The 144179-nt window shown below is 38.5% G+C and overlaps 1 protein-coding gene and 1 pseudogene across 1 annotated transcript; both read left to right on the top strand.

The window, feature by feature from the left end:
* Positions 1–70321: 70321 nt before the first annotated feature.
* Positions 70322–133554, top strand: LOC138930708 (endogenous retrovirus group PABLB member 1 Env polyprotein-like; annotated as a pseudogene).
* On the top strand, positions 133535–134772 carry LOC138930217 (eukaryotic translation initiation factor 2 subunit 2). The gene has a single exon (XM_070289947.1). The coding sequence runs from the start codon at positions 133657–133659 to the stop codon at positions 134656–134658; it is 1002 nt and encodes a 333-aa protein (XP_070146048.1). The 5' UTR covers positions 133535–133656; the 3' UTR covers positions 134659–134772.
* Positions 134773–144179: the final 9407 nt, after the last annotated feature.

The following is a 144179-nucleotide window of genomic DNA, read 5'->3' as shown; positions in this document are numbered from 1 at the left end:
ATGGTTGTGCTCCACACAGACAAAGGCTTCAGCATAGTCAATGAAGCAAAAGTAGATGCTTTTCTGCAATCTCCTTGCTTTTTCTATGATCCAACAGGTGTTGGCAATTTGATCTCTGGTTCCTCAGCCTTTTCTAAATCTAGCTTGTACATCTGGAATTTCTTGGTTCACATACTATTGAAGCCTAGCTTGAAGGATTAAGAGAATTAACATGCTAGCATATGAAATTAGTGCAATTGTGTGGTAGTTTTAATGTTCTGTTGCGTTGCCCTTCTTTGGGATTGGAATGCAAGCTCATCTTTTCCAGTCCTGCGGCCACTGCTGAGCTTTCCAAGTTTACTGGCATACTAAGTGCAGCACTTTAGCAGCATTATCTTTTAGGATTTGAAATAGTTCAGCTGGTATTTCATCACCTTCGGTAGCTTTGTTCATAGTGATGCTTCCTAAGGCCCACTTGACTTGACACTCCATGAATTCTGGCTCTAGGTGTGTGACCACAACATCATGGTTATTTGGGTCATAAAGACCTTTACCCAAGAGGACTCTACTCTGTCCATGCTGGGTTTAAAAGGGACTGTTCACTTTTAGCTCGCTGCTGCCATTGTGAAATAATTATTTACACTAACCTTTCTCTTCCTCCTTTGGTTATCGGCATTAAGGGAATGTAATGTAATACAATAGTATATGTCTTCAGAATTATTCATGGTTTAACTCTTTGGATCTCACATTTAGGAAAGATATGCTTACTCTGACAATATCCAAAGCTTCAAAGGCAGGCCTGTCTCTCTCTCTCTGACAGTATCCAAAGCTTCAAAGGCAGGCCTCTCTCTCTCTCTCTGGAATACTATTCCATTAATGGCTTTAAATATAGAATTTTAATTTAAAATCTTAGGTTTCCAAGCTACATGGCAATACTGCTATGAAAGATTCTTAGATGCACAAGAAAGGGAAATACATCTGAGCAACAAAGGCAATCTCATTCAGTTCAGTTCAGGCACTTAGTCGTGTCTGACTCTTCACAACCCCATGGGCTGCAGCACACCAGGAGTCCCTGTCCATCACCAACTCCCAGAGTTTACTCAAACTCAAGTCCATTGAGTCAGTGATGCCATCCAACCATCTCATCCTCTGTCGTCCTCTTCTCCTGTCTTCAATCTTTCCCAGCATCAGGGTCTTTTCAAATGAGTAAGTTCTTCACATCAGGTGGCCAAAGTATTAGATTTTCAACTTCAGCATCATATCTTCCAGTGAGTATTCAGTACTGATTTCCTTTAGGATGGACTTGTTGGATCTCCTTGCAGTCCAAGGGATTCTCAAGTGTCTTCTCCAACACCACAGTTCAAAAGCATCAATTCTTTGGCACTCAGCTTTCTTTATAGTCTGACTCTCACATCCATACATGATTACTGGAAAAACCATAGCCTTGATAAGATGGACCTCTGTTGGCAAAGTAATGTCTCTGCTTTTTAATATGCTATCTAAGTTGGTCATAACTTTTCTTCCAAGGAGCATGCATCTTTTAATTTCATGGCTGCAGTCACCATTTGCAGTGATTTTGGAACCAAAATAGTCTGTCACTCTTTCCACTGTTTACCCATCTATTTGTCATGAAGTGATGGGACCAGATGCTATGATCTTAGTTTTCTGAATGTTGAGTTTTAAGACAATTTTTCACTCTTCTCTTTCACTTTCATTAAGAGGCTCTTTAGTTCTTCTTTGCTTTCTGCTATAAGGGTGGTGTCATCTGCATATCTGATGCAGTTTCCCAGTTTCCCCATCAATCAGTCCCTCCCATCAGGAAGCTTCCATAAGCCTCTTATCCTTCTCCATCAGAGGGCAGACAGATTGAAAACTACAATCACAGAAAACTAACCAATTTGATCACATGTACTACTAGCCTTGTCTAACTCAATGAAACTATGAACCATGCCGTGTAGGGCCAACCAAGATGGACAGGTCATGGTGGAGAGTTCTAACAAAACGTGGTCCACTGGAGAAGGGAATGGCAAAACACTTCAGTATTCTTACCTTGAGAACCCCACGAACAGTATGAAAAGGCAAGCTCATATGCTACATCAAAAAGATAAATAGAAAAAGAAAAGGGCATTCCCCCACCTGGCAAACAGTGATGAATGGGCAGGGTTTAGGACCCTTTCTCCTTGGAAAAGTCCAAAGTCTAAGAAGGTCACTGGCGTAGGGATGCCTCCAAAGCCTTGGAATTTGGTAAGTGGTAGTTTGCTCTTACCAAAACTGAGAGCAAAAATCACAGGTCACCCTGATTTCTGTGCTGTTTTATTTTCTGTTCACTTTAGGTATAAACACCATAGAAGGTGTCCCTTTAGTATCTGAACAGTATCCTTTAGGATGCACCCTGAAAAATCGAAAAGTGTTCAACTTGATAAGCTAAAATGTAGGAATCTCATCTCTCTCTGAAATATGGTTTGGGTTCAATACAAATTGGGTGACATGACCACTTTGTCCCAAAATGGCTTTCTAAATCATAATACTATTTTATTACTGCATTTATTTTGCAAGAAACTAGGAAAAATGGACCGAGGTTCCTTGTGTGCAGGCTTTTATTATGCTATACCAAAACCCTTCATTGAAGGTACTCTTCATATATTTTTTTTTAATAAAGAAAAGAGACCAAAACCATAGATACTTTAGATGACAATCCCAACTCCTCCTTCCATTCCCTAGGATTAACTGTGTCCTTTCCTTTTATATATAATGCCCTGTTTGTGGAACAATACATGCTAGGTCAACTAGTGGGATGGACCAAGCTATAATATCTAAAATATCACCCACTCCCGAGATAAGAGGCAGTTCGCCTCATCCTGGCAAGAACGTGAGCTGCTAATGGTTTGGCAGTCCAATGTAGGGGGTGGTTCGCATACTCTGAGGCAATACGTTGTAACCTGTCAGATACTCTATTTACCCTAGCCAAGATCACAGCAGATGCACTTTTCAGACTTAACATCCCTTAATTCCATAGCTAATGCATTGATGGATAATTGACTGGCCCAGACTATCTCTCAGCTGAGCATGGAGGGATATGTGCAATCATCAGTAAAATATATTGCAACTACATCAATACCCCTGGCCACATGCAAGATGACATCCAAAAGACATATGAACAGGCCCAACGGTTACACGCTTTTGAAAAGAGTAACCCCAGAGTCAACTCCATATATACTGTAATCAAAGGGGTATTATGAAGCATAACCTGGGCCCTAACCCCTTGTTGGACCTCTGGTTACAATAATACTTTTGCTGATTTTTGCCCCTATGTTAAAAAAAAAATTATTTATTTCTTTTAATTGGAGGCTAAATACTTTATAATATTGTAGTGGTTTTTGCCATGTATTCACATGAATCAGCCATGGGTGTACATGCATCCCACATCCTGAACCCCCGTTCCACTTCCCTCTCCATCTCATCCCTCAGATTCATCCCAGTGCACCGGCCTGAGCGCCCTGTCTCATGCATCGAACCAGGACTGGTGATCTATTTCACATACGGTAACATACATATTTCAATTATATTCTCTCAAATCATCCCACCCTCGCCTTCTCCCATACCGTTCAAAAGTCTGTTCTTTACGTCTGTGTTTCTTTTGCTGTCTTGCATGTAGGGTCATCATTATCATCTTTCTAAATTCCATATATATGTATTAATATACTGTACTGGTGTTTGACTTTCTGACTTATTTCACCCTGTATAATAGGCTCCAATTTAATCCACCTAATTAGAACGGATTCAAATGCATTCTTTTTAATAGCTGAGTCATATTCCATTATGTACATGTACTAAAACTTTCCTATCCATTCATCTGCTGATGGACATCTAGGTTGCTTCCATGTCCTAGCTATTGTAAACAGTGCTGTGATGAATATTGGGGTACACATGTCTCTCAATTCTGGTTTCCTCTGTGTGTCTGCCCAGTAGTGGGATTGCTGGGTCATATGGAAGTTCTATTTCCAGTTTTTTAAGGAATCTCCACACTGTTCTCCACAGTGGCTGTACTAATTTGCATTCCTATCAATAGTGTAAGGGGGTTCCCTCTTTTCCACACCCTCTCCTGCATTTATTGCCTGTAGACTTTTGGATAGCAGCCATTCTGACTGGTGTGAGATGGTATCTCATTGTGGATTTGATTTACATTTCTCTGATAATGAGTGATGTTGAGCATCTTTTCATGTGTTTGTTAGCCATCTGTATGTCTTCTTTGGAGAAATGTCTGTTTAGTTCTTTGGCCCATTTTTTGATGGGGTCATTTATTTTTCTGAAATTGAGCTGCATTAGCTGCTTGTATATTTTTGAGATTAATTTTTTTTGTCAGTTGCTTCATTTGCTATTATTTTCTCCCACTCTGAAGACTGCCTTTTCAACTTGCTTATAGTTTCCTTCGTTGTGCAAAAGCTTTTAAGTTTAATTAGGTCCCATTTGTTTATTTTTGCTTTTATTTCCATTATTCTGGGAGGTGTGTCATAAAGGATACTGCTGTTGCTTGTTAATCTTATTTCCTCCAGATTTCAACAATTCCACATAAACATGATGATCAGGCAGAACTCTAGCAACTGCGTACTACTAAGGTTTATACTGATATCTCCAGAGGACCCTTTGATCAGATAGGGAGAGAGCTTCATTCTAGGATCAGGTAGGGATGACTGCCCCTGGCCAACTTGAGAAAGTTACAGAAGAATGATACCTTTAGCCCTCAAAGTCCCAGATGATTTTTGGAATAAACTTTTTTCAGGGGGGAATAGAAGCAGAAAAGACAGGGCTGGACTTAAGAACAGCCTCTTCATATATACATGAAAGGCAAAAGGCAAAGCTAACCCCTTGTTTTGCACTTAATGAGATCATAAAGCATGGAGAAATGGTGTCAGCAACAATAACATAAATGAGACTTCAATTAAACTTCGTGACACCTAAATACGGAAGTTCAGTTCACTTCAGTCACTCAGTCGTGTCTGACTCTCTGCGACCACATGAATTGCAGCATGCAAGGCCTCCCTGTTCATCACCAACTCCCGGAGTTCACACAAACTCAAGTCCATTAAGTCGGTGATGCCATTTAGCTATCTCATCCTCTGTCGTCTCCTTCTCCTCCTGCCCCCAATCCCTCCCAGCATCAGAGTCTTTTCCAATGAGTCAACTCTTCGCATGAGGTGGCCAAAATACTGGAGTTTCAGCTTTAGCATCAGTCCTTCCAAAGAACACCCAGGACTGATATGCTTTAGGATGGACCGGTTGGATCTCCTTGCAGTCCAAGGGACTCTCAAGATTCTTCTCCAACACCACAGTTCAAAAATATCAATTCTTTGGCACTCAGCTTTCTTCACAGTCCAAATCTCACATCCATACATGACCACAGGAAAAACCATAGCCTTGACTAGACGGACCTTTGTTGGCAAAATAATGTCTGTGCTTTTGAATATGCTATCTAGGTTGGTCATAACTTTCCTTCCAAGGAGTAAGCGTCTTTAATTTCATGGCTGCAATCACCAACTGCAGTGATTTTGGAGCCCCCCAAAATTAAGTCTGACACTGTTTCCATCGTTTCCCCTTCTATTTTCCATGAAGTGATTGGACCAGATGCCAGGATTTTAGTTTTCTGAATGTTGAGCTTTAAGCCAACGTTTTCACTCTCCTCTTTCACTTTCATCAAGAGGCTCTTTAGTTCCTCTTCACTTTCTGCCATAAGGGTGGTGTCATCTGCATATCTGAAGTTATTGATATTTCTCTTGGCAAACTTGATTCCAGCTTGTGCTTCATCCAGCCCAGCGTTTCTCATGATGTACTCTGCATATAAGTTGAATAAGCAGGGTCACAATATACAGCCTTGACATACCCTTTTTCCTATTTGGAACCAGTCTGTTGTTCCATGTCCAGTTCTAATTGATGCTTCCTGACCTGCATATAGGTTTCTCAAGAGGCAGGTCAGGTGGTCTGGTATTCCCATCTCTTTCAGAATTTTCCACAGTTTATTGTGATCCACACAGTCAAAGGCTTTGGCATAGTCAACAAAGCAGTAATAGAGGTTTTTCTGGAACTCTCTTGCTTTTTCCATGATCCAGTGGATGTTGTCAATTCGATCTTTGGTTTCTCTGCCTTTTCTAAAATCAGCTTGAACATTTGGAAGTTCACAGTTCACATATTGCTAAAGCCTGGCTTGGAGAATTTGAGCATTACTTTACTAGCATGTGAGATGAATGCAATTGTGTTTTAGTTCGAGCATTCTTTGGCATTGCCTTTCTTTGGGATTGGAATGCAAACTGGCCTTTTCCAGTCCTGTGGCCACTGCTGAGTTTTCTAAATTTGCTGGCATATTGAGTGCAGCACTTTCACAACATCATCTTCCAGGATTTGAAATAGCTCAATTGGAATTCCATCACCTCCATTAGCTTTGTTCGTAGTGATGTTTTCTAGGGCCCACTTGATTTCACATTCCAGGATGTCTAACTCTAGGTGAGTGATCATGCCATCATGATTATCTTGGTCATGAGGATCATTTTGTAAAGTACTTCTGTATATTTCTGCCACTTCTTAATATCTTCAGCTTCTGTTAGGTCCAGACCATTTCTGTCCTTTATCGAGCCCATCTTTGCATGAAATGTTCCCTTGGTATCTTTAATTTTCTTGAAGAGATCTCTAGTCTTTCCTATTCTGTTGTTTTACTCTATTTCTTTGCATTGATTGCTGAGGAAGGCTTTCGTATCTCTCCTTGCTGTTCTTTGGAACTCTGCATTCAGATGCTTATATCTTTCCTTTTCTCCTTTGCTTTTTGCTTCTCTTCTTTTCACAGCTATTTGTAAGGCCTCCCCAGACAGCCATTTTGCTTTTTTGCTTTTCTTTTCCTTAGAGATGGTCTTGATCCCTGTCTCCTGTACAATGCCATGAACCTCTGTCCATAGTTCGTCAGGCTCTCTATCTATCAGATCTAGTCCCTTAAATCTACTTCTCACTTCCACTGTATAATCATAAGGGATTTGATTTAGGTCATACATGAATGGTTTAGTGGCTTTCCCTACTTTCTTCAATTTAAGTCTGAATTTGGCAATAAGGAGTTCATGATCTGAGCCATAGGCAGCTCTCAGTCTTGTTTTTGTTGACTATAGCTTTTCCATCTTTGACTGCAGAGAATATAATCAATCTGATTTCGGTGTTGACCATTTGGTGATGTTGATGTGTTGAGTTTTCTTTTGTGTTGTTGGAAGAGGGTGTTTGCTATGACCAGTGCGTTTTCTTGGCAAAACTCTATTAGTCTTTGCCCTGCTTCATTCCCCATGCCAAGGCCCAATTTGCCTCTTACCCCAGGTGTTTCTTGACTTCCTACTTTTGCATTCCAGTCCCCTATAATGAAAAGGAAATCTTTTTTGGATGTTAGTTCTACAAGGTCTTATAGGTCTTCACAGAACTGTTCAACTTCAGCTTCTTCAGCATTTCTGGTTGGGGCATAGACTTGGATTACTGTGATATTGAATGGTTTGCCTTGGAAACGAACAGAGATCATTCTGTCGTTTTTGAGATTGCATTTCAGACTGTTTTGTTGACCATGATGGCTACTCCATTTCTTCTAAGGGACTCCTGCTCAAAGTAGTAGATATAATGGTCATCTGAGTTAAATTCACCCATTCCAGTCCATTTTAGTTCACTTATTCCTAGAATGTCGATGTCCCTTCTTACCGTCCCCTGTTTAACCATTTCCAATTTGCCTTGATTCATGGACCTGACATTCCAGGTTCCTATGCAATATTGCTCCTTACAGTATCGGACCTTGCTTCTATCACCAGTCACATCCACAGTTGGGTATTGTTTTTGCTGTGGTTCCATCCCTTCATTCTTTCTGGAGTTATTTCTCCACTGATCTCCAGTAGCATATTGGGCACCTACTGACCCGGGGAATTCCTCTTTCAGTATCCTATCATTTTTCCTTTTTATACTGTTCATGGGGTTCTTGAGGCAAGAATACTGAAGTGGATTCTGTTTTAGATGGTAAAGCATCTGTCTACAATGCGGAAGACCCGGGTTCAGTCCCTGGGTTGGGAAGATCCCCTGGAGAAGGAATTGGCAACCCACTCCAGTATTCATGCCTGGAAAGTCTCATGGACCGAGGAGCCTGGTGGGCTACAGTCCATGGCATTGCAAAGAGTCAGACAACTTTTTCTTCCAACAAAGAATACTGAATATGGAACCCAGACCATAAAACCTATAGAGCATGGCCAAGCATGTGCAATAAAAATTCACAGGATGTGAATGACCACTATATGACCTTCTATATGTGGCATTTGACTAATAAGAGAAAATTTAAGTGAAAATGGCTCTCAGAGCACATACGTAGTAGTTTCAGAATCCAGATGTGCAAGAGTGGAAGCTAATGTAACCAGGTGCAATTGAGATCCCTCCCTGATTCTCTCAACAATGAATATTCTGCCCCGATCAAAGAAATTTCTGTCTATTCAAGGAAATGAAATTAAAAGAGGGGTCAGAAAGTCCCTTGGTGGGCTTCTGATTCACAAGAACATCCACATTCTTCTCCAAGTGTGTACTTTCATGCCTCAATAAACTCTTTCTTTGTTTCCCTCTACACCTCAACTTTTTTTTTTTCCCCTTTGTATTTCTTGGGCAAATTCTTTCAGATAAGTAGAACAAGAACCAGGACTTTTAATTTAGTTTGTCTGACGTCAATGCCATCTGGTTGTGGGCTTTTATTTGTTGGGGAGATTTTTGACTACTATCAGTAGTAGTAATCTCCTTCTTGTTATTGGCTTGTTCAGATTTTCCATTGTTCATGATTCAATCTTGGTTTATTTTTATGTTTCTAGAAATTTTTAAATTTCTTCTAAATTTTTTAATTTGTTGGTATATAATTATCCACACTTGTCTCTTATGATCCTTTGTATTTCTCTGATACCAGTTGTAATTTTTCTTTGTTGTTATAACCTTACTAATTTGACTCTTTTTTCTTGGTCTAGTTAAATGTACATTTATTTTATCTTTTAAAAAGACCAACTTTTAGTCTTTCTGATTTTTTCTATTGTCTTCCTAGTCTCTATTTATATCTGTCCTAGCATTTATTATTTATTTATGCTAACTTTTGAATTTGTCTGTTCTTCCATTTCTAGTAACTTGATGCACAAAGTTATGTCATTTATTTGAGTTACTTTTTTCCTTAATGTACATATTTATTACTATAAATATAGCACTGCTCACTTAGCACCTCTTAGCACTGCTTTTGTTGCATATATTTTAATTTTTGTTTACCTTAAGATATTTTTTATTTCCCTTTTGATTTTTTCTTTGATTCATTGGTTGGTCAGAAATGTTAATTGCGAAATACTTGTGAATTTTCTAAGTTTTCCTCTGTTACTGATTATTGTTTTATACTATTGTAGTTGGAAAAGATACTTGATATAATCTGTTTTCTTACATCAGGTAAGAGTTCTTTTGTGAACTAATAATATATGATTTATGCTGGAGAATGTTCTATTTGCACTTGAGAATAAAATGTATTCTATTGCTATTGAATAAATCATTCTCTATATGTACATTAGGTTTATTTGGTATAAAATGTCATTCAAATTCATTATTTCCTTATTGACTTTCTATGTGATGATCAATTCATTGTTCAAAGTGGGGTATGAAGTTCCCTACTATTATTGCTTTGATGTATATTTTTTCCTTTAGAACTGCTAGTAGTTGCTTCATGTATTTAAGTGATCCAATATTGCAGAGAAGGCAATGGCACCCCACTCCAGTACTCTTGACTGGAAACTCCCATGGACAGAGGAGCCTGGTAGGCTGCAGTCCACGGAGTCGCTGAGAGTTGGACACGACTCAGTGACTTCACTTTCACTTTTCACTTTCATGCATTGGAGAAGGAAACGGCAACCCACTCCAGTGTTCTTGCCTGGAGAACCCCAGGGACAGCAGAGCCTGGTGGGCTGCCGTCTATGGGGTCGCACAGAGTCGGACACGACTGAAGCGACTTAGCAGCAGCAGCAGCAGCTCCAATATTGGGTATATATAATTTTATATCATATTGATGAATCAATCCCTTTATCATACATAATGACATTCTTTGTCTCTTGTTAAAGGTTTTGACCTAAAGTCTTTTTTGTCTGATAAAAATATAGCTACCCTTGCCTTTTTTCACTTTCAACCTGAGTGTCTTTAAATGTCAAGTAAGTCTCTTGTAGATGGCATTCAGTTAGGTCTTATATTTTTTTACCTATTTAAATACTCTTTTATTTTTAATTGGAGAATTTAAACCGTTTACAATTAAAGTAACTATTGATAGGTTAAGGGCATACTATTACCATTTTGTTAGTGTTTTCTTATCGTTTTGCAGCTTTTTTGCTCTTTTTAAAAATCTAGTCCCATCTTTCTTTTTGAGTTGATGGCTTTTGATTACCAAGAGGTTTTCACAAACTATCTTACAGTTATAGTAGCCTACTTTAAGCTTATAACAACTTAACTTGAATTGCATATAAAAGTTCTACATATTTACTTGACCCTTCCATTTAACTTTTTAATATTCCAATTTACATTCTTTTATATTTTGTATACATTAAAATATTATAGCCAGTTATTTTATTAACAGTTATCTATTAACATATATGTTAGAGTTCAAAGTAATTTACATAGCATTTCTGTATTAGAAATATTTTGCCTTTGACTATATATTTACCTTTACCAGTAAATTATACACTTTTTTTACGTTTTTTTTTTTTGTTTGTTTGTTTGTTTTCTTTTTTTTTTTATTTTTTATTTTTTTTTTTATTTTTTTTTTAATTTTTAGTTTTTTATTTTTTAAATTTTAAAATCTTTAATTCTTACATGCATTCCCAAACATGAACCCCCCTCCCACCTCCCTCCCCAGAACATCTTTCTGGGTCATCCCCATGCACCAGCCCCAAGCATGCTGCATCCTGCGTCAGACATCGACTGGCGATTCAATTCATTCAGCTTGAAGAACTCCTTTTAGGAATTCTTGTAAGGTAGGTCTAGTAGTGATTAATTAGCTCAAATCTTGTTTGTTTAGGAAAAAAATTCTAAAAGATATCTTTTCTAGTTAAAATATTCTTGGTTGGAAGATTTTTTTTTTCTTTGAGCACCTTGTGCATATCATCCCAATTTCTCCTAACCTGTCAGGTTTCTCCTGAGAAATATGCTGAAAACTTTATCAGTGTTCACTTTTATATGATGAGTTTTTTCTCTCGCTATTGTAAAATTTTGTTTTTGTATTTAATATCTGAGAGCTTGATTATAACATATCTATTTCAAGACTTCATTAGTTTGAATTTGTTTTGGAATCTATGATCCTCATGTACCTATATAGCCATATCATTCCACACTTTGGGGATATTTTAAACTAGTAATTCTTCAAATAAATTTTCTTTCTCACTCTGTTCTCCTGATAGGACTCTCATAAAATGAATATTGTTTATTTTATGAGGTCTAATAATTCAAGTAAGCTTTTTAAAATTCTTTGTCATTCTTTTAAAAATTATTTATTTAATTTTTGGCCACACTGGGTCTTCATTGCTGCATTCAGACTTTCTCTAGTTGTGGCAAGTGGGGGCTACTCTTCATTTCAATATGAGAGATTCTCATGGGTGTTTTTTCTTGTCACAGGGCATGGGCTCTAGGTGCCTGGGCTTTGGTAGTTGTGGCTTGTGGGCTCTAGAACACAGGCTCAGTAATTTTGGTGCACTAAGTTCAATTGCCCCATGCATGCAGAATCTTCTCAGACCAGGAATCAAAATCATGTCCTATGCATTCACACATGGAACATCTGGGAACCATCAGACAGAACCACCAGGAAAGTCCCTACACTTTGCCATTCGCATTCCTTTTTTCTTCTTTGATGGTGAAATATCAAGATATCTGCCTTGAAGCTTGCAATTTTTTTAAATTCTGATTGATCATGCCAACTATGAAACACACGCTTGCATATTTAATTTTATTCCTAAAGTTTTTGTGGCCCAAAATTCCTTTGCTATGACTTATATCTGTCTGTTTAAATTCCTGTTCTCTCCATATGTTGCTTTCTTCACTTCACTGAGGTGTTTGTTTGCGTTCTGTTGAATCTAACTGAGCTACCTTGAAATAATTATTTTTTTAATAAAAACATAATTGAATCACTATGTTTCAAGTGTACCAAAAAGTAACTCATTTATATGTACATAAAATTTAACAAACTAATACTTGTGCTTTGTGAGTAGCAAAGTCTAAATGCCCTTTCCAAACAATGGCATGGTATCTTAAAGTTTTTAATCTCATATGGAAAAATTGTGATAGAATTCCCACAAAATTCAGACTTAAATTGAAGAAAGTAGGGGAAACCACTAGACTATTCATGTATGACCTGGTTCAAATCACTTATGATTATACAGTGAGAGTGAGAAATAGATTTAAGGGACTAGATCTGATAGAGTGCCTGATGAACTATGAACAGAGGTTTGTGACATTGTACAGGAGACAGGGATCAAGACCATCCCCAATAAAAAGAAATGCAAAAAAGCAAAATGGCTGTCTGAGGAGGCTTTACAAATAACTGTCAAAAGAAAGGAAGCAAAAAGCAAAAGAGAAAATGAAAGATATACTTATTTGAATGCAGAGTTCCAAAGAATAGGAGAAATAAGAAAGCTTTCCTCAGTGATCAGTGCAAAGAAATAGTGGAAAACAATAGAATGAGAAAGCCTAGAGATCTCTTCAAGAAAATTAGAGATACCAAGGGAACATTTCATGCAAAGACAGGCTCAGTAAAGGACAGAAATGGTATGGACCTAACAGAAGTAGAAGGTATTAAGAAGAGGTGGAAAGAATACACAGAAAAACTATGAAAAACAATCTTCACTACCCAGATAATCACAGTCGTATGATCACTCACCTAGAGCCAGACATCCTGGAATGTGAAGTCAAGTGGGCCTTAGGAAACATCACTACGAACAAAGCTAGTGGAAGTGATGGAATTCCCGTTGAGCTATTTCAAATATTAAAAAATGATGCTGTGAAAGTGCTCACTCAATATGCCAGCAAACTTGGAAAACTCAGCAGTGGCCACAGGTCAATTTTCATTCCAATCCCAAAGAAAGGCAAGGTCAAAAAATGCTCAAACTACCGCACAATTGCACTCATCTCACACTCTAGTAAAGAGATACTCAAAATTCTCCAAGCCAAGCTTCAACATTACAGCATCATCTTTCAGGATTTGAAATAGCTCAACTGGAATTCCAACACCTCCACTAGCTTTGTTTATAGTGATGCTTTCCAAGGCCCACTTGACTTCACATTCCAGGATATCTGGCTCTAGATTAGTGATCACATCATCATGATTATCTAGGTTGTGAAGATCATTTTTGTACAGTTATTCTGTATATTCTTGCCACCACTCCTTAATATCTTCTGCCTCTGTTAGGTCCAGACCATTTCTGTCCTTTACCGAGCCCATCTTTGCATGAAATGTTCCCTTGGTGTCTCTCATTTTCTTGAAGAGATCTCTAGTCTTTCCCATTCAGTTATTTTCCTCTAGTTCTTTGCATTGATTGCTGAAGAAGGCTTTCTTATCTCTTCTTGCTATTGTTTGGAACTCTGCATTCAGATGCTTATATCTTTCCTTTTCTTCTTTGCTTTTTGCCTCTCTTCTTTTCACAGCTATTTGTAAGGCCTCCCCAGACAGCCATTTTGCTTTTTGCATTTCTTTTCCATGGGGATGGTCTTGATCCCTGTCTCCTGTACAATGTCACAAACCTCTGTCCATAGTTCATCAGGCACTCTATCTATCAGATCTAGGCCCTTAAGTCTATTTCTCACTTCCACTGTATAATCATAAGGGATTTGATTTAGGTCATACATGAATGGTCTAGCGGTTTTCCCTACTTTCTTTAATTTGAGCCTGAATTTGGTAATAAGGAGTTCATGATCTGAGCCACAGTCAGCTCCTGGTCTTGTGTTTGCTGACTGTATGGAGCTTCTCCATCTTTGGTTGCAAAGAATAAAATCAGTCTGATTTCAGTGTTGCCCATCTGGTGATTTCCATGTGTAGAGTCTTCTCTCTTGTTGTTGGAAGAGGGTGTTTGCTATGACCAGTGCATTTTCTTGGCAAAACTCTAGTAGTCTTTGTCCTGCCTCATTCTGCATTCCAAGGCCAAATCTGCCTGTTACTCCAGGTGTTTCTTGACTTCCTACTTTTGCATTTAAGTCCCCTATAATGAAAAGGACATCTCTTTTGGATATTAGTTCTAAGAGGTCTTGTAGGTCTTCATAGAACTGTTCCACTTCAACTTCTTCAGTGTTACTGGTTGGGGCATAGACTTGGATAACTGTGATATTGAATGGTTTGCCTTGGAGATAAACAGAGATCATTCTGTCATTTTTGAGATTGCATCCAAGTACTGCATTTCAGACTCTTTTGTTGACCATGATGGTTACTCCATTTCTTCTGAGGGATTCCTGCCCGCAGTAGTAGATATAATGGTCATCTGAGTTAAATTCACCCATTCCAGTCCATTTTAGTTCGCTGATTCCTAGAATGTCGACGTTCACTCTTGCCATCTGTTGTTTGACCACTTCCAATTTGCCTTGATTCATGGACCTGATATTCCAGGTTCATATGCAATATTCCTCTTTACAGCATTGGACCTTGCTTCTTTCACCAGTCACATCCACAGTTGGGTATTGTTTTTGCTTTGGCTTCATCCCTTCATTCTTTCTGGAGTTATTTCTCCACTGATCTCCAGTACTAATGCATATATATGGAATTTAGAAAGATGGTAATGATAACCCTGTATGCAAGACAACAAAAGAAATACAGATGTATAGAACAGTCTTTTGGACTCTGTGGGAGAGGGAAAGGGTGGAATGATTTGAGAGAATGGCATTGAAACATGTATAATATCATATACGAAACGAATCGCCATTCCAGGTTCGATACAGGATACAGGATGCTTGGGGCTTGTGCACTGAGATGAACCAGAGGGATGGCATGGAGAAGGAGGTGGGAGTGGGGTTCAGGATGGGGAACACATGTACACCCATGGCAGATTCATGTTGATGTATGGCAAAACCAATACAATATTGTAAATTAATTAGTCTCCAATTAAAATAAATAAATTTATTTAAAAATAAATTAATTTTAAAAATAAATAAATAAAAGAAAAAAATGGAGGCATGTATAAGTAAACTTGAAGCATAGATCAAGAAGATGCAAGAAATGTTTAACAAGGACCTAGAAGAATTAAAGAATAAACAATCAATAATGAACAATGTAATAGTTGAAATTAAAAATATACCAGAGGGAACCAACAGTAGAGTAACTGAGGCAGAAGAACAGATAACTGAGCAGGAAGATGGAATGGTGGAAATAACTGAAGTAGAGTAGAATGAAGAAAAAGAATAAAGAGAGATGAGGACAGCATAAGAGACTTCTAGGAGAACAAAAAGCACTGCAATATATAAATCATAGGTGTCCCATGAGAAGACAAAATGAAAGGACATGAGAAAATATTTAAGGAGTTAAAATTGAAAATTTCCCTAAAATGGGGAAAGAAATAGCCAAGTCCAGGAATCCCAGAGAGTCTCATACAGGCTAAACTCAAAAAGAAACATGCCAAGGCACATATTAATCAAAGTAACAAAAATTAAACATAAAGAACAAATATTAAAAGCAGCAACGGAAAAAGAACAAACATCATACAAGAGGATCCCCATAAGGCTAACAGCTGATCATTCAACAGAAACTCTGCAGGCCACAAGTGGATGGCAGAATATACTTAAAGTGAGGAAAAGGAAAAACCTACAACCAAGGTTACTCTATCCAGAAAGGATCTCATTCAGTCTCATTCATAGTCAAAGGAAAAATCAAAAGCTTTATAAACAAACAGAAGCTAAGATAATTCAGCACCACCAAACCAGTTCTTCAACAAATGCTAAAGGAACTTCTCTAGACAGATACCACAGAAAGGCCTATAAAAACAAACCCAAAACAGTAAAGTAAATGGTAAAAAGATCATGCTTATCAATAACTACCTCAAATGTAAATGGGCTAAATGTTCCAACCAAAAGGTACAGATTGGCTGAATGGATACAAAAGCAAGGCCCCAACATATGCTGTCTACAAGAGACCCACCTCAAACCTAGGAACACATACAGCCTGAAAGTGAAGGTCTGGAAAAAGATACTCCATGCAAGTAGAAATCAAAAGAAAGCAGGAGCAGCAATGCTCATATCAGATAAAATGACTTTAAAATAAAGATCATTACAAGAGACAAAGAATACTACATAATGATCAAAGGATTAATCCAAGAGGAAGACACAACAGTTATAAATATATATGCACCCAACATAGAAGAACCTCAATATGTAAGGCAAATGCTAACAATGATTAAATGGGAAATCTATAATAGCAAAATTATAGTGGGAGATTTTAATACCCCAACTCACACCAATGGACAGATCATCCAGACAGGAAATTAATAAAGAAATACAAGTTTTATATAATAAAATGGACAATTGGACCTAAGATCCACATGGCATATCACCCAAAAACAATAGACTTTATGTTTTTGTCAACTGCACATGGAACATTCTCCAGGATAGATTATATTCTCAGCCACAAATCAAGCCTTGGTGACTTTTTAAAATACAATCATTTCAATCATCTTTTCTAATCACATCACTGTAAGATTAGATATCAACTACAGACCAAAAAAAAAAAAACTATAAAGAACAAACACATGAAGGCTAAACAATATGATTCTAAAAAACCAACAGGTCACTGAAGAAAAGAAAAAGGAAATCAAAATATGCTTAGAAACAATGACAATGAAAACACAACTTAAAATCTATGGTATTCAGTAAAAGCAGTGCTAAGAAGGAAGTTATAGCAATACAAGCCTATCTCAAGAAGCAAGAGAGACATCAAATAAACAACCTATTCTTTAACCTAAAGCAACAAAAGAACAAAAGAATCTGAGGCTAGTAGAGGAAAGAAATCCTAAAGGTCAGAGCAGAAATAATTGAAAAAGAAATGGAGAATATATAAAAATCAGTAAAACTAAAGCCAGTTATTTAAGAAGATGATAACATTAACAAACCATCAATTAGGCTTATCAACAATAGAAGGGAGAAGACTGAAATAAATAAAATTAAAATCGAAAAAAAAGAGAAGGTACAATAGACAATACAGAAATACAAAGGATCATAAGAGACCATTATCAGCAACTAATGCCAATAAAATGGGCAACATGGAAGAGATGGAAACATTTTTAGAAAAGTATAACTGTTCACAATGGAATCAGGAAGAAATAGAAAATATGAGCAGACCAATCACAAACACAAAAATCGAAATTGTAGTAAAAAATCTTCTGGGGGGTGGTGGAAGAAGATGGCGGAGGAATAGATGGGAAGATTGCCAGTATCCCCACAAATACATAAAAAGCTCATCAAGATAAAGAACATTTCCTACAAAGCAACCTCCAGACGACAGCAGAAGATGCCAGGTCTCCATGGGGGCAGGCTAAGCTCGCTGCAATGAGGTAGGAGAGAGGATGGAGACACAAAAAGGGAAAAGATGGAGAACCTCTGGAGAGGAGCTTGTGCCCTAAGGGAGGGAGTCGAGAAGTAGGAAGAGCTCCTGTACACTGGGAAGCTCCCTCACAGGGGGCCCTAGGGGGAGCTGTGGAATCTCAGAAAGCTGGGCAAAGCAGGGGCTTAGAGGACAGAAAACAGAGAAAGGTGCACTTTTCAGCCCATAAACAACTCGTGTATGGTGGCCCCGACCAGATGGCATACTCAGGGAAACAAGAGAAGCCCACTGAAATCCTGCGGCTCAGATGGCAGGCCTGGGTTGCCAAGAGAGGCATGGCATACAAACCTCTGCAGTGCACATAACCGTCCTGGTGCAGAGGGTGGGCCTGGGGAGCCACAAGAAGAACACACTAGCCCCGAGACATAGAGGGTGGGCCTGGAGAGCTGAGACAAGTCCACACAAGTGATGCAATATAGAGGGGAGGCCTGGTGAACCAAAACAATTGCACACAAACCTCGTGACATAGAGGGCTAGCTCAGGGGGCTGAGGGAAGCCCACACAAGTCTCCACAACACAGAGGGCATGATTGGGGAGCCAGAAAAAAAGACCCACACAAGCCCCTACCTAGCAAGCTTCAGCCAGTAATGCAGGACTGAACAGGAGAACAGAAGCTCTGGCAATGATCCCAGGAACAAGTACGGGGTTAGAGGCAGTGAAGATATACTGAGAGAGCTACTTTGAAGTGGCTGCAGAAATTGACATGTCTAACACCACCCAAGCCAGAAAGACTGCCCAAAGACGAAATGAATGCATAGACACTCCAAAAGCTACTCCGGTACACTGCACTGCCCTTCAAAGAGATGAAATCCAGCTCCATCAACCAGAACACAGACAACATCATAGAACACTGATCTAACCCCATCCACAGGGGCAGACTCCACAGCCAAGGAGAAATATGACTTTGAGAACTTATTTTTTCTCTTATAAATCACACTTTTTATTCCCCCTACAAATTTCTACCTGCATATTAGCTTTCTGTGGTTCTATGGAGTTTTCCTCTTTGTTTTTCTAGTTAAAAAATTATTTTAAAGATTTTTTCACCTTTTTTTGGTGATTTTAATGATTTTTGTTATTTATATATTTGACTGCTTTTCTTATAGTTATTTACCAGCTGCAGCCATTCCTGAAAATATATAAATCTTTTTGACATACATCTATTTATCTTTTTTTTTCCTTTTCTCTCTTTTTGAGTGCTCTTTCAACCCTTCTTTTTCTCTTTTCTCTCCCTTCTTCTCTTTTCCCCCCTCTTTTCCTTATTCCACTTTTCCTTCCCTCTTTCTTCTTTCACCATATAAGTTAAACTGATGTACACCCTTTGCTATATTCCCCAGTTGGTACTCTCCAGACTGAGCATTAGCTCGCTCTGCTTTTAATTGGTCAATATCGCTTTTGGGTTCCCTCATTCACCAAGTCAATCTCCTCTACTCTTTTCTTTAGAATACTTTGGTTATAACTGTGTGTGTGGAACTTGTGCATATGACCTTTTATTTCTATAATTACCTGTTTGATCTCTTCCCACAAGAACACAGGCACAAGTCACCCCTAAAAAGCTGTCAACACAAACCACTCAACCGACCTTTCCTTCCAAGGGCAAAAAGCAAAAGTAAGAAGGAATACAACACTGAAGCCTGAGTAAAGGAGACCTCAAGTGGAGTGAGTAAGGAAAACAATGACGAAAAGACGGAGAATTACAGCACAAACGAAAGAACAAGGTATAAACTCACAAGATCAAATAAGTGAACAAGAAATAAGTAACATATCTGTAAGAGAATTCAGAATGATGATAGGAAAGATGTTCCAAATATTTGAAAATAGGATGCAGAAAATGCAAGAAAAATTAACAGTTAATACAATCACCAAGGACATAGAAGCAATAAAGAATAAGCAAACAGATGAATAACACAATTGGGGAAATTAAAAACACCCTAGAAGGAATTGATAGCAGAATAACTGAGGCAGAATAATGGTTAAGTGAGCTAGAGACAGAATGGTGGAAATAACTGCTGAAGAGCAGAATACAAGAAATAGAATGAAAAGAATAGAGGATAGCCTTAGAGACCTTTGGGAGAATATTAAAATCAGCAATATTCGAGATAAAGGCAAAGGGGAAAGGAAAGATATACCCATCTGAATGCAGAGTTCCAAAGAATAGCAAGGAGATATAAGAAAGCCTTCCTCAGTGATCCAAGCAAAGAAATAGAGGAAAACAATAGAATGGGAAAGACTAGAGATATCTTCAAGAAAATTAGAGACCCAAAGTAATGTTTTATGCAAAGATGGGCACAATAAAGCACAGAAGCACTATGGACCTAACAGAAGCTGAAGACATTAAGAAGAGGTGGCAAGAATACACAGAAGAGCCATACAAAAAAAGGCCTACATGACCCAGAAAAGAACAATGGTGTGATCACTCACCTAGAGTCATACATCCTGGAGTGCAAAGTCAAGTGGGCCTTAGGAAGCAACACTATAAACAAAGCTAGTGGAGGTGATGGAATTCCAGTTGAGCTGTTTCAAATCTTAAGAGATGATGCTGTGAAAGTGCTGCACTCAATATGCCAGCAAATTTGGAAAACTCAGCAGTGGCCACAGGACTAGAAATGGTCAGTCGTCATTCCAATCCCAAAGAAAGGCAATGCCAAAGAGTGTTCAAACTGCTGCACAATTGCACTCATCTCACACTGTGTGGATCACAACAAACTGTGGAAAATTCTTCAAGGGATGGGAATATCAGACCACTTTACCTGCCTCCTGAAAAATCTGTATTTAGGTCAAGAAGCAACAGTTAGAGCCAGACTTGGAACAAAGACTGGTTGCAATCTGGGAAAGGAGTATGTCAAGGCTGTGTATTGTCACCCTGCTTATTTAACTTATATGCAGAGTACATGATATGAAACTCTGGCTGGATGACAAACAAACTGGAATCAAGATTGCCGAGAGAAATAAGAATAACCTCAGATACGCAGATTACACCACCCTTCCAGGAGAAAGCAAAGAGGAACTAAAGAGCGTCTTGATGAAGATGAAAGAGGAGAGTATAAAAGCTGGCTTAAAACTCAGCATTCAAAAAACTAAGATAATGACATCCATTACCATGACTTCATGGCGAATAGATGGAGACACATTTGAAACAGTGACAGACTTTATTTTCTTGGGCTCCAAAATCACTGCAGATGGTGACTGCAGTCACTAAATTAAAAGATGCTCACTCCTTGGAAGAAAAGCCGTGACCAACCTATGTCGACATAGTAAAGGCCATATATGATAAACCCACAGCAAACATTATTCTCAGTGGTGAAAACCTGAAAACATTCCCTCTATGATCAAGAACAAGAAAAAAGTGTCCACGATTATTAAACATAGTTTTGGAAGTCCTAGCTATGGCAATTAGAGAAGAAAAATAAATAAAAGGAATCCAGATAGGAAAAGAAGTAAAATTCTCACTGTTTGCAGACAACATAATGGTATACATAGAAAACCCAAAAGAATCTCTCAGAAAATTACTAGAGCTAATCAATGAATTTAACAAAGCCATGGGATATAAGGTCAATGCACAGAAATCACTTGTATTCCTATATACTAACAATGAAAAATCAGAAAGAGTAATTAATGACAACCCCATTCACCATTGCAATAAAACAAATAAAATATCTAGGAATAAACACAGCTAAGGAAACAAAAGAACTGTACACAGAAAATTATGACACTGATAAAAGAAATCAAATCAAAGATGACATAAACAGAGAGATATTCCATTTCTTGGGTAGGAAGAATCACCATTGTGAAAATGACTATACTACCAAATGCAATCTACAGTTTCAATTCAATCCCTATCAGATTAAAAATGTCATTTTTCACAAAACTAGAACAAAAAAATCCACAATTCATATAGAAACACGAAAGAACCCAAAAAGCCAAAGCAGTGTTAAGAAAGAAGAATGGAGCTGGAGGAATCAACCTTCCTGACTTCAGACTATACTACAAAGTTACAGTTGTCAAGACAGTATGGTATTAACACAAAAACAGAAATATAGACCAATGGAACATGATAGAGAGCCCAGAGAAAAACCCACACACCTATGGGTACCTTATTTTTGACAAAAGAGGCAAGAATATACAATGGGGCAAAGATAGCCTCTTCAATTAGTGGTGCTTGGAAAACTGGACAGCTACATGTAAGAGAATGAAATTAAAACACTTCCTAATGCTACACACAAAGATAAACTCAAAATGGATTAAAGACCTAAATGTAGGATCAGAAACTATAGAACTCTTAGAGGCAAACAGGGAGAACTCTTGATGACATGACATACATCAAAGCAAGATCCTGTATGAACCATCTTCTAGAGTAATGGAAATAAAAATAAAAATAAACAAGTGGGACCCAATTAAACTTAAAAGCTTTTGCACAGCAAAGGAAGCTACAAACAAGGTGAAAAGACAACACTTGGAAGGGGATAAAATAATAACAAATGAAGTAACTGACAAATAATTACTTTCCAAAATACACAAGCTCATACAACTCAATACCAGAAAAAACAAATAACAATCAAAAAATGAGAAAAAGACCTAAACAGACATTTCTCCAAAGAAGACATACTAACACATGAAAAGATGTTCAACATCACTCCTTATTAAAGAAATGCAAATCAAAATTACAATGAGAAGATACCACTTCACACCAGTCAGAATGGCCATCATCAAAGTCTATAAACAATAAATGCTGGAGAGCATGTAGAGAAAGAGGAACCCTCTTGCATTGCTGGTGGGAATGTAAATTGATACACCCACTATGGAAGACAGTATAGAGATTGCTTTAAAAACTAGGAATAAAACCGTCATATGATGCAGCAATCCCAGCACTAGGCATATACCCTGAGGAAACCAAAATTGAAAAAGACACATGTACCCCAATAGTCATTGCAGCTCTATTTACAATAGTTAACATGGAAGCAAACTAGATGTCCACCAACACATGAATGGATAAAGACACTGTGGTACATATATACAATGCAATATTACTCAGCCATAAAAAGGAACACATTTGAGTCAATTCTGAGGTGAACAAACCTAGAGCCTAGTATACAGAGTGAAGTAAGTCAGAAAGAAAAATATAAATATCATATACTAATACATTCATATGAAATCTAGAAAGATGGTACTGATGAATTTATTTTCAGAGCCACAATGGAGAAACAGACAAAGAAAACAGACATATTGACCTGGGGAGAGGGGAGGAGAGAGAGGGTGAGCTGAATGGAAAGAGTAACATGGAAACTTAAAATATCATATATAAAATAGATAGCCAATGGGGCTTTGTTATATGACTCAGGGAACTCAAACAGGGTCTCTATAACACTCTAGAAGGGTGGGATGGGAAGGGAGATGAGAGGGAGGGAGGAAGGAAGGGAGGGGACATGCATGTACCTATTGGCTGATTCTTGTTGATGTTTGACAGAAAGCAACAAAATTCTCTAAAGCAATTATCCTTCAATAAATAAATAAAAATCTTCCAACAAATAAAAGCCCAGGGCCATACGGCTTCACGGGTGAATTCTACCAAAAGTTTAGAGAAGAGCTAAAACCTATCCTGCTCAAACTTTTCTAGAGAATTTTACAGAAAGGAAAACTTCCAAGCTTATTCTACTAGGCCACTATCACCCTGATATCAAAACCAGACAAAGATGCAGCAAAAAAAAAATGCAATTACAGGCCGACAACTCTGATGAAAATAGATGCAAAAATCCTTAACAAAATTCTAGCAAACAGAATCAAACAATGCTTCAAAAAGATCATACAACATGATCAAGTGCGCTTCATCCAAGGTATACAAGGATTCTTCAATAAATGCAAAAAAAAATCAACATGATTCTCCATATTAACGAACTGAAAGTTAAACACCAAATAATTGTTTCAGTAGATGCAGAGAAAGTCTTTGACAAACTTCAACATCTATTTATGATAAAAACTCTGCAGAAAGTAGGCATAGAAGTAACATACCTCAAACATAATAAAGGCCATATAAGATAAATCCATGGGAGAAGGCAATGGCACCACACTCCAGTACTCTTGCCTGGAATATCCCATGGATGGAGGAGCCTGGTAGGCTGTGGTCTATGGGGTAGCGAAGAGTCGGACAAGACTGAGCAACTTCACTTTCACTTTTCACTTTCATGCACTGGGGAAGGAAATGGCAACCCACTCCAGTGTTCTTGCCTGGAGAATCCCAGGGATGGGGGAGCCTGGTGGGCTGCCATCTATGGGGTCGTACAGAGTCAGACATGACTGAAGTGACTTAGCAGCAGCAGCAGCAAGACAAATCCACAGAAAACATTATCCTCAATGGTGTAAAACTGAAAGAATTTCCTTTAAATCTAGAAACAAGACAAGGGTGAGCATGCTCACCACTATTATTCAACATAGTTTTGGAAGTCTTAGCCGCAACCATCAGAGAAGAAAAAGAAAGAAAAGGAATCCAGATTGGAAAAAAAAAAAAAAGAACTTAAACTCTCACTGGTTGAAGATGACACTATACTGTACTTAGAAAAGCCTAAAGACACCACCAGAAAATTACTAGAGCTAATCAGTGAATATAATAAACTTGTAGAATATAAAATAAGTACACAGAAGTCTCTAGCATTCCTATATACTAACAATGAAAAATCAGAAAGAGAAATTAAGGAAACATTAACTAAATCAATAACATTAAATTAAGTCACCCTTGCAACAAAAAGAATAAAATACTTAGCAATAAATTTACCTAAAGAGACAAAAGACCTGTATGCAGAAAACAATAAGACACTGATGAAAGAAATCAAAGATGACACAAACAGATGTAGAGATATACCATGTTCTTGGATTGAAAGAATCAATATAATCAAAATGACTATGCTACTGAAAGCAATCTATAGATTCAATGTAATCTGTATCGAACTACCAATGGTATTTTTCACAGAACTAGAACAAATAATTTCACAATTTGTATGGAAACACAAAACACTCTGAGTAGCCAAAGCAATCTTGAGAAAGAATAATGGAACTGGAGATATCAACCTTCCTCACTTCAGAATATACTACACAGCTACAGTCATAAAGATAGTATAGTACTCCTACAAAAACATAAATATAGATCAATGGGACAAGGTAGAAAGCAGAGAGATAAATCCATGCACCTATGGGCACTTAATTTTTGACAAAGGAGGTAAAAATATGCAATGGTTAGCAGATAGTCTGTTCAACAAGTGGTGCTGGTAAAATTGGTCAACTATGTGTAAAAGAACAGAATTAAAACACTTCCTAACACCAAACACAAAAATAAACTCAAAATGGATTAAAGACCTAAGTGTAAGACCAGAAACTATAAAGCTTGGAGGAAAACATAGGCAGTACACACTCTTTGACATAAACCACAGCAATATCTTCTTGGACCCACCTCCTAGAATAATGGAAATAAAAGCAAAAATAAACAAATGGGACTTAATCAGGCTTAAAAGCTATTGCACAATACAGGAAACTATAAGCAAAGTGAAAAGATAACCTTCAGAATGAGAGAAATTAATAACAAATGAATCATCTGAGAGAGAATTAAATCCAAAATATGTAAGCAGTACATGCAATTCAAATCAGAAAAACAACCCAATCAAACAGTGCGCAGAAGACTTAAACAGATATTTTTCCAAACCACCTACAAATGGCTAATCAACACGTGAAAAGATGTTCAGCATTGCTCATTATTAGAGAAATGCAAATCTAACTACAATCAGGTATCATCTCACACCAGTCAGAATGCCCATCATCAAAATTTCTACAAACAATACATGCCGGAGAGAGTGTGGAGAAAAGGAAACCCTCTTACACTGTGGGTGGGAATCCAAATTGATACAACCACTTTGGAGAACAATATGGAGATTCCTTTAAAAACTAGGAATAAAGCTAAAATATGATCCAGCAATCCCACTACTGGGCATCTACCCTGAGGAAAGCAGAATTGAAAAAGCCGCATGTACCCTACCCCTAGTGTTCATTACAGAACTATTTACAATAGCTAAAACATGGAAGCAATCTAGACGTCCATCGACATCGAAGTTATGCTACATATACACAATGAAATATTACTTGCCTATAAAGAGCAACACATCTGAGTCAGTTATAATGAGGTGGACGAACCTAGAGCCTATTATACAGATTGATGTAAGTCAGAAAAAGACAAATATTGTATATTAATGCATGTGTATGGAATCTAGAATGACAGTAATGACAATCCTACTTGCAGGGCAGGAAAAGAGGCACAGATATTTTGGACACAGTAGGGAAAGGAGAGGGTGGGATGATATGAGAGAATACCATTGAAACATATACATTACCATATGTAAAACAAATAGCCAGTGGCAGTTTGTTGTATGATGCAGGCAACCTAAAGCCAGTACTCTATGACGACTAACATGAGTAGGATGGGGAGAGAGTCAGAATAGGGATTCAAGGGAAGGGGGTACATATGTACACCTAATGCTGATTTATACTGATGTATGGCAAAACACACACAACATTGTAATTACCTTTTAATTAAAAAAATAAAGTATAAAAATTGAAAAACAAAAAGTAGAGGTAAAAGAATGTTGCTTAGAATTATCTTGGCAAAAGCTGGAAAATTAATGTTAAATGTATGTTGAATAAATGAGAATTTTGAGCATTACTTTACTAACATGTGAGATGAGTACATTTGTGCGGTAGTCTGAGCATTCTTTGGCATTGCCTTTCTTTGAGATTGGAATGAAAACTGATCTTTTCCAGTCCTGTGGCCACTGCTGAGTTTTCCAAATTTGCTGGCATATTGAATTGCAGCACTTTCACAGCATCATCTTCCAGGATTTGAGATAATTCAATTGGAATTCCATCACCTCCACTAGCTTAGTTCGTAGTAATACTTTTTAAGGCCCACTTGACTTCACATTCCAGGATGTCTGACTCTAGGTGAGTGATCACACCATCATGATTATCTGGGTCGTGAAGATCTTTTTTGTACAGTTCTTCTGTGTATTCCTGCCACCTCTTCTTAACATCTGCTTCTGTTAGGTCTATACGATTTCTGTCCTTTATTGAGCCTATCTTTGCGTGAAATGTTCCCTTGGTATCTCTAATTTTCTTGAAGAGATCTCTAGTCTTTCCCATTCTGTCCTTTCCCTCTATTTCTTTGAACTGATTGCTAAGGAAGGCTTTCTTCTCTCTCCTTGCTATTCTTTAGAACTCTGAATTCACATGCTTATATCTTTCCTTTTCTTCTTTGCTTTGGGTTTCTCTTCTTTTCCCAGCTATTTTTAAGGCCTCCTCAGACAGCCATTTTGCTTTTTTGCATTTCTTTTCCATGGGGATGGTCTTGAATCCTGTCTCCTGTACAGAGTCATGAACCTCCACCCATAGTTCATCAGGCACTCTATCTATCAGATCTAGTCCCTTAAATCAATTTCTCACTTCCGCTGTATAATCATAAGGGATTTGATTTAGGTCATACCTGAATGGTCTAGTGGTTTTCCCCACTTTTTTCAATTTGAGTCTGAATTTGGCAATAAGGAGTTCATGATCTGAGCCACAGGCAGCTCCCAGTTTTGTTTTTCGCTGACTGTATAGAGCTTCTCCATCTTTGGCTGCAAAGAATATAATCAATCTGATTTTGATGTTGACCATCTAGTGATGTCCATGTATACAGTCGTCTCTTGTGTTGTTGGAAGAGTGTGTTTGCTATGACCAGTGTGTTCTTTTGGCAAAACTCTATTAGCCTTTGTCCTGCTTTTCATTCCATACTCCAAGGCCAAACTTGCCTCTTACCCCAGGTGTTTCTTGACTTCCTACTTTTGCATTCCAGTCCCCCATAATATAAAGGAATCTTTTTTGGGTGTTAGTTCTAAAAGGTCTTGTAGGTCTTCATAGAACCATTCAACTTCTGCTTCTTCAGTATTACTGGTTGGGGCATAGGCTTGGATTACTGTGATGTTGAATGGTTTGCCTTGGAAACGAACAGAGATCATTCTGTCGTTTTTGAGACTGCATCCAAGTACTGCATTTTGGACTATTTTGTTGACCATGATGGCTACTCTGTTTCTTCTAAGGGAGATATACAGATGGCTAATAAAGATATGAAAATAGCTTCCCTGCTGGCTTAGATAGTAAAAAGTCTGCCTGCAATGGAGAAGACTTGGGTTCAACCCCTAGATTGGGAAGATATCTTGGAGAAAGAAATGGCAACTCCCTCCAGTATTCTTGCCTAGAGGACTCTATGGACAGGAGTCTGGTGAGCTATAGTCCATGTGGTCGCAAAGAGTCTGACACGACTGAGTGACTAACACTTTGCCAACAAAGGTCTGTATAGTCAAACCAATGTTTTTTTCCAGTAGTCATACAGATGTGGGAGCAGGATAACAAAAAAGGCTGAGCTCCAAAGAATTGATGTCTTTGAACTGTGGTGCTGGAGAACACTCTAGAGAGCCTTAGACAGCAAGGACATAAAACCAGTCAAACTTAAAGGAAATCTGTCCTGAATATTCATTGGAAGGACTGATGTTGAAGCTGAAACTCCAGCATTTTCACCACCTGATGTGGAGAGCCAACTCATTGGAAAAGACCCCGATGCTGGGAAAGATGGAAGGCAGGAGGAGAAGGGTACAACAAAAGATGAGATGGTTGGATAGCATGACTAACTCAATGGACAGGAGTTTGAGCAAACTCTGGGAGATGGTAAAGGACAGGGAAGCCTGGCATGGTGCAGTCCATGGAGTCCCAAAGAGTCGGACACAACTGAGCTACTGAACAAAAATTTTTAAACTGTTAATTTTTCCTAACATGGATATACCATAGTTAAGTTCACCATTTCCCATTGTGGACATTTAGTTTGCAATCTTTCCCAATTTCAAATAATTCTATAGGCAGTGTCCTTGTACAGGATTGCTTTTGCATATATTTAAGTGTTTCCCCAAAGTAGATATCATAAAGTTAAATTATTGGGTCATAGGCATTCACGTTAACTTTCCCTAAACTTCACAAAGTTAATCAGTATTCACATTCACTCCTTTTTGTGTTTTTGGACTACAACCTCTTTTTCCCTTTTATATCTCAAATGAGAACAGTACAACTGACTTGATTAAGCATTTTTGTAGATTCAAACATTGTTTATATCCTTTTTATTCTTTACTTCCAGTCCTATTCTCCATTTTCATCTCCCTTTGAACACACACACACATAAAGGAGATTCTATGTATAATCTTCTTTATATATTTACTTACAAATTACAAATATAAATATATGTATAATTTTATTTTGCTATTTAAAATTATATTAATAACATTTGCTGTACTTTTTTGCATTCAAAAGCTTTGTTTTATTGAAGCATAATTTATATAAAGTGAAATCTGTTCTTTTTGGTATGTAATTCTATGAATTATGAAAATTCATGCAACTGTGCAATGACCATCATAATCAAGATGCAAATGTGTTATGTCATACCCAAAGTTACCTCATGGAAACTTCTATTCATCTCACCCTTTCACCTCCATCCCCTAGCAACTACTGATCTGTTCTCCAATACTGCAGTTTTGCCTTTTCCAGAATGCCATATAAATAGAAGCATATAGAGGTAGACTTCTGGGTCTGGCTCTTCTTTTCTTAACTGATGAAGTATTTATTGAGCTTTACTATATATCATTTAGAGAAAGATATAAAAATGAATAAGGTGGAGAAGGCACTGGCAACCCACTCCAGTACTCTTGCCTGGGAAATCCCATGGATGGAGGAGCCTGGTAGGCTGCAGTCCATGGGGTCACTAGAAAAAAAAAATGAATAAGGTTCATACCACATTTCCAAGAGAGTGAATGGGAGTGAAGCAAGGAGAATAAACCCTTAAATGTAGGTTAAAAAGCTTCAATTTTGCTGTTTTTGTTTTTATTTATTGAGCTATAGCTGCTTTACAATATTATATTAGTTTTATATGTACAACATAGTGATTTAATATTTTTAAAGATTATATTCCATTTAAATTTTAAAATGATGGCTATATTTCTGTGCTATATACTATGATATACTTGCAGCTTATTTATTTTATACATAATAGCTTTTTAATCTTAAACTCCTGCCCCTGTCTTGTCCCATCTGCTTTCCTCTCCCCATGGGTAACAATTAGTTTGATCTCTGTGAGTCTGTTTATTTTTTGTTATGTTGATTTTTTTTTCAATTTTACACATAAGTGATAACACACAGTATTTGTCTTTCTCTGACATTTCAATAAGCATAACAACTTCCAAATTCACCCTTGTTACAAATGGCAAAATTTAATTATTTTTATGGCAGAGTAATATTCCATTGTAAATAAGTATTGTTATCGTTCTTCAGTCACTCAGTCGTGTCTGACTTTTTGCAACTCCATGGACTGCAGCATGCCACGCTTCCCTGTACTTCACCATCTCCCAGAGCTTGCTCAAGTTCACATCCATTGAGTCAGTAATGCCATCTAATAGGCGTGTGTGTGTGTGTGTGTGTGTATATATATATATATATAATGCACATATTATATATATATATAATACACGTCTTCGGAGAAGGCGATGGCACCCCACTCCAATACTCATGCCTGGAAAATCCCATGGACGGAGGAGCCTGGTAGGTTGCAGTCCATGGGGTAGCGAAGAGTCAGACATGACTGAGAGACTTCACTTTCACTTTTCACTTTCATGCATTGGAGAAGGAAATGGCAACCCACTCCAGTATTCTTGCCTGGAGAATCCCAGGGACAGAGGAGCCTAGTGGGTTGCCGTCTATGGGGTCGCACAGAGTCGGACACGACTGAAGTGACTTAGCAGCAGCAGCAGCAATGCACATTTTTATCCATTCACCTGTTGATGGAAAATTAGTTTGCTACCAAATCTTGGCTATTATAAATAATCTTGCTATGACATTGAGGTGCATGTATCTTTTTTCTATCTTTTTGAATTAGTGTTTTTGTTTTCTTTGGATATAAACCCAAGAGTATGGTACCACTATTTTTAATTTTTTAATGAACCTTTATATATTTTTACAGTGGCTGTACCAATTAACATTTCCATCAGCAGTGTACTAGGGCTCCTTTTTCTCCATATCCTTGACAACTTTTGTTAATTGTAGACTTTTTGATGATAAGCTTCTTCAATTCACTTTGGATCATACTTTTGAGATTCACTTATATTATTGCATGCATTAGTTTATTCCTTATTTTATTTGAGTAGTAGTTTCCAATCTGTTTCCTATTTACCAACTGAGGGACATTTGAACTATTTATAGATTTTGGTAATTATGGATAAAGCTGCTGTAAACATCCACTTGCAGGTTTTTTAAAGGAGCTGAGGTCTTCATTACTCGTAGGTAAATATCTAGGAACAGGATTTCTGGTTGTATGGTAAACTTAAGTTCAACATAATAAAAAAATATATACCTACTATTTACCAAAGTGGCTGAAATTTAATATGCTTATTTGCCAAATGTGAATCTGCTGGGTGAGGTGTCTGCTCAGCTTTTTGACCATTTCATATTTCCAGCAGCAATATATGACAGTTATAGAGGGTCTTTGCCAAAATCTGATTATGTCAGTGCTTTTTGTGTTAGCCATTCAGGTAGGGTTGTAGCACGATCTTATCACGTGTTTAATTTGCATTTCCTTAAGGCTACGATTTTTCCCATAGTCATGTAAGGATGTGAGAGACCACAAAGAAGGCTGAGTGTAAAGGAATTGTTGCTTTCAAATTGTAAGGCTCTTGAGAGTGTCTTAGACAGCACGATCAAACCAGTTAAGCCTAAAGGAAATCGACCCTGAATATTCATTGGAAACACTCATGGTGAAGCTAAGCTCCAATATTTATGCCACCTGATGTGAAGAACTGACTCAATGGAAAAGACACTGGTGCTGGAAAAGATTGAGGGCAGGAGGAGAAGGGGGCGACAGAGGATGAGATGGTTGTATGGCATCCCTGACATGATTCTGACGAACTGGGAGATAAAGGACAGGGAAGCCTGGCGTACCACAGTCCATGTGGTCAGAGTCAAACATGACTTAGCGACTGAACAACAGCAATAAAATACCACTGATGTTGAATATCTTTTGTGTGCTTAATTTCCATTTGCATATCTTTAGTAAATTGTTCAACCATTCTGATCATTTTTCAGTGCTATTCTGCATTTTTGCTATTGCATTTTGAGGGTAATTTGGGCTTTCCTGGTGACTCAGATGGTAAAGAATCCACTTGCAATGCAGGAGACCTGAGTTCGATCCCTGGGTTGGGAAGATCCCAAAGAAGGGAATGGGCTACTCACTCTAGTAGTTTTGCCTGGAGAATCCCATGGACAGACAAGCCTGGTAGGCTACAGTCCATGGGGTTGCAAAGAGTCGGACACAGCTGAGTGATTTTCACTTTCATTTTTATATATCTTAGCTACAAGTCATTTGTGAGATATTGTTCTGAAAACATTTTCCCCTAATTTGTGGATTGTTACTTAATTTACATAGCAATGTACTGCAAAAAAAAAAAAAAAAGAGAGGTCATTTTTATCAGACATTTTTAAAGAGCGGCTTTTGGATTTTGGAAAACATGTACAAAAAAGTATAGAGTTCTCATATGCCCCTTCTCCCTGCCCCTGCAGAGAATTATTCTTATTTTAACATCTTGTATTATGTGGTATATTAATATAACACGTAACAGATACTAATACATAATTACCAACTCTAAAGTTTCTATTTGACACGGGGATCTTCTCTTTGTACTATGCAATTACATGTATTTTGACAAATGTTATGTATATACCAACACAGTATCATTCAGAAGAGTTTGAATGCCCTAGAAACTTCTGTGCCCAAATATTCATTACTCTCCATCTCCTGAAGACCTGGAAGTCACAGATCTTTTTTTCCTGTCTACACTTAAAAGTTTATTCCATCTGTTTTTGTAACATACTTCTGTCTATCAGTGAATAATACTCCATTTTATGCATATACTACAATTATTTTATATATTCACCTGTTAAAAGACACCTTAGTTGCTTCCAAGTTTTCGATTATAAAAAGTTATTATTTTAATGAAAAATTTTGTATAGATATACAAACTCTTTTGAGTGAATACTTAGGAGTGAAATTGCTGGATCATATGTTCGGCATTGTCAGAAATTGGCAAAACTGATTCAAGATAGAGGAGTAAAGGTACGTGCATTCACCTCCTTCTGTGAGATCACAGAAATCACAAAATATTGAACAGCCATTGACAGGAGGACACTGGAACCCACCAGAAAAAAATATATCACATCCAAGGACAAAGGAGAAGCCACAGCAAGATGGTAGGAGGTGTGCAAACACAAAAAATCAAATTTCATACCTGGTGTGTGGGCAACTCACAAACTAGAGATCAAGTATGCCACAGAAGTTCTTCACTGTTACAAAAGTTTTGAGATCCATCTCCAGCTTCCCAATCTGGGAATCTGGCAAAGGAACTAGGAATACCCAGGGAATCTAACTTTGAAGGCCAGTGGGTTTTGATTGCAAAATTTTCACAGGACTGTTTGAAACACAGACTTCACTCTTAGATAGTGCACACAAAATCTTGTGGGTGCTAGGACTCAGGGGAAAGAAGTAGTGACCCAACAAGAAACTAAACCAGATGTACCTGCTAGTGTTGGAGGGTCCCCTGCAAGGCATGGGTGAGCAGTGACTCACTGCAGGGACAAAGGAACTGGCAACAGCAGTGCTAGCCTGTATCTATTAGCATGAGCCCATCAGAAGGTTGTCACCATGAGCCCTACAATAGAGCCTATAGACTCCAGAGTTGGGATGCCGCAAATCGAATAACAAACAAGGAGGGGCACAGTTCAGTTGATCAGCCGTGTCCGACTCTTTGCGACCCTATGAATCGCAGCACGCCAGATCTCCCTGTCCAGCACCAACTCCCAGAGTTCATTCAGACTTGCGTCCATCGAGTCAGTGATGCTATCCAGCCAGCTCATCCTCGGTCGTCCCCTTCTCCTCCTGCCCCCAATCCTTCCAAGCATCAGAGTCTTTTCCAATGAGTCACCTCTTCGCATGAGGTGGCCAAAGTACTGGAGTTTCAGCTTCAGCATCATTCCTTCCAAAGAAATCCTAGGGTTGATCTCCTTCAGAATGGGCTGGTTGGATCTCCTTGCAGTCCAAGGGACTCTCAAGAGCCTTCTCCAACACCACAGTTCAAAACATCAGTTCTCCGGCACTCAGCTTTCTTCACAGCCCAACTCTCATATCCACACATGACCACTGGAAAAATCGTAGCCTTGACTAGATGGACCTTTGTTGACAAAGTAATGTCTCTGCTTTTCAATATGCTATCTAGGTTGGTCATAATTTTCTGCCAAGGAGTAAGTGTCTTTTAATTTCATGGCTGCAGTCACCATCTGCAGTGATTTTGGAGCCCAAAAAAATAAAGTCTGACACTGTTTCCACTGTTTCCCCATCTATTTCCCATGAAGTGATGGGACCAGATGCCATGATCTTTGTTTTCTAAATGTTGAGCTTTAACTCAAATTTTTCACTCTCCACTTTCACTTTCATCAAGAGGCTCTTTAGTTCCTCTTCACTTTCTGCCATAAGGGTGGTGTCATCTGCATATCTGAGGATATTGATATTTCTCCTGGCAATCTTGATTCCAGCTTGTGCTTCTTCCAGCCCAGCATTCTTTGGCATTGCCTTTCTTTGTGATTGGAATGAAAACTGACCTTTTCCAGTCCTGTGGCCACTGCTGAGTTTTCCAAATTTGCTGGCATATCAGCAAATGTTTCAAATACTGAAAGATGATGTTGTGAAAGGAGGGGCACAGCCTGACCTATTAACAGATAATAAGATAAAAGTTTATTGAGTATGACCCTAACCACCAGGGAAAGAACCAATTCTACAGACCACCAGTCTTTCCCATTAGGAAGCTTGCACAAGCCTCTTAGATAGCCTCATTCACCAGAGGGAAGACAGAAGAATCAAGAGAAACCATACTCCTGGAGCCTTCAGAATGAAAGCTACAATCATAAAAGCTTAATTTAAATGAAAAGGTAGAAGAATATGTTCCAGATGAAGGAAGTAGAAAAAATGACACAAGAACAACTAAATGAAGTGGAGATAGGCAGCCTACCAGAAAAATAATTTAGAATATTGATAGTAAAGGTGACCCAGAATCTGAGAAAATGAATGGAGGAAAAGAATGAAAAGAAGGAAGAAATGTTTAACAAAGAGAAGAACTAAAGAACAAACAGAGATGAACAATACAATAACAAATGAAAAATACATTACAAGGATTGGATTCAATAGCAGTATAATTGAGGCAGAAGAAAGAACAAGTAACTAGGAAGACAGAAAGGAGGAAATTACTGCCACAAAACAAGAAACATTGAAAAGAATGAAAATAGATGAAGACAGTACAGGACACCTCTGGGACAACTTTAAACACACCAAAAATTGCATAGGGTTTCCAGAAGGAGAAGCTCTATATAGTCAGCAAAAACAAGACCAGGAGCTTACTGTGGCTCAGATCATGAACAATTTATTGCAAAATTCAGACTTAAATTGAAAAATAAAAAGGAAAAACCAGTAGGCCATTCAGTTATAAATCAAATCCCTTATGATTATACAGTGGAAGTGACAAATAGATTCAAGGGATTAAATCTGATAGGGTGCCTGAAGAACTAGAGATGGAGGTTTGTAACACTGTACAAGAGGCAGTGATCAAAATTATGCCCCACCAGAAAGAAACACAAGGCAAAATGGTTGTCTGAGGAGCCCTTACAAAATAGCTGAGAAAAGAAGAGTAACAAAAGGCAAAGGAGAAAAGAAAGATATACCCCTCTGAATGCAAAGTTCCAAAGAACAGCAAGGAGAGATGAGAAAGCCTTCTTAAGGGAACAATGCAAAGAAATAGAGGAAAACAATGGAATGGGAAAGACTAGAGATTTATCGAAGAAAATCAGAGATACCAAGGGAATATATCATGTAAGGAGGAGCACAATAAATGACAGAAATTATATGGACCTAACAAAAGCCAAAGATATTAAGAAGAGGTGGCAAAAATACACAGAAGAAATATACAAAAATATATCTTAACAACCCAGATAACCATGATGGTATGGTCACTCATCTAGAGCCAGACATCCTGGAGGGTGATGCCAACTGGGCCTTATTCTTATTCTTAGCAATGCTAAGAACAAAGCTTCCAAACAAAGCTGATGGAATTTCAGCTAAGCCATTTCAATTCCAAGAGACAATGCTGTGAAAGTGCTGCACACAGCACGCCAGCAAATTTGGAAAATTTAGCAGTGGCCACAAGACTGGAAAAGGTCAGTTTTCATTCCAATCTCAAAAACGGGCAATGCAAAAGAATGTTCAAACCACTGTACAACTGCACTCATTTCACAGGCTAGCAAGGTAACCCTCAGTATCCTTCAAGCTAGGCTTCAGCAGTATGTTAACCAAGAACTTCAGTATATACAAGCTTGGATTTAGAAAAGGTAGAGCAACCAGAGATCAAATTGTCAGCATCTGTTGGATCATAGAAAAAGCAAGGGCATTCCAGAAAAACTTCTGCTTCATTGACTACAACAAAGCCTTTGACTGTGTGAATGACAAGAAACTGTGGAAAATTCTTAGAGATGAGAATACCAGACCATTTTACCTGCCTCCTGAGAAACTTGTATGCAGGTCAAGAAGTAATGGTTAGAACCAGACATGGAACATCAGACTGGTTCCAAATTGGGAAAGGAGTACGTCAAGGCTGTATATTGTCACCTTGCTTATTTAACTTATATTCAGAATACATCATGTGAAATGCTGCCCTGGATGAATTACAAGCTGGAATCAAGATTTCCACGAGAAATATCAATAACCTCAGATATGCAGATGACAGCACCCTAATGGCAGAAATCAAAAAGGAACTAGAGATCTTCTTGAAGAAGATGAAAGAGGAGAGTGCAAAAGCTGGCTTAAAACTCAGTTCAAAACAGTAAGATCATGGCATCCAGTTCCATTACGTCATGGCAAATATATGGGCAAAAATGGAAAGAGTGACAGACTTTATTTTTCTGGCTTCAAAATCACTGTGGACTGTGACTGTAGCCACAAAAGTGGAAAGAAAAAAAAAAAAGAGCTGACTTCTATGAAGAAAAGCTATGAGAAACCTAGACAGCATATTAAAAAGCAGATACATCACTTGTTACAAAGTTCCATATAGTTAAAGCTATGGTTTTACCAGCAGTCATGTACCCATGTAAGAGTTGCATCACAAAGAACGCTGAGCACTGAAGAATCGATGCTTTTGAACTGTGGTGCTGGAGAAGACTCTTGAGAGTCCCTTGGTCAGCAAGGAGATTAAACCAGTCAATCCTAAAGGAAATCAACTCTGAATATACATTGGAAGGACTGATGCTGATGCTGAAACTCCTATAATTTGGCCACCTGATGTGAAGAGCTGACTTATTGGAAAAGACCTTGGTACTGGGAAAGATTGATGGCAGGAGGAGAAGGGGATGACAGAGGATTAGATGGTTAGATGGCATGACAGAGTCAATGGACATGAGTTTGAGCAAACTTAGGGAGATAATAAAGGACAGGAATCCTAGTGTGTTGCAGTCCACGGGGTCACAAATAGCTGGACATGACTGAGCAACTGAACAACAACAGAAGGAGAAGAAGAGAGAAAGAACCCAAGGATGAATTTGAAGAGATAACAGCTGAAAATGTACCTAACATGGGAATGGAAACAATCAACCAAGTCCGTGAGGCACAGGGCATCCCAGGCAGGATAACCCTAAGAAGGAAGATGTTGAGATATATAGTAATCAAATACAAAAATTATAGACAAATATACAATATTAAAAGCTATAGAGGAAAAACAACAAATAACATACAAAGGGAATTCCTTAAAGTTAATATCTGATTTCTCAGCAAAAATTCTACAAGCTAGAAAGGAATAGTACAATACAGTTAAAGTGATGAAAGAGAAAAAAAAAATTACAAGCAAAATTACACTACACAGTGAAGCTCTCAATCAGATTTGATGGAGAAATCAAAAGCTTTATACACAGTCAAAAGTTAAGAAACTTCAGTACTACCAACCCGATCTTAAAAGAAACATCAAAGGAACTCCTCCAGCCAGGAAACACAAAATAAAGAAATGATCTAAAAACAAACAAAAAACAATTGAGAAAATGGTAATAGTAACATACATATCAATAATTATCTTAGATATAAATGGGTTAAATGCACTAACCAAAAGACATAGACTGTCTCAGCAAATGTGAAAATAAGACCCATATATGTGCTGTCTACAAGAGATGCACTTCAGACCTAGGAACACATAGATACTGAAAGTGAGGGGATGGAAAAAGGAATTCTACACAAATAGAAACCAAAAGAAATTTGGAGTAGCAATATTCATATCAGACAAAACAGACTTTAAAACAAAGTCTGTTATAAGAGACAAAGAATGACACTACATAATGAACAAGAGATCGATCCAAGAAGAAGATATATAAATTGCAAAAATATATGCACCAAACATAGGAACACTTCAATATATAAGGCAAATACTAACTACCATAAAAGAAGAAATCAACAATAACACGATAATATTGGAGATTTTAACACCCCACTTATGCCACTCGATAGACTATTTAGACAGAAAATTAATAAGGAAACACAGGCCTTAAAATGACACATTAAACCACATGGAGTTTGATATTTATAAAGCATTCCAACCAAAAGTAGCAGAGCAAATTTTTCTCAAGTTCACACAGATCATTTTGAAGGGTTGACCAAATGATGAGCCACAAGGCAAGCCATGGTAAATTTAAGAAAATTGCAATCATATCTAGCATCTTTTCTGATCTCAATGCTATGACTTTAGTAATAAACTAGAAGGAAAAAAATTAAAAATCCAAAAACATGGTGGCTAAACACTATGCTACTAAACAACTAAAGTATCATTGGAGAAATCAAAGAGGAAATAAAATACATGCCTAGAGACAAATGAAAATGAAAGTACAATGACCCAAAAGCTGTGAAATATAGCAAAAGCAGTTCTAAGAAGGAAGTTTATAACAGTACACTCTTACCTCAAGAAACAAGAAAAATCTGAAATGAGCAACTTAACTTTACACCTAAAATAAAGAAGAAATAAAACCTAAAGTTACCAGAAGGAAGAATCATAAACATCAGAGGAGAAATAAATGAAATGGAGACAAAGAAAACAGCAAAGATCAATGAAACTAAAAGTTGGTTCTTTGACCAAATTAAAAAAAATACTGATAAACATTTAGCTAAATTTGTCATGAAAAAAGCAAGAGACCTCAAATCAATAAAATTAGAAATGAAAAAGGAAAATTCACTACTGACATCATAGAAGTATGAAGAAATCACAAGACTACTAGAAGCAATTATATGTCAACAAAATGGGAAACCTGAAATGGACACATTTTTTAAAAGGTACAGTCTCCCAAGATTGAACCAGAAAGAAATAGAACATATGAACAGGCCAATCAAAAGCACTGAAATTGAAACTCTGATTAAAAAGCTTTCAACAAAGAGAAGTCCAGGACATGAGACCTTATATGTGAATTATATAAAACATTTAGAGAAGAGCTAACGCCTACCTTCTGAAACGCTTCCAAAAATTTGCAGAGGAAGGAATATTCCCAAACTCATTCTATGGGGCCACAATCACTCTAATACCAAAACCAGACAAAGGTACGACAAAATAAGAAAATTGCAGGCCAAAAAACACTGACCAACATAGACGCAAAACACTAGCAATTTAAATCCAACCACATATTTAAAAGATCAAACACCATGATCAAGTGAGATTTATCCCAGGGATACAAGTATTTTTTCAATATACAGAAATCAATCAGTATGGTACACCACATAAATGAATTGAAGAATAAAAACCATTTGATCATCCCAATAGACACAGAAACAACCTTTTTTTTTTAAATGAAATTCAGCACTCATTTAGGGTAAAAACTCTCTAGAAAGTGGACATAGAGGGAACTTATTTCAACATAATAGAGACCACATATGACAAACCTACAGCTAGCATCATACTCAATGTTGAAAAACTGAAAATATTTCCCCTAAGATCAAGAATAAAACAAGAAAGTCCACTGTCACAACTTTTATTCAACATAGTTTTGGAATTCCTAGCTTATAGCAATCAGAGAAGAAAAAGAAAGAAAGTGAATCCAAACTGGAAAAAAGGCTTAAAGCTCAACTTTCAAAAAACTAACATCATGGCATCCGGTCCATCACTTCATGGCAAGTAGATGGGGAAAAAATGGAAAAAATTGCAGACTTTATTTTGAGGGGCTCCAAAATTACTGCAAATGTTGACTGCAGCCATGAAATTAAAAGACACTTGCTCCTTGGAAGAAAAGCTATGACAAACCTAGACAGTGTATTAAGAAGCAAAGACATCACTTTGCCCATAAAGTCTGCATAGTCAAAGCTATGGTTTTACCTGTAGTCACGTGCAGATGTGAATGTGAGACCATAATGGAGGCTGAACTTCAAAGAGTTAATGCTTTTGAATTCTTTGAAGTTAATGCTTTCCACCACAGTGCTGGAAAAGACTCTTGAGAATCCTTTGGACAGCAAGGGGATCAAACGTGTCAGTCCTAAAGGAAATTAACTGAATATTCATTGGAAGGACCGATGCTGAAGCTGGAGCTCCAACATTTTGACTATCTGATGCAAAGGGTTGACTCATTGGAAAAGATCACAATGTTGGGAAAGAGAAAGGCAAGAGGAGAAGGGGCGACAGAGGATGAGACTCTTGGATGGCATCATCAACTCAGTAGACATGAGTTTGAGCAAGCTCCAGGAGAGACTGAAGGACAGGAAAGCTTGGTGTGCTACAGTCCATGCAGTTGCAGAGTCAAGCACGACTAAGTGACTAAAACAAAACAACAAATTGGAAAAAGAGCTAAATGTCACTGCTTGCAGATGACATGATACTATACATAGAAGATCTTAAAGATGCTACCAGAAAATTACTAGAGCTCATCAATGAATCTGCTAATGTTGCAGCTTCCAAAATTAACACAGAGAAATCTGTTGTATTCCTTTACACTAACAATGAAAGATCAGAAAGAGAAATCCAAGAAACAGTTACTTTTACCATAATATCAGAAGGAATAAAATACCTAGGAATAAACCTACCTAAGGAGACAAAAAGACCAGTACTCAGAAAATTATAAGATGCTGATGAAAGAAATCAAAGAAGACACAAACAGATGGATAGATGCTTCTGGATTGGAAGAATCAATATTATCAAAATGACTATACTAACAAAGGCAGTCTACAAATTCAGTGCAATTTCTATCAAGTTACCAATGGCATTTTTCACAGAATTAGGACAAAAAAAGAAAAAAAAAAAAAAACCAAAGTTTGTATGGAGACACAAAAGATTCCAAACACCAAAGCAATCTTGAGAAAGAAAATCTGAGCTGGAATAATCAGGTTCCTTGTCTTCAAACTATGCTAAAAAGTTATAGTCATCAAGACACCAGGGTACTGGCACAAAAAATATAGATCTGTGGAATAGGATATAAAGCCCCAAAATAAAGCCTATGGTCAATTAATCTGTGACAAAGGTCCCAGATTACAAGACATCTCCAAAATCTACAAACAACTCACAAAGCTCAACATTAGCACAGGAATAACCCAATCCAAAAATGGGCAGAAGGCCTAAATAGACACTTCTCCAAAGAAGACATAATGATGGCCAAGAGGCACACGAATAGTTTTTTAACATCACTAATTATTAGAGAAATGAAAATAAAAACTAAAATGAGATATCACCTCAGTCAGTCAAAATTATTATCATTTTAAAAATCCACAAAAAATAAATGCTAAAGAGGGTATGGAGAGAACGGAACACTCCTACACTATTGGTGAGCATATAAGTTGGTACAGCCACTGCAGAATAGTCTGGACGTTCCTATGAAAACTAAAAATAGAGCTAACAGATGATCCTGCAACCCCATTCCTGGGCATATATGCAGAGAAAAACATGGCCTGAAAGGATATATGCACCACAATATTCATTGCAGCACTGTTTGCATTGGCCAAGACAGGGGAGCAACTTAAATGTCCTTTGACAGAAGAATGGATAAAGAGATGTGGCCTATATTTATGATGAAATATTACACAGCCATTAAAAATAATGAAATAATGTCATTTGGAGCAACATAATCGGACCAGAGATTGCCATATTGAGTGAAGAACATCAGAGATCATAAATATTGTATGACATCCTTTATACATGGAATCTGAAAAGACATGATACAAGCAAACTTTATTAAAAAACAGAAACATATTCATAGACTGGTGAATTTTATTGTTGCTGGAAGAAAGGTTAGGGATAACAGACAGGTAAGGAGTCTAGGATGGAGATGTATGCACTGCTATATTTAAAATGGATAACAAACAAGGACCCACTGTATTGCACAAGGAAATCTGCTCAGTGTTGTGTGGAAACTTGGATGGGAGGGAGTTTGGGGGAGAATTAATACATGTATATGTATGAGTGAGTCCCTTAGCTGCCCATCTGAAACAATCACAACATTCTTAATCAGCCATACTTCAATACAAAATAAAAAATTTAATGAAATAAGGAACTGATAGACTGTCCACTAAAATTGGATATCAGTTCAGTCATTCAGTTGTGTCAGATTCTCTGTTACCCCATGGACTGCAGCATGCGAGGCTTCCCTGTCCAAAACAACTCCTGGAGCTTGCACAAACTCATGTCCATCGAGTCGGTGATTCCATCCAAATGTCTCATACTCTGTCATCCCCTTCTCTTGCTCCCTTCGATCTTTCCCAGCATCAGGATTTTTTCCAATGAGTCTGTTCTTCACATCAGGTGGCCAAAGTATTGGAGTTTCAGCACCAGTCCTTCCAATGAATATTCAGGACTGATTTCCTTTAGTATGGACTGGCTTGATCTCTTTGCACTCCAAGGGACCCTCAAGAGTCTTCTCCAGCACCACAATTCAAAAGCATCAATTCTTCAGCCCTCAGCTTTCCTTATAGTTCAACTCTCACATCCATACATGACTACTGGAAAAATCATAGCTTTGACTAGATGGACCTCTGTTGGTAAAGTAATGTCTCTGCTTTTTAATATGCTGAATAGTTTTGTCACAGCTTTTCTACCAAGGAGCAAGTGTCTTTTAATTTCATGGCTGCAGTCACCATCTGCAGTGATTTTGGAACCCCCCCAAAATAAAGTCTGTCACTGTTTCCATTGTTTTCCCATCATTTTGCCATGAAGTGATGGGACCAGATGCCATGATCTTAGTTTTCTGAATGTTGAGTTTTAAGCCAATATTTTCACTCTCCTCTTTCACTTTCATCAAGAGGCTCTTTAGTTCTTCTTCTTCACTTTCTGCCATAAGGGCAGTGTTATCTGCATATCTGAGCATACTGATATTTCTCCCAGCATTCTTGATTCCAGCTTGTGCTTCATCCAGCCCAGCATTTCACATGATGTACTCTTCTGTGAGAGTTGGACTATAAAGAGGGCTGAGCACAGAAGAATTGACGTTTTTGAACTGTGGTATTGGAGAAGATTCTAGAGAGTCCCTTGGACTGCAAGGAGATCTGACCAGTCCATCCTAAGGGAAATCAGTCCTGGGTGTTCATTGGAAGGACTGACGTTAAAGTTGAAACTCCAATATTTTGGCCACCTGATGTGAAGAGCTGACTCATTTGAAAAGACCCTGATGTTTGGAAAGATTGAAGGCAGGAGGAAAAGGGGATGACAGAGGATCAGATGGTTAGATGGCATCACTGACTCAATGGACATGAGTTTGGGTAAACTCTGGGAGTTGGTGATGGACAGGGAGGCCTGGCGAGCTGTGGTTCATAAGGCTGCAAAGAGTTGGACACAACTGAGCAACTGAACTGACTTAACTCTGCAAATAAGTAAAATAAGCAGGGTGACAATATATGGCCTTGATGTACACCTTTCCTGATTTGGAAACAGTCTGTTGTTTCATGTTCAATTTTAACTGTTCCTTCTTGACCTGTATACAGATTTCTTAGGATCCAGGTGAGGTGTTCTGGAATTCTCATCTCTTGAATAATTTTCCACAGTTCACTGTGATCCAAATAGTCAAAGGCTTTGGTGTTGTCAATAAAGCAGAAGTAGATGTTTTTCTGGACCTCTTGCTTTTTCATTGATCCAACAGATGTTTGCAATTTGATCGCTGGTGCCTGTGCCTTTCCTAAACCCAGCTAGAACATCTGTAAGTTCATGGTTCATGCACTTTTGAAGCCTGGCTTGGAGAACTTTGAGCATTACTTTGGTAGCGTGTGAGGTGAGTGCAATTGTCTGGTAGTTTGAGCATTCTTTGGCATTGCCTTTCTTTGGGACTGGAATAAAAACTGACCTTATCCAATCCTGTGGCCACCGCTGAGTTTGCCAAATTTGCTGACATATTGAGTGCAGCACTTTCACGTCATCATGTGTTAGGATTTGAAAGAGGTCAAGTGGAATCCCATCACCACCACTAGTTTTGTTTTAGCGATGCTTCCTAAGGCCCACTTGACTTCACATTCCAGGATGTTTAGCCCTAGGTGAGGATTTACACCTTCGTGATTATCTAGGTCATGAAGATCTTTTTTGTACAGTTCCTCTGTGTATTCTTGCCACCTCTTCTTAATATCTTTTGCTTCTGTTAGATTCATACCATTTCTGTCTTTTATTGTGCCCATCTTTGCATGAAATAGTTCCTTAGAATTCTAATCTCATTTTCATGAACATATCTCTTGTCTTTCTCATTCTATCATTTTCCTCTATTTCTTTGTATTTATCACTGAGGAAGGCTTTCTTATCTCTCCATGCTTCTCTTTGGGACTCTGCGTTCAAATGGGTATATCTTTCCTTTTCTCCTTTGCCTTTAGTTTCTCTTATTTTCTCAGCTATTTGTAAGGCTTCATCAGACAACAATTTTGCCTTTTTGCATTTCTTGTTCTTATGGAGGGTCTTGATCACTGCCTCCTGTATAATGTCATGAACTTTTGTACATAGTTCTTCAGGCACTATGTCTATCAAATCTAATCCCTTGAATATATTTGTCACTTCCACTGTATAATCATAAGAGGTCAGGAAGCAACAGTTAGAATTGGACATGGAACAACAGACTGGTTCCAAATAAGAAAAGGTGTACATCAAGGCTATATATTGTCACCCTGCTTATTTACTTATATGCAGAGTACATCATGAGAAATGCTGGACTGGAAGAAACACAAGCTGGAATCAAGATTGCCAGGAGAAATATCAATAACCTCAGATATGCAGATGACACCACCCTTATGGCACAAAGTGAAGAGGAGCTAAAAAGCCTCTTGATGAAAGTGAAAGTGGAGAGTGAAAAAGTTGGCTTAAAGCTCAACATTCAGAAAACGAAGATCATGGCATCCGGTCTCATCACTTCATGGGAAATAAATGGGGAAACAGTGGAAACAGTGTCAGACTTTATTTTTTGGGGCTCCAAAATCACCGCAGATGGTGATTGCAGCCATGAAATTAAAAGACGCTTACTCCTTGGAAGAAAAGTTATGACCAACCTAGATAGCATATTCAAAAGCACGGACATTACTTTGCCGACTAATGTCCGTCTAGTCAAGGCTATGGTTTTTCCTGTGGTCATGTATGGATGTGAGATTTGGACTGTGAAGAAGGCTGAGTGCCGAAGAATTGATGCTTTTGAACTGTGGTGTTGGAGAAGACTCTTGACAGTCCCTTGGACTGCAAGGAGATCCAACCAGTCCATTCTGAAGGAGATCAACCCTGGGATTTCTTTGGAGGGAATGATGCTAAAGCTGAAACTCCAGTACTTTGGCCACCTCATGCGAAGAGTTGACTCATTGGAAAAGACTCTGATGCTGGGAGGGATAGGGGGCAGTACGAGAAGGGGACGACCGAGGATGAGATGGCTGGATGGCATCACAGACTCGATGGACGTGAGTCTGAGTGAACTCCGGGAGATGGTGATGGACAGGGAGGCCTGGCGTGCTGTGATTCATGGGGTGGCAAAGAGTCAGACACGACTGAGCGACTGAACTGAACTGAACTGACCTGAATGGTTTAGTGCTTTTGCCTACTTTCTTCAATTTAAGTTTGAATTTCTTCAGTAAATATTTCATTATTTGAGCCACAGTCAATTCCCAGTCTTGTTTTTGCTGACAGTATAGAGCTTCTCCATCTTTGGCTGCAAAGAATAATATCAATCTGATTTTGATATTTACCATCTGGTGATGTCCATGTGTAGAGTCTTCTGTTGTGTTGTTGGAAGCAGATGTTTGCTATGGCCAGTGTGTTTTTTGGCAAAACTCTGTTAGCCATTGCTCTGCTTCATTCTTTACTCCAAGGCCAAATTTGCCTGTTACTCCAGGTATTTCTTGATTTCCTACTTGTGCATTCCAGTCCTCTGTGATGAAGAGATCTTTTTTGGGTGTTAGTTCTAGAAGGTCTTGTAGGTCTTCATAGAACTGTTCAACTTCAGGTTCTTCAGCATTACTAGTTGGGGCATAGACTTGGATTACTATGATATTGAATGGTTTGCCTTGGAAATAAACAGAGATCATTCTTTTGTTTTTGAGATTTCACCCAAGTACTGCATTTCAGACTCTTTTGTTAACTATGAAGGCTACTACATTTCTTCTAAGTCATCCTTGCCCACAGTAGAAGATATAATGGTCATCTGAATTTAATGCCCACATTCTAGTCCATGTAGTTCACTGATTCCTAAAATGTCGATGTTCACTTTTGCCATCTCCTGTTTGACCACTTTCTATTTACTTTGATTCATGGACCTAGCATTCCAGGTTCCTAGGCAATATTTTTCTTTACAGCATCAGACTTTACTTCTATCACCAGAAAAGGAAAAGAAAAGAAAGTGACTCTTTGCAACCCCATGGACTGTAGCCTACCAGGCTCCTCCCTCCATGGGATTTTCCAGGCAAGAATACTGGAGTGGGTTACCCTTTCCTTCTCCAGGAGATCTTCCCAACCCAGGTATTGAACCCAGGTGTCCTGCATTGTAAGCAGATGCTTTACCATCTGCGTCCCCAGGAAAGTCCACGTTCTTTCTTTGCTTCATTGTTTCTGAAGTTATTTCTCCACTGTTCTCCAGTAGTATATTGGGCACATACTGACTTATGGAGTTCCTCTTTCAGTCTCCTATCTTTTTGCCTTTTCATACTCTTCATGGGGTTCTCAAGGCATAAATACTGAAGTAGTTTGCCATTCCCTTCTCCAGTGGACCACATTTTGTTAGAACTCCCCACCATGTCCTGTCCGTCTTAGGTGGCCCGACTGGGCATGGCTCATGGTTTCATTGAATTAGACAAGGCTGTGGTCCAGGTGATCAGTTTGATTAGTTTCCTGTGATTGTGGTTTTCATTCTGTCTGCCCTCTGATGGATAAGGATAAGGGGCTTATGGAAGCTTCCTGATGGGAGTGACTGAGGGGAAAACTGTCTTGTTCTGATGGGCAGGGCCATGCTCAGTAAATCTGCAATCCAATTTTCTGTCGATGGGCAGGGCTGTGTTCCCACTCTGCTGTTTGACCTGATGCCAAACTATGGTGGAGGTAATGAAGATAATGGTGACCTCCTTCAAAAGGTCCTGTACGGTCACTGCTGCACTCAGTGCCCCTAATCCTGCACCAGGCCACCTCTGACCCATGACTCCGCTAGAGACTCCTGGGCATTCATGGGAAAGTCTGGGTCAGTCTCTTGTGGGGTCACTGCTCCTTTATCCTGGGTCCTGGTGTGCACAAGGTTTTGCTTGTGCCCTCCAATAGGATACAACTGGTTATACCAGCTTGCATTTTCATTTTCAGTGAACAAGATTTACTTTTGGTTCACACAGCTGCCTACATTTGTTGCTGGTGGTGTTTTGGAGTTTAGATATTCTAATAAGCATTTAGTAGTATCTTATTGGAGAAGGCAATGGCACCGCACTCCAGTACTCTTGCCTGGAAAATCCCATGGATGGAGGAGCCTTGGTAGGCTGCAGTCTATGGGATCGCTAAAGTCAGACACAACTAAGCAACTTCACTTTCACTTTCATGCGTTGGAGAAGGAAATGGCAACCCACTCCAGTGTTCTTGTCTGGAGAACCCCAGGGATGGGGGAGCCTGGTTGACTGCCGTCTATGGGGTCGCACAGAGTCGGACACGACTGAGGCTACTTAGCAGCAGTATCTTATTATTGTTTCAACTTGCAGTTTCCTAATGATACCTAATAGTGACTATCTTCATATGTTTATAGCCATCTGTGAGTTTATTTTCTTGGTGAGGTGTCTGTTCAGAACTTTTAATCATTTTGTAATTAGGCTGATTGTTTTTAATTGATTAGTTTTAGAGTTATTTTAATATTTTGAACATATATGTCCTTTATCAGATATGAAGGTTACAATATCATTTTACAATATAGAGCTTCTCTTTTCTTTCTTTTAACAGTATTTATCACAGAAGAATTTTGTAATTTTATTATAGTTCAACATTAATTTTTAAATTCATTTATTTGCAATTTAAAGGCAATTTATTTACAATATTTGTTTGATTTTTGCCATACTTCAACATGAATTAGCCATAGATGTACACGTGTCCCCTCTCTCATGAATCTTCATTCCACCTCCCACACTTTCCCACCCTTCTAGGTTGTTACAGAGCTCCAGTTTGAGTTCCCTGAGTCATACAGCAAATTTCCATTGGCTATATATTCTACTTCATAAGTCGTACTTTTGTTGGCATACCTAGAAATCATTGCAAAGTACACGGTCACCTAGATTTTCTCCTATGCTACTTTACTTTACAATAATGTGATGGTTTTTTGCCATACATCAACATGAATAAGCCATAGGCATACATGTGTCCCCTCCCTGCTGAGCCCCTCTCTCACCTCCCTCCCCACCTCATCCCTCCAGGTTGTCACAAAACACTGGCTTTGGCTAGCCTGAATCATACATCTTATTCACACTGGTTATCTATTTTACATATAGTAAAGTATATGTTTTGATGCAATTCTCTCAAATCATCTCACCCTCTCCTCCCACTGAGTCTAAATGTCTGTTTTTATGTCTGTGTCTCTTTTGCTTCCCTGCATGTAGGATCGTCAGTACCATTTTTCTAGAGTCCATATATATGCATTAATATACAATATTTGGGCTTCCCTGGTGGCTCAGATGGTAAAGAATCTCTCTGCAATGTGAAAGACCTGGGTTTGATCCCTGGGTTGGGAAGATTCCCCTGGAGAAGGGAACAGCTACCCACTCCAGTATTCTGGCCTGGAGAATTCCATGGACAGAGGAGCTTGGCAAGCTACAGTCCATGGGGTTGCAAAGAGTCAGACATGACTAATTGACTTTCACAGCACAGAATATGATATTTATCTTTCTCTTTATGACTTACTTTACTCTGTATAATAGGCTCTAGGTTCATCCACCTCATTAGAACTGACTCAAATGTGTTCCTTTTTGTAGCTGAGTAATATTTCGCTATGTATATGTGCCACATTTCCTTTTCCATTCACCTGTTGATGGACATCTGTGTTGTTTCCACATCCTAGCTATTGTAAATAGTGCTGCCATGAACATTTGGGTACATGTGTCCTTTTCAGTTATGGTTTCCTCAGGGTAGATGTCCAGTGGTGGGATTACTGGGTCATGTGGTAGTTTTATTCCTAGATTTTTTTTAAGGAATATTCATACAGTTCTTCACAGTGGTTGTATCAGTTTGCATTCTCACTAACAATGCAAGAGAGTTCCCTTTTCTCCACACCTGCTCCAGCATTTACTGTTTGTAGACTTTTTGATGATGGACATTCTGACTGGTGTGAGATGGTACTTCATTGTGGTTTTGATTTGCATTTCTCTAACAATCAGCAATGTTGAGCATCTTTTCATGTACGTACTAGCCATCTGTAGGTCTTTGGGAAAATATCTGTTTAGGTCTTCCTCCCACTTTTTGATTTTTTTTTTTTTTTTTGGTATTGAGAGTCATGAGCTACTTGTATATTTTGGAGATTAAGGTATAAAGTCTGGGTCTCAATTAATTCTTTTGTTTATGGATGTATAGTTGTTCCACTACCATTTGTTAAACAGAATTTTCAATTGTCATTTCCTTCCTCCATTCTTTCAACTTCGTTCCTTCATCTTTGCTCCTTTTTCAGTGACCAGTGACTTATATATATGTGGGTCAATTTTGGGGTTTTCTAGTTTGTTCGATTGTTCTATTTGTCTGCATTTTTGCTGATATTACATTGTCCAGAACAGTGTAGTATTATAATAAGGCTTCAGGTTAAATATGCCAGTCCTCCATCTTTTATTGTTTTTCAGAGTTTTCCCATCAGTGGACACATCAGTGGATGATGCAGTAAACAAAATATAGTCTATTCATATAGTGGAATATTTGTCATCTATTAAAAATGGATAAAGTACTGATATATGCTCAACTATGTATATAGATCTTGAAAGAAGCCAGGTACAAAAAGTCTGGTATGATACCACTTTTCTAATAATACTAGAATAGGCCAACCCATAGAGACATAAAGCAATTACCAAAGATGGGTAGGGCACAGAAACCAGGAATGACTGCTTAACAGATCTGGAATTGAGTTTTAATAAGTAAACTATTGAGGAATTAGATGTAGTATTGTCACACACCATTGTGTATAGGAATTGGAGTATGTATATAACTGAATTACTTCACTGCACATCTGAAAGTAACACAACATTGTAAATCAACTACACTTCAATAAAAGTTTGCTTAATTTGAAAAAAAAAATCAGCTGGAGGTTTGCAGGCAACATAGTGGAGTAGAAGGAACTTGAACTCATCTCATTTCACAATAACAACAAAATAATAACTTATGAAAAGCCACTGATAAAAGAAGTCTTACAGAATAATTCTTTAAGAAGAATATCTACTTTAAAAGATATTATATATCTAAAATATAAAGAAGAAACCTAACAGGATGGTCAGAGGGGTGCACTTGCAACATAGCCAAATCACATACCCCCTGATAGGCAACCCACAAACTGAAGAATAATTATATCATTGAAATTCTCCCACAGGAGTGAGAGAACTGAGCTTCATGTCAGGCTCCACAGCCTGGAGCTCTGGCATTTGAAGGAGGATAGCCCAGAGAGTTTGGCTTTGAAGGTTGATGGGACTCAACTGCAGAATCTCCATAGGACTGGGAAAAACAGAGACCCCCACTCCTAGAGGGTGCACAAAAGGTGTCCTGAAATCTGGGACCCAGGGTGAAAGCAGTAACATTATAGGAGCCTGGGCCAGACCTACACGCTAACCATGGAAGGTCTCCTGAGGAGCCAGGGGGTGTCTGTTGCTCTCTCTGTGGTCATGAAAGCTGGTGGTAGAAATTTCAGGGGACATTAATCTACTTGATATCCTATTGGAAGCAGACATCTTGTTTGGGTAATTAGCACCAAGACCTGGCCAAAGGACCAGCCTAGGCTCCAGTGCTAGGATGCCTCAGGCCAAACAACCAACAAGGTGGGAATACAATCTCATCCATCAACAGACAATCTGCCTCAGTACTTCCTAAACCCGTCACCAGCTCCACACATGCCCCTTGGCACAGTCCTACCTACCAGAGGTCTAAGACCCAGCCCCACCCCTGAATGAGTAGGCACTGGCCCCTCCCACCAAGAAGCCTGCACAAGCCTCTAGACCTGTCTCACCAACCAGATGCAAAACTATAATACTGCAGCCAGCAGAATCAGGTTCACAAATTCAGGTCAGAACCTACCTTAGATCCACCTGCTTACATGATGAGAGGAAAGTGTACTGCTATGACACAGAATATCCCTTACAGAAGGCCACTTTTCCAAGGTTGAGAAGTATAAATAGCTCTCCACATACATAAAAATGCAGATAGAAATTTAGACAAAATGAAACAACAGAGGAATATATTCCTGAAAAACAATTTAAAACCCCAGAATAAAAACTAAGTGACAGGGAGATAGGCAATCTATCCAAGAAATGATCAGAGTAATGATCATAAAGATGATCCAAGAACTCAAGAGAATGGATGCACAGCAAGCAATTACAATGAGTTTTCAAAAACGAGTTAAAAAAATAAAATGAACAATCAAGCAGAGTTCAGTAATGCAATAACTGAAATGAAATATACACTGGAAGGAATCAATAACAAAATAAATGAAGCAGAAGAAAAGAATCAGTGAGCTGAAAGATAGAGTGGTGAAAAATCACTGCCATGAAACAGAATAAAGAAAAAAGAATTGAAAGAAATAAGGACAGTTTAAGATACCTCTGGGACAATGTCAAATGCACCAACATTCACATTACAGGGGTGCCAGAAGTGAGAAAGAAAGGACTCAATAAAATATTTGAAGGAATAATAGCTGAAAACCTTCCTAACATAGGAAAGGAAGCAGTCTCCCAAGTCCAGGAAGCAGAGAATTTCATACAGGATTTAAACCAAGGAGGAACATTATGAGACATGTATAAATCAAATTAATAAAAATTAAATATGAAAAGAAAATGTTAAAATCAACAAGGGAAAAAACAAATAACATAGAAGGGAATCTCTATACAGTTACTAGGTGATCCCTATACAAAAACTCTTCAGCCTAGAAAGGAGGGGTATGATATATGCCAGTGATAAAAGTGAAAAACACACAACCAGGAATACTATACCCAGCAAGGCTCTTGTTCAGATTGATAGAGAAATCAAAAGCTTTACATACAAGCAAAAACTAAAAGAATTCAGCACCACTAAATAAGTTTTACAAGAAGTGCTAAAGAAATTTCTCTAGGCAGGGAAAAAAAAAAAAAAGAAAGAAAGAAAGAAAGAAAGAAAGAAAGAAAGAAAGAAAGAAAGAAAGAAATGACCACAAATATAAACAAGAAAGTTAGGAAATGGGAAAGCTCACTAGCAAAAGCGAACACACAGTAAGGGTTGAGATCATCCACACAAAAATATGATATTTTAGCCAGTAGTTTTGACAGGTTATTGTTGTTCAAACACTAAGTCATGTCCAACTCTTTGTGACTCCATGGACTGCAGCATGTCAGGTTCCTCTGTCCTCCACTATCTCCTGGATTTTTCTCAAATTCATGTTCATTGAATTAGTGATGCTACCTTTCCAAGCACCAAGGTCTTTTCCAATGAGTCAGCTCTTTACATCAGGTGGCCAAAGTATTGGAGCTTCAAATTGTGGGAGGAGGAGAGTATAAATTCAAGATACTGAAAAAGCATTTGAAATTAATAAAACAGCAACTTCAAAAAATATACATGTATAGACTTGCTATCAAAAACTCATGGTAACTGCAAATCAAAAATTTATAATAGATACATACACACAGAAGGAATTCAAACACAACATTAAGTAAAGTCATCAGATCATAACTAAAAAGAACAAAGTAAGAAAGGAAGAAGAAAGACCTACAAAACAATCCAGAAAACAAAAGAAAACTGGAGAGTAGCAATAATTATATCAGACAAAATCAAACTTTCTCCAGAATAGATTGCATGCAAGGTCACAAAGCAGCTTTACCTAACACAATATTGTGAAAGTTAACTACAAGAAAAAAAAAAATGGCAAGAAAGAAACACATTGGAGGCTACAAAATATGTCACTAATCAACCAATAGATCACTGAAGAATTTAAAGAGGAAAGAAAAAAAATGTAAACAGATTAGTGAAAACTAAAATATGAAAATCCAAAACTTATTGAACAGAGCAAAAGCAGTCGTAAGAATGAAGTTTATAGAAATATGCTACTGCTAAGTCACTTCAATTGTGTCCAACTCTGTGCGACCCCATGGACAGCAGCCCACCAAGCTCCCCCATCGCTGGGATTCTCCAGGCAAGAACACTGGAGTGGGTTGCCATTTCCTTTTCCAATGCATGAAAGTGAAAAGTGAAAGTGAAGTCGCTCAGTCGTGCCCAACTCTTAGTGACCCCATGGACTGCATCCTACCAGGCTCCTCCATCCATGGGATTTTCCAGGCAAGAGTACTGGAGTGGGGTGCCATTGCCTTCTCTGTATAGAAATATAGCCTTCAGCAAAAAAGGAAAAATCTAAAGTAAACAACTTAACCTTATAGTGAAAACAACTAGAGAAAATCAACAAAACCCAAATTTAGTAGAAGAAATGTAATCATAAATATCAGAGCAGAAATAAGTGAACTAGAACTTAAGAAAAGAGTATAAAAGATGAAAGTATAAGTTGGTTCTTGGAAAAGATAAACAAAATTGATTAAACACTAGCCAAACTCAACAAGAGAAAAAGAAAGGGCTCATATAAATAAAATTAGAAATGAAAAAGCAGTTATAATTGACATCAGATAAATACAAAGGACCATAAGAGGCTATTAGAAGCAACTATATCCAATAAATGAATAACTTAGAAGAAATGGCCAAATTCATAGAAAAGTACAATCGCCCAAGATTGAACTAAGAAGAAATTTAAAAATAAATGAACAGACCAGTTACAAGCACTGATTGAATTTGTGATGAAAAACTCCCAACAAAGAAGAGTCCAAAACCAGATGGATGCAGAGGCAAATTCTATTATTCATTTAGAAAGGAGTTAACATCTATATTTCTGAATATATTCCCCAAAATCGCAGTAAACAAAACACTTCCCAACTCATTCTATGAGAACACAATCACTCTGATACCAAAACCAGAAAAAGACACAACAAAAAATAAAATTACATGCAAATATGACTGATGAACATACACATAAAAATCGTCAACAATGTACTAGCAAACCAAATCCAACAATTCATGAAAAAGATAGTGCACCATGATCAAGTGGAACTTAGAGATGTAAAGATTTTTCAGTATCTTCAAATCAATCAGCATGATATCCACATTAACAAAATGAAAAAAAAAACTATATGATCATTTGGATAGATCCAAAAAAAGCTTTTGAAAAATTCAACATCCATTTATGACAAAAAATTCTCCAGAATGTGGGTATAGAAGGAATCTAACTCAACATAATAACGGCCATATATGAAAAACCTACACCTAACATCATATTCAATGGTGAAAAACTGAAATAATTTTTTCAAAGATCAGGAGCAAGATAAGGAAGCCCACTCTTTCCTCCTTTATTCAACATGGCTTTGGAAGTCCTAACCTCAGAAATCATAGAAGAAAACAAAAGGGATCTAAATTGGAAAAGAAGAAATAAAATTGTCATTGATTGCAGATGACATGATACTATACATAGAAAATCATAAAGATGCTACCAGAAAACTAAGAGTTAATCAGTGAAAATTTGGTAAAGTTGCAGGATAAAAAATTAACACACAGATATAGTTCACACATCTATACATGAATGATAAATGATAAAGAGAAAAAACAATACCATTTACCATTTCATCAAAAAGAATTAAAATATCTAGGAATAAACTTACCTAAGGATGCAAAATGTTGTACTTTGAAAACTTTAAGACACTGATTAATGAAATTGAAGGTGACACAAACAGATGGAAAGATATGCTGTACTCTTGGATTGAAAGAATCATTATTGTAAAACTGACTATACTACTGAAAGCAATCTATAGATCAATGAAACATAGACAAAATTATCAATGGTATTTTTCGCAGACCAGAACAAAAATTTTTACAATTTGTATGGAAACACAAAAGACCCTGAAGAGTCAAAGCAATTTTGAGTAAAACATACAAATATGGATTCCTCAATATGGCTTCCTGAATTCAGACTATAGTACTAGGCTATTGTTATCAAAACAGTATAGTACTGGCACAAAAACAGAAATTTAGACCAAGGGACAAGGACAGAAAGTCCAAAGGTAAACCCATGCAACTATGGTCATCTAATCTATGACAAACAAGACAAAAACATGCAATGAAGAAGATAGTCTCTTCATTACATGGTGTTGAGAAAACTGCTATATATAAAAGAATAAAATTAGACCATTCTCTAACATCATAAACAAAAAATAAACTCTAAATGGAGTAAAGACCCAAATGTAAAACCAGATACTATGAAGCTCCTAGAGGAAAATGTAGGCAGGATATTCTGACATAAATCACAATAATGTCTTTTTGGATCTGTTTTCTAAAGGAATAGCAATACAAACAAAAATAAATAAATGGAACCTAATTAAGTTCAGGAGATTTTCCATAGTAAAGGAAACTTTAGTCAAAATGAAAACACAACCTACAGAATGGGAGAACATATTTGTAAATGATGAGCCTGACAAGGGATTAATCATCAAAATATACAAGAAACTTATGAAGCTCAATATGAAAAAAAAAACACACCATAAAATGGACATAAGATCTAAATACACTTTTCTCCAAAGAGATACCGATATCCAAAGGACACATGAAAAGATGCTAAGTGTCACTAATCATTAGAGAGATGTAAATAAAAACTACAATGAGATAGTACCTCACATCAGTCAGTCATACGCCCATCATCAAGTCTACAAATAATAAATGCTGGAGAGAGTGTGAGGAAACAGAAATCTTACTCTGTTGATGGGAATGTATTAATAAATTGTTATAGTGAGTATGGAGAACAGTATGGAGGTTCCTTCAAAAACTGAGAAGAGCCAACGTAAGACCCTGCAATCAACTCCTAGGCATATGTCTGGACAAAATGATAATTTGAAAATATAAATGTACCCCAAATATTCATTGCAGCACTATTTACAACATCCAAGACATGGAAGCAATTTATATGTCCATCAACAGAAAAATGGATAAAGGAGATGTGGTATCAATATATACATGATGGAATATCATTCAGCAATAAAAAAGAATGATATAATGTCATCTGCAGCAACATAGATGGACTTAGAGGTTATCATACGAAATGAAGTAACTCAGACAAAGCAGATATGATATGATATAATATCACTTGTATATGGATTCTAAAGATGATACAAATGAACTTATATTTAAAAAGTGATATAGAGACTTACAAGATGGTGGAGGACTAAGAATGCGAGATCACCTTTAAACCCACAAATATCATCAAAAATACTCCTACAGAACACCTTCTGAACACTGGCAGAAGATGCCAGACTTCCAAAAAGAGAAGCCAATCACCTCAGAATGAGGCAGGGCAACAGATAAAGAAAAAGAAAGTAGACAAAGGATTTTGCGATGGGCACTTGCAACCTGGGGAGGGAGTCTTGAAGGAGGAAATGTTTCTACACACCCAGAAACGCCCCCACAGGCGAGGTCAGGGGGGAACTATAAAACCTCAGAGGGGAACACAGCAACAGGTACTTGGAAGGCAAAATGGAGAGAATTCACTGCAGAGGTCATTGCCAAACAGCACTTTGCAGCCAAGAAATGGCTTTCATGCCCATGAAGAGTGAGGGCTGGGTGCTGAGGCTCAGGCTTGGGGTATGGGGTTGGACCCCAGGGAGAGGACTGAGATTGACTGCCATGAAGATACTCTGAGAGAGCTAGTACAACACAGCTGAGGGAGTCCAGGGAAAAGACTGGGTCTCCCAGAGAGGCAAGAGATCATTGTCATGAGGACTCTCTAACTTTGAGCACTTGCAGACAATGGCTGTGTTCCCCACTGGCTTCCAAAGCCAGCAGGAGTGCCAGTGGCAGAATTAAATGTGACTGCAGTTTATGATCACAGTGGGGGAAACATAAGCCAGGGGAGTGCCTGAGACAGCAGTTAAAATGCCATCACTGTGGTCCTGACCCCAGAGGTGGCAGTTCCCACCAAGCTGTGACTGCCCACACCTTACTGGGAGCCTAAGAAGTTTGACTCTTCCTAGGAACTCATAACAAGGGGCCAATTCCTCTTGGAGAGCACACGACTCCATTCAGACTGTAGCAACATCCTGAAGGTCTCTACCACTGCAGGCACTCCCTGGTACTTCCTAATTTTGGCTAACATAACCCATCCTCCCCCCAGCCCAACAGAGCACGTGAGCCCTAATAAGCATCATCCCTTGTCCCCTCTTGTCTGGGTGGGGAACAGACATCAGAAGGCAGTCTAGAAGCAAAGTCAGGCCCCAAACCAAAGCAGAACACTCTGGGCTCTGTGACCAAAGAAGAGGAAGGAAATGCACTCCTTCAGGTGCAGGTACAATAGATTTGTTATTGTTCAGTCACTGAGTCGTGTCCACATCTTTGCAACCCCATGGACTGAAGCATGCCAGCCCTCCCTAATCCTTTACTATCTCCTGGAGTTTGCTCAAACTCATGTCCATTGGTCGATGATGCCATCCAACCATCTCATCCTCTGTCATCCCCTTCTCCTCCTGCCTTTAATCTTTCCCAACATCAGTGTCTTTTCCAATGAGTTGGCTCTTTGCATCAGGTGGCCAAGGTACTGGAGCTTCAGCATCAGTGCTTCTAATGAATATTCAGTGTTGATTTCCTTTAGAATTGATGGAGTTCACCTTAGTTCCATTTAATTGTGGAGTCTCCCTCACAAGGGTGGGTTGGAGCAATGCCTGTGAAGGTTTCCTGGTTGGAGGAACTTGTTCCTGTGTTCTGGTAGATGGAACTGGATCTTTTTCTCACTGAAGTAGTGTGTTTTGGGGTATCTGCGAGCTTGGTATGGCTTTGGGCAGCCTATCTGCTAACGAAGAGGGTTGTGTTCCTAAATTACTGAAGGTTTGGCATGAAGTGCCCAGCACTGGAACTTGCTGGCTTTTGGGTAGAGCTTGATCTTAGTGTTGAGATGGAGGACTTTGAGAGAACGCTTGTCAATTAACTCTCCATGTGTTGGGAGTTTTTTCATTGTCCAAAATCCTAGAATCAGGTCTCCCACCTTGAAGGTTCAGGCCCAATTCCTAGCTGTAACACCAAGACTTTACAGGACACACAGTGCAGGAAACAAACCCCAAGACTAATGGTTGAGGCAACAGTCCAGAACACTCAAAGAAACTCACACATTTACAAAGAGTAAAGAAGAGATGAAAAAGTTTTTTAAAAAGGATAAAAACAGGGTGAAAAAAGAGAGAGCATTCAAGCCAGGAAACGCACCTATAAGTGAAAATTAGCACTAAAAACTGGACTAGCAAAAATACAAAATCAAGAACATAGACAAAATGCAACGTAATTAAAGAGTTCTGTAAAAATAGGGAAAAAATGCAATGAAATGTATTCCTCTGTAATGTACAGCATGATGAATATAATTAACACTGCCATATGTTTTATATAAAAGTTAAGAGAGTAAATCCTAAGCATTCTCATCAAAAGGAAAATGCTTTTTTTACTTATATGAAATAATAGATGCTCACTAAACTTGTGATAATTATTGCATAAGCTATGTATGTCAAAGCATTAAGTGTATACCTTAAGCTTAATAGTTCTATATGTTAACCATATCCCTCCAAAAAAACTGGAGGGAAAAATAACATTCACTGTATTTCAATAGTATTACAAAAGCAATGATACTCTAATACTGGTAGCTGATACCAAGAGCAAAGCATTCTTTTTTTGCTTTTAAACTGCTTCTTTAGGATAAAAATCTCTTCTAAAGTTGTGGATGACTTCATTGAAGAAAATAGGTGTGATTTAACAGCACTTGGAAGAAAAGTTATGACCAACCTAGATAGCATGTTCAAAAGCAAAGACATTACTTTGCCGACTAAGGTCCATCTAGTCAAGGCTATGGTTTTTCCTGTGGGCATGTATGGATGTGAGAGTTGGACTGTGAAGAAGGCTGAGTGCTGAAGAATTGATGCTTTTGGACTGTGGTGTTGGGGAAGACTCTTGAGAGTCCCTTGGACTGCAAGGAGATCCAACCAGTCCATTCTGAAGGAGATCAGCCCTGGGATTTCTTTGGAAGGAATGATGCTAAAGCTGAAGCTCCAGTCCTTTGGCCACCTCATGTGAAGAGTTGACTCATTGGAAAAGACTCTGATGCTGGGAGGGATTGGGGGCAGAAGGAGAAGGGGACGACCGAGGATGAGCTGGCTGGATGGCATCACTGACTCGATAGACGTGAGTCTGAGTGAACTCCAGGAGTTGGTGATGGACAGGGAGGCCTGGTGTGCTGCGATTCATGGGGTGGCAAAGAGTCGGACACAACTGAGAGACTGAACTGAACTGAACTAACAGCACACTGCATACCAATTACATTTTGTTTTAAAGAACATATGTGTTTCATGTGTTAACATAAAAGGCAACACAATAATAACAAAGCACTTTGTTCTCATAGGCATATAAGGTCTCAGGTGATGACTATGTATCAATATATATCACGGCATTTGTTTTGTAGTTGGCATATAGAAAATATGGATTGTTAGAAAAATAATGGTTTTATTCCCTGGAATTTTTACTAATTGGAAAAACAACTATATAACATTTTCAAAGCAGCTTATAAGTCAAATTTATAGGGCATTATCTAGAATTTAATATCAAGAAAACTAACAGATACAGAAATTAATGTCACATTCTCTTTAGTTTCTGATCATTTCTCTTTTTCTTTATACCAAATAAAGCTATATATTTTCATTCATTTATTCAGGGTCCATCCACTAAGCACTCATTTCATCCAATATGTTAACTATTAGAGAAACAGAGATGAGTAAAAATCAAGTCTATCTTGCAACATTTTTTCTCCTTTCTTCCTTAGTTATATATATATATATATATATATATATATATATATATATATATATATATATATTTATAAAATTTCATGCCAGTTAACAAAGATCTACATGTGAAGACATTCACTAGTTCTGATATTTTTCACAAGTCTCAGGACAGTTTCAATCCTGCTTTTCCAATATGTACCTCCTCAAAATGGAATTCATCATATATTCCACTATATATATATATTTTTTTTTAATTTAAAAAATTGTACTAAAACATACACAACATAAAATCTACAACTTTAACAATTTTAGCTGTATATTAATAGTTCAGTGGTATCATTGTTCAGTAGCTAAGTCATGTTTGACTCTTTGCAACCCTGTGGACTGCAGCACACCAGGCCTCCCTGTCCTTCACTATCTCCTAGAGTTTGCTCAAACTCATATCCATTGAGTCAGTGATATCATCCAACCATCTCATCCTCTGTCACCCCTTTCTCCTCCATCCCTCAATCTTTCCTAGCATCACGGTCATTTCCAATGAGTTGACACTTTGGTGGGCAAAGTATCAGAGCTTCAGCATCATTACTTCCAATGAATATTCAGGATTGATTTCCTGTAGAATTAACTGGTTTGATCTGTTTGCTGTACAAGGGACTCTCAAGAGTCTTCTCCAGCACCATAGTTTGAAAGCATCAGTTCTTTGGTGCTTAGCCTTCCTTATGGCATAACTCTCACATCCATACATGACTACTGGAAAAACCATAGATTTGACTATACAGACCCTTTTTGGCCAAGTGATGCCTGCCTAGGTTTGTCATAGCCTTCCTTCCAAGAAGCAAGCATCTTCTAATTTCATGGCTCCAATCACTATCTGCAGTGATTTGGGAGCCAAGAAGAGGAAATCTGTCTCTGTTTCCATTTTTTCCTCTTTTATTTGCCATGAAGTGATCTTAGATTTTTGAATGTTGAATTTTAAGCCAGTTGTTTTCTCTCTCCTCTTTCACCATCATCAAGAGGTTCTTTAGTTCCTCTGTTTCTGCCATTAAAGTGGTATAATCTGCATATCTGAGGTTGTTGATGTTTCTCCCAGCAACCTCGATTCCAGCTTGAAACTCATCCAGTCCAGCATTTCACATGATGTAATCTGCATACAAGTTAAATAAACAGAGTGACAATGTACAGCCTTGTCATACTCCTTTCCCACTTTTTGAACCAATCCAACGTTCCATGTAAGGTTGCTTCTTGACCACATAAAGATTTCTCAGGAGACAGATAAGATGGTCTTGTATTCCCATCTCTTTAAGAATTTTCCAGTTTGCTATGATCCAAGGAAATGGCAAACCACTCCAGTATTCTTGCCTAGAGAATCCTGTGGACAGAGGTGCCTGTCCATGGGTCCTGGCTGCTGTTTATGGGGTCCCACAGTCGGACATGACTGAAGCGACTTAGCATGCATGCATGCATTGGAGAAGGAAATGGTGACCCACTCCAGTATTCTTGCCTGGAGAATCCCAGAGACAGAGGAGACCGGTAGGCTGCTGTCTAGGTTGCAGAGTCGGACAAGACTCAAGTGACTTAGCAGCAGCAGCTGAAGGGTTAATGCAGCCACAATAGGGAAAGTGGAGATGTGCTGCTTGCAAACAGGATGTTCTGCCAAGGAGATGGACACAGCCTTGAGATTAACGGTCCCTTGCTAATAATGAAACATTCCCTTCTTGTGATAAGGGCTCTGGACGGACTGTGCAGTAGGCCGGAATTTCACTCCCTTCGGCTGTACAATAACATTTATGCACATGCGCTGTACTGAACAAGTTTGGTCATACAGTCTGGAATTCTGCCCAGAAGGGATGTATATAAATAAACTGCGAGCTTGCTGGCGCACGCAGTTCTTGTCCCTCTGGCCAGAGTGTATGTCTCTTGTGTGCGTCTCGTATGTCTTGTATGTTCTGTGTCATTTCACTCGTAGTAACCAGCAGCAGCAGCAGCAGCAGCAGCAGCAGCAATGCAGTCAAAAGCTTTAGCACAGCCAATGAAACAAAAGTAGATTTTTTTTTTTTCTGGAATTCCCTTGGTTTTTCTATGATCCAGCGAAAGTTGGCAATTTGATTTCTGGTTCATGACACAAGCCTCTTTAGTGTGACAAGGCAGTGGTCCATGAAGGGGAATATTATAGTTACTCTAGCACGATTTTGGTTATGATTTGCACAGAATATGTTTGTCCATTCTTTAAATTTCAATTTATTTTGTCTTATAATCTAAAGTGACGTTCTTGAAGACAGGATACAGTTGGATCATAATTTATTCATTATATCAATCCAAACCATTTAATTTGTGACTTTGATTCATTGCTATTTAAAGTAACTATTTACATCTAAGAATTTCGTCATTTTACTCTTTGTTTCCTAAATTTCTAATAACTTTACTCCTCAATTTTTCTATTACTTCCTTGTTTTCTGCTTAATTATTTTTCAAGTGTGCTTGGTTTATTCCTTTATTTTTAATTTTTTTTAGAGTTTTCCCCCAATTAAAAATAACATCTTAACATTATAAATATGTGCCTTAAATTAATACCAACTTTTCTTCAACTGTATATAGAATATAACTTTTTATACATCTCTTTCCTTCTACATTTTATGTTTTTATTGTCCCATATTACATGGTTATGTATTGCATACCCATTAACATAGTTTCATAATTATCATTTTATGTCTTTATTTTTTACATTATATAGGAACAAAAAGCCCTGGAGGAGAAATGGCAACCCACTCCAGTATTCTTGTCAGGATAATTACATGGACGGAGGAGCTGGGAGGGCTATTGTCCATGGGGTTGCATAGAATCGGACATGACTGAGCGACTGAGCAGGCATGCAGGAACAAAAAGAGAACTTAAAAACAAAAAATTAAATTCTACTGATTTTTATATGTACCTTTGTATTTACTGTTTTTCATTTAACCATTTCATTTGAGCTACTCATTACCTTTTCATTCCATCCTCAGTGCCTCCATATAGAATATGTAAGTTATGTCTACTAATAATGAACAATCCCAAAATCCAAGTTTTTATTTATCTGGGAATTTCTGTTGTAACCTTTATTTTATTTTAGTTTAGTTTAGTTTAGTTTTTAATTTAAGTACAGTTGATTTACAATATTGTGTTAGTTTCAAACATACAGCACAGTGATTCAGTATGTTTGCAGATTGTATTTCATTTAAGTCATTAAAAGATAATGGGTATAATTTGCTGGTAGTTAAATCTTGGAATATATATAGGAGTATAGTTGCAATGGCAACCCACTCCAGTACTCCTGCCTGGAGAATCCCAGGGACAGTGGAGCCTGGTGGCCTGCCATCTATGGGGTTGCACAGAGTCAGACATGACTGAAGTGACCTAGCAGCAGCAGCAGCATAGTTGATTAATAATGTGTTAATTTCAGGTATACAGTAATGTGATTCAGTTATACATATGCATACACCTGTTGTTTTTCAAAGTCTTTTTTTTTCAATTTAGGATGGTGCTTATCTATTTTATTTATAGCGGTTGTATCTGTTAACAAACAAGTTTATATCTGTTAACCATACCCCTAATTTTTCCCTCCCTTCTTCTCTAACCCTTTGGTAACAATTAAATTACTTTCTATTTATGTGAATTTGCTTCTTTTTGTATATGTATTCATTTGTATTATTTTAAAGACTCCACATATAAGTAACATCATATGGTATTTGTCATTCTCTGACTTATTTCACTATGCATAGCATCTCTAGGCCAATTCACATTCCTATAAATGGAAACATTTCAGTGTTTTTCATAGATGAATGATGTTTCCTTGTATATATACACTTGACCAAAACCTGAAAGTTTTTCTGTAAGATATTATGGAAAAATCTGAACAAACATTTTGGTCAGTCCTATATATGTGTATATATATATATCACATATTTTTAGTCCTATGATCTGTTGATGGGCACTTGGGTTGCTTCCATGTCTTGACCATTGTAAATAATGCTAGTATAATCTTTGGGGTGCAAACATATTTTCAAATTAGTGTTTTTTGTTTTTTTCTGGAATTATTTTTTAGTGGAATTGCAAGTAGTTCTATTGATAACTTTTAAGAAGACTCCATATTTTTTTCCATAGACACTGTATCAATTGACATTCCCAAAAACAGTGTACAAGGGTTCGATTTTCCTACAATCCTCTCCAGTATTTATTATTTGTTAAATTTTTGATGATTGCTATTCTGACTGATGTGAAGTGATACCTCATTGATTTGTATTTCTCTAATAATAAGTGGTGTCATCTGCATATCTGAGGTTATTGATATTTCTCCTAGAAATCTTGATTCCAGCTTGTGTTTCTCCCAGTCCAGCGTTTCTCATGATGTACTCTGCATATAAGTTAAATAAGCAGGGTGACAATATACAGCCTTGACGTACTCCTTTTCCTATTTGGAACCAGTCCGTTGTTCCATGTCCAGTTCTAACTGTTGCTTCCTGACCTGCATACAGATTTCTCAAGAGGCAGGTTAGGTGGTCTGGTATTCCCATCTCATTCAGAATTTCCCACAGTTTATTGTGATCCACACAGTCAAAGGCTTTGGCATAGTCAATAAAGCAGAAATAGATGTGTTTCTGGAACATTGCTTTTTCAATGATCCAGCGGATGTTGGCAATTTGATCTCTAGTTCCTCTGCCTTTTCTAAAACCAGCTTGAACATCAGGGAGTTCACGGTTCATGTATTGCTGAAGCCTGGCTTGGAGAATTTTGAGCATTACTTTACTAGCATGTGAGATGAGTGCAATTGTGCGGTAGTTTGAGCATTCTTTGGCATTGCCTTTCTTTGGGATTGGAATGAAAACTGACCTTTTCCTGTCCTGTGTGAAGAGGAACTAAAAGACTCTTGATGGAAGTGAAAGAGGAGAGTGAAAAAGTTGGCTTAAAACTCAACATTCAGAAAACGAAGATCATGGCATCTAGTCCCATCACTTCATGGGAAATAGATGGGGACACAGTGGAAAGTGTCAGACTTTATTTTTTGGGATCCAAAATCACTGCAGATGGTGACTGCAGCCATGAAATTAAAAAACGCTTGTTCCTTGGAAGAAAGGTTATGACCAACCTAGATAGCATATTCAAAGGGAGAGACATTACTTTGCTGACTAAGGTCCGTCTAGTCAAGGCTATGGTTTTTCCTGTGGTCATGTATGGATGTGAGAGTTGGACTGTGCAGAAGGCTGAGCACTGAAGAACTGATGCTTTTGAACTGTGGTGTTGGAGAAGACTCTTGAGAGTCCCTTGGAATGCAAGGAGATCCAACCAGCCCATTCTGAAGGAGATCGGCCCTGGGATTTCTTTGGAAGGAATGATGCTGAAGCTGAAACTCCAGTACTTTGGACACCTCATGCGAAGAGGTGACTCATTGGAAAAGACTCTGATGCTGGGAGGGATTGGGGGCAGGAGGAGAAGGGGACAACAGAGGATGAGCTGGCTGAATGGTATCACTGACTCGATGGACGTGAGTCTGAGTGAACTCTGGGAATTGGTGATGGACAGGAAGGCCTGGTGTGCTGTGATTCATGGGGTGGTAGAGTCAGACACGACTGAGCGACTGAACTGAACTGAACTGAATAATAAGTGATGTTGATCATCTTTATATGTACCTGTTGGATATCTGTATGTCTTCTGTAGAGAAATGTCTGTTCGGGTCTTCTGTCCATTTTAGATTGGGTTGTTTTGTTTTCTGACATTGATCTGTATGAGCTGTTGGTATAATTTATATATTAATTCTTTGTTGATTGCATCAATTGCAAATATTTGCTTCCATTCCATAGGTTGTCTTTTTTGTTTGTTTGTTTATGGTTTTCTGTTTTGTGCAAATGGTTTCAAGTTTAATTAGGCCCCATTTATTTATTTTTGCTTTTATTTCCACTACTCTAGAAGGCAGATTCAAGGAAAAAAAAAAAAAAAGAAAGCATTCCTTCCATTTATGTCAAAATGTGTTCTGCCTGTTTTCCTCTAGAAGTTTTATAGTCTCCATTCTTACATTTATATCTCTAATGCATTTCAAGTTTATTTTTATGTATGGTATTAGAGAATGTTCTAATTTCATTATTTAACATGTGACTGTCTAGTTTTTCCAATATCACATGTTGAAAAGACAGTGTTTTCCCCATCGTATATCGCCTCATTTGTTGCAGATTAATTAACATATCTCTATCAGTTTTTATTTTGTTTTTTGTTTCTTTCCCCCCTTTGCTCTCTATCCTGTTCCATTAGTTTAGGTGAAAATATCACACACTCTTGGTAACAGTAGCTTTGTTTTAAATTATGATGTCTGGGAGAATTATAGATCCAACTTTCATCTTTTTTTCCCCCTCAGGATTTCTTTGACAACTCAGGTCTCTTGTAGTCCAATATAATTCTTAGGAATTTTTTCCAGTGCTGCGAAAAATGCCCTTAGTATTTTGATAAGGTTTGAATTAAATCTATAGGTTTCTTTGGATAATACACCATTTAAATAATATTGATTCTTTTAACCCAAGAGTATAGATTTTTTTTTCATTTTTATAAGTCATCTTCAATTTCTTTTATCAATGCTTGCGGTTTTCAGTGTATAGTATATACACTTCCTTAGTTAAGTTTATTTCATGTATATTTTTATGTGATTTAGAAACTGTTCTTTTCAAAATTTTCCTTTCTGATAATTCATTATTAGTGTATACAAACACAACAATTTCTGTATATTAATTTTATATCCTGAAACCTTGTTGAGTTCATTTATTTGTTCTAATAGTATTCTGGTAGAAACACTAAGGTTTCTATACAGAATTTCATGTCATCTGCAAATAATGAAATTTTTACCTCTTTTCTTCCAATTTGAGCCATTATACTTCTTATTCTTGCTTGATTGCTGTGACTGGGACTTCTAATACTTTGTTAAATGAAAACAGTGAATGTGATAGTTCTTGCTTTGTTCCTGAATTCAATGAGAAGTCTTTCAGTGTTTGACCATTGATTATTGAGCTGGCTATGGGGCTTATTGCATGTGCCCTTGATTATGTTGATATATTCCCTTTATAATCAGTTGGAAGAGAGTTTTTATTGTGAATGAAGGTTGAATTTTCTCAAATTATTTTTCTGCATCTATTGAGATGATCATGTGATTTTTATTCTTCTTTTTGTTACTGTGATATATCACATTGATTTCTGGATATTGTACAATACTTGCATCACTACGATAAATCCCACTTGATCAGTGTATGACCCTTTTTATATATCACTGAATTTAGTTTGTCAAAATTTGGTTGAGTATTTTTGCATTTATATTCTTCAGAGGTATTAGCTTGCATACTTTTTTTTCTGCAGTGTCTTTGTCTGATTTTGTTATCAGGGTGATAGTGGATCCATAGAATGCCTTTAAGTATGTTCCTTCCACTTCAGTTTTTTTGGATTGGATTAGTATGAGAATGATATGTATGAGTTATCCTTAATATGTTTGGTAGTATTCCCCTGTGGAGCCATCTCATCCTGGAGTTTCATTTCCAGGAAGTTTAATTTTGACTAGAGCTGTTATTTCACTTCTAATGATCAGTCTGTTCAAATTATCTATTGCTTTTTGACTCAGTGTTGGAAGGCTGTAAGATTCTAGAAATTTGTTCATTTCTCTAGGTTGTCCAATTTGTTGCCACATAAAGGTTCTTAGCACTTTCCTATTTTTATTTGTATTGGTGCCATATTGATGGTTATTTTCCCTTTTCCATTTCTTATTTTGGACACTTGTCCTTGGGAGGGATCTGGATTTACACAGAATGATTTGTCAGTTTTATCTTTTCTTAAAAAAATAAAAAGCTCTTAGAAGATGGCAGAGAAGTAAGATGGGGGTATCGCTTTCTTCCCCACAAATACATCAAAAATACATCTGCGTGTGGAACTGAGAGGACAACAGGTAGGAAGGCAAGAGGTTCCCAAGTAGCAGGAGGAAATAAACTGCAAGTGGCAGACATTATTTTTCCTTCTCTACACAGAATTAAAAGAGACTTCTTGTAATTCTATGTTGATGACACCTGGTTCTGCCTTGAGGTAACCAATGTGGTTTTCTTATGGAAATGCTTTTCTTGAGCTACATTAATGAACCTATGTATTTCTTTGGAATTTGCCTTTCTTCAAAATGGTTCCACCTAAGACTAACTTTTTGTTCTTTTCTCAAACTTTAGGTTGATAACGGCTCAACAAACCAGTATTCATATCAATTGTTTTATACCAGGGGGATGACACAACTCATGCCATCATATCTCAAAAATGCATATTGTGAGTGAAACACCCTCAGCTTTGAGGTGTCTCTCTTATTTGATTAATAGCTTTCTAAAAGACATTACTTTGCTGACTAAGGTCCGTCTAGTCAAGGCTATGGCTTTTCCTGTGGTCATGTATGGATGTGAGAGTTGGACTGTGCAGAAGGCTGAGCGCTGAAGAATTTATGCTTTTGAACTGTGGTGTTGGAGAAGACTCCTGAGAGCCCCTTGGACTGCAAGGAGATCCAACCAATCCATTCTGAAGGAGATCAGCCCTGGGTTTCTTTGGAAGGAATGATGCTAAAGCTGAAACTCCAGTACTTTGACCACCTCATGCGAAGAGTTGACTCATTGGAAAAGACTCTGATGCTGGGAGGGATTGGGGGCAGAAGGAGAAGGGGACGACCGAGGATGAGCTGGCTGGATGGCATCACTGAATCGATGGACGTGAGTCTGAGTGAACTCTTGGAGTTGGTGATGGACAGGGAGGCCTGGCGTGCTGCGATTCATGGGGTCACAAAGTGTCGGACACAACTGAGCGACTGAACTGAACTGAACAAACATATAACACCTTGCTAAAAGCTAGTAAGAGGGCACTCTTTCTGTCCCCTTCTGATGTCCATGTCAGAAGCTTTCCATATCTCTATTATACTTTAATACAATTTTGCTACACAAAACTCCAAGTGGTCAAGCCTCATCTCTGGCCCCATATCAAATTCCTCTCCTCCAGAGGCCATGAATCCCTGCATAACACACAGCTTGTAGCAGCAACCTTTCATCTCAGGGGGCTCATGTGGGATCTTCAAGACAACATAAGGACACTCGGAGCTCTAGCTCTTTGTTCTCCTAGTAAACACATTTTCTGCTGTACTTTAATAACTCCATGGTGTGCCTGTTTTTGTGAAAACAGCATGAATGAGACATGGAATTGTCCATGAAGCAATCATTGAGCCATGTTCTGCAATTTTGCAATGTTTCATAATGACTGAAGGCAGACAATGCCAAGAGGCACCCATTGTCCCTGCAAGGGGAGCAGCCAGAAATGGGCAAAGCGTGTGGACTGAGCTTTTTTTTCTTGGTCACATTTCCTGGTCTCTTTGACCATTTCATAACTGCCTGAGGAACTAGAACTAATAACCAAGCCTGTCGGATCACAGACTTTCAAGGGACTTGTGATCCATGCTGTTGGTTGTTTTATCATGCACTGCAGACAAGAGCACGTTCAGTAGCTACGTAGAGCTCTAGCTCCAAGAATGTCTCTCAGGCTAGAAGTCGCTCTCTAAACTACCTGCCTCAGTGGCTAGGGACATGAAAGTGAGTCTTTATCACAGCTGAGCCTCCAATCTATGTGAATAGGAACACTGCTGGTGACCATGAGGTTTTTGAGGACACAGATAGGGAATCCTAGGATCTGATCAGATTGGAAGTGCAATGGGCTTCTTCCTTTGGTAACACTAGCTCTTAGTGGGCCAGAGGTGGCTTTGGAAGGATTAGCCCTAATATAGCTTGAGGACAAAAATCACTTTTTCCTCATGGCCAGACCTTCACCACCTATTTTGTTATCACATATACTGGTGTGGTGACACTCAAATGGAACATCTTGGGTTTTATGTTTGCCCTTTTGTGATTTACCCATTCTATTGTGGTCAGGAATATACTCAGGACTGTGCAAAGGCATGCAGCAGATGGGTGTTTTCTCTGGAAATCTTAGCTTGGGAGGAATTCTTGAAGGCTACTCTGTTGCACCCCAGGTGGCATCAGAGGAAGAGTAGAAATCAGACAAAGGGTTTAATGATGAGGAACTGGACATCAATCTGGTATGTCACCAGGTCTACCCCTGGTGCATCTCCACCCTGCCTCAGTGGTAGAATGGTGAGGGACAGTAGTGGGACACCTGCGTCAGTAAGAGACAAGTTAACTCCAGCCAGGAAAGGAAGCTTAGGTGGAAGACTTATCTCCACCACCACCTAAAGCAAGGAGAGATGCCTCTGGTAGAAAAGGCTGCTGGATGCTGCTTTTCTCTCTTACAGATGGAAGCTAACAATTTCAGCCTCACTGCATTGAACTGCATCCTGAAAAACTGGGATAAATTTGATCCCCAGAGCTTAAAGAAGACATGCTTGATCTTCCTATGTGATACTGTATGCCCAAGGTATCCATTGAAGGATGGTGAACAGTGGACAGTTGAAGGGTCTCATAATTATAATACTGTCTTACAATTAGACTAGTTCTGCAGAAAACAAGGGAAATGGCTAGAAGTGACATATGTGTTGCCTTTTATTTCTCTCTGTGAGACATTCCAGATTTATATCCTAAGGATATGCATTTGGGTGTGAAACCTTCAGCTCCCTCCTGTCCTCCTACTTTGCCCCCATATCCAGGGTTTCCAACTGAGCAAACTGAAAGTCAGGGCACCCCTCAAGAGAGGGTTTCCTCAGTCTCGGTAGAAAATCAAACTGAAATTCAAACTGTTCCAGTCTCAGTAGAAGTCTAAACTCCAGTCTCAATATGACCTCAGACTCCTTTGTTTTCAATTGAAATTCAGCCAGTCGAAGTAAGAGAAGCTCAGACAGCTAAAACTAAGGATGAAATACAGGATGAGACAGGACAGGAGACAAAGAGATAAGGAAAAACAGGCTTCTCCAATATATCCCTGGGAACATATGCAAAGGGCAGCCAGAGAGGTTGAGGAACAGCCACACAAGCTGTTGCCTCTCCATGAAGCAACTAACAAGAAAAATAATGAATCTATGAGAGTTAATAAGCCCTTTTCTTATCAAGAAGTACCAAGAATCAAGGAAGGTCTGGGAGACTATTAGGAGGACCCAGAAAAATATATTAGAGCCTTTAAGTGTGTTACTCTGCTGTGTGACCTTACTTGGAAGGATGTGATGTATATTCTGGGGCAGACACTAACTCCTGACTCAGAAATTCGAGTTTTGGAGAAAACTATTGCCTATGGAGATGAATGGCTTGATAATGAATCAGCAGGAAAGAGGGAGGATGAGATAGCAACCCTTCCTACTGAGAAATAGGCTGCCCCAACTATAGAACCAGACTGGAACTATAACACGGCTAAAGGAAGGTGGGATCAGAGTTATTTTGTCAGATGTATTATTGAAGGACTCAGGCGAGCATGTGCTAAGACTTTAAACTATGCCAAATTGGCAAACATAGAACAGGAAGAGAAGGATGCACCTGGTAAATCCCTACATAGACTGTGAGATGCCCTTTGCAGATTCACTGAGATTGATTCTGAAAGTGAAGAGGGGAGATTGATCTTAAAGAATATATTTCTCACTTAGTGGGGAACAGACATTTACTGTAAGCTACTAAAACAGACATATGGACCAAATCAGTCCTTAGATAATTTGTTGCAACTGGATCAGACAGTTCATTATCAAAACCATTCTGAGACAGCTTGAGAAAAGTGCCCAGAGGAACCCAGGTGGAAAGGGATGGATTTGCTATTACTGTGGAAAGGAGGGGCACCACAAGTGGGATTGTCCTCAGGCTTCTAAGCTGCCCTTGGTCCATGTCCAGTCTGCAAAGGACCACACTGGAGGAAAGACTGACCCCAGAGGCATAGGACCCAGGAGTTGGGCTCTCAGGACAATCAGGACTGAAGCTGTCTGGGGATCCCCCTACAAGTTCCTATCCTAATTACTCTTGATTAATCACAAATATTAGTAATGGGGAGCCAGTCAGTCGCTTTCCTTTTGGACACTGGGATAATTTACTCTGTGCTTACTGAAGCCTCTGGTCCACTTTCTCCCTGATCCACTACTGTAATGGGACTGTCTGGATGTCCCAAACATTATTATTTCAGTTGTCCTCTAAGCTGCAACTGGGACTCTGTGCTGTTTTCACATGAGTTTCTGATCATGCCAGAGTCTCCCTCACCCCTTTTGGGGAGGGATATACTGAGCAAGCTGCATGCCTCTGTTTTCATGAATGTTCTCTTTCTCTCCCATTGGTTGAACAAAATATAAATCCTAGAGTGTGGGCTAATGTAAAAACTGGGTTGAACACAAAATGCTATTCCTGTTGATGTCAGGCTCAAAGACTTACACATATTTCCACATCAAAAGTAATATCCTCTAATACCTGAGGTTAAAGAAGGGTTAAAGCCTATCACTGAAAATTTAAAGGAGCAGGGGCAATTAATTCCCTGCAACAGTTCATGCAATACTCCTATTTTGGGTGTTAAAAAGTCAAATATAAATGGAGACTAGCTCAAGATTTATTAATAATAAATGAGGCTGTGGTCCCTTTACATCCTGTGTTGCCTAATCCTTACACTGTACTGTCTGAAATTCCTAAACCAGCCAAATAATTTTCAGTAATTGATTTCAATGCTTTCTAGTATATACTATTGGTGAAGGAAAGCAAAATTTTATTTGCCTTTGAAGACCCTACCCAGCCAGCTTCTCAGTTAACCTGGAGAGTTTTATTCAGACAGAGTTTGTCATGGGATCTACAAAACTTTAATAACCCCGAGGCAGTAGTGTTACAATAAATAGATGATATTCTGCTCTGTGCTGAGGCAGAGAAAGCTTGCTCAAAAGCCTCAGCAGACTTTGTAAACATTTTTGGCTGGCTGTGGTTATAAGTCATCAAGGGAAAAGGCTCAGCTTTGTCAACAATCTGTTAAATATATGGACCTAATCATATCCGAAGAGACAAGGGCCATAAGCCCTAAACGAATTAAGCCTATACTAAATCATCCCCTACTTATATAGCTCAGCTGATAAAGAATCTTCCTGCAATGTGGGAGATCTGGGTTCAATCCATGGGTTGGGAAGATCCCCTGGAAAAGGGAATGGCTGCCCACTCCAGTATTCTGGCCTGGAGAAGTCCATGGACTGTATAGTCCATGGGGTCACAAAGAGCTGGATACGACTGAGTGACTTTCACTTTCACCTATGACTTTAAGATAATGAGATGACTATCTTAAAGCTACTGCCACATTTGGATTCTGGGTTATGGGGACCTTGCCCAGCCTCTATATATTCTTATAACTGAAATTCAACAAGCCCAAACTGACAAGCTGGTTTGGTGTCCAAATGCTCAAAAGACTTTTAAGGCTCTTCAAACTGCTGTCCTGCAAGCTCCTGTTTTGAGCTTGCCCACAGGGTCAGAGTTTAATTTGTTTGTCAAAAAGAAAAGATATGGCCTTGGGAGTTATGACACAGCCCCAAGGGCCTCACTAGAAACCTAAAGGATACCAGAATAGATAATTAGAAATAGTGGCACTTTATCTAGAAGTAATTCCTGATATTGCTTTATTAGTGCTTGAAGCTCTTAAGTTCATTAATGGGTGAAATCATACTGTTACTGACTTCTCATGATGTGAGTGGAATCTTAAACTCTAAAGTTAATATTTGGATGACAGACAGTCAGCTTCTTAAATATCAGTCATTGTTGTTAGAAGGACAAATAACTAAGCTTAAAGTTTGTGGCAGCTTTCAGCTTTCCAACAGATATTATGGAAACTCTGGGAGTTGACTCCTGACCCAGCCTCTGAGTCAAAAGAGCTGCTGTTTGAGCCAAGAACCAAGGTCCTGATAAAGACATTGGGATCTGGGGTCAATCTTTCAAGCCCCTCTGGAAAGGCCTTTACCATGTTATTCTTTCTTCTGTCATAGTTGTCAAGGTGCCAGGAAATGATTCATAGGTGCATCCTGACCCAGTCATTTTATGGCTTTATTCTCTATGCTTTTACTTTTTTACTTTTCAGATTGGCCTGATAATCTATGTGGGCTTGCTTTTGCTGACTTCAAAAACCCTGAGTCTGCCATTTGACTCTTACAACAATACCTTCTTATTCTGGGCTCATTTCTAAGCCACATTCCACAATCAGTCTAATTGCTGGGTCTGTGAAACATGCTTCTCCTCATCAGTGGAAGGCTTCCCATCATAGGTGTCTCCACTTCAGGGAAAGGACTTTTTCTGTGTCTGTGACTACCTTCGACAACAGCAATCATATGTGATGCCTCTTCTTAATCTGATGACATCTAACAATCCTAAAATGGACTGGTGTAACACTTTATACCTTAACTATGGACATAATGTGACTTTTAACTTTGATTATACTTTATCTTGGTTTAATGACTATTTTGCTGCACATAAGAAGACAAACAGATATATATCTGATTTTTTTTTTTACACAATGTTTGTCAAATATGAGATGAGGTCATATGGCTAACTCCTGAAAAGGAATGCCTAATGTCAGTTCCCTCATATGCTGGGAACAAATAGAGCCATTCCCAGAAGTTAGCCCACAACTCAATTATAATCACTGGAAACAACTGGGATTTTTGCCTCAAGAAATATGCAGTGTAATTATTCCTGTGTTTTCTAACCTGCCTGGCCAGGCACTGATTGGGACTGGATCTCTCAGTTACAGTGGCTTGCTCCAAACAGGACCTACTAGATATGTGGCTCTTACCTATGGGCATCACTTCCCCTGGCTGGATAGAGAGTGCACCCTAAGTCTAGTTTTTACTCATGCCTTCATATTTTCAGAAGTTCCAGAGATCCCTGCTATTTTGCCACATCTTAGAACTCGTTGGACCAGGTCTGTATTTCACTGGTATGATTATTTGGCTGCAATTTTTGTTCCCTCTCTGGGAGCTACAGATGTTATGCTACAAGTTGATGCTCTGACTAACTATTCAACAGGCTTTACAAAATTCTCAAAAAAAAAAAAACTATTTCAGCCCTTAATTATGAACAAATACAAATTAGAAAGGTGATTTTACAAAACGGATTGGCTTTAGATATTCTGACAGCTGCACAAGGAGGAACTTGCGCCATTATTCATACCCAATGCTGTGCATATATACCTAATATGAGCACTAATGTTACTCACTTTACTAAGCACATGAACAAGATGACTCAAGCTATGGATACTCCTGAAGCCTCAGTCACTTCACTTTGGGATATGTTAACTAGTTCCCCATGGTGGAAAACTATCTTAATTTTAATAATTCTGATTGTTCTACTTTTGCTGTTTGCTCCCTGCATCTGCAACTGTGTACCTGGATTTGTTTCTAGATACATGAAGCTTTCAAGGTCCAAATGGTTGTCCAAACTCCTATGAGTGTCACAGCTTCTTCCAACTACTACTTGGGACCTCTGGATCATAGACCTCTCAATATGAGGATTAGGAGAATATGTTGCCTCACCAATTTACGGAAGATGCCCCTTATCAGTTGGGAAGCAGTTATGGAATGAGAATGCTGCCCCTTTCCCTAGGCAACATAATTTTCCTAAAAGAAAAGGAAGAATGAGAGGATAAGAGGCAGGAAGGCCCAAGGTCCCCAAGCAGCAGGAGGAAATAAACTGCAAATGGCAGACTTTTTTTTTTTTCCCTCCTCTACACAAAATTAAAAGAGGCTTCTATTAGTTCTACGTTGATGACACCTGGTTCTACCTTGAGGTAACCAATGTGTTTTTCTTATGGAAATACTTTTCTTAAGCTATGTTAATGAAACTATGTATTTGCTTTGGAATCTGCTTTTCTTCAAAATAGTTCCAACTAAGGAATAAGCACAAGCTGGAATCAAGATTGCCAGGAGAAATATCAATAACCTCAGATATGCAGATAAAACCACAGTTATGGCAGAAAATGAAGAAGAACTAAAGAGCCTCTTGATGAAAGTGAAAGAGGAGAGTGAAAAAGTTGGCTTAAAGCTCAACATTTAGAAAACGAAGATCATGACATCGGGTCCCATTACTTCATGGCAAATAGATGGGGAAACAGTGGAAACAATGGCTGATGTTATTTTTGCAGGCTCCCAAATCACTGCAGATGGTGATTGCAGCCATGAAATTAAAAGACGATTACTCCTTGGAAGGAAAGTTATGACCAACATAGACAGCATATTTAAATGCAGAGACATTACTTTGCCAAGAAAGGTCTGTCTAGTCAAGGCTATGGCTTTTCGAGTAGTCATGTATGGATGTGAGTTCGACTATAAAGAACGTTGACAGCAGAAGAATTGATGCTTTTGAACTGTGGTGTTGGAGAAGACTCTTGAGAGTCCCTTGGACTGCAAGGAGATCCAACCAGTCCATTTTAAAAGAAATCAGTCCTGGGTGTTCATTGGAAGGACTGACGTTGAAGCTGAAACTCAAATATTTTGTCCACCTGATGCAAACACCTGACTCATTTGAAAACACCCTGATGTTGGGAAAGATTGAAGGCAGGAGGAGAGGGGGATGACAGAGGATGAGATGGTTAGATGGCATCACCGACTCAGTGGCCATGAGTTTGAGTAAACTCCGAGAGTTGGTGATGGACAGGGAGGCCTGGCACGCTGTGGTTCATGGGGGTTGCAGAGTCAGACACAACTAAATGCCTGAACTGAACTGAAACCCACACACTTATGGGCAACCTATCTTTGACAAAAGAGGCAAGAAAACACAGTGGAGAATAGACAGTCTCTTCGATAAGGGTTGCTGGAAAAGCTGGCCTGCTACATTTAGAGAAAAGAAACTAGAACATTTCCTAACACCATACACAAATATAAACTAAAAATGGATCAGAGGCTTAAATGTAAGGCTAGAAACTGTAAAACTCTTAGAGGAAAACATAGGCAGTACAATTTTTGACATAAACCACAGAAAGATCCTCTTTGACTCACCTCCAAGTGTAATGGAAATAAAAACAATAATGAACAATGGGACCTAAATAAACTTTCCATGATTGTGGTTTTCATTCTGTCTGCACTCTGAGGAATAAGGATGAGATGCTTATGGAAGTTTCCTGATGGGAGAGACTGACTGTGGCTCAGTAAACCTTGAATCCAATTTTCTGTTGATGGATGTGGCTGTGCTCCCTCCCTATTGTTTGACCTGAGACCAAATTATGGTGGAGGTAATGAAGAAAATGGTGACCTCCTTCAAAAGGTCTCAGCATGCACTGCTGCACTCAGTTCCCCTCACATTGCAGCAGGCCACTACCAACCCATGCCTCTGCCAGGGACTCTTGGACACTCACAGGCATGTTTGGGTCAGTCTCTTGGGGGTGGGGGGACTGCTACTTTCTCCTGGGTCCTAGTGCACACAAAGTTTTATTTGTGCCCTCCAAGAGTCTGTTTCCCCAATCCTGTGTGAGTTCTGGTGGGGTTAATGGAAACTTCCTCCAAAAGGGCTTCTGCCACAGCCAGGTCTGCTGCACCCAGAGCCCCTGCCTCAGCAGCAGGCCACTGCTGACTGCTACCTCCTCAGAAGATACTCAAATACTCAAGGGCAGATCTGGCTCAGTCTCTGTGGGGTCTCCTGGTGTGCACAAGGTTTTGTCTGAGCTTTCCAAGAATCTCTGGCAGGTAAGGGATTTGATTCTAAATGTAATTTTGCCCCTCCTACTGTCTTGCTTGGGCTTTTCCTTTGCCCTTTGGCATGGGGTATCTTTTTTTTTTTTTATGAGATCCAACATTCTGCTGTCAGTGGTTGTTCATCAGAGAGTTTTAATTTTTGAGTTCTCACAGAAGATGAGCACACGTTTTTCTCCTCTGCCATCATATCACCTTCCCTTTACATATCTGTGATCACGGAGGATTCTCTCCAGCATTTGACACGTTTCCAGAATTCAGCAGCGCCTTCCCTTGCACATTACTATTTCAATTTTCACATTCCTAGGCAGCGTTATCATCCAAGTCTTCCAGAGAGATGTCCTAGTGTTGATCCTGTTTGGATGGGGAGGAGGAAGACTGTCCAGAAGTAAATAGGTCAACAGTGCCACTGAGACACGGGCCTTGAAGAGACACCATGTGGTGGTTGGCACCCTCTCTTCTCTGCCGAAGCAGTGTGGGGGCTGGCCTAGTGCAGTATGCATGCCAGCACCTCCAGAGACCAACAGGGGCTCAGCTGGTACTGGAGCTGTGCTGCAAGAGGAGCCCACACCGGGAAAGGTCACTTATTTTAGGGAGCTCTAAAATCACTGCAGATGGTGGCTGCAGCCAGGAAATTTATAGATGCTTGCTCCTTGGAAGAAAAGCTATGACCAACCAACACAGCATATTAAAAAGCATAGACATTACTTTGCTGACAAAGGTCTGTCTAGTCAAAGCTATGTCTCTTCCAGTAATCATGTGTGGATGTGAGAATTGGACTATTAAGAAAGCTGAGCACAAAAGAATTGATGCTTTTGAACTTATGGTATTGGAGAAGCCTCTTGAGAGTCAAGATATCAAGCCAGTACATCTAAAGGAACTCCTGAACATTCATTGGAAGGACTGATGCTGAAGCTGAACCTCCAATATTTTGTCCCCCTGATAGGAAGAACTGACTAAATGGAAAAGATCCTGATAATATGAAAGATTGAAGGCAGGAGGAGAAGGGGACAACAGAGGATGAAATGGCTGGATGGCATCACCAAATCAATGGACATGAGTTTGAACAAGCTCTGGGAGTTGGTAATGGACAGGGAAGCCTGGCGTGCTGCAGTCCATGGGGTCACAAAGAGTCAGGCATGACTGAATTGAACTGAAATAAACTTACAGGTTTTGCATGGCAAAGGAAACAATACAAAAGATTCAAAGACAATCATAAGAATGGAAGAAAATACTTGTAAATGAAGCAACTTGCAAAGGATTAGTATCCAAAATATATAAGTAGCACATGCAGCTCAATATTAGAAAAACAAAGAGTGCAATCCAAAAAAGGGCAGAAGAAGTAAACAGACATTTCTCCAAGGAAGACATCAGTTCAGTTCAGTTCAGTCGCTCAGTCATGTCTGACTCTTTGCGACCCCATGAATTGCAGTACGCCAGGCCTCCCTGTCCATCACCAACTCCTGGAGTTCACCCAAACTCATGTGCATCGAGTTGGTGATGCCATCCAGCCATCTCATCCTCGGTTGTCTCCTTCTCCTCCTGCCCCCAATCCCTCCCAGCATCATAGTCTTTTCCAGTGAGTCAACTCTTCACATGAGGTGGCCAAAGTCCTTCCAATGAACACCCAGGACTGGTTTCCTTTGGGATGGACTTGTTGGATCTCCTTGCTGTCTAAGGGACTCTCATGAGTCTTCTCTAACACCACAGTTCAAAAGCACCAATTCTTTGGTGCTCAGCTTTCTTCACAGTCTAATTCTCACATCCATACATGACCACTGGAGAAACAATAGCCTTGACTAGACAGACCTTTGTTGGCAAAGTAATATCTCTGCTTTTTAATATGCTGCTTAGTTTGGTCATAATTTCCTTCCAAGGAAGACATATAGATGGCCAATAAACACATGGAAAGATGTTCAACATCACAAATTGTGGGAGAAATGCAAATCAAAACTACAATAAGGTGTCATATCACACCATTCAGAATGGACAAATCTAAAAACAATAAATCCTGGAGAGGATGTGGAGAAAAGGGAACACTCCTGCACTGTGCATGGGAATGCAAACTGATACAGCCATTATGGAGAAAAATATGGATATTCCTTAAAAAACTAGGAGTAATCTATCATATGAACCAGCAAGCACACAACTGGGCATATACCCTGAGGAAACCCCAATGACACATACTCCAATATTCTTTGCAGCACTATTTAAAATAGCCAAGATATGGAAGCAACCAAGATGCATATTGTCAGATGAATGGATAAAGAAGCTGTGGTATATATATACAATGGAATATTACTCAGACATAAAAAGGAATGGATTTAAGTCAATTGTAGTGAAATGGATGAACCTAGAGCCTGTTATTCAGAGTGAAGTAAGTCGGAAAGAGAAAAATAAATATTGCATAGTAACACATATTTGGAATCTGGAAAAATTATAGTGATGAACCTATTTACAGGGAAGGATTGGAAACTCAGAATGAGAAAACAGACTTGTGGACCCAGTAGGGGAAGGGGAGGTTGGGTCCAAAAGATAAAGTAGCATTGACATATATACACTATCAAGTGTAAAATAAAAAGATGGTGGGAAGTTTCTGTATAATTCAGGGAGACCGGCCTGGTGCTCTGTGATGATCTGATGGGAGGAAATGTGTGAAGGGGATGGAGGCCTGTAAGGGAGGGTATATATGTATAATTATGGCTGATTCAAGTTATTCATAGAAACAAGCACGATATTTTAAAGCAAACATCTTTGACAAAGGAGGCAAGAATATACAATGGATTAAAGACAATCTCTTTAACAAGTGTTGCTGGGAAAACTGGTCAACCACTTGTAAAAGAATGAAACTAGAACACTTTCTAACACCATACGCAAAAATAAACTCAAAATGGATTAAAGATTTAAACATAAGACCAGAAACTATAAAACTCCTAGAGGAGAACATAGGCAAAACACTATCCAACATAAATCACAGCAGGATCCTCTATGACCCACATCCCAGAATATTGGAAATAAAAGCAAAAATAAACAAATGGGACCTAATTAAACTTAAAAGCTTCTGCACAAGAAAGGAAACTCTAAGCAAGGTGAAAAGACAGCCTTCAGAAAGGGACAAAATAATAGCAAATGAAGCAACTGACAAACAACTAATCTCAAAAATATACAAGCAACTCCTGAAGCTCAATTCCAGAAAAATAAACGACCCAATCAAAAAATGGGCCAAAGAACTAAACAGACATTTCTCCAAAGAAGACATAAAGAAGGCTAACAAACACATGAAAAGATGCTCAATATCACTCATTATCAGAGAAATGCAAATCAAAACCACAATGAGGTACCATTTCACGCCAGTCAGAATGGCTGCGATCCAAAAGTCTACAAGCAACAAATGCTGAAGAGGGTGTGGAGAAAAGGGATCCCCCTTACACTGTTGATGGGAATGCAAACTAGTACAGCCACTATGAAGAACAGTGTGGAGATTCCTTTAAAAACTGGAAATAGAACGGCCTTATGACCCAGCAATCCCACTGCTTGGCATACACACTGAGGAAACCAGAATTGAAAGAGACACATGTACCCCCAATGTTCATCGCAGCACTGTTTATAATAGCCAGGACATGGAAGCAACCTAGATGCCCATCAGCAGATGAATGGATCAACCACTAAAATGAATACATTTGAATCAGTTCTAATGATGTGGATGAAACTGGAGCCTATTATACAGAGTGATGTAAGCCAGAAAGAAAAACACCACTACAGTATACTAATGCATATATATGAAATTTAGAAAGATGGCAACAATAGCCCTGTATGCAAGACAGCAAAAGAGACATAGATGATTTGGGAGAATGGCATTAAAACATGTTTAATATCATATATGAAACGAATCGCCAGTCCAGGTTTGATGCATGATACTGGATGCTTGGGCCTGGTGCACTGGGATGACCCAGAGGGATGGTATGGGGAGGGAGGAGGGAAGGGGGTTCAGGAAGGGGAACACGTGTATACCTGTGGCAGATTTAGGATGATGTATGGCAAAACCAATACAATATTGTAAAGTAATTAACCTCCAATTAAATTAAAATAAACACTGAGAAAAAAGCAAACTTCCTCCAATTAAAAAATAAATTTAAAAATTAAAAGCTTTCATCTTCCTTGATATTTCTATTGCTTTATTTTGGTTTCTATTTTATCTTTTCTCTAATTTTTTTGCATTTCCTTCTGCTGGCTTTACTGCTTTGCTTTGTTGTCTCTTTCTAATTATTTTAAACATGGTAAGTTAAGGTGTTTACTTGGATGTACTTACTTCTTGAGCAACACCTGTGCACTATGAACATCCCTCTAAGAACTGCTTTTGCTGCATCCCATAGATTTCGCAACATATTTTCATTTATCTCATCTTAAGGTATTTTCTGATTTCTTCGATTTCATTGTTATACACTGGTTTTGTAGTGGCATATTTTCAGTGTCCACATGTTTGTTCTTTCCCAGATTTATTTCTGTTGCTGTTGTTCAGTCATTCAGTTATGTTTGAATCTGTGTGACACCATGGACTGCAGCACACCAGACTTTCCTGTCCTTCACTATCTCTTGGAGTTTGCTCCAACTCATGTCCATTGAGTCAGTGATGCCATCCAACCATCTCATCCTCTGTTGTCCCATTCTCCTTCTGCTCTCAATCTTTCCCAGCATCAAAGTCTTTTTCAGTGAGTTGGCTCTTCACATCAGGTGGCCAAAGCATTGAAGCTTTAGCTTCAGCATCAGTCCTTCCAAAGAATATTCAAGGTTAATTTCCTTTAGAATTTAATGGTTTGATCTCCTTGCTATCCAAGGGGCTCTCAAGAGTTTCCTCCAGTACCACAGTTCAAGAATATCCATTCTTCAGGGCTCAGCCTTTATTGTCTAATTCTCACATTCATACATAACTACTGAAAAAAAAACATATATTTGACTATACAGACTTTATGGGCAAAGTGATGTCTCTGCTTTTTAATATGCTGTCTAGGTTTTTCATAGTTTTTCTTCCAAGGAGCAAGCATCTTTTAATTTGATGACTGCAGTCACCATCCACAGTGATTTTTGAGCCCAAGAAAATAAGGTGTTCTAATTACATTTTGTTGTAGTCTGAATTTATGCTTGATATAGCTTCTATCCTCATGAGTTTGTAGAGGCTTGTTTTGTGACCCACTATGCTCTCTATTCTGGAGAAAGTTCCATGTGCACGTGAGAAGAATGTGTGTTCTTCTTTTTATGGATAGTGTGTCTTGACTTATATCCATTAAGTCCATCTGCTCTAATATGTTATGTGAGACTTCTGTTGTCTTACCAATTTTCTACCTTGATGGTATGTCCACGGATGTCAATGGGACACTAAAACCTCCTACTATTATTGTCTTATTGTAAATTCCTCTCTCCACATTTGTTAGCATGTGATTTATGTATTTAGGTGCTTCTGTATTGAATTTGTGTATGTTAACAAGTGTAATATCCTCTTTCTTTCTTATTGATCCTTTCAACATTATATAATATCCTTCTCTGTCTTTCATTATATTATTTGCTTTAAAGTCTATTTTATCTGATATGAATATTGCTACCTCACTTTCTTATTTTCATTTGGATCATATACCCTTTTCCATCCCCTCACTTTCAGTCTGTGTGTTTTTCATTCTGAAATAAATCTCTTGTAGGCATATTATTGGATCTTGCTTCCTTATCCAATTAACCACCCTATATCCACTCCAATATTCTTTCCTGGAGAATCCCCTGGACAGAGGAGCCTGGCAACGTACAGTACATAGGGTTGTAAAGAGTCAGATATGACTGAAGCAATTTAGCATGCACACACATCTTTTGAAGTAGCATTTAGTTCATTGACATTTAAGGTGATTACTGATAGGTATGTGGAGAAGGCAATGACACCCTACTCCAATACTCTTGCCTGGAAAATCTCATGGATGGAGGAACCTGGCAGGCTTCAGTCCATGGGGTTGCTAAGAGTCAGGCACGACTGAGCGACTTCACTTTCACTTTTCACTTTCATGCATTGGAAAAGGAAATGGCAACCCACTCCAGTGTTCTTGCCTGGAGAATCCCAGGGACAGCAGAGCCTGGTGGGCTGCCGTCTCTTGGGTCGCACAGAGTCAGATATGACTTAAGCGACTTAGCAGCAGCAGCAGCAGAAGCAACTGATAGGTATGAACTTATTTCCATTTTGGTACTTGCTTTCTGATTTGTTTTTGCAGTTCTTGTCTATTCTTCTTTTAGTTTCTTCCTATGTGGTTTGATAATTTTCTTGAATGGAATGCTTGTGACCCTTTCTCTCTTGTTTCTGTTTGTCTGTTGTAGGTTTTTGTTTTGTAGTTACTATGGAGTTTATGTATGTTTACCTGTAGCTATGTCTACTTGTTTTAAACTAATAATCAACATCAATCATGTTCTCAATGATCTCCTTATTTTTTACTCCTATTGACTACATTTTGTGTTTTTCACATTCTAGTTTTATACCTTCATGCTTATGCTTTTACTGTTTCCTGTAGATATAATCTCTCCTACAATTTTGTTTTGTTTTTGTTTTTAATCTGTTTACTAAGTTTTTAAAGTGAACTTCAAGCCTTACTATACATTTGACTTTCCTATTGGGATTTTCCCTTTCTATACATTCTAGTTTATTTTCAACTTAGAGAAGACCCTTCAACATTTCTTTTAGGGAAGGTTTATTATTGATGATTATTTTAATTTCTGCTTGTCTGAGAAATTGTTTATCTCTCCTTTTTCCTAAATGATAATTTCGTTGGGTAGAATATCCTAGATTCAAGATTTTCGCTTTCAGGACTTTGAATATATCATGACATGCCCTTTTGTCCTATTAAATTTCTGTAGAGAAATCAGCTGATAGAGTTACAGAGACCCTCTTGAATATGACTCTTTGCATTTCTCTTGCTGCATTTAGAGTATACTCTTTACCTTCAATTTTTGCCATTTTAAGTATAATATGTCTTGCCATGGGTCTGTTTGGGTTAATTTTGTTTGATGACCCTCTGTGTTCCCTATTCCTGGATATCTATTTCCTCAGGACTTTGGTTTGGGAAGGTTTCAGCCATGATTTCGTCAAATACATCTTTAATTCCCTTCTCTCTCTCTTCTTCAGGAACATTTTACATGATCCCATAGATCTTGTATCTTGCTTTCAGGATTGTTTGTTCGTTTTCATTTGTTTTTCTGTCTGCTCTTTTGATGAATGACTTTATTTTTTCTCTTTCTGATCACTTACTCATTCTTTTGTGTCTTTTAATCAGCTATTCAATGTTTCTAGATTGCCTTTTATCTCAGAAATTGAATTATCTATTTTTGATTCGGTCATTTTTATAGTTAAGAATGTCTTAACTATATGATCTGAGTTTATATTGGTAATCTTTCTAATTTAGTTAACATTTTTATTACCTCTTTTTGGAACCCAATGTCTCATAGACTGACAATGTCTGTTTCATAATTTAGTCTCAGTTTTCTTTTTTCTCTTACTCTTTTAGTTGGGATTCATTCTTCTGCCTTTTTATTTTACTCAACTTTTTTGTCTCGAATTTAGGTGAAAAGTTTGTCTGTTGTAGTCTTGAAGGTGTGCATTTATCTGGGAGTGTCCTTATGTCTACCACATGTGTCCAGTATCATTATGGCAAAACCGGTTTTGATGTGGACCCCAGCTATGTCTTTCCTCAGGATATGTTGGCCACTATCACATTGACAGTGAGTGCAGCTGGTGTTGAAGGATGCAATGTCTGTGCAGAGTGTGAGGCATGACTTCCTCTTTACTCCATAGATGTTGCCAACCTCTCAGGGTTGGGTTCTGCTCCCTACTTACTGTAGCAGAAACACTGAGGGTCATGGTTGAGCTGACTCTCTCTCTCTTCTGAGTGTGTTTTCTGCCTCAAAGATTGGAGTGTTGATGTAAGTGTGGCTTATGCACTCACAGAGGTCTGATGCATTGCCTGTACAAGTGTTTGTATCTGCACTCCAAGATGTAGTTCAAGGTTGTATCATTCCTCCTGTTCTGGTCATCTCTGATCTAGTGCAAGCTTGCGGCATGGTGTGTGTAAGATTACAGCATTTGCTAGGCTGGGGCTGGGATTCAGGGCATTGTGGTGCAAGTTATTGAAGTGGCTACAGTGCTGTCTGAGATCTGGGCTGCTTCTGTGGTGTTGATGGAGTCAGTACCGACATTGGCTGCTGTCATCCCATCTGAACAACTTCCCAGGACTCCAGCCATCCCTCTGCCCCTAGATCACATCTTTTCCCAGGATCTGTCTTCCTTAGACCCATCACCAACCTGTGGCTTGTGGGTGGGTGGAACCAGAATGTTTTTTTCAAATGGGAGCTGTGAGCAAGGTGTGGAGGTCATTAGTGCTTCTTGAGGTACCACTTGAATAAGTGCCAACAATGGTCACCACTGATCCATTTGATCACACATCAGGTCTCTAGACTGTCTATGTACGGCTAGGCCAAATGTTTTTCCAGGGCCTGTATAGCACATGTCCCATGACAAGATGCAGTGTACAATAAGCAGGCCTGAGTTATCCATTCCTCTTAGATTGGAGAGTGAGGTGATGTGGCAGTCCCTAGCACAAAGTTGTCTCCACCCTGTTTATTGTCAAGCCAGCACCCTCATATTATGGAAGTGGAATTTAGCCTTCCCCATCACTTATATCTGTTTAAACAATTCTTCTAGCAGCTAAGGGGTTTGTATCTTTTGCATGGTACCCCAGGTCTGGGCCATGTAGTCTTTGGCTCAATCTCATCACTGTCTAATGATCTGCCTTTGCATACTTTCTCTTCCTTTCAGATCCTTTCCAAGAGCAGAAATCCCAATCCTATGTCCTTTTCCTTCCTACCTAGTTACATGGAAATCTTTCTTGCAGTTTTTTTGTGTAGGAGTTTTGCCATTTTCATCTTTTTTCCCATGATAATTGTTCCACATGTAGATGTAATTTTGATATGTTCATGGGAGGGAGGTGCAATTCATACTCTCCCACCTCACCATCTTTATACAACACCCTCTTCTTATTTCTATTATACATAGTAGTTTTTACCTCTTAATCCCCTACTTCTATTTTGTGCCTCATCTATACATTTTCCCTTTGGGAACCACAAGTTTCTTCTCTTTGTCTAGAAATTTCTGCTCTTATGAAGTAGCTTGTTTTATTTTTAAGATTTCACATATAAGTGATAACATACAGCATTTGTCTTTGTCTGATTCATTTCACTAACTACAATAACATTCAGGTCCATTCATGCTGCAGCAAATGGAAAAATTTCATTCTTTTTATTGCTGAGTCATATGTGTGTGTAGCCTGTGGGCTACAATCCACAGAGCCACAAAGAATCAGACATGACTGAAACAACTTAACACACATGAACAGATGCATATACCATAGCTTATTTATCCAGTTACCTGACATGTGCTGTTTTCATATCTTGGCTGTTAGAAACAATACTGCTATAAACTTTGAGGTGCATGTACCTTTTAAAATTATTAATAGTTTTTTGTTGTTGTTGTTGTTGTTTATTTGTTTGTTTCCTTCAGGTAAATACCTAGGAGTGGAATTGCTAGACCATATGGTATTTCTGAACATTCACAGACAAGTCTGGGTAAGTCCCTTGTGGGGTCACTGTTCCTTTCTTCTGGGTCCTGGTGCACACAAGGCTTTGTCTGTGCCCTCCAAGAGCCTGTTTGCCCAGTCCTGTGTAAGTCCTATAATCAAATCCCACTGGCCTCCAAAGTCAAACTCCCTGGGGGTTCTCAGTCCCTTTGTCAGATCCCCAAGTTGGGAAATCTGTTGTAGGTCCTAGAATGTTCTTAACAGTGTGTAAATTATTTCATATGATCGTTCTGCAGTTTGTGGGTGGTGTGCTTGGAGGCTTTATAGTGGGATTAATGGCAACCTCCTCCAAGTGGGCTTATTTCACATACTGTGTGACCCAGGTCTCTGCACCCATAGCCCCTGCCCCTATGGCAGGACACTGCTGACCCATACGTCTGCAGGAGACACTCAAAGGCAGGTCTGGCTCAGTCTCTGGGGGATCTCTGGGTCCTGGCGCACACAAGCTTTTGTTTGAGCCCTCTGAGCATCTCCGGCTGGTATGGGGCTTGATTCTAAACAGGATTTTGGCCCTCCTACTGTCTTGCTTGGGCTTCTCCTTTGCCTTTGGACGTGGGGTATTTTTTTATTTTTTTGGTGGGACCCAATATTAGCCAGTTGATGGATGTTCAGCAACAAGTTGTAATTTTAGAGTTCTCAAAGGAGAAGATGAGTGCAAGTCCTTCAAATCCACCATTTTGTGTAGTCTTGTAGTCCATAAGGAATTGTATGTCTTCATAGAACTGTTCAACTTCAGCATCTTCAGCATTCTGGTAGGGGCATAGACTTGGATTACTGTGATATTGAATTGTTTGCTTTGGAAACGAACTGAGATCATTCTATCGTTTTTGAGAGTGCACCCAAGTACTGTGTTTCAGACTCTTTTGTTGACTATGAGAACTATTCCATTTCTTCTAAAGGATTCTTGCCCACAGTAGTAGATATAATGATCATCTGAATTAAATTCACCTATCCTTGTCCATTTTAGTTCACTGATTCTTAAAATTTTAAGGTTTACTCTTGCCATCTCCTTTTTGACCACTTTCAATTTACCTTGATTCACAGACCTAACATTCCAGGTTCCTATGCAGCAGTGTTCTTTACAGCATTGGACTTTACTTCCATCACCAGTAACATCCACAACTGAACATTGTTTATGCTTTGGCTCCATCTCTTCTTTCTTTCTGGAGTTATTACTCAACTCTTCTACAGTAACATAGTGGACACCTATTGAGCTGGGAAGTTCATTATTCAGTGTCATATCTTTTTTACCTCTTCATACTATTCATGGGGTTCTCAAGACAAGAATACTGAAGTGATTTGCCATTATCCAGTGGACCATGTTTTGTCAGAACTCTCCACCATGACCTGTCCATCCTGGGTGGCCCTCACAGCATGGCTCATAGTTTCATTGAGTTAGACAAGGCTGTGGTCCATCTGGTCAATTTGATTAGTTGACTGCGACTGTGGTTTTCACTCTGTCTCCCCTCTGAAGGTTAAGGATAAGAGGCTTATGGGAGCTTCCTGATGAGAGAGACTGTGGGGGAAACTGGATCTTATTACAATGGGCAGGGCCATGCTCAGTAAATCTTTAATTGATTTTTAAGTGATGAGTGGGGCTGTGCTCTCTCCTTTCTGTTTGACCTGAGACCAAAGTGTAGTGGAGGCAATGAAGATAATGGCTACATCTTTCAAAAGGTCCCCTGTAGGAATTGCTGCACACAGTGCTCCTGATCCTACCACAGGCCACTGCCAAAGCATGCCTCTGCTGGAGACTACTGGACATTCACAGACAAGTCTGTAAGAGTAGGAAGTCAAGAGATATGTTGAGTAACAGGCAGGTTTGTCTTGGAGTACAAAATGAAACAGGACAAAGGCTAACAGAGTTTTTCCAAGAGAACACAATGGTCATAGCAAACACCCTCTTCCAACAACACAAGAGAAGACATTTCAATACTGAAATCATATTGATTATAGTCTTTTCAGCTAAAGATGAAGAAGCTCTATAGAGTCACCAAAAACAAGATTGGGAGCTGACTGCAGCTCATGAACTCCTTATTGCAAAATTCAGAGTTAACTTGAAGAAAGTAGGGAAAACCACTAGACCATTCAGGTATGGCCTAAATTAAAAGCTTAATGATTATACAGTGGAAGTGACAAATAGATTCAAGGGATTAGCCCTGATAGAGTACCTGGAGAACTATGCACAGTAGTTCAGGAGTTTGTACAGGAGGCAGTGATCAAGACCATTCCCAAGAAAAAGAAATGCAAAAAGATGAAATGGTTGTTTGAGGAAGCCTTGCAAATAGCTGAGAAATAAAGAGAAACTAAAGACAAAGGAGAGAAGGAAAGATATACCCATTTAAATGCAGAGTTTCAAAGAATAGCAAGGAGAGATAAGAAAGCCTCCTTCAATGATCAATGCAAAGAAATAGAGGAAAATAATAGAATGGGAAAAACTAGAGATCTCAAAATAAGTCAGAAAGAAAAACACCAATAAAGTATATTAATCCATATATATGGAATTTAGAAAGATGATAATGATGCCCCTATATGTGAGACAACAAAAAAGACACAGATGTAAAGAAGAGACTTTGAGTCTCTGTGGGAGAAGGCGAGGGTGGGATGATTTGAGAGAATAGCATTGAACTATAATAGATCACCAGTCCATGTTTGATGCATGAGACAGGGTGCTCAGGGCCGGTGTACCGGGATGATCCTGAGAGATGGGATGGGGAGGGAGGTGGGAGGGAGATTCAGGATGGGGGACACATGTACACTTGTGGCTGATTCATGTCAACATATGGCAAAAAACTCTACAATATTGTAAAGTAATTAACCTCCAATTAAAATAAATAAATTTAAAAAAAAAGAAAATTAGAGATACCAAGGGAATATTTCATGCAAGTTCAGTTCAGCTGCTCAGTCATGTCTGACTTTTTGTGGCCACATGAGCCACAGCACGCCAGGCCTCCTTGTCCATCATCAACTCCTGGAGTTCACCCAAACCCATGTCCATTGATTTGGTGATGCCATCTAACCCATTTCATGCAAAGATGGGCATAATAAAGGACAGAAGAGGTATGGACCTAATAGAAACATGATAAATTAAGAAGTGTCAAGAATATACAGAAGAACTACACAAAAAAGATCTTCATGACACAGATAACAACGATGGTGTGATCACACACCTGACATCCTGGAAAGTGAAGTCAAGTGGGCCTTAGGAAGCACCACTGCGAACAAAGCTAGTGGAGGTGATGGAATTCCAGTTGAGCTATTTCAAATCCTGAAAGATGATGCTGTGTAAGTATTGCATTCAATATGCCAACAAATTTGGAAACTCAGCAGTGGCCACAGGACTGGAAAAGGTCAGTTTTCATTCCAATCCAAAAGAAAGGCAATGCCAAAGAATGTTCAAACTATGACACAATTGCACTCCTCTCACAGATTACCAAAGTAATGCTCAAAATTCTCCAAGCCAGACTTCAAAAGTATGTGAACCAAGAACTTCCAGATATTCAAGCTAAATTTAGAAAAGGGATACAAACCAGAGATGAAATTGTCACCATCCATTGGATCATTGAAAAAGCAAGAGAGCTCCAGAAAAACATATACTTTTGCTTTATTGACTATGACAAAGCTTATGACTGTGTGGGTGACAGCAAACTGTGGAAAATTCCTAAAGAGATAGGAATACCAGACCACCTTATCTGCCTCCTGAGACATCTGTATGCAGGTCAAGAAGAAACAGTTAGAACCAGACGTAAAAACAGACAGCTTCCAAATTGGGAAAGGAGTACATCAAGGATGATGTTGTCACACTGCTTATTTAAATTATATGCAGAGTACATCATGCTAAATGCTGGGCTGGATGAAGCACAAGCTCGAATCAAGATTACCAAGAGAAATATCAATAACCTCAGATACGCAGATGACACCACCCTTACGGCAGAAAAGGAAGTGGAACTAAAGAACCTCTTGATGAAAGTGAAAGATAAGAGTGAAAAAGTTGGCTTAAATCTCAACATTCAAAAAACTCAGATCATGGCATACAGTCCCATCACTTCATGGAAAATAGATGGGGCAACAATGGAAATAGTGACAGACTTTATTTTGGGGGAGGCTCCAAAATCACTGCAGATGGTGACTGCAGCCAGGAAATTGAAAGATGCTTGCTCCTTGGAAGAAAAGCTAAGAGCAACCTAGACAGCATATTAAAAAGCAGAGACATTACTTTACTGATAAAGGTTCATCTAGTCAAAGCTATGGGTTTTCCAGTAGTCATTTATGGATGTGAGAGTTGGACTATAAAGAAAGCTGAGCAGTGAAGAATTGATGCTTTTGAACTGCGGTGTTGGAGAAGACTCTTGCAAATCCCTTGGACTACAAGGAGATCAAGCAAGTCAATCCTAAAGGAAATCAGTCCTGAATATACATTGGAAGGACTGATGCTGAAGCTGAAACTCCGAAACCTCGGCCACCTCACGCAAATAAATCACTCATTGGAAAAAACCCTGATGCCAGGAAAGATTGAAGGCAGGAGGAAAGGGAACAATAGAAGATGAGATGGTTGGATGGCATCACCAACTTGATGGACATGAGTTTGAGCAAGCTCCAGGTATTGGTGTCAGACAGAAAAGCCTGGTGTGCTGCAGTCCATGGCATTACAAAGAGTCAGAAACCACTGAGTGACTAAACTGACCTGATGGTATTTGTATTTGTAGTTTTTTTTTTTCTGACGAAGCTTCATGCTGTCTCACGTAATGGGTACGCCATTTAATATTCCCACCAACAACTTGCTAGAGATCCCTTTTCTCCACATCCTTGTCAACATTTGTTAACCATGGCCTTTACCTGGTCCTTGATTTTTCTTTGATCTTTATTATTTCCTTACCTCTGCTGACTTTGGCTTTTTGTTGTTGTTATTATTATTATTTTCTTAATTCTTCTGCTCCGTCTTCATTTCTTAATTATTTTTATTAGAGCTGTTACTAATTTAACTAAGTTTGAAATTCATGCATACTCTAAATACACAAAGCATGAACTTTATCGTTTTTGGAAATTTTGGAAATTCCTGTACGTGAAAATCTGCTTCCTTCTTCAGCTTCAGGAAGTTTCATGCATAACTTCATCAAATAAACTTCTACCTCTTTCTCTCTTCTTCTGGGACCCCTGTAGTGAGAATGCTAATAAGCTTGGTGTAGTGTTAGAGGTCTTTTAATCTATCATTTATTTATTTTTTCTTTTTTTCTGTTCTGATTGTATGTTTTCCATTATTCTATCTTCCAGATTATTTATACAATCTGTATAAATGAACTTATGTGTCACCTAGACTGCTAATTCATTATAGTGTGTTGTCATTTAAGTTATTCTTCACTTCTGACTGATTTTTTGTATATATTTTCTGGATTCTTCTTAAAATTCTCATTGAGTTCATCTATTTTTTCCCCAAGTTCAGTTAGTATATGTATTACTAATGCTTAGAACTCTATCAGGTAAACTATCTCTGCTTCACTAGTGTTGTTTTTGTTTGTTTGTTTTTTCAGTTTTTTTTTTCTTGTTCATCTTTTTTTTTTTTTCTTTTGCCACACTTTATGGTTTGTGGGATCTCTCCTGACCAGGAATAAATCTGATCCATGGCAGTGAAAATGCTGAATGCTAACCACTAGCCCATCAGGGTATCCCAGGCAAGGGCACTTCTTCCCTATTTGGCAGTAGTGCTGGAGTAAGAGAGGCTCAAGTGCAAATCTGTTCTGAATTAGGGTACATTATTGGATAGTTTCAGCAAGCCATTTAGAACCCTAGGTAATTTACAATCTCTGACTCTGTGTGTTCACTATCAACGACTGCCTTCATCCCATTTAGAGGTAGGACTGTGTCTGAGCTTGCTCTGCTTCCTCCTAGCACTTTCACCTCTCCTCAGCAATGGCACATTCACCCCAGTAGAGAGCATAGCCAAAGGAAGAGATATTGGAGGACATGCCCAGTGCAGGTCAAGAGCTGGAATGGTCCCAGCAGGCTAGTCAATCTCAGGTAGCTCCTTATCTGCTGATTCCGAATGCTTACTGGCAATGGTTGCCATTTCCCTGTTCAGAGGCTGGGCCAAGTCTGAGCCATCTTTGTTTCCCTCAGTGCAAAATCTCCTGGGCAATGGCAGCATTTGCCCTACTAGAGAGCTGAATTGGAGCAAGAGGGTCTGGATCAGGCACTTTTTATGGGTTAGGGTGTATGCTGGAATGGTCCTGTGAAACTAGCCACAGGCCCAGGCTATTTTAAATCTACTTCCGCTACTTTATTCTTGGGTATAAGCAAGCTTGTGTATGTTCTGCTCATGAACAGACTCTCAGTTTTTCACAGACCTTTAGTAAGTCCTACTGGTTTGCAAACCAGCTAAGGGGATTGGTCTGCCCAGTGTCAGACCCCAAGGCTATGAAGCCCATTATCTGTCTCAAACCTCCAACTCCCCAGGGAGGATTCCCAAGCCTGAGATACCCCCCTTCTTTTCTGTATTCCCTGCTGGGGGCACAGGTCCTAACCTGATCATCTTTTACTTTCCTACCTGAGTCCTTGTGAATCTTTCTTTACAGAGCTGGTTATAGAATAGCTTTTCTGTCAGCCTCCAGTTTGTTTTCAGCAAGAGTTTCCCCATATTTAGATATATTTTTGATGTGTTTGGGGAGAGGTGAGCTCAGTATCCTACTATTCCATCATCTTGATCTCCGTTTAGAAAGGGAATCCTCTTCAGAGGTGTTGACTGATAGTCTCTTTACTGTGTGTGCCTCCAGTGTTCCCGGTGCCTTGCTGTTTCCAGTGTCACTGCTGTTATTGAATTTTCTGCCTTGGGCAAAAAGATGGCAAATGTTCTGCATTCAGGATGTCCTGTCTCACAACTCCACAGCTTCAGGGTGAGGGGGATGATTGAGGAAGAGCCAGAATCACAGCTGTCTTTGCCATGCCTTGCATCATCAGGTTAATAGGTGCCACTGCTGTGATGGAGGTAGGGAAGTAGATTCATGGGCACCTCTTTATTTAGATAGACAGGACTGCATACCCAACTGCTGTTGCTGTCCAGTTCTTTGTGGCCACAGGTTATGCTGCACCTGCGAGATGGGAGGTGTGTTTGCCACTCTGTCTATCCTGTGTTGTTACTGGAATCGCTGGGGCTGTGGGCTCAGCTATCACAGGCAGGGATCCAAGATCACAGGTACTACCTCTGCCTTGGTTCCACCTCCTATATGCATTCCTGTACTGCTGCTGCTGCTAAGTCGCTTCAGTAGTGTGCAACTCTGTGTGACCCCATAGACGGCAGCCCACGAGGCTTCCCCATCCCAGGGATTCTCCAGGCAAGAACACTGGAGTGGGTTTCTATTTCCTTCCCCAATGCATGAAGGTGAAAAGTGAAAGTGATGTCGCTCAGTCGTGTCTGACTCTTAGTGCCCATGGACTGCAGCCTACCAGGCTCCTCCATCCATGGGATTTTCCAGGCAAGAGTATTGGAGTGGTGTTCCTGTACACCCACCTTTAAATGCACAGTTGTGGGAAATTCCCCAGATTCCTTGTGTATAGGTCAGAGACATCTTTGTTCGTTGTAGACTGAGGGGCAGGAAAATGGAGTGTCTCATGCTTCCATGATGCCAATGCCATTCTTTTTGTAAATAATCTTCATCTTTAGTCAATAATGGCTGCCCTTGTGACTCAGCTGGTAAAGAATCCACCCACAATGCAAGAGACCAGCAATGCAGGGGTTGGGAAGAGCCCCTGGAGAAGCGAAAGGCTACCCACTCTGATATTCTGGCCTGGAGAATTCCGTGGACTGTATAGTCCATGTGGTCACAAAGAGTCAGACACAACTGAGCGACTTTCACTTTAGTCAATAATGCTTTTATGCTATTTGGAAATAGTTATATTTTCAGGTCTTAATTTTCCTTTGTTAGGAAGATGTGGAGAATTATTTAGTCTATAATTAATTTTCACCATGACTGAGGCAACACCCTTTTGACTTTTCCAAAGATTGTGTTGTATGCACAAGGAATTCCACTCTAGTTGGGGAAAGAATGAACACTTCCATGAACTGTGTATTTAAAATACCTATACAGCATATTAAAAAGTGGTGACATTACTTTGCCTACAAAGTTCCATATTAGTCAAAGCTATGTTTGTTGTTTTTTTTTTTTTTTCCAGTAGTCCTGTACAGATGTGAGAACTGGATAATAAGAAAGGCTGAGAGCCAAAATTTATGTCTTCTAACTGTGGTGTTGGAGAAGACTCTTGAGAGTCCCTTGGACTGCAAGATTTAACCAGTCAATCCTAAAGGAAATCAGCTCTGAATATTCATTGGAAGGACTGATGCTGAAACTGAAGCTTCAAAACTTTGGCCACCTACTGCAAAGAGCCCACTCAGTGGAAAAACCCTGATGCTGGAAAAGACTGAAGGCAGGAGGAGAAGGGGACGACAGAGGATGGATGACATCGAAGGGGACGACAGAGGACAGAGGTTTGATGGCATCACTGAATCAAAGGACATGAGTTTGAGCAAACCCCGGGAGATGGTGAAGGACAGGCAAGCCTGGTATGCTGCAGTCCATGAGATCATGAAGAGACAGACTGAGACACTAAACAACAACAATGTGAACTGTGTAAACTACAATCCCAATTTTATCCTTTTATGGTAGTTCTTTTCATAATCTTGCATATTCTTCTCTCTTTCTTGCACTGATCAGTACTCAACTAAACACTTAACTTGAAACTTTTTCAGATCCTTGTAGTTTTTTTTTTCTAGAAGTTCAGCTTATGTTACCTATTCTCCATTTCCAACAGAACCCACAAAATCAATGATGCTACAAGTGCAAGAGCCTTTAAAGGCCACCTCATTCAGCATTAATATTTTTCAGATAGGCAAAATGAGTCACTGAGATATTAGACTCAAGTATTTTTTAGTCTCTGGCAGACTTAGAACTAATTCTTTTGTAAGATTTTGTAAGTCTTAGTACAGTGTTGCATTAACTAATTTCTGCCATGCTTCATTCAAGATATCTCTAAAATTTGTCTTTTTTTCACATTCAAATTGAAAACTTTCTTTAAAGTCAAGTCAAATGTGTATTTGAAAGTAGAGACAGTCAAGATTTCACAAAGGAAGTTTTACTGAATAGCTTTTGCAGGATGGGTAAAAAATCATGCAGGCAAATGTATAGGAGAGTATGGGTGAATCCTCACAGTGGCAATTATTTACAGTCATTGTGGATTGAAACTCTATGGTGAGTTCTGGGGAACTATAAGCCCCATGATATGGACAGAGGAATGACTATGATAAAAAGTTCAACTTTTATTCTGTAGAAAATGATTCACTGAATCATGAAAATAAATCAGATTTTATTTTATATACATCACTCTGGAATCAGTATGAAGGAAAGATTAAAGAGTATGGAAAAGCTGTGGAGAGTTTAGATCCAGAATAGTTAGATGACTATTCTAATCATCCAAGCAGGAATTACAGAGAACACAAATTAAAGGAATAAAAAAAATGTCAATTTGAAGTTTTAAAAACGAGATGGATATCTGTATCTATATATCTCTCTATGTATCTTGAATAGTAGATTCCCAGCTCTCATAACCAACTAAATATGAAGTTTTAGAAGAGAAACTATGATGTGATGGTTATGGTTCCCAGATATCTGATTCTTCCTGGAAATTTGATAAATGATTATCCCATTAACTAAGAAAAGGAGTTAAGAGAATGAATCCTTTTGGAAAAGAAATATGAATTCAGCATTAAATATCCTCAATTTAAAGAATCAAATGAATTTTTAGATTAAAAATTTAGGTTGAGAGTTGACTGTGAATTAATTTCATGCAGGAGAGATGTTCGAGATGTAGGCATAGCTAATTTTATTATGTTTGCTTTATTGTACTTCACAGATACTGCTTTTTTTTTTTAACAATTCAGCATGATATTTGTGGCAAACCTGCATTGAGCAAGTCTATTGATAACATTCTCCCAACAGCATTTGCTTATTTCATGTCTCTGCATCACATTTTAATAATTCTCACAATATTTCAAACTTCTTTATTATTATTTAATTTGTTATGGTGATCTGTGATCAGCCATCTTTGATGTTATTACTTTGACTCAATGAAGGCTCAGGTGGTTATTGACATATTTTAGCAGTATTTTTAATTGCGCACATAGACTACATTATTATGCATTGGGAAGCAAAAAAAAAAAATCAGGTGACTCATCTTATTGTAATATTTACTTTATTGTGATGGTCTGGAACTAAACCCAAACTATTTCTGAGGTATGACTGTATATAAATTTTGGATCTATTAGTATGCAATTTATAGTAAAAAAAAAGTGAATGTGAGTTAAAACACTCATATTATTAAAATGAAAGGATAAGATCAAGAAGAGTATCTTGGAGAAAAATGACTTTTATGGGTGGATGGAGAATAAAGACCTAAAAAAATACCAAGAGTAGGTGAATCCTAAGAGTAAAATACTCAAAAGCTAAGTAAAGATTTTTTTGTGTTTTTTATTATTATTTTCTCTATTACACGGTGATGTTTCATTTTCTTAAATTGGAGGATAATTTCTGTACAATGTCGTGATGTTTTCTGCCATACAACAATGTGAATCAGCCATAAGTATACACATATCACCTCCCTCTTGAAACACCTTCCTACCCCCAACCCCATTCCACCCCTCTACTTTGTCACAGAGTACCAGGTTGAGCTTCCTCTGTTTTACAGCAATTTTCCAATAGCTATTTTGCATATGGTAATGTACATGTTTCAATGCTACTCTTTCAATTCGTCCCACCCTCTCCTTCCTTCACTGTGTCCACAAGTCTGTTCTCTAGGTAGGTGTCTCTATTCATGCCCTGAAAATAGGTTCATGAGTACCATTTTTCTAGGCTCTAATTTCATCCACCTAACTAGAACTTAACCAAATTCATTTCTTTTTATGACTGAGTAATATTCCATTGTATATATGTACTAAACTTCTTTATCTATTTATCTGTCAATGGACATCTAGGTTGCTTTCACATCTAGGGTATTGCAAATAGTGTTGCAATGAATATTAGGGTACACGTGTCTTTTTTTTTTTTTTAATTTGGTTTTCTCAGGGTATATGCCCAGTAATGGTACTGCTAGGTTATATGGGAGTTTTAGTGCTAGATTTTTTTTTTTTTTTTTTTTAAGGAATCGCCATACTGTTCTCTGGACTTCCCAGGTGGCACTAGAGGAAAATAACCCACCTGCCAATGCAGGAGACATAAGAGACGTGGTTTAGTTCCTGTGTGGTTCAGGAAGATCTTGTGGAAGAGGACATGGCAATCTACTCTAGTATTCTTCCCTAGAGTATCCCACGGACAGAAGAGCCTGGTGGGCTACAGTCCATAGAGTCACAAAGAGACACAACTGAAGTGACTTAGAATGCATATAATATGTTCCACAGTGGCTGTATCAATTTACATTCCCACCAAAAGTGTAAGAGGTTTGCCTTTTCTCCACATCCTCTCCAGCAATTATTGTTTGTAGATTTTTTGATGATGGCCATTCTGATTGGGGTGAGGTGATACCTCACTGTCATTTTGATTTCCATTTCTCTAATAATGAGTGATATTGAACATCTTTTCATGTGTTTGTTGGCCATTTATTTGTCTTCTTTGGAGAAATGTCTGCTTAGGTCTTTCATTCATTTTTTATTAGGTTGCTTTTCTGGTATTGAACTGCATGAGCTGCTTTTATATTTTAGAGATTAATCCTTTGTCAATTGTTTCATTTGCAATTATTTTCTTCCATTCTGAGGTTTTTTTTTTAATCTTGTTTATAGTTTCCTTTGTTGTTTAGAAGCTTTTAAGTTTAATTAGGTCTCATTTGTTCATTTTTGCTTTTATTTCTATTACTCTAGGAGGTGGGTCATAGAGGATCTTGCTGTGATTTATGTCAGAGTGTCCTGCCTAGGTTTCCCTCCAATATGTTTTTTATAGTTTCTGGCCTTAAATTTAGGTCTTTAATCCATTTTAAGTTTATTTTTGTATACAGTGTTAAGAAATATTCTCATTTCATTATTTTACATGTAGCTGTCTTGTTTTTCCAGTACCACTTATTGAAAAGGCTCTCTTTTCTCCACTGTATATTCTTTCCTCCTTTGTCAAAGATAAGGTGCCCATAGGTGTGTGGGTTTATCTCTGGGCTTTCTATCTTGTTACATTTATCTATATTTCTGTTTTTATACCAGTACCATATTATCATGATTCCTGTGGCTTTGTAGTATAGTCTGAAGTCAGGAAGGTTGATTCCTTCAGCTCCACGTTTCTTTTTCAAGATTGCCTTGACGATTTGGGGTCTTCTGTGCTTTCATATTAATTGTGAGATTTTTTTTGTCCTATTTCTGTGAAAAATGCCATTGGTAATCTGATAGGGATTGTGTTATTTCTGTAAATTGCTTCAGGTAATATATTCATTTTCACCATATTTATTCTTCCAAATGCAAGAAAATTATATTTCTCTCCATTTGTGTCATCTTTGATTTCTTTCATGATTGTCTTACAGTTTTCTTTATAGTTTTTTTTTTTTTGTCTCCTTAGGTAGGCTTATCCATAGGTATTTCATGTTTTGTTGTTGCTGTTGTTGCTGTTGAAATGGTGAGTGGAATTGATTCCTTAACTTCTCTTTTTGATTTTTTGTCATTAGTGTAGAAGAATGCAAAGGATTTCTGTGTATTGGTTTTGTATCCTGTGTCTTTAGTAGATTCATTGATTGAAAGCTAAGGAAAGATTTTAAAGAAGAGGTCAACAGTATAAAATATATAGAAAAGGCAACCAGAGAGATAATCTTATCTGAATCTAACACTGAGTTAGGTACAAGGCAGAAGACTAAGTTGTTTTCTAAAATAACAAAATAAAATATGGTGTCTTTTTATAATACACATTACTATTCTGAATTTGGCATCACATGAAGAAACATGCTATTGATATTGTTGTGGCAAGCCATTTAATAGTAAAATTACTGTAGAGATAAAGTCCTATGTCAGTTTGCCAAGTATTATAACTTAATGCTTCCTTTAAATCCACTTTTAATTACATCACTGTGCAACTAAAGCCAAAGGTAGGCAGAGATGGGGGGGGGGATTGAAAATTTAAAAGAAACCCAGAAAGCAAACAATAATTAGGCAGTCATGAGTCCTGACATACCAAAATTCACTGTAAATGTAAATTGATTGAATTAATCAAAAGATACAGACTGACAAGATGGATAAAAAGACAGGATCAATCTTAGTGCTGCCCACAAGAGACTCTTCAGCTCTAAAGACATACACTCTAAAGTGCATACTTAAAGTGAAGTACAGTAAGTACCCTACATTAGAACAAGTTCTGTTCTGAGAGTATACTCATGACTCCAATATGTTCATAAGTCTAAGAAAGTTATCCTAGGTACCCAACTAATACAATTGGCTATATATAGGTTCATAATACTTTTCACAAAAATAATACAAAAATAAAAGAATTTTTTTTTTTAATCTTACAGTATGTAGTACCTTGAAAGTTAGAGTAGTACAGTACAGCAGCGGGCCTACAGAGGCTGGCATCTACTGAACAGGGAAAAAGAGCTACTGATTAGAAGAGGGAGAGGAAGTGGGAGATGGTAGAGTTAAAGGATTGACAGCAATTGAAGATGCCTGGCAAGATATGATTTCACTTATGCCTTATGGTGATGGTACAGGTTCTGGTTCCTCGCTGGATTCAATTCTATCTACCCTCTTCAAAAAATGATACAGTGGTGTCTTGATATTAGCTCTTTTTTCTCATCATAGGTGACATGGTAACACTGGATTATATTCTGAACAGCTGCTGTAACCTTAACGTACCACTCTATGTTCAAGTCCTGTACCTCAACAACTAACAGGGACTCCTCAAATAAAGAAAATACCGTTGCCATTTCCTGCATCGTAAAATCTCTTGTTTTTGTTATTACATCTTCCTCCTGTCTCTCTTTGTCCTTTTTCTGAGCCTCTAATTTCATCAGGTCTTCATTAGTAAACTTTATATATTGCACAACAAAGAGTTCAATGAAGTTGTCCTCTTGCATATCTAGCTCCAGATTCTCACTGAGGGTCACTAAATTGCTGAAAACCTCTTTGGGTTCCTCATCCACATTCACAAATCTCAAACCTGTGTGCAAGGATTCTTCCAGACCTATTCATGGTGATGGCCATTACCTCATGCCGAGCAAAGTAAGTGTCTTTCATGACTTTATCGAGGTTATTGTTCCAAAATTGCTGTAACATTCTTTCTAACTCATCACTCACTTTTACTATCTGATGAAAAGTGTGATATAAATAACATTCCTTTATAAAAAAATTATTTATTTATTTTACTTTACAATATTGTATCGGTATTGCCATACATTGACATGAATCAGCCATGGGTGTACATGTGTTCCCCATCCTGAACCCCCCTCCCACATTTCTCCCCATCCCATCCCTCTGGGTCATCCCAGTGCACCAGCCCCTAGCACCCTGTATCATACATCAAACCTGGACTGGCGATTTGCTTCACATATGAAAATATACATGTTTAAATGCCATTCTCCCAAATCATCCTACCCTCGCCCTCTCCCACAGAGTCCAAAAGACTGTTCTATACATCTGTGTCTCTTTTGCTGTTTCGTATACAGTTATCGTGACCATCTTTCTAAATCCCATATATAAGCATTAGTATACTATATTGGCGGAGAAGGCAATTCTCCAGTACTCTTGCCTGGAGAATCCCATGGATGGAGGAGCCTGGTAGGCTGCAGTCCATGGGGTTGCGAAGAGTCGGACATGACTGAGCTACTTCAATTTCACTTTTCACTTTCATCCATTGGAGAAGGAAATGGCAACCCACTCCAGTGTTCTTGCCTGGAGAATCCCAGAGACAGCGGAGCCTGGTGGGCTGTCATCTATGGGGTCTCACAGAGTCAGACATGACTGAAAAGGCAGAGGAATCAGAGATCAAAATGCCAACATATGCTGGATCATAGGAAAAAACAAGGGACTTTAAAAAATCTACTTCTGCTACATTGACTATGCTAAAGTCTTTGACTGTGTGGTTGACAACAAACTGGAATATTCTTAAAGTGATAGGAATACCAGATCACCTTACCCATCTCCAGAGTAATCTGCATGCAGGGTACGGGGAGGGAAGAGGGAGGGGGGTTCAGGATGGGGAACACGTGTATACCTGTGGCGGATTCATGTTGATGTATGGCAAAACCAATACAATATTGTAACTTAATTAGCTTCTAATTAAAATAAATAAATTTATATATTAAAAAAAAAAAAGAAAAAAGAAACATGGACATGGAGCAATTGACTAGTTCCAAATGGGGAAAGGAAAGGACCAAGGCTGTATACTGTCACCTTGCTTATTGATGAAAGTGAAAGAGGAGAGTGAAAAAGTTGACTTAAAACTCAACATTCAGAAAACTAAGATCATGGCATATAGTCCCATCACTTCAATGCAAATAGATGGGGAAACAGTGGAAACAGTGACAGACTTTATTTTCTGGGCGCCAAAATCACTGCAGATGGTGACTGCAGCCAGGAAATTAAAAGACACTTGCTACTTGGAAGAAAAGTTATGGCAAACTAGATAGCATATTCAAAAGCAGAGACATTGCTTTACCAACAGAGGTCCATCTAGTCAAAGCTATGTTATTTCCAGTAGTCATGTATGGATATGAGAGTTAGACTGTAAAGAAAGCTGAGCACCAAAGAATTGATGGTTTTGAACTGTGGTGTTGGAGAAGACTCTTGAGAGTTCCTTGGACTGCAAAGAGATCCAACCAGTCCATCCTAAAGGAAATCAGTCCTGAATATTCATTGGAAGGACTGATGGTGAAGCTGAAACTCCAATACTTTGGCCACCTCATGTGAAGAACTCATTCATTTGAAAAGACCCTGATGATGGGAAAGATTGAGGGCAGGAGGAGAAGAGGATGACAGAGGATGAGATGGTTGGATGGCATCACTGACTCAGTAGACATGAGTTTGAGTGAACTCCAGGAGATGGTGATGGACAGGGAGGCCTGGCATGCTGCAGTCCATGGGGTTGTGAAGAGTCGGACACGACTGAGTGACTGAATTGAACTGAACTACTTATTTAACTTATATGCAGAGTATATCATGCAAAATGACACCCTGGATGAATCACAAGCTGGAATCAAGATTGCCAGGAGAAATATCAACAACCTCAGATATGCAGATGATACCATTTTAAAGGCAGAAAGTGAGAGGAAGTAAAGAGCCTCTTGATGAAGGTGAAAGAGGAGAGTAAAAAAAGCTTCTTTAAAATTCAACATTCAAAAAAACTAAGATCATGGCATCCAGTCCTATCACTTCATGGCAAATAGATGGGGAAAATGTGGAAACGGTGTCAGATTTCACTTTCTTGGGCTCCAAAATCAATGTGGATGATGACTGCAGCCATGAAATTAAAAGACGCTTGCTCCTTGGAAGAAAAACTATGACAAACTTAGACACTGCATTAAAAAGCAGAGACATCACTTTGCCAACCAAGATCCATTTAGTCACAGCTATGGTTTTTCCAGTATTTATGTATGAATGAGAGAGTTGGACCTTAAAGAAGGCTGAGTGCAGAAAAATTGACACTTTCAAACTGTGGTGCTGAAAAAGACTCTTGAGAGTCCCTTGGACAGCAAGGAGATCAAACACATCAGTCCTAAAGGAAATCACTGATGAATATTCATTAGAAGGACTGATGCTGAAGTGGAAACTTCAATACTTTGGCCACCTGGTGCAAAGAGCTGACTCATTGGAACAGACCTTGATGCTGGGAAAACTTGAAGGCAGGAGGAGAAGGGGGCAACAGAGGATGAGATGGTTGGAAGGCATCACCATCACTGACTCTATGGACAGGAGTCTGAGCAAACTCAGGGAGATAGTGATGGACAGTGAAGTGTGGCATGCTTCAGGTAATAAGGTCACAAAGAGTCAGACACAATTTAGCAACTGAACCACAACAACAATAACTGTGCCCATAGGAGGAAGCTTTGAAAAAGGAAAGGTTCCCACACCCAGGGAAGTCTCTTTACTGATGGAAAGATCAGATAGATTGGAGGAGGGGCTTCAGAGCCTGGGAGGATAGAATGACAACATTTAGTGGAAGGCAAAATGGAAAGTACCCTGCAGAGGAATTCAGCACCAACTCCCTGTGCTCTTGAGGCTGAGATACTCCTCTGTTGGTGCAAGATGGGGCTGGACACTGAAGCCCAAGTTTCAGAGGTCAGATTCAGGGAGAAGTCCAGGGTTAGCTTCATGGAAACAGCCTGAAGAGATTGTGCAACTGATTGTGTACTCAGAAGAAAACCTGAGTACTGAGCCTGCTGGAGAGGCAAGGCACTATTATTAGAGGGAGGACAAGGACAGGTGTGGAACCACCATGAGAGCTCCTTTCCCTGTGAGCATTCCCAGGCAACAATACATTGCCTACAGGAGCACCAGGAGTGGGAGTGTGACACTGCTGTCATTACAGGCTCCAGAGACAGGTACCATTGCTTTTCTGAGACCCACAAACAGGCAGCAGGTCCTCTTCCAACTGTCCTGGGCAGGGGTACGTATAGTATTCACCCTAAGAAACTCATGAGTAAGCAGTAGACCTTGCCGCCACTTTTCCAGAAAAGCACAGATAGCACCTACCTATAAGAAATCCACAAACAGGCGCCAAGCCTGGCCCCTGAAGTCCCAGGAGGGTGCAGATGGCACATGTGCCTAGAAAATCCATGAGCAGGTGGCAGGCCCAGCCATCACTGTTGCAGGAAAGCATGCATAATGCCTGCCTTTAGGAGAGACAGAAGGTGCCAAGCCCTGTGCCCACTGTCCTGGAAGTTTGTGAATAAAGCCTGCACTTAGAAAAACTGAAGCTGACAGCAGAGCCAGCCCTCACTGTTTCACGAAGGTGCAGATAGCACCCACCCCAAGAAAACTGGTTAGTAGATGCCAGGCCATTTCTCCACCATCCCAGGAGGGCACAATTGTGCCTGCCACTAGGAAATTCATGAGTAGGTACCAGGCCTTGCCCCCATTATCTTGAGAGTGCAGAGATGAACCACCCATAGGAGATCCTCAAGCAGGTGCTAGGTCTTACCTCCAGTGTCCTAAAACCATGCAAGGGCTGCTGCATCTGCACATCCTATATCAAGGAAATAATGGCCAGACACATTGAGGAAAGAGACATCAAATGTCCAAACTAAAAACAGCACTTCAATTCCATAAAAGATGGCTGAGTAGAAGGACTTGAGTTCACTTCCTCTCAGGAAAACAGCAAAATCACTACTGTTGAACAACCATTGATAAAAATGACTGGAACCTACAAAAAAGATATTTTACAGTCAAAAGAAAAGAAGAAACCAAACAGAGATAGGCAGAGAGGAGCTTTAGCAACATAGTCAAACCTCATATCTGCCAGGTGGGTGACTGCAAACTGGAAAATAATTATATCATAGAGGTTGTCTCACAGGAGTGAGATTCCCAATCTCCACATGCACCTGCCCAGCCTGAGAGTGTGGCAACAGGAGGAGAAATCCCCAAAGCATTTGGCTTTGAGGGCCAGCATGGCTTAAGTGCAAAAGTTCCACAGGATTGGGAGAGAGACTACATTCATGGAGGGCATGCACAGGATTTCATGGACACAGACCCAGCACAAAGAAGTAACTCCATTGGAGCCTGAGCTGGAACTACCTATGAGACTTGGAAGGTCCCTGAAGTGCGTTGATTGTGATAACTTGTAGAGGACAAAGACACTAGTGGCAGAGGCCCAAGAAAATAATGATTGGTGTGAGCTCCACAAGAGGCCACCATTTTGGAATTAAGACTTGGCCCTACCCAACAGTTTACAGGATCCAATGCTGGAATGCCTCAGATGAAATAATCAGCAGGGTAAGAACACAGATGCATTCATTAGCAGACAGGGTGCCTAAAGCCATACTAAGCTCACAGCCATCTATAAACACACCTCTTGACACACCTCTGCTCACCAGAAGGACAAGACCCAGTTCCATGCACAAGTGAGTAGACACCAGTTCCTCCCATCAGAAAGCCACCACAAGATTCAGGACTAATCCAACCCACCAGAGGGAAGAGACCAGAATCCAAGAGGAGCTACACTCTTTCAGCCAGCAGAAAGGAGCCAACAAACACAGAAAGTCAGACAAAACAAGATAGCAGAGCAATATGTTTCAGGATGAAGGAACAATATTAAAACCCAAGGAAACAAGTGAAACTAAATAAAGAGGAGATAGGCAACCGACCTGAAAAAGAATTCAGAGTAATGATAGTATAGATGATCTAAGATCTCAGAAAAAGAATGGAAGGACAGCCCAAAAAGTTATAAGATGTTTAACAAAAAGCAAGAATATGTAAAGAACAAGTTAAAAGAGTTGAATGATACTGTAACTGGAATTAAAAAATATACCAGTAGAAATCAATAGCAAAATAACTGAGGCAGAAGAACAAATAAATGAGCTGGAAGACAGAATGTTGGAAATCACTGCCATCTATAAACAGAACAGAACAAAGAATGAAAAGAAATAAAGAGAGTCTCAGGGGTGTCTGAGACAACATCAAATGCATCAACATTTCCATTTTATAGAAGGAAAATATTGAAAGAACCTGAGAAATATTTAAAGAAATTATACCCATTAATTTCCCTGACATGAGAGATTAAAGACTCACTCAAGGTCAGGAAAGGAAGGGAGTCCTGTAAAATACAAAATCAAAGAGGACCATGCAGAGACATATATAAATTAGACTGACAAAAATTAAAGATAAAAACAAAAATAGTAGGGAGGATAAGATAGTTGAAGAGTAGATGGACATGCAGTAGGTGGACACTGGGACAACTCTCCCAGTGGATGCATTGGGAACATATTTTCAGATGAAGAAGTTCTGAGAACCACACAGACAAGTCTCCCAGAACAAAAGAGTGGCAGGGAGCTGGAGCATGGGGATTGGAGAGCAATCCCAGGGTGAGGACTGCTGTTGACTGCAGGGAGATGGTCTGAGAGGATTCGCTGGAGGAAATCTGCTGCAGGGAACGACTTTGGAGGAAAGCCAGGTGACCACAGAGGCAGGGTGCTACTGCTGAGTCATGTACAAGGAGTGGAGCCATCACTGTAGACTTTCACCCTCCACATGCTGGCACCAGTGGTTGACCAATAGAGAAAAAAACCAGTGAAGGTGACACTTCAAGCTCCTGATGCACCAAGCAATAGAGAAGGACTCCAGCCAGGGTTGCCCTTTGAGTGCCTGCTGCACTGAGAAATAGAAAAGGACGAGCCAGGGAGGCCCTTTGAGTGTCAGCTGTCAGAGGCTAGCAACGAATCCTAAATGTGGTTCAAGCAGCCATGCTATCTCCACACCTGGTCCTCATTAGGGTAGACCCCAAACCTCCAGGGCACCCTCAGGAGCAAACTCCTGTGAATAAACCACATGCAGAGGTAAGGATAAAGGCACAGTTGAGCTTCAGGTGTGGAGAGACTAAGGAAAAGATAGAAACCCTTCCACCAGCTATACAAGCTGCAGAAGAAATCTACACAATCCACTGGGGAGATTCAGTGTTTACGGAATTATAAAAGAACAGTGAGTGTTCCCACAAAAGAAAAAAAAAAAACTCTAATACTGAAAGCTGTGGATATTGGAGGCAAAAACACACAGGAGTAGGGCCAGATTAGAGTCTAAACTGTGCCGATTGCAGGTCCAGAAACCGGCATTGGAAGGCCTCCTAGGGAGGTGGAGGTGGGCTATGCCTCAGAGTGGGGAAAAGATGCTGACAGTTGAGCTTTGAGAAAAACATTTATTATAATTCTTAAATTTTGTTTCATTCTGTAGTTGGTTCTGGATTATTCCCCCCTTTTTTTCCTCTGTTGTTGTAGCTTTTTTTTTTTTTTTTAAATTTATCACTATTATCTCTATTTGGGAATTAAAAAAATCTATTACTTCTTTATGTATTTCTACTACAACTTTGTCTTTCTCTGTGTCTATGTTTTTTATTTTTTATTGTGGTTCTTGTACTTTTTCTTTAATATATATGTATATATATATATGTTTTTATTATACTTCTATTTAATTTTGCTATTATGTTGTTTTTCTTCTTTTCACCATGTGCTTTCATTCATTTTGCTTGCTTTATTCCTCAGTTGTCACTCTACTTTGTTCTTGTTTTCTGTTTTAGTTTTGTTTTTAATTGGTCGATATCATTTTTGGTTTCTTTGCTCCTCAGGAAACTCCTCTGTACTTTGTTATGCTTGGTGTGTTTCAGTTTCATTGTGTGTGCATGTGTGTGTGTGTTCCTTTGTTTTGTTTTAATACATATGATGTAATTTTAAAGAGTCACATGGGTTTTGTTTTTTGTTTCATTTTTTATTGTTTTGTTTTGTTTCTTTGTTTTAATCCCCTTTCAGTTCAGTTCAGTTTAGTCATTCAGCCGTGTCTGACTCTTTGCGACCCCATGAATCGCAGTACACCAGGCCTCCCTGTCCATCACCAACTCCCGGAGTTCACTCAGACTCACATTCATCGAGTCAATGATGCCATCCAGCCAGCTCATCCTCTGTCGTCCCCTTCTCCTCCTGCCCCCAATCCCTCCCAGGATCAGGGTCTTTTTCAATGAGTCAACTTTTCGCATGAGGTGGCCAAAGTACTAGAGTTTCAGCTTTAGCATCTGTCCTTCCAATAAACACCCAGGGCTGATCTCCTTTAGGATGGACTGGTTGGACCTCCTTGCAGTCCAAGGGACTCTCAAGAGTCTTCTCCAACACCACAGTTAAAAAGCATCAATTCTTTGGTGCTCAGCTTTCCTCACAGTCCAACTCTCACATCCATACATGACCACTGGAAAAACCATAGCCTTGATTAGACGGACCTTTGTTGGCAAAGTAATATCTCTGCTTTTTAATATGCTGTCTAGGTTGGTCATAACTTTCCATCCAAAGAGTAAGTGTCTTTTAATTCCATGGCTGTAATCACCATCTGCAGTGATTTTGGGGTCCCAAAAAATAAAGTCTGCCACTGTTTCCACTGTTTCCCCATTTTTTTCCATGAAGTGATGGGACCGGATGCCATGATCTTATTTTTCTGAATGTTGAGCTTTAAGCCAACTTTTTCACTCTCCTCTTTCACTTTCATCAAGAAGCTTTCTAGTTCCTCTTCACTTTCTGCCATAAGGATGGTGTCTTCTGCATATCTGAGGTTATTGATATTTCTCCCGGTGATCTTGATTCCAGCTTGTGCTTTTTCCAGCCCAGCGTTTCTCATGATGTACTCTGCATATAAGCTCAATAAGCAAGGTGACAATATACAGCCTTGATGTACTCCTTTTCCTACTTGGAACAATTACCGACCCAAAAATGGCCTGTAAGATATTGGCTCCCCAACCAGAAGTCAGGCCTGAGCCTGTAGCATGGGAGCGCTGAGTCCAGAACACCAGACCTTCAGAGAATTCCTAACCCCAGAGAGTATTATTCAGTTAAAACTCTCACAAAGGCTTCCACCTGAATCTAAGACCCAGAATCAATCAAATGCTTTCAGCACTCAGTGATGGACACCTCATTCAAATGACAAGCAAGACATGAACACAAACCCAATAATCAGCAGACAGGCTGTCCAAACACACTCCCAAAGTAACCACCTCACATGGACTTGCCCATCAAAAGAAAAAGCTCATCTCATCTCACAAGAACACAGGGACAAGTCCCTCATAACATGAAGCCTACACAAGCCACTGGACCAACCTCACTCACCAGGAATAGAGAGCAAAAGCAAGAAGATCTACAAACCTATAGCCTGGGAAAAGGGAACCTGAATACATTAAGTTGGAAAAAATGAAAAGACAGACAAATATGGTGCAGATAAAGGAACAAGGTAAAAATACACAATACCAAATAAACAAAGAGGAAATATGGAAACTAACCTGAATACATTAAGTTGGAAAAAATGAAAAGACAGACAAATATGGTGCAGATAAAGGAACAAGGTAAAAATACACAATACCAAATAAACAAAGAGGAAATATGGAAACTACCTAAAAAGGAATTCAGAATAATTACAGTAAAAATGATCCAAAATGTCAAAAATACAATGGAAAAATGTAAGAATCACTGAAGACATTTAACAATGACCTAGAAGAAATAATAAACAGTGATGAACAGTATAGTTATAGAAATTAAAATTATTCTAGAAGGAATCAATTGCAGAATAAATACTGCAGAAGAATGAATGACTGAGCTGAAAAATAGAGTAGTGGAAATAACTGCAGAAGACCAGCAGAAAGATAAAAGAATGAAGAGAATTGAGGATAGTCTCAGAGATAGTGTTAGAATTTAAGAAAATATTTGACAAGATTATAGTTGAAAACTTTCCCAACACAGGAAAGTAAATAGTCACCAAGTTCATGAAGCCCAGAGAGTCCATACAAGACAAACACACCAAACACTCATTAATCAAACTAACAAAAATGAAACACAAAGAAAGATATTAAAAGCAGCCAGGGAAAACAAAAACATACAAGGAAATCTCCATGAGGTTAACAGCTGATCTTTCAACAGAAACTCTGAGGGCCAGAAGGGAGTGGCAGAATATACTTAAAGTGAAGATAGGAAAAAAACATACAATCAAGGATTACTCTATTCTGTAAGGATTTCATTCAGAATAAACAGAGAAATTTAAAAATTTACAGGTAAGCAAAAGTTAAGAGAATTCAGCAGCACCAGACTAGCTTTACAACAAATGCTAAGGGAATTACTGTAGATAAGAAACACAAAAAAGAAAGCAAAGGCCTACCAAAAACAAACCCAAATCAATACCCAATTAATAGGATTATACATATAAAAAGTAGCTTAAATGTAAATTGATTAAATGTTCCAATCGAAAGACAGAGACTGGTTGAATAGATACCAAAGCAAGATCCTATATATGGTATCTACAAGAGACCCACTTCAGACCTAGGGACACATACACACTGAAAATGAGGGCTGGAGAAAGATAATCCATGAAACAAAATCGACAGAAAGTGGGAGTAGCAATATTAATATCAGATAAAATAAACTTTAAAATTAAGACTATTACAAGAGACAAGGAAAGACACTACATAATGATAAAGGGGTCAATTCAAGAAGAAGATACATTAATTAAAACTTTATATGTACCCAATAAAGGAGCATCAAAAAACATAAGGCAAATGCTAACAAATATAAAGGAGGAAATCAACTGTAGTACAATAATAGTTGGAGACTTTAAGACTCCATTCACATCAATGGAGAGATCATATGGACAGAAAATTAATAAGGAAACATAAGCCTTACATCACATATTGAACTAGATAGACCTAAATGATATCTATAGGACATTCAATCCAAAAACAATTAAATACACTTTTTACTCAACTGCACATGAAACATTATCCAGAATAGATCACATCTTGGGCCACAAATTGAGCCTTGGTAAATTTAAGAAAATTAAAATTATATCATACATTTTTTCTGGCCATAATGCTATAAGATTAGCTGTCAATTATAGGAAAAAACTTCAAAAAACATGAAGGCTAAACAACATGACTCTGAATAACCTGGAGATCACAGAAGAGAAAATAAATCAAAATATACCTAGAAACAAATGACAATGAAAATACAAGTCAAAACCTATGAGAAGTAAAAGTAGTTCTAAGAGGGAATTTTATAGGTATACAAGCCTATCATTTTTTAAAAATGAGAAAAAAATAACAAAAAAGCAACCTAAGCTTACACCTACAGAAACTAGCAAAAGTAGAAAAAACAATAAAAGTTTATAGAAGGAAAGAAATTATAATGATCATAACAGAAAAAAAACAATAAAAAAATAAACGAATAAGACAATAACAAAGATCAATAAAACTGAAGACAGATTCTTCCAGAAGACAAAATTGACTACACATTCACAACATGCATCAAGAAAAATAGGGTGAAGACTGAAATCAATAAAATTACAAATGATGGAGGTTACAACAGACAATGCAGAAGTACAAAGGATACTAAAATGAGCAACTATATGCCGATAAAATAGACAACCTGGAAGAAATGGACAATTCTTAGAAAATTACGAGTTTCCAAGACAGAACTAAGAAGAAATTAAATATATATATATATATATATATATATATATATATATATATATATATATATATATATGTGAACCAACCAATCACAAGCACTGAAATAAAAACTGGGATCAAAAGTCTTCCAAAAGCAAAAGGCCAGTGCCAGAAGGCTGAATAGTCAAATTCTATCAAATGATAAAGGAAGAACTAAAACGTATCCTGCTCAAAATCTTTGAAAAAGTTGCAAGAGAAAGAAAATTTTCAAACTCAATCTACAAGGCCACCACAACCCTGATACCAAAACCAGACAAAGATACCATGAATAAAGAAAATTACAGACCAATATCATTGATGAACACTGATGCAAGAATCTTGAACAAAATATAGCAAACAGAATACAACAGAACATTAAAAGGATACTTTACGATCAAGTGGTATGTATCCCAGTGATGAATGTTTCTATAGTATACATGAAATAATCAGTGTGATATAACACATTAACAAGTTGAAAGATTAAAAAAAACATATGATTATCTCAGTAAATGCAGAGAAAGTCTTTGAATACATTTAACACCCATTTATGATAAAATATCTTCTGAAAATGGGCATAGAAGGAACCTACTGCATCATCAGAAAGGCCATATATGACAAGCCCACAGTAAACATTATTTTCAACAGTGAAAAACTGAAAGCATTTCCTCTGAAATCAGATAAAAATAAAGGTTGCCCACTATCACCATTATTACTCAATATTATTTTGAAAGTCCTAGCCACAGCAATCAGATAAGAAAAGAAGATAAAAGAATCTAGAATGGAAAAGAAAAAGAAAATCACTTATGGTTTGAAGATGCCATGAATCTACATATATAGAAAACTTTAAAATACCACCAGGAAATTACTAGAGCTTCCCAATGAATTGAGTAAAGTCACTAAATATAAAATTAATACAGAGAAATACCTGGCTTTCTTATAAACTTACAATGAAAAATCAGAAAGAGACACTAAGGAAATAATTCCAATCACCATGCAAGAAAAAGAATAAAATATCTAGGACTAAATCTACCTCAAAAGACCTCCATGCAGAAGATGGTTAGACACCAATGAGAGAAATCAAAGACAACGCAAAAAAATATACATGCTTTGGACTGGAAGAATCAATTCTGTAAAAATGTATAATACTCAAAGCAATCTACAGATTCAATGTAAGCTCTATCATATTATCAATGACTTTATTCACAGAACTAGAATTAAACACTTCAAAATCTGTATCAATTCAGTGCATTTCAGTTGTTCAGTCTTGTCTAACTATTTGTGACCTCATGGACTGCAACACGGAGAAGGAAATGGCACCCCACTCCAGTACTCTTGCCTGGAAAATCCCATGGACAGGGGAGCCTGGTGGGCTGCAGTCCATGGGGTCGCTGGGAGTCAGGCACTACTGAGCGACTTCACTTTCACTTTTCACTTTCATGCATTGGAGAAGGAAGTGGCAACCCACTCCAGTATTCTTGCCTGGAGAATCCCAGGGACAGAGGAGCCTAGTGGGCTGCCATCTCTGGGGTCGCACAGAGTTGGACACGACTGAAGCGACTTAACATAACATAGCATAGGACTGCAACACGCCAGACCTCCCTAGTGAAGTCACTCAGCCGTGTCCGACTCTTTGTGACCCCGTGGACTGTAGCCTACCAGGCTCCTCTGTCCACGGGATTCTCCAGGCAAGAATACTGTAGTGGGTTGCCATTTCCTTCTCCAGGGGATCTCTCCGACCCAGGGATCAAACCTGGGTTTCCCACATAGGAGGCAGACGCTTTAACCTCTGAGCCACCAGGGAAGCCCCACCTCCCTGTCCATCACCAAATCCTGGAGTTTGCTCAAACATATGTCCACTGAGTCAGTGATGCAATCCAACCATCTCATCCTCTGTCATCCCCTTCTCCTCCTACCTTCAATCTTTCCCAACATCAGGGTCTTTTCAAATTAGTCAGTTCTTCACATCAGGTGGCCAAAGTATTGGAGTTTCAGCTTCAGCATCAGTCCTTCGAATGAATATTCAGGACTGATTTCCTTTAGGATTGACTGGTTGGATCTCCTTGCAGTCCAAGAAACTCTCAAGAGACTTCTCCAACACCACAGTTAAAAACCATAAAATCTTCAGTGCTCAGCTTTTGTTATAGTCCAATCCTCACTTCCATACATGATTACTGGAAAAACCAAGCTTTGACTAGATGGACCTTTGTCAGCAAAGTAATATCTCTGCTTTTTAATATGTTGTCTAGGTTTGTCATAGCTTTTCTAGCAAGGATCAAGCATCTTTTAATTTCATTGGTGTAGTCACCATCTACAGTGATCTTGGAGCCCAAGAAAATAGTCTGCCACTGTTTCCATTGTTTCCCCATCTAATTGCCATGAAGTGATGCCATGATCTTAGTTTTATGAATGTTGAGTTTCAAGCCAACTTTTTGACTCTTCTCTTTGACTTTCATCAAGAGGCTCTTTAGTTCTTCTTTGCTTTCTGCCATAGTGTGGTGTCATCAGCGCATCTGATGTTATTGATATTCATCCTGTCTATCTTGATTCCAGCTTGTGCTTCTCCCAGCCCAGCATTTAAAAGGAGTACATCAAGGCTGTATATTGTCACCCTGCTTATTTAACTTATATGCAGAATACATCATGAGAAACGCTGGACTGGAAGAAACAAAAACTGGAATCAAGATTGCCAGGAGAAATATCAATAACCTCAGATATGCAGATGACACCACCCTTATGGCACAAAGTGAAGAGGAACTAAAAAGCCTCTTGATGAAAGTGAAAGAGGAGAGCGAAAAAGTTGGCTTAAAGCTCAACATTCAGAAAACGAAGATCATGGCATCTGGTCCCATCACTTCATGGGAAATAGATGGGGAAACAGTGGAAACAGTGACAGACTTTATGTTTTTGGGCTCCAAAATCACTGCAGATGGTGATTGCAGCCATGAAATTAACAGACGCTTACTCCTTGGAAGAAAAGTTATGACCAACCTAGATAGTATATGTGGGGAGGGAGGTGGGAGGGGGGGGTCATGTTTGGGAACGCATGTAAGAATTAAAGATTTCAAAGTTAAAAAAATAAAAAATAAATGAAAAAAATAAAATAAAATAAAAAGCAGAGACATTAATTTGCCAACTAAGGTCTGTCTAGTCAAGGCTATGGTTTTTCCTGTGGTCATGTATGGATATGAGAGTTGGACTGTGAAGAAGACTGAGCACCAAAGAATTGATGCTTTTGAACTGTGGTGTTGGAGAAGACTCTTGAGAGTCCCTTGGACTGCAGGGAGATTCAACCAGTCCATTCTGAAGGAGATCAACCCTGGGATTTCTTTGGAAGGAATAATGCTAAAGCTGAAGCTCCAGTACTTTGGCCACCTCATGCGACAAGTTGACTTATTGGAAAAGACTGATGCTGGGAGGGATTGGGGGCAGGAGGAGAAGGGGATGACAGAGGATAAGATGGCTGGATGGCATCACGGCCTCGGACGTGAGTCTGAGTGAACTCCGGGAGATGGTGATGGACAGGGAGGCCTGGCGTGCTGCGATTCATGGTGTCACAAAGAGTCGGACATGACTGATTGACTGAACTGACCTGATGCTGCATAAAAGTTAAATAAGCAGGGGAACAATATATATCCTTGGCATATTCTTTTCAAATTTGGAACCAGTCTACTGTTCCACACCAATTATAACTGCTGCTTCTTGACCTGCATACAGATTTCTCATGAGGCAGGTCAGGTGGTCTGGTATCCCCATCTCGTGAAGAACTGTCCACAGTTTGTTGTGATCCACACAGTCAAAGGCTTTGGCATAGTTGATGAAGAGGTAGATGCTTTTCTGGAATCAATTTTTTTTTTAATGATCCAACAGATGTTGATAATTTGATCTCTGGTTCCTCTGCATTTTCTAAATTCAGCTTGAACATTCGGAAGTGATCAACAGTTTGATCACTTAGGTTCATGTACTGTTGAAGCCTGGCTTGGAGAATTTTGAGCATTACTTTGGTAGCGTGTGAGATGAGGGTAATTGTGTGGTGATTTAAACATTGTTTGGCACTGCCTTTCTTTAGTATTGGAATGAAAACTGACATTTTCCAGTCCTGTGACCACTGTTTTCTTTCCAAAATTGCTGGCATATTGAGTACAGCACTTTCACAGCATCATCTTTTAGGATTTCAAATAGCTCAACTGGAATTCCATAACTTCCACTAGCTTTGTTCATAGTGATGCTTCCTAAGGCCCACTTCACTTTTCATTCCAGGATGCATGGCTCTAGGTGAGTGATCACACCATCAGGTTATCAGGGTGATTAAAATTTATTTTTGTATAGTTCTTCTGTGTATTCTCAACACCTTTTCTCAATCTATTCTGTTTCTGTTAAGTCCGTATCATTTCTGTCCTTTATTGTGCCCATCTTTGCATGAAATGTTCCCTTCTAAGCTCTAATTTTCTTGAAGAGATCTCCAGTCTTTTCCACTTTATTTTCTCCTCTATTTTTTTGCATTGATCACTTAGGAAGGCTTTCTTATCTCTCCCTGCTAGTCTTTGGAAGTCTGCTTTCAGATGGTTATATCTTTATTTTTCTCCTTTGCCTTTAGCTCCTCTTCTCTCAGCTATTTGTAAGCCCTCATCAGACAACAATTTTACCTTTTTTAATTACTTTTTCATGGGGATGGTCTTGGTCACTGCCTCCTGTACAATGTCACGAACCTCTGTCCATAGTTCTTCAGGCACTCTGTCTATTGAATTTAATCCTTTGAATCTATTTTTCACTTCCATTGTAGAATCATAAAAGATTTGATTTAGGTCATACCTAAATGGCTTAGTGGCTTTCCCTTCTTTCTTCAATTTAAGTCTGAATTTTGCAATAAGGAGTTCACGATCTGATCCACAGTCAGCTCCCAGTCTTGTTTTCGATGACTCTATAGAGCTTCTCCATCTTTGGCGCAAAGAATATAATCAATCTGATCAGCTGGTGATGTCCATGTGTAGAGTTGTCTCTTAAGTTGTTGGAAGAGGGTGTTTGCTATGACCAGTGCATTCTCTTCACAAAATTCTGTTAGCCTTTGCCCTGCTTCATTTTGTACTCCAAGACCAAATTTTCCAAGGTATCTCTTGACTTCCTACTTTTGCATTCCAGTCCTCTATGATGAAAAGGAAATCTCTTTTGGGTGATGGTTCTAGAAGATCTTTTAGGTCTTTACAGAACCATTCAACTTCAGCTTCTTTGGCATTAGTGTTTTGGGCATAGACTTGGATTATTGTGATATTGAATGGCTTGCCTTGGAAACGAACAGAGATCTTTCTGTCATTTTTGATATTGCACCCAAAGATTGCATTTCAGACTCTTTGGTTGACTATGAGGACTATCCCATTTATTCCAAGAGATTCATACCCACAGTAGCAGATTTAATGGTCATCTGAATTAAATTGGCCCATTTCAAAATTTGTATGGAAACACACACCAAAAAACTTGCAAAAGGAATCTTTAAAATAATGGAGCTGGAAGAATCATATTCTTGACTTCAGACTATAACAAAGTTACAGTTATCAAGACAGTATGGTTCTGGCAAAAGAAGAGAAATACAGACCAATAGAACAAGATAGAAAAACCAGAGAAAAACTTTAGCATATATGTGAACCTTATCTTTGACAAAGGAGGTAAGAATATACAATGAAGAAGAAAATAAACCTCTTCAATAAATTTTGTGCTGAGAAAACTGGACAGCTAAGTGTAAAAGCATGAAATTAGAACAGTTCCTAACACCATACACACAAAAATTTTTCAAAATATATTAAAGACATTAAGACTTAAATCCAAGGCCTAAATTTATAATGCTCTTAGAGGAAAACATAGGCAGAACACTCTTTCATATAAACCACAGCAAGATTCTTTTTGAGCCACCACCTAGAGTAGTGGACATAAAAACAAAAATTAAAAAATGGGACCTAAATAAACTTAGAAGCATTTGCACAGTATAGGAAAATTATAAACAAGATGTAGAGACAACTCTCAGAATGGGAAAACATAATTGCAAATGAACCAACTGACAGAGTATTAATCTCAGAAATGTATAAACAGATCATACAGCTAGCTTACTGTCTGAAAAGCAAACAAGCCAATCATGAAATTGGCAGAAGAACTGACAAACATTTCTCCAAAGAAGACATAAAGATGGACAACAAATACATGAAAAGATGCTCCACATCACTCATTATTAGAGAAATACAAATCAAAGCTTCAATGAAGTATTACTTTGCACAAGTCAGAACACCATCAAAAAAAATCTACAAACAACAAATACTGGAAAGGATGTGTAGAAAAGGGAACCCTCCTATACTGTTGGGAGGAATGTAAAATTATACAGCTATTATGGAGAACAGCAGGGAGTTTTCTTAAAAAAAAAAATACTAAGAATAAGTCTGCCATATGACCTAGCAAAATCACTACTAGGCATATACTCTGTGAAATCCACAATTCTAAAAGTCACATGTACTACAATGTTCATTGAAATAATATTTACAGAAGCCAGGAAATGGAAGTAACCTAGATATTGATCGAGAGATGAATGCATAAAAAAAGTTGTGGTACACATAACAATTAATACAACTTACCCATAAAAAGGAATGAATTTCCTTTTTATGAGGTGGATGAACTTAGAGCCTGCCATAAACAGTGAAATAAAACAGAAAGACAAAACTGAATATTGTATTTTGATACATACATACATATGAAATCTAGAAAAGTGTAACTGATAAACATATTTGTAGAGAAGGAATGGAGATGCAGACCTAGGGAATGCACTTTTGGACACTGTGTAGGAAGGAGATGGTGGGACAAACTGAGAAAGTAACATTGACATATATGTAATATTATGTGTGAAATACATAGCTAGTGGAAAGTTTCTATATGACACAGGCAGAACAGCCTGGTACACTGTGATGACCTAAGAGGTAGAATGGGGAGAGTGGAGGAAGGCTCAGTGAGGAGGGGATACACACACACACACACACACACACACACACACAAAATAATTTGAGATTGGATGCAACCTCTCTCATTTTTGACAGTGTGATCTTGGTTTGTTTCCAAGGCAAACCATTCAACATCACTGTGATCCAAGTCTAAGTCTCAACCACTAATGTGGAAGAATCTAATTGAACAGTTCTCTGAAGACCTACAAGACCTTCTAGAACTAACACACACACACACACTCACACACACACACACACACAGACACAGACACAGACATACAGACACACAGACACACAGACACACACACACATATATATATATATTCATCGCAGGGGATTAGAATGCAAAAGTAAGAAGACAAGAGATGCCTGGAATAACAGTCAAGTTTGACTTTGGAGCACAAAATGAAGAAAGGAAAAGGTTAACAGAAAATTGGCAAAAGGACACACTAGTTATAGAAAACAACCTCTTCCAAAAACACAAGAGACGTCTCTACACATGAACATCATCATATGCTAAAAAATGAAACCAATTGATTATTCTTTGTGGCCAAAGATGGAGAAGCTCTCTACAGTCAGTACAAAGAAGACCAGGAGATGACTATAGTTCAGATCATGAGATTTTCATCACAAAATTTAGGCTTAAATGAAGAAAGTAGAAAAAAAGCACTAGGCAATTCATGTATAACTTAAATAAATCTCTTATGATTATGCAATGGGAGTGATAAATAGATTCAAGGAATTAAATCTGGTAGACAAAAATTGCCTGAAGAACTATGGGTGCAGGTCATAAGGTTGTACAGGAGGTCGCAACCAAAATCATCACCAGGAAAAAGAAATGCAAGAAGGCAACTAATTGTCTGATGAGGTTTTACAAAGAGCTGAGGAAAGAAGAGGTGTAAAAGGCAAGGGAGAAAGGGAAACATACATCCAACTTAATGCATAGTTTGCAAGAATAGCAAGGAGAAATTTTAAAAAAAAAGGTTTCTTTTTTTTTTTTTAGTTTTTTATTTTTAAAATTTTAAAATATTTAATTCTTACATGTGTTCCCAAACATGAACCCCCCTCCCACCTCCCTCCCCGGTTTCTTAACTGAGCAATTCCCAAAGAAAGACAATGCCAAAGAATGCTCAAACTACTGCACAACTACACTCATCTCACACGCTAGCAAAGTAATGCTCAAAGTTCTCCAAGCCAGGCTTCTACAATATGTGAACTGTGAACTTCCATATGTTCAAGTCGGTTTTAGAAAAGGCAGAGGAATCAGAGATCAAATTGCCAACATCCGCTGGATCATGGAAAAAGCAAGAGAGTTCCAGAAAAACATCTATTTCTGCTTTATTGACTATGCCAAAGCCATTGACTGTGTGGATCACAATAAACTGCGGAAAATTCTGAAAGAGAAGGGAATACCAGACCACCTGACTTGTCTCTTGAGAAATAAGTATGCAGATCAGGAAGCAACAGTTAGAACTGGACATGGAACAACAGACTGGTTTGATATAGGAAAAGGAGTATGTCAAGGCTGTATATTGTTACCGTGCTTCTTTAACTTATATGCAGAGTACATCATGAGAGATGCTGGGCTGGATGAAACACAAGCTGGAATCAAGATTGCTGGGAGAAATATCAATAACCTCAGATCTGCAGATGACACCACCCTTATGGCAGAAAGTGAAGAGGAACTAAAAAGCCTCTTGATGAAAGTGAAAGAGGAGAGTCAAAAAGTTGGCTTAAAGCTCAACATTCAGAAAACGAAGATCATGGCATCTGGTCCCATTACTTCATGGAAAATAGATGAGAAACAGTGGCAACAGTGGGTGACTTTATTTTCTTGGGCCCCAAGATCACTGCAGATAAGATGCTTGCTCCTTGGAAGAAAAGTTATGACCAACCTAGATAGCATATTAAAAAGCAGAGACATTATTTTGCCAACAAAGTTCCAACTAGTCAAGGCTATGGTTTTTCAAGTAGTCATGTATGGATGTGAGAGTTGTACTGTAAAGGAAGCTGAGTGCTGCAGAATTGATGCTTCTGAATTGTGTTGGAGAAGACTCTTGAGAGTCCCTTGGACTGCAAGGAGATCCAATCAGTCCATCCTGAAGGAGTTCAGTCCTGGGTGTTCATGAGAAGGACTGATGTTGAAGCTGCAACTCCAACATTTTGGCCACCTGATGTGAAGAACTCATTCATTGGAAAAGACCCTGATGCTGGGAAAGATTGAGGGCAGGAGAAGGAGACAACAGAGGATGAGATGGTTGGATTGCATCACCGACTCAATGGACATGAGTTTGAGTAAACTCTGGGAGTTGGTGATGGACAGAGAGGCCTGGCGTGCTGCAGGCCATGGGGTCACAAAGAGTCGGACACGAATGAGTGGCAGAACTGAACTGAACTGAAAGTGAACAATGCAAAGAAATTGAGAAAATAAATAGAATGAGAAAGACTAGAGATATCTTCCAGAAAATTGGAGATATCAAGGGAATATTTCATGTGAAGATGGGCACAATAAAGGACAAAAATGGGAAAGACCTAACGAAGCAGAAAAGACTAAGAGGAGGTAGCAAGAATACACAGAAGAACTATACAAAAAAGGTATTAATAACCCAGATATTCATGATGGTGTGGTAACTTACCTACAGCCAGATATCCTGGAATGTGAAGTCAAGTGGACTTTAGGAAGCATCATTATGAACAAAGCTAGGGGAAGTGATGGAATTCCAGTTGAGCTATTTCAAATCCTAAAAGATGCTGCTGTTAAAGTGCTGCACTCAATATGGCAGCAATTTTGGAACGCTCAGCAATGACCACCAGATTGGAAAAGATCAGTTTCTATTACAATCTCAAAGAAGGGTAATAACAAAGAATGCTTAATCTATGGTTTAACTGAGCTCATTTCACATGCTAGTAAGGTAATTTCTCAAATCCTCTAAGCTAGGCTTCAACAGTATCTGAACAGAGAATTTACATAGGTACAAACTGGATTTAGAAAAGGAAGAGGAACCAGAGATCAAATTGCCATCATTTGTTGTATTATAGGAAAAGCAAGACAATTCCAGAATAATATCTGCTTCTGCAGTATTGACTACACTGAAGCCCTTGAGTGTGTTGATCACAACAGACTGTACAAAATTCTTAAAGATATGGGAATACCACATCACTATTTCCATCTCCTGAGAAACCTGTATGCAGGTCAAGAAGCAATAGCTAGAACAAGACATGGAAAAATTGACTGTTCAAAGTTGGGAAATGAATATGACAAGGATGTACATCATCACCCCGCTTATTTAACTTATATTCATAGGACATCATGCGAAATGCTGGACTGGGTGAATCACAAGTTGGAATTAAGTTTTCTGGGATATATATCAACAACCTCAGATATGCATAAGTTACCACTCTAATGTTAGAAATTGAAGAGGAATTAAAATCCTTCTTGATGAAGGTGAAAGAGGAGAGTGAAAAAGCTGGCTTAAAACTCAACATTCAAAACAGAAAGATCATGGCATCCAGTCCCATCACTTCATGGCAAATAGAAGGGGAAAAAGTGGAAACAGTAACAGACATTATTTTCTTGGTGTCCAAATCACTGCACATGGTGACTGCAGTCATGAAATGACTTTTTGGAAGATGCTTGCTTTTTGGAAGAAAATTTATGATAACTAAGACAGCATATTAAAAAGAAGAGACATCATTTTGCCAACAAAGGTGTATATAGTCAAACCTATGGTTTTTCCAGTAGTCATGTTCGGATATGAGACCTGGACCATAAACAAGGCTAAGCCCCAACGAATTGATGCTTTTGAGTTGTGGTGGTGAAGAAGACTCCTATGTACTGTAAAGAAATCAAACCAGTGAAGTCTAAAGGAAATCAGTCATGAATATTCATTAGAAGAACTGATGCTGAAGCTGAAACTCTAATACTTTGGCCACCTAATGAATAGAGCCAGCTCATTGGAGAAGACCCTCATGGGAAGATTGAAGGCAAAAGGAGAAGAGGGTGAAAGAGGATGAGATGGTTGAACAGCATCACTGACTTGATGAACATGAGTTTGAGCACAGTCTAGGAGACAGTGAAGGACAGAAAAGTGTGGCATGCTGCAGTCCATGGGGTCACAGAATTGGGCATGACTTAGCCACTAAACAACAAATATATAATTATGATTGAAACATATCTTTGTATGGTTGAAACCAACACAATATCATTAAGCAGTTTTCCTCTAATTAAAAAATAAATTTACAAAAGACATATGTACACCAATATTCATTGCAGCACTGTTTACAACAATCAGGATATGGAGTCAACCTAGATATCCATCGACTGATGAATGGATAAAGAAGTTAATATACATACACACACACACACACACACACACACACACACACACACACTTTGGAACACTACTCAGCCATAAAACAAATGCGAATTGAAATAGATGAACCTAGAGCCAGTTATATAGATTGAAGTAAGTCAGAAAGAGTAAAACAAATATTGTATATTAATTCATCTATATGGAATTTAGAAAAATTAGTATTGATAAACTCATTTGTAAACAAGGAGTAGAGATGCAGATGTAGAGAATGGACTTGTGGACACAGTAGGGGAAGGAGAAAAGTGAAAGTGAAAGTCACTCAGTCGTGTCCGACTCTTCGTGATCCTATGGACTATACAGAGTCCATGGGATTCTCCAGGTCAGAATACTGAAGTGGGTAGCTGTTCCCTTCTCCAGGGGATCTTCCCAACCCAGGGATTGAGCCCAGGTCTCCCGCATTGCAGGCAGATTCTTTACCAGTTGAGCCACCAGGGAAGCCTGAGTGTTGGACTAATTTAAAGAGCAACATTGAAGCATGGACTTTACCACATATTAAACAGATAGCTAGTGGGAAGTTGCTGTATAACATAGGGAGTTCAATGCTGTACTCTGTACAACCTAGAGGAATGGGATGTGTTGGGAGGGTGGGAGGGATGTTCAGAAGGATGGGACATATGTACATGTATGGTTGATTCACATTATTTTGGAGCAATTATCCTCCAATCAGAAATAAATTTTTTAAAAAAACTAAACAACAAGGGAAAAGTAAAAATATATGCAAGGGAACCTTAAGGTTTTCAGTGGATTTTTCAGCAGAAACTCTGCAGGCTCGAAGGTAATGGCATGATATATATAAAGTGGTGAAAGGGGAAAAAAAAAAAAAAGAAAAACTACAACAAAGTAAACTCTAGCTTGCAAAACCATTGTTCAGATTCAAAGGAATAATCAAAAGTATTAGAGACAAGCAAAAGCTAAGAGAACACAGCACTGACATAACAGAGTTACAGTAAATTCTAAAGGAACTTATTTTGTATTTCCCAGGTTTGTCTGTGATGGAGTTTTTATTATTTTTTTCAATTTATTTATTTTAATTGGAGGCTAATTACTTTACAATATCGTGGTGGTTTTTGCCATACATTTACATGAATCTGCCATGAGAGTTCATGTGTTCCCTATCCTGAACCTCCCTCCCACCTTCCTCCCCATCCCATCCCTCAGGGTCATCCCAGTGCACCAGCCCTGAGCACCTTGTCTTTTGGAGAAGAAAAACAAAAAATGACACCAGAATTAGAATGAAGAACATTGCAGTGAGGAAGCTCACCAGTAAAGGTAAACATAATGTATAGGTAGCAAATCATCCACACACAAGCCGTATCAAAACCATCAATCATGAGAAGAAGCTGCAAGATAGTGTAAATACATTTGAAACTAATAGATAATCGAATTAAAACAATCTTGTAAATATACAGAATTACTGTTATATCAAAACTATATGGGAATGGCAAACCAAAAATCGACAATGACAAACACACACACAAAAGAAAAAGGCAATCCAAATACACCATGAAAGATAGACATTAAATCACAAGAGAAGAGGACAAATGAGAAAGGGAAAAAGAACCTTCAAAAATCCAAAATACTTAAGAAAATGTTAATAAGAATTCTTATATCAATAATAACTGATATCAATAATCAATATTAAAATAATAGATTAAATGCATCAACCTGAAACATTGACTGAATGGATACAATAAAGACCAGTATCTACAAGAGATTCAATTCAGATCTAGGGACATATACAGACTGAAAATGTTGCATGAAAATGGAAATCTAAAAAAGTTGGAGGAGTAATACTCATATCACACAAAATAGACTTTAATAGAAAGACACATACGAGAAACAAAGGACGCTACATAATGATCAAAGAATCAATCCAAGAAACTATAACAATTTAAAATATGTATACAGTCAACAAGGGAGCATCTCAATATGTATGATAAATGCCAACACTATAAAAGAAATTGACAGTACCGGAATAACAGTGGGGTACATTAATACCCCACTTTCACCTATGGACAGATCATCCAGATAGAAAGTGAATTAGGTAACACAGATATTAAATGACATATTAGATCACATGGACTTAATATACATTTATAGAACATTCCATTGGAAAGCAGCTCTTTACACTTTCTTCCCAAATGCCCATAAAACATTCTCCAGGATAAATCACTTTTGGGTCACATATCAATCTTCTATATTGTTAAGAAAATTGGAATCATACCAAGCATCTTTCCCAACCACAGCAATACGGGATTAAAAGTCAGTTAGAGGAAACCAAAGTGTTAAAACACAAACAAGTGGAGGCTAAAGAATATGTTGCTGCTGCTGCTGCTGCTAAGTTACTTCAGTCGTGTCTGACTCTGTGCGACCCCATAGATGGCAGCCCACCAGGCTCCCTCATCACTGGGATTCTCCAGGCAAGAACACTGGAGTGGGTTGCCATTTCCTTCTCCAATTCATGAAAGTGAAAAGTGAAAGTGAAGTCGCTCAGTCGTGTCTAAACAACAAATGGATAACTGAATCAAAGAGGAAATAAAAAAATACCTGGAGACAAACAACAACCAACACCATGATCCAAAATTTGGAGACATACCAAAAGCAATTCTATGAGTGAAGTTTGTAGCAATAGAATCTTACCTCAGGAAAGAAGAAAAATACCAAATAAGCAAACACCTTACTTCTGAAGCAACTAGAGAATGAGGAGAAAACAAAATCCAAAGTTAGTAGAAGGAAAGAAATAAAGCTCCCCTAACAAACTGAGCCACTTGGGAAGCCCATGAAAATAAGAGCAGAAATATAGGTAAAATAGGCAAGAAAGAGAAAGAGAGAAGTCACTCGGTCATGTCCAACTCTGTGACTCCATGGACTATAACTGACCAGGCTCCTCCATCCATGGGATTTTCCAGACAAGAATACTGGAGTGGGTTGCCATTTCCTTCTCCAAATATAGTCAAAGAAAACTATATAAAAATCAATGAAACTAAAAGCTGGTTCTTTCAAAAGATAAAATGGATAAATCTTCAGCTAGATGCACCAAGAAAAGAAGAGTGAGGACTCAATTATATAAAATTAGAAACGAAAAACAGATGATAGCTTAAAGAGAACAAGATGGCGGAGGAGTAGGTAGATGTGGAGTACATTTCTCTCCATGGATACATTAGGAATGCACCTTCAGACACAGAAGTGCATACAGAACACCAGCTGAGAGGAGAGAGGAGTAAACGACCACCAGAAAAAAATGTATAGAACCATGCAAAACTTGGTAGGATGAAGGAACTTGGGGGAAGGACTGGACCTGCCCTCAGTAGATGGGGGAACTGAAGCAGGGGTTCAAACTTCATATAAGGGCAGTTGTCTAAACCAGAGGAGAAACATTTAAGGCTGAGAGTGAAAGAGCTGATTTGTGGCAGGCTAAATGGAAAGAAAATCAGACAGTCGTTGTCACAGCCATATGTATCCTGGACAGGACACAGGTCCCCTAGAAGGTGCAGCAGCTGGGAGCTGGACAGTAAGAATTTCAGAGCAATCTCAGGGTGGGGGCTGCTGTTGACTGCAGACAGACGGGCCAAGGGGATGTGAGGGAGGATTGTGGTGGGAATTGCCTGTGGAGGAAAGCCAGACAGACATGGAAGCAAGGCAATACTGCTGAGTCACACATAGGGGGTGGAGCCATCATTATAACTTCTCTCTCTCCACACCCCAGCATTAGCAAATGAACAACAGAAGCTGGCCCATCAAGTGCCTGACACACTGAACTACACAGTAAGATCCCACACAGGGTGCCCATTTAAGCGCCTGACACTCTGATCTACAGGGTCAGATCACAGCCAGTGGGGACACTCTATGTGCCTGATGCACCAAACAACAGAGAAGGACCCCAGGCAAGGGAGCCCTCTAAGTACCTGAACAGGCAGAACTAGGGAGAAAGACTGGCCAAAGAGGCCTTCTTATTGCCAGCTACCAGAGGTTCAAAAAAAGACTCTGATTGGGATGTAACTCCTGCGACTGAGGCAGTACATGTCCCTGCATACTTGGTACCACCAGGGTTCTGACGACCAAGCAGCTGTGTCACCTTCATGCTCAACTATCACTGGGGCAGAGCTGCCAAAAGCAAAAAAAAAAAAAAAAAAAAAGGCTTGCATCTATGCATGTGAGGTTGCTTCAGTCATGTCCAACTCTTTGTACCCTGTGGACTGTGGCCTGCCAGGCTTCTCTGTCATGGGAGTTCTCCAGACAAGACTACTGGAGAGTACTAGCCAGTACTGGTTACCATACCCTTCTAGAGCACTGTATTTCCTGCTGCCCTAGCTGCCAACTCCCGAGTACCTGGTGCTGCCAAAACCCCTGCGACCCAAGCAGCTGCACCACCTCCACATTTGGCCCTCACTGGAGCAGACCCAAGTTCTCCAGGGCAGCCTCAGGAGCAAACCCCAGTTGACAAACCATATGCAGAGGTGGAAATAAAACCACAATTAAAATTCAAGGTCAGTGTGGCTAAGGAAGAAGACCCAAAACCTTCCCCAAAGCTATACAAGCTGCAGATTGAATCCACATGATCAACTAGGCAGACTCTGTGTCTATAGAATATATAAAAGGACACTGAGAGCTACCACAAAAGAAACTGCACTAGCTCTGATAGCTGTGGACATTGGAGGCAAGAACACACAGGTGTAGGACCACATTAGAATCTGAGCTGCCCTCACAGCAGGTCCAGAGACCAGCACAGTTTTGGAGGGCATCCTAGGGAGGTGAGGTGGACTGTGACTTCCAGAGAGGGAAAGGACCCTGACAGGAATGACTCAAGGAAAACATTTATTATTCTTATATTTTGACTTTTTCTGTATTTACTTTTGGATTTTCCGTCTCTTTTTCCTTTTTTGTCCCCCTCTGCTGTAGTTGTCAATTTTATTAACACTATGGAAGCTAATTAAGCTTTTGAATTTTTTTTAATAATACATTTTTTTTTGTTGTTCTAAACCTCTGCCTCTATGTTGGGCTTTTGCAGTTCTGTGGAATTTTCCTTCTTTTTTTTTTTTTTCTATTATTTTTTCTTAACTTCAATTTTTAATTTTTTGAACCTATTATCATTTTCTACAGTTATTCCTTTGTTTGCTATTCCTACTGTTCTCTACCCCTTTCAGTTAAATTTTAATGAATATAAATATTCTTTATCTACCTCTATTTAACTTTGCATATCTATTCTTTCTATTCTTTCTTTCTTTCTTTACTTTCCTCTCAACATATTTGTTAGTTTTGTTTTCATTAATTTACTCCCCCGCTTGGCACCTTGCTTTAGTTTTGTTTTCCAGTTTGTGCTTTAGTTAGTTTTGTTCTTAACTGTTTCACATAATTTTTTGTTTCATTTGTTCACTGGGTGAGTTTAATCTGCTTAATTTTTCTTGGACTGTTTTGATTTTGCTTATGGGTGTGTGTGTATATATATATATTCCAACATTTTAATTATTATTTGCCTGATTTTGTAACTGCCACTTGTTTGGGGTTCATCTTTGGTTTCTAATTCTGGGGTATTTGTTTTGGGTAATCACGCTTAATGCCATAACAAACCACTTGTGGAATCTTCGTTCCTGACCAGAGATCAAGCCCTGGGCCTTTGGCGTGGGAACACTGACTTCAAGACCCTAGAATACCAGAGAACCAAACCTAGGGAGTATCAAATAGTTAGAAGTACCACAAAGGAAACCACTGGAATACAAGATCCTGCATCACCCAACCACCAGTAGCACCCTGAGGAGTAGCACCTCATCCAAACAACAAATAAAACAAAAAACCAAACCTAATCACCAGCAGACAGGATTACCACCTCACCCAGCCTTGCCCAGCAGATGATAAAACAAAAACAAAAACAAAAACCTGAGTACAAATCTCACCCTATACGAAGCTTACACAAACTACTGGACCAACTTTAGCACAGCAGAAACCAAAAGGAAGAAAGAACTCAACCTTGAAGCCTGGGAAAAGGAGACCTCAAACACAGTAAGTTAAAAAAAAAAAAAATGAAATGGCAGTGAAATACTTCACAAATGTAGGAACAAATTAGAAACACAGAAGTTCAAATAAATGAAGAAGAAATAGGCAAACTACCTAAAATATAATAGAGAATAATGATAGTAAAAATGATCAAAAACCTTGAAAACAAAAATGGGGAAAATACAAGAATAAATTAACAAAACCTAGAAGAATTGAAGAATAAATATACAAAGACAAACAACACAGCTACTGAAATTAAAAATACTCTAGAAGGAATCAATAGCAGAATATATAAAGCAGAAGAATGAATCAGTGAACTGGAAGAGAAAATAGTGGAAATAACTTCTGAAGAGTAGAATAAAGTAAAAAGAATGAAAAGAACTGAGGACAGTCTCAGAGTCCTCTGAGACAATATCAAATGCACCAACATTTGAATTATAGGGGTCCCAGAAGAAGAAGAGAAAAAAGAAGGGTATGATAAAAATTTTGAAGAGATTATAGTTGAAAATTTCCCCAGCATAGAAAGGGAAATAGTCAACCAAGTCCAAGAGACATAAAGAGTTCCATAAAGGATAGACTCAAGGAGATACATGCCAAGACATGTACTAACTTAAAACTAACAAAGATTAAACAGAAAGAATAACAAAAGCAGCAAAGGAAAAGCAACATATACAAGGGAAACCTCATACGTTTAACAGCTGATCTTTCAGCAGAAACTCTGAATGAAAGGAGGGAATAGCAGGGTATATTTAAAGCACTGAAAGGGGAAAATCTACAACCAAGATTACTCTGCCTGGCAAGGCTCTCATTCAAAATTGATGGAGAAATCAAAAGATTTTCAGACAAGCAAAGTTAACAAAATTCAGTACCACTAAAACAGCTTTACAACAAATGATACAGGGACTTAAACAGGAAATACAAAAGGAGAAAGAGATCTACAAAATCAAATCTCAAGAATGGCAAAACCAATACCATATTGTAAAGTAATTAACCTCCAATTAAAATAAAAAAAAATTAAAAAAATAAAATGGCAATAGGGACATATATATCAATAATAACTGTAAATGTAAATGGATTAAATGTGCCAACCAAGAGACACAGACTTGCTCAATGGATATAAAACAAGACCCATATATATGCTGTCTCCAAGAAATCCACTTCAGATCTCAAGACACATATAGATTGAAAGTGAGAGGATGGAAAAATATATTCCATGAAAATGGAAAGCAAACGAAAGCTAGAGTAGCAATCCTCATATAAGACAAAATAGACCTTAAAATAAAGAATATTACAAGAGATAAGGAAGGACACTACATAATGATCAAGGAATCAATACAAGAGAAAGACATAACAATTGTAAATGTCTATGCATCCAACATAGGAACACCTCAATAAATAAGACAAGCACTAAGAGGCATAAAAGGAGAAACTGACAGTAGCACAATCATAGTAGGAGACTTTAACACCCCACTCACACCAGTGAACAGATCACCAAAAGAGAAAATTAACAAGGAAATACAAGTCTTAAATGATATATTAGATGAGATAGATCTCATTGATATCTTTAGTGGTTCCATCCAAATTCAGAAGAATACACCTTCTTATCATATTTACATGGAACATTCTCCAGGATAGACCACATCTTGGGTCACAAATCAAACCTCAGTAATTTTAAGACAGAAATGGTATGGACCTGACAGAAGCAGAAGGTATTAAGAAGAGGTGGCAAGAATACACAGAAGAACTGTACAAAAAAGATCTTCACGACCCAGATAATCATGATGATGTGATCACTCATCTAGAGCCAGACACCTTGGAATGTGATGTCAAGTGGACCTTAGAAAGCATCACTATGAACAAAGCTAGTGGAGGTAATGGAATTACAGTTAAGCTGCTTCAAATCCTGAAAGATGATGCTGTGGAAGTGCTGCACTCAATATGCCAGCAAATTTGGAAACTCAGCAGTGGCCACAGGACTGGAAAAGATCAGTTTTCATTCCAATTCCAAAGAAAGGCAATGCCAAAGAATGCTCAAACTACCACACAATTGCACTCATCTTACATGCTAGTAAAGTAATACTCAAAATTCTACAAGCCAGGCTTCAGCAATACGTGAACCATGAACTCCCTGATGTTCAAGCTGGTTTTAGAAAAGGCAGAGGAACCAGAGATCAAATTGCCAACATCCGCTGGATCATGGAAAAAGCAAGAGTTCCAGAAACACATCTATTTCTGCTTTATTGACTATGCCAAAGCCTTTGACTGTGGATCACAATACACTGTGGAAAATCCTGAAAGAGATGGGAATACCAGACCACCTAACTTGCCTCTTGAGAAATCTGTATGCAGGTCAGGAAGCAACAGTTAGAACTGGACACGGAACAACAGAGCAGTTCCAAATAGGAAACGGAGTGCGTCAAGGCTGTATATTGTCACCCTGCTTATTTAACTTCTATGCAGAGTACATCATGAGAAACGCTGGACTGGAAGAAACAAAAACTGGAATCAAGATTGCTGGGAGAAATATCAATAACCTCAGATATGCAGATGACACCACCCTTATGGCAGAAAGTGAAGAGGAACTAAAAAGCCTCTTGATGAAAGTGAAAGAGGAGAGTCAAAAAGTTGGCTTAAAGCTCAACATTCAGAAAACCAAGATCATGGCATCTGGTTCCATCACTTGATGGGAAATAGATGGGGAAACAGTGGAAACAGTGGCAGACTTTATTTTTGGGGGCTGCAGATGGTGACTGCAGCCATGAAATTAACAGACGCTTACTCCTTGGAAGAAAAGTTATGACCAACCTAGATAGTATATTCAAAAGCAGAGACATTACTTTGCCGACTAAGGTCCATCTAGTCAAGGCTATGGTTTTTCCTGTGGTCATGTATAGATGTGAGAGTTGGACTGTGTAGAATGCTCAGCGCCAAAGAGTTGATGCTTTTGAACTGTGGTGTTCGTGAAGACTCTTGAGAGTCCCTTGGACTGCAAGGAGATCCAACCAGTCCATTCTGAAGGAGATCAACCCTAGGATTTCTTTGGAAGGAATGATGCTAAAGCTGAAGCTCCAGTACTTTGGCCACCTCATGTGAAGAGTTGACTCATTGGAAAAGACTCTGATGCTGGGAGGGATTGGGGGCAGGAGGAGAAGGGGACAACCAAGGATGAGCTGGCTGGATGGCATCGTGGACTCGATGGACGTGAGTCTGAGTGAACTCCGGGAGATGGTGATGGACAGGGAGGCCTGGCATGCTGCGATTTATGGGGTGGCAAAGAGTCGGACATGACTGAGTGACTGAACTGAACTGAATTTTAAGAGAATCAAAATCATTTCCAGCACCTTCTCCAGCCACAATGTTATGAGACTAGATATCAATTACAAAAAATAAAAATAAAAAACGAAAAAACACAAACACATGTAGATTAAACAGTATGTTTCTAAATAACCAACAGGTTACTGAAGAAATCAAAAGAGAAATCAAAAAATTTCTAGAAACAAATGACAATGAAAATATGACAACTCGCCCTTTCGCTGATGCAAGAGCCTAGTGCGGTGGTGGGAGAAGTGTCGGCAGGAGCAGCGCTGAAGCCGGGGCCTGGGGCTGACCCGTCAGACTTTCCGTCCGTGCCGAGCCCACTCGAGCCGCAGCCATGTCCGGGGACGAGATGATTTTTGATCCTACTATGAGCAAGAAGAAAAAGAAGAAGAAGAAGCCTTTTATGTTAGATGAGGAAGGGGATGCCCAGACAGAAGAAACCCAGCCCTCAGAAACAAAAGAAGTGGAGCCAGAGCCAACTGAGGACAAAGATGTAGAAGCTGATGAAGAAGACAGTAGGAAAAAAGATGCTTCTGATGATCTAGATGATTTGAATTTCTTTAATCAGAAGAAAAAGAAGAAAAAATCAAAAAAGATATTTGATATTGATGAAGCTGAAGAAGGTATAAAGGACCTTAAGATTGAAAGTGATGTTCAGGAACCAGCTGAACCAGAGGAAGATCTTGACATTATGCTTGGCAATAAAAAGAAGAAAAAGAAGGTTGTCAAGTTCCCTGATGAGGATGAAATACTAGAGAAAGATGAAGCTTTAGAAGATGAAGACAGCAAAAAAGATGATGGTATCTCATTCAGTAACCAGACAGGCCCTGCTTGGGCAGGCTCAGAAAGAGACTACACATATGAAGAGCTACTGAATCGAGTGTTCAACATCATGAGGGAAAAGAATCCAGATATGGTAGCTGGAGAGAAAAGGAAATTTGTCATGAAACCACCACAGGTCGTCCGAGTAGGAACCAAGAAAACTTCTTTTGTCAACTTTACAGATATCTGTAAACTATTACATCGTCAGCCTAAACATCTCCTTGCATTTTTATTGGCTGAATTGGGTACAAGTGGTTCTATAGATGGTAATAATCAACTTGTAATTAAAGGAAGATTCCAACAGAAACAGATAGAAAATGTTTTGAGAAGATATATCAAGGAATACGTCACCTGTCACACGTGCCGATCACCAGACACAATCCTGCAAAAGGACACCCGACTCTATTTCTTACAGTGCGAAACTTGTCATTCTCGATGCTCTGTTGCCAGCATCAAAACTGGCTTCCAGGCTGTCACGGGCAAGCGAGCACAGCTCCGTGCCAAAGCTAACTAATTTGCTAATCACCACTGATTTTGCAAAGTGTGTTGTGGAGATTTGGCTGGACAGGTTTACCATCAGAGTGGATAAACCACTGTATTAAAAACAAGATAGAAAAGCTGCCAAGTTCTTTGGCGTGTGGCTGGTTGGTCTGAAATTCTTGCAAGATGCCATTGCTGAAGCTGTCGACATACTCATTGCCTACTTTAACAACTGTCAGAGAAACATGATGGGGTAAGGTGGTGCTTTTTTAAAATCGTTCATAGACTTCTGTAAAATGCAAGATAAATTAAAGTTATTATAACAGTGATTCTTTCAAAAAAAAAAAAAAAGAAAATATGACAACTCAAAACCTATGGGTTGAGTCAAAAGCACTTCTAAGTGAGAAGCTTATAGCAATGCAATCCTACCTCAAGAAACAAGAAAAACATTGAATACACAGCTTAACTTTACACCTAAAGCAACTAGAAAAAGAAGAACAAAAAAAAAATAGCAGAAGGAAGAAATCATAAAGATCTGGAGCAGAAATAATTGAAAAAGAAATGAAAGAAGCAATAGAAAATATAAATAAAACTAAAATCTGGTTCTTTGAGAAGATAAATAAAATTGACAAACCTTTAGCCAGACTCATTAAGGAAAAAAAAAAAAAAAGAGAGACAAGAATCAAATCGACAAAATTAGAAATGAAAAGGGAGAGGTTACATCAGACAATGTAGAAATATAAAGGATTATGAAACGAATCACCAGTCCAGATTCGATGCATGATACTGGATGCTTGGGGCTGGTGCACTGAGACGACCCAGAGTGATGGTACGGGGAGGGAGGAGGGAGGGGGGTTCAGGATGGGGAACACGTGTATACCTGTGGTGGATTCATGTTGATGTATGGCAAAACCAATACAATATTGTAAAGTAGTTAACCTCCAATTAAAATAAATAAATTTATATTTTAAAAAAATAGAAAAAAAAGACACTTATGAACAACTATATGGCAACAAAATGGATAACCTGGAAGAAATGCACAGATTCTTAGAAAAGTTCATTCTTCCAGGACTGAACCAGGAAGAAACACAAATTATGAACAACCGAATTACAATCACTGAAATCGAAACTGTGATTTAAAAAATCTCCCAAAAACAAAAGTCCAGGACCAGATGGCTTCACAGGAGAATTCTGTCAAGCAAATATTTAGAGAAAAGCTAATGTGTATCCTTCTAAAACTCTTTCAAAAAATTACAGAGGAAGGAATACCTACAGACTCATTCTACAAGGCCAACATCACCCTGATACCAAAACCAGACAAGGATAACACACAAAAAGAAAACTACAGGCCGATATCATGAATGAATATAGATGCAAAAACCTCAAGAACATGTTAGCAAACAGAATTCAAAAACACATTAGAAAGTTAATATGCCATGATAAAGCTCAGTTTATTCCAGGGATGCAAGGATTCTTCAATGTATGCAAATCAATGAATGTGATACACCATATTAACAAATTGAAAGATAAAAACCATACTATAACCTCAATAGATGCAGAAAAAGTTTTTGACAAAATTCAGCACCCATTTATGATTAAAATGATTTATAAATTGGGCATAGAAATTTAGGTAGTCAGAATAGGAAAAAGGAGTCTGAAATGACAGTGCTTAAAAGAAAAATAAGGGAGAAGCCTGTGAAAACAGAACAAAGGAAGGTCCAAGGACCAGAGCGAGGACTTCAGGTAAAAGAAACAACCCCTGGCTAGCCCAGATTGCATAGGGCAGGCTCAGGGGGAGGAGTAGAAACATATAAAAAGAGGAGCCAAAACAGAGCTGTGGGCTTCTCTTCTTAGTCTTTTAGCCACCCTCATTTTGCACTCCTTTTTCCTCTTCTAACTAACACCATAATGTCGGAAGTGTGTAATTTCCTTGGTTCTGTCTCGCCACAGCCAAACTCTGAAGTGACAGATGAATCAGTGTTAACAGTTCAATTTATTAGGAAAAAACAAAGGATAATACACCTTGAGGTGTGAGGGCAGGCTGACTCAGAAGATGTGAAAAGAAGAGAAGCTGCTGGCTCAACTTTGGCTCCTCTTTTTGTGCCTTTTCTCCTCCCCCTGATTGGGCTAGTCAGGAGGGCTGTTTGTTTTACCTGAAGTCCTCACTCTGGTCCTTGAACCTTCTTTTGCTATATTTTCTTGAGCTTTTTTCTTCTTTGGCTTTTCAGTTCAGTTCAGTTCAGTTCAGTCGCTCAGTCGTGTCCGACTCTTTGCAACCCCATGAATTGCAGCACGCCAGGCCTCCCTGTCCATCACCACCTCCCGGAGTTCACTCAGACTCAAGTCCATCAAGTCAGTGATGCCATCCAGCTATCTCATCCTCGGTCGTCCCCTTCTCCTCCTGCCCCCAATCCCTCCCAGCATCAGAGTCTTTTCCAATGAGTCAACTCTTCGCATGAGGTGGCCAAAGTACTGGAGCTTCAGCTTTAGCATCATTCCTTCCAAGGAAATCCCCAGAATGGACTGGTTGGATTTCCTTGCAGTCCAAGGGACTCTCAAGAGTCTTCTCCAACACCACAGCCCAAAAGCATCAATTCTTCAGCACTCAGCCTTCTTCACAGTCCAACTCTCACATCCATACATGACCGCAGGAAAAACCATAGCCTTGACTAGATGGACCTTAGTCGGCAAAGTAATGTCTCTACTTTTGAATATACTATCTAGGTTGGTCATAACTTTTCTTCCAAGGAGTAAGCGTCTGTTAACTTCATGGCTGCAGTCACCATCTGCAGTGATTTTGGAGCCCCCCAAAATAAAGTCTGCCACTGTTTCCACTGTTTCCCCATCTATTTGCCATGAAGTGATGGGACCAGATGCCATGATCTTCGTTTTCTGAATGTTGAGCTTTAAGCCAACTTTTTCGCTCTCCTCTTTCACTTTCATCTAGAGGCTTTTTTTTTTTTTAATCCTTTTTCCTACCCTAACTACCTAATACTAGGAACCTACCTAAACATAGTAAAAGCCAATAATGATAAGCCTACAGCAAACACTATTCACAATTTTGAAAAACTGAAAGCATTCACCCTAAGATCAGGAACAAGACAAGGGTTTTCACTTTCACCACTATTATTCAACATAGTTGTGGAAGTCCTAGATACAGGAGTCAGAGAAGAAAGAGAAATTAAAAAAGTGAATATCAGAAAAGAAGAATTAAAACTCTTACTATTGGCAGATGACATGATACTATACATAGAAAACCCAAAGAAATTATCAGAAAATTACTAGAGCTAATAGATGAATTTAGCAAAGTGGCAGGATACAAAAATCAATGAACAGAAATCACTTGCATTTCTATATACTAACAACAGAAAATCAGAAAGAGAAATTAAGGAATCAATCCCATTTACCATTGAAACAAAAAGAATAAAACATCTAGGAACAAACTTACCTAAGGAGACAAATAACTGTACACAGAAAATTATAAGATACTAATGAAATAAATAAAAGATGACATAAACAGATGGAGAGATATTCCATGTTTTTGGGTAGGAAGAAACAATATTGTGAAAGTGACTATACTAGCAAATTCAATATACAGATTCAATGCAATCCCTATCAAATTACCAATGACATTTTTCACAGAACTAGAACAAAAATGTTCACAATTCATATGGAAACACACAAGATCCCAAATTGCCAAAGCAGTCTTGAGAAAGAAGAATGGAGGAAGACGAATCAATCTTCTTGACTTCAGATTATACTACAAAGCTAAAGTCATCAAGATAGTATGGTATTGGCATGCAAACAGAAATATAGACCAATGGAATAAGATAGAAAGCCCAGAAATAAACCCATGGACGTTAGAGAACCTTATTTTTGAGAAAGAAGGCAAGAATATACAATGGGGCAAAGACAGCCTCTTCAATAAATGGTGCTGGGAAAACTGGACACCTATAAGTGAAAGAATGAAATTAGAACACCTCCTACACCATACACAAAGATAATCTCAAAATGGATTAAAGACCTAAATAGACTGGAAACTCTTAGAGGAAAACATAGGCAGAACACTCGATGACATAAATCAAAGCAAGCTCCTCTATGACCCACCTCCTAGAGTAATGGAAATAAAAACAAAAGTAAGCAAATGGGACATGGTTATACTTAAAAGCTGTTGCACAGCAAAGGAAACTATGAAGTGAAGTGAAGTCACTTAGTCTTGTCCGACTCTTTGCGGCCCCATGGACAGTAGCCAACCAGGCTCCTCCGTCCATGGGATTTTCCAGGTAAGAATACTAGAGTGGGTTACCATTTCCTTCTCCAGAAAATTTTCCCAACTAAGCAAGGTGAAAAGACAACCCTCAGAATGGGAGAAAATAATAAATGAAACAACTGACAAAGGAATGTAAATTGATATAGCCACTATGGCAGACATTATAGAGATTCCTTTAAAAAAACAGGAATAAAACCACCATATGACCCAGCAATCCCACTCCTAGGCATATACCCTGAAGAAACCAAAATTGAAAATGACATATGTATCTCATTGTTCATTGCAGCACTATTTACAATAGCTAGAACATGGAAGCAACCTAGATGCCCATTGACAGATGAATAGATAAAGAAGTTTTGATACATATACACAATTGAATATTACTCAGCAATAGAAAGAAACACATTTGAGTCAGTTCTAATGAGGTGGATCAGCCTAGATCTTATTATACAGAGTGAAATAAGTCAGAAAGAGAAAATAAATATCATATACTACATGCTGCAGTCCATGTGGTCACAAAGAGTTGAACACAACTGAGCAACTGAACTGAACTAAATGCATATATATTGAATCTAGAAAAAAGGTACTGAAGAATTTATTTGCAGGGCAGCAGTGGAGAAACAGACATAGATAATAGGCTTATGGACATGGGGAGGGGGGAGGAGAGGGTGAGATGTATGGAAAGAGCAACATAAAAACTTACATTACAATATATAAAATAGCCAATGGGAATTTGCTGTATGTCACAGGAAACACAAACAGGGGCTCTGTATCAACCTAGAGGTGTGGGATGGGGAGGGAGATGGGAGGGAGGTTCAAAAGGGAGGAGATATATGTATACCTATGGCTGATTCATTTTGAGTTTTGACAGAAAACAACAAAATTCTGTAAAGCAATGATCTTTCAATTAACAAAGAAAGATGTTAAAACCAACATCACAAATAAATACAAATAGTCATAAGAGACAACTACAAAAAATATATACCAATAAAATAGACAACCTAGAAAAAATGGAAAAATTATTTAAAAAGATGCAAACTTCCAAGACTGAACCCGGAAGAAAAATAAAAATATAAATAAATCAAATAACAAGTACTCAAATTGAAAGAGTGATTAATAAAAATTCCAACAAACAAAAATCCAGTACCAGATGATTTCACAGGTGAAGTCCATGAAAGAATTGTAGACTAGTTAACATCTAAATTTCTGAAAGTTTTCCAAAATTTTCAGATGAAGGAACATATCAAAGTTATTCTATGAGATCACCATCTCCCCATCACTAAAACCAGACAAAGATACAACAAAAAAGAAAATTTCAGACCAACATCATTGATGAACATGTATGCAAAATCCTCAACAAAGTACTAGCAAATCAAATCCAACAGTACATTAAACGGATCATACACCTTAATCAAGTGGAGTTTATCTCAAGAAAGCAAGGCTTCTTCAATACCTGCGAATCAAACAATGTGATACATGACACTAACAACCTGAAGAATAAAAACTGTATGATCATTTCAATAGATGCAAAAAAAAAATAACTTTTTACAAAATTGAAAACCATAAAATCTCTCCAGAAGATGAACACAGAGGGAACTTATCTCATCATAATATAGACCATACATAAAACACCAAACTCACAGGTAAAGTCATTCTCAGTGGTGAAAAGTTGTAAGCATTCCCTCTAAGATCAGGAACAAGAAAAGAATGTCTATTGTCACCACTTCTATTCAACATGTGTAAATGTACCACACTAATATGTTTCACACTTTAATTTTACATAACCTTATATGTCAAATATATCTTAATTAAAAAAGAGAAATTATTAAATGTTAAAAAAGAAGAAAAAATCAGGACACCTCTAAAGGAATAATAATTAGGCTAACAGAAAACTTTTCATTAGCAACAATAGCTGCTGGTCAAAGGTAGATTATCTTCTAAAAGTCAAGGAAAAAGATCTTCAAGCAGAGAAGTCTATACTCAGTGTAAATCAAGAGTGAAATTTCATAATTTTTTCAGATATATAAATTCCATGTAAAATCTCTGCAAACTTATCATCAGCTGACCTACATTAAAAGAACTATTAAAGGATATTACTTCAGCAAAAGGAAAGAGTAGATGAAAAATTAATAAAATGTGTTGATATATCTAAACAAGTATAGAAATAAAAATAATCTGAGAAGTATTTAAAGCAAAACATAGACAAATGGCTACACATCAATAATACTAAAGATGAAAAAGTAGAAAGTCAGAGAAAAGTGAAAGCATTCTGGGATCCTTTTCATATTGAGGAACAATATACATTAGACTTTGTTAGAAATGCATGTTACACTTTAAGGTTAAACACTAAAAGAAAAAATAGCATGTATAAATTCCAAACCAATAGAAAATAAAAAGGAAATAAAATTTGATCAAGCCAACAAATTCAGAAAATGAAGAATGAAAAGTATGATAAATAGAAAATGAGATAAAAATGTTAGAAAGGTATTCAAATAGATCAGTAATTATAATAAATGCATATGAGTCAAACTTATCTATTAAAAGACTCTAGGAATAGATTTAATTTTTCTTTTAATTTTGAAAGAGTTGTAGATTCACATGAAGTTTCATAGAAATGTACAGGGTGTTACTATGTACTCTTCACATAGTTTCCCTCAAAAGGATCATCTTACATAACTATAGAATAATATCAAAACTACAAAATTGACATTGATAGAATCCATAGACTTTATTTTCACTAATTTCATATGTGTGTATGTAGAATATAATTCTATACAATTTAGCCATATCTGTAGACTCATGTATCCACCACCAAAAGCTAATTACAGAAGGATTCTATCACTACCAGTATACCTTATACTACCTCTTTATACTAAGTACATCACATTTCCCTCACTCTCTACCTCTGGAAACCACTAATCCATTCTCAATCTTTATAATTTTGACATCAGAATATCATGGATGTTTTGGTTGGATTGCATTAGATCTGCATATTGCTTTAGGTAGTATGGACATTTTTAACAATATTACTCCTTCCAGTACATGGGATGACTTTTCATTTACTTATATCATCTTCAATATATTTCATCAATGTTTTACAGTTAGAATCGCTCAGTCGTGCCTGACTCCTTGCGACTTGATGGACTGCAGCCTGTCAGTTTCCTCTATCCGTGAGTTCTCCAGGCAAGAATACTGGAGTGGGTAGCCATTCCCTTCTCCAAGGGATCTTCCCAACTCATAAATCGAACCAGAGTCTCCCTCTTTACCATCTGAGCCACCAGGGAAGTCCATAGTTTTAATACTAGAAGTCTTTTACTTTCATAGTTAAGCTCTATTTTTATTTTTTGTTCTCTGTTTTACTTATTTTCTTTCTGATCTTTATTATTTTCTTTCCTCTGGTGACTTTGAGAATTATTTGTTTCTATCATTCTAATTACTTTAGATGAGAGGTTAGAGTCTTTATTTGTGAGTTCTCTTGTTTCTTGAGGCAGGCCTGTATTGCTCTAAACTTCCCTTTTAGAACAGCTTTTGCTGAATTCCATAGATTTTCAAAAGTTGCATTTTTTTCCTTTTTTCTTTTTTTAAAATATAAATTTATTTATTTTAATTGGAGGTTAATTACTTTACAATATTGTATTGGTTTTGCCATACATCAACATGAATCCGCCACAGGTATACACATGTTCCCCATCCTGAAAACCCCTCCCTCCTCCCTCCCCATACCATCCAAGTTGCATTTTTATTTTCATTTGTCTCAAGGTATTTTCTTTCTGATTTATTCTTTGATTTCTTCATTGACCTATTGTTCTTATTGTTTTTGTTTGGTTTGGGGTTTTTGTTGTTTTTACATAGTCACATTGTTTGGTTTTTCCCATTTTTCTTCCTGTATTTGATATACTAGTTTCACCACACTGTGGTGGATAGAATGTTTATATCCTCTTAAGTTGAGCTTTTCCTGGTCTAATACGTGATGACAGTCATATGATGTAAGGTGAAAGACGTAAGATGAAAACTCATTGTGGTTTTGATTTGCATTTCTCTGATGATTAGTGATTTTGAGCTTTTGTTCATGTGCCGGTTGAACACTAGTATATCTCTGAATGTTAAATATCCATTCAAGTCTTCTGCTCATTTTTAAATTATGTATCTTCTTTGATATTGAGTTGTATGAGATGTTTACAAATTTTGGTTATTTCTTATATCACTTTCAAATATTTTCTACAATTATGTAGGCTTTCTGTTAATTTTGTTAATGATTTCCTTTGCCATGTAAGTTTAATTTTTATTTCTTTAATTTTGAGTGAAGTTGAGCATTTCTTCCCCATCATTTTCCTATTGATATACTTTACTGATTTTCTTTTGATTTAAATTTTATTTAAGTATAGTTGATTTACAATGTCCTTTTAATTCCAGGTGTCCAACAAAGTGATCCAGCTATACATAGACATATATTCATTCTTTTCCAGATTATTTTCTTATATGGGCTATTGCAGAATATTGAGTAGAGTTCCCTGTACTGTATCTGTTCACTGTACCATAGGTCCTTGTTGATTATCTATCATATATGTAGTAGTGTGTGTATGTTAATCCCAAGCACCTGAATTATCCTTTCCCCCACATTGCATCCTTGGTAACCATAATTTTGTTTTCTATACCTGTAAGTCTGTTTCAGTTTTGTAAGTAATTTCATTTGTATCATTTAAAAATTAGATTCTATATATGAGTGATATAATATGACATTTTCTCTATTTGACCTATTTCATTGCAGGGGATGAGATGGTTAGATAACATCACTGACTCAATGGACATGAATTTGAGCAAACTCTGGGAGATAGTGGAGGACAGAGAAGCCTAGCATGCTGCAGTCCATGGGGTCACAAAGAATCGAACATGACTTAGAGACTGAACAACAATAGCAACAATAATGGTAATTTCTAGGTTCATTCATGTTGCTGCAAATAGCATTATTTCATTATTTTCATTGGCTGAATAGCATTCTCTTGTATATATGTACCACATGTTCTGTATCCATTCATCTGCTGATGGGCATTTAGCTTGCTTCAAAGACTTGGCTATTGTAAATAGTGCTGCAGTGAACACTGAGGTGTATATATCTTTTTAAATTACAGTTTCCTCCACATATATGCCCAGGAATGGGACTGCTGGATCATATGATAGTTCTAATTTTAATTTGAAAAGGAATCTCCATACTGTTCTCCATAGTGCTTGCACCAATTTACATCCTTCCCTTTTTCTATATCATTTGATGGATTTGCAGATGTTTA

The sequence above is a fragment of the Ovis canadensis genome, chromosome X, assembly GCF_042477335.2.
Source record: "Ovis canadensis isolate MfBH-ARS-UI-01 breed Bighorn chromosome X, ARS-UI_OviCan_v2, whole genome shotgun sequence".
Classification (NCBI taxonomy): domain Eukaryota; kingdom Metazoa; phylum Chordata; class Mammalia; order Artiodactyla; family Bovidae; genus Ovis; species Ovis canadensis.
The sequence above is the reverse complement of the archived record's forward strand: the minus strand, read 5'-3'. Positions and strand labels throughout refer to the sequence as shown.

Bases quoted from the DNA above. Each gene is read 5' to 3' on its own strand.
- LOC138930217 (XM_070289947.1), top strand. From the start codon at position 133,657: ATGTCCGGGGACGAGATGATTTTTGATCCTACTATGAGCAAGAAGAAA.